At 47.3% G+C, this 144,179-nt stretch overlaps 1 long non-coding RNA gene across 1 annotated transcript; it reads left to right on the plus strand.

Moving 5' to 3' along the window:
• The first annotated feature begins 9,147 nt into the window (after positions 1 to 9,147).
• Positions 9,148 to 104,893, plus strand: LOC142774485 (uncharacterized). Its single transcript, XR_012886414.1, has 4 exons — positions 9,148 to 9,260; positions 33,420 to 33,468; positions 102,697 to 102,884; positions 103,886 to 104,893. It is a non-coding gene; the product is annotated as an uncharacterized LOC142774485 (long non-coding RNA).
• Positions 104,894 to 144,179: the final 39,286 nt, after the last annotated feature.

The following is a 144,179-nucleotide window of genomic DNA, read 5'->3' on the forward strand; positions in this document are numbered from 1 at the left end:
TTTTGTCGAGCCTGGTGGCATACTTGTCACCACCCCGTTATAAAGGGGACGCTCATAGCATCCATCCATCCATGCAATATGGAGCGTGGGTGAATGGACACTAGATAGCATTGGAGGTGCCACTGCTCTCTGGTTTGCTGCAAGGTGGGGATGCACTGCCACGCCTGTTGTCTCTCATTCTCCTGGATCGTCGCCGTACGTGTCGGATTACGAGCGTGGTACCTGGAGGATCCCGAGATGGTGAGCGCCAAGGACGCTGCTCCAAAACGGGCTCGACGAGAAGCGGACCCCGAAATGCGACAGCGGGAAACGGTGAGGTTCTCGGAGGTTTCATGGTATGATTGAAAATCCTCCGGAGCTTCACGCACCTCGCCATCCATAGAGATTCGGAAAATTTTTACTCTATCTGTTCTTTCAGTGTAAATCCATTTCACAATAGCATCACAGAAATATAGTTATAACACTTCAGCACAGGGTTATGCGACAGAGTTTTATACACGGGTCGAAACGAAAAACTTTGGAAAACAACATTTTTACGAAACTTCGTGTTACGTACCTTTAAATCTCAAACGTTCATGGGGAATTTAGAAGTGTAAAAATAAGATCACTTGAAAGCGTTACACAAATTCAAATAGCTCAATTTTAGCATTAAACGCCTCTAAGGGTACCACCTCTAAAGGTTGCAGCGATGACTTAGTGGTTAGAGCATCCGCCTCACATGCAAAAAATCCGTGGTTCAAATCCCGGTGCCGCGCAGTTCCCAACCGGATAAAAAAATCCGCGTGGTGATGGAACTGCAATAAGAGGCCTGGGGTGCAGCGTTACCGGTACCCACTGCCGGGAACGCACTCCCTCACCAGAAATGGATTGGCCACCCTGGTGCAGTATCTGGCCACTACCTCCCACATGTATACGTCAAATAACTCACGGCCCTCAGTCCCCAGAAGTTGCGAAGCAACTGACCATGGCGGTGGTCAGATCTGCAAGGCAGCAGAGGGTGCTAAGAATCTCTGGATCCCGACTGGCCGCCATTGGAACCTGAACTTGGCAACGTGTAACGCTAGATTCTTATCTAGTGCGGGAAGTCTAGCTGTACTATTCGAGGAGCTAGAAGGTGTTAAATGGGATATAATAGGGCTCAGCGAGGTTAGGAGGACAGATGAGGCTTATACGTTGCTACAAAATGGGCACTTCCTTTAGTATAGGGGCTTGGCTAACAGAAGAGAACTGGGAGTGGGGTTCCTAATTCACAGGAACATAGCTGGCAACATAGAGGAATACTATAGCATTAATGAAAGGGTGGTACGTATCGTAAACTGAATAAAAGATACAAGCTGAAGGTGGTACAGGCCTACGCACCTACATCCAGCCATGATGACGCTTCAGTTGAAAGCTTCTATGAAGACGTGGAATCAGCAATGAGTAAGGTAAAAACACAGTATACTATACTGATAGGAGACTTTAATGCAAAGGTAGGGAAGTAGCAGGCTGGAGACCAGGCAGTAGGGGACTATGGCATTGGTACTAGAAACGCCAGAGGAGAGCTACTAGTAGAATTCGCAGAACGCAATAATTTACAGATTTTGAATACCTTCTACAGAAAACGAGGAAACCGTAAGTGGACATAGAGGAGCCCTAATGGGGAAAGTAAGAACGGAATAGACTTTATAATGAGTGCACACACATGCAACGTGCAGGATGTGGAAGTGGATGGCAGGGTATGATGCAGTGACCATATAATGGTACGGTCTCAAATTCGCCTATACTTGAAGAAGGAACAACAGAAACTGATACGCACAAAGCCAATCAATGAGATGGCTTTGAGAGGAAAGTACAGAAATTCAGAGTCGCGCTTCATAAAAGGTACTCGGCTGTTAATGAGGAAACCAAACTTAGCGTAGATACAATGAATGATGATCTGACGATTATCATTACGGAGTGTGCAGTGGAAGTTGCAGGCAGGGTAGTTAGACATGGCACTGGCAAGCTTTCCCACGAAACGAAGAATCTCATAAGGAAGCGTCAAATAATGAAAGTTTCAAGGACAGCAGACAAAATAGAACTGGCAGAGCTTTCAAAGTTGATTACTAGGCGTAAGGTATGTGATGTGAGAAGGTATAACATAGAGAGAATCGAGCACGCTCTGAAAAACGGAGGAAGCGTCAAAGCAGTGAAGAGGAAATTTGGAATAGGCAAAAATCGGATGTATGCACTAAGGGACAAAGAAGGCAAAATAACTACCAATATGGATAGGCTAGTTATAATAGCGGAGGAATTTTACAGGAATCTGTACAGTAGCCGGGACAACCACGACTTTTATACTATAAGTACTAGGAGTAACCCAGATGGCACCCCACCAGTAATAATAGAAGAAGTCAGAAAAACTTCGGAGAGCATGCAAAAATGCAAAGCTGCTGGTAGGGATCAGGTAACATCACATATGCTGAAAGATGGAGGACAGATTGTGTTAGAAAAACTAGCCACCCTGTTTACGAGGTGTCTCCTGACGGGAAGAGTACCAGAGTCTTGGAAGAACGCTAACATCATCTTAATACATAAGAAAGGAGATCACAAGGACTTGAAGAATTACAGGCCGATCAGCTTGCTCTCTGTAGTATACAAACTATTTACAAATGTAATATGAGTAAAGAAAACGTTAGAATTCAATCAACCAAACGAACAAGCAGGATTTCGAACAGGCTACTCAACAATCGACCACCATGATACTATCAATCAGGTAATAGAGAAATGCTCAGAATATAACCAATCACTATACATAGCTTTCATAGATTACGAGAAGGCGTTTGATTCAGTAGAAATATCAGCCGTCATGCAGACACTGCGGAATCAGGGCGTTGATGAAGTGTATATATACAGCCTGGAAAAAATCTACAGGGGTCAACTGCTACGATAGTGCTTCATAAAGAAAGCAACAGAATACCAATCAAGAAGGGTGGAAGGCAGGAGACACAATCTCCCCGATGCTATTTACCGCGTGCTTACAGGAGGTTTTCTGAAGCCTAGAATGGGAACAGTTAGGGATAAGAGTTAATGGAGAGTACCTTAGTAACCTGCACTTTGCCGATGACATTGCATTGCTGAATAACTCAGGGGACGAATTGCAACTGATGATTACGAAGTTAGACAAGGAGAGCAGAAACGTGGGTCTTAAAGTTAATTTGCAGAAAACTAAAGTAACGTACAACAACTTCGGAATAGAGCAGCGCTTCAAGATAGACAATAGTGCACTTCAAGTTGTAAAAGACTATGCCTGCTTAGGGCAGGTAATAACCGCGGAGTCACACCCCGAGATTGAAGTAACTAGAAGAATAAGAATGGGGTGGAGCACATTTTGCAAGCACTCTCTAATTATGACTGGTAGATTGCCATTATCCCTTAGGAGGAAGGTATATAACAGCTGTATCTTGCTGGTACTTAGCTACGGAGCAGAAACCTGGAGACTTACAAAGAGGGTTACGCTTAAGTTGAGGATGACGCGGCGAGCGATGGAAAGAAAAATGGCAGGTGTAACCTTAAGAGACAAGAAGAGATCAGAGTGGATTAGGGTTCAAAAGGGGGTTAAGGATATTATAGCTGAAATCAAGAAGAGGAAACGGACATGGGCCGGGCATGTAGCGCGTAGACAGGATAGCCGCTGGTCATTGAGGGTAACTGACTGGATTCCCAGAGAAGGCAAGTCGGTTAGGGGGAGACAAAAGGTTAGGTGGGCAGATGAGATTAAGAAGTTTGCGGGTATAAATTGGCAGCAGCAAGCACAGGACCGGGTTAACTGGCGGAAAATGGAAGAGGCCTTTGTCCTGCAATGGACGTTGTCAGGCTGATGATGATGATGATGATGATGATGATGATGAAGGGTACCACATTCATGCAGATATCTGTCAGATCATTTCATTTTTTTCATGGTAGACTGGAAAATAGGTGAATTTTGAAAGGGCGCAGGGAAGAAATGAGCGCAGTTCCGTTACTGCCTGTCTTAATGGTGGGTGCATCCACAGTTCTGCGCAGGGGATGGGAGAAAGAAGAGATTAAAATGATAGGGAGGAATTGAAGGCATAAGAAGATAAAGAGAAGATAAAGAGAGGAGTAGGGACAGCCTTAGGGACAGCCACAAGGGAGAATATAGAGAGAGGAGCAGGGACAGCCACATACAGAAGTAAGGAGAAGATAAAAAAGATAGACACGGTCGCAGGAGTCCGAGGACGAGGCACCACTCATCGAGAGCTTTTGTCAGCGTCAGGAGATGGTGTAGGGCGAGCCCAGCCAGCCAGAGCTGCGCTGTCGTCGGACATCGCGAGGGCAGAATTAGTCGGCATGAAATACAGCGAGCGAGTCCGGTAGACGGGAAGAAAGAACATTTGTAAATGTTGCAGCGTGTTATATATAGTGCAAGCGGTTTGAATAATCCCACGCGTCCAAACAGCTTTGCACCGCTTAGACGCGTGAGACGATATCGGCTAAGCCGACCTTCATTTGTTCCTGCTCAACGTTCGTCTAGGTGCACCAGAAGCGAAGACAACACCACAGTCATACTTCGAATTCTCTAGGGCTGTGGGCTCGCTTCACCAAAAACCCTTTCGACACGCTCGACCGGCTAATAGCCTAGGAAGGGCTTTTTGCTATTGGAGCTGTTCAGCAAAGTTGGTCACCTCAGCGCTGCTTTGTTCATCAAGGTGCACTTGACAATAGACTGAGCATCTTGAGCCTGTCTTCGGGTACTTTTTCTACACGAGATGACCTGCCCAGCAACGCAGCCGCATCGATGAGTCAACACTGCACTTGCCTACACATTTGGTCTGCATGTGGGACACCTTTTCATTGCACTGTGCTTTGTTGTGCCGTATTATTGCGTATATCTTGAGTTCTGCTTCTACGTCACCGTGGGCGAACTGGGCGTGCCTCTTCTTTATTTTTTAGGTTGGGAAAGAGGCGGTGTTAGACCTTCTCATTTTGTGCGTGGGTATGGAGACTACCTCTTCATTGGAGCGTCCAGAGCTCTTTTGATTTTCCTTGTAGGGAATTTCGGGAAGACAAGGATTTTAAAACGCGAACGTCAAGACGCTTCAGACAAGCTTCCACCAAAGCTTCCGCCACAGTTTTCATGAAGTCACCATCATGTATACCATGCTGTCATCAATCATGTAGCATCACGCGACCTTCAGTGAGTTAATACTGTAAACAAACGTTTCTGTTATCAGCTGCGGCTACTCCGCTCAGCTTCTCCTTGAGACTTGGCCAGTTGCCGTTCTACGGGCAGACCCACAACTACACTACTGTAAGCTTTGGCAATCGTCCTTTCAATCATCTCACTGCTGTGCGCCAAAATAGCAGCATCCATAATATTAGGGTTACAATTACAAGCAGAGCAGCGCTGAGCAAAATCCCCTTTGATTGCAGTCCTGCTAGTGCAATTCTTGTGTTCCCTAAACCTTCTGCTTAGACACCTTCCCGTCTGTGCAATGAAAGAAAGAGGTATCCTAGAGACTACTCCTAACTTCTACTAAATAAATTTTTCGACATATTTTTGTATAAAGACCCCGTGACATTGTGAAGACTCCTTCTTTGTGGATGCCGCCGGACCCCTTCGCAACCGTGCTTCGCAACAGGTCATGGACTGCATCTTGGCTACCTGAATAGACATCAGATCCGTGGAAGAGGATGGTATAGCCCCAATAATGCGTAACCAAAAAGCCCTCACGTATCCCCAGGTGGCATTTCGCAGTTTAGCCAGAGGACAAATCGGCCGCTTAGCACATTCAGTTTTGCAAGAGGCTGTGGCCACTTGTCAAGAGGGTCAGTGAATACAGGTTCTATGGATACAAGGGCGCACAGGGGTTATATGCAACGAACTTGCTCATGCTTCCGCCCGCAATCTCTTACACCAGGCCTCCGCTGCTTCATCCACAATACAGCTCGCGGCTGACTAGGACGACTTCCAGCTCCTCTTTCCTATACTGACATCCTGGAAGACCTTAAGCTGAGTAGACGCACTCTACCACCACCTGATCCTAAATTAAAGAAGGTGTCGCCGGTCACTTGGTGACTATTAAAATTATCATCATTTCCAAATCTTTATGTCTTGTCCAAAATAGACCCTTCAGTGTACAATCCGCAGATAAAATTTTGTTTCAGTCGGCCACTTTATTTCATATTGGGGCTATATTTGTCAATCATAATCCTACAATAGTCAAGTGGGAGGTGATTCTGTCCTGCTCTGACCCAGTGCTTCAAGTGGCTCTCGCAGACCAAGCCCTGACGGCGGCAAGAACCAATGGTCTTCTGGACTACGAGGTATGACCACTATAGCGACCTTTTTATTAGCAACAAATAATTTTTATTCTTTCTCTCAGCTGGCATTTCGTCTGCCAGTTGCCATGTCTTCGTTAGCACGATTATCGCCACTTCTATCTTGAATATCCACAAATTATAAGGAAAAAATAAAAGCCGAGCGCGAAAAACCGATGAGGCACAGGAAACAAGCAGACGGGATAGAACGCTAGCTAAAAACTGATTTAATTATGAAGTATTTGCAGGAAAAAAAAATACACATCGAACGTCATAGCGACGATTGCATCTGCGAGACGTCATTGTGTTTGTGGGAGCGTGAATTTATATTGCTATTTCGTAATATGCTGTTTAATCAAGCGCAGCACCAGGTCAATTCGAGGAAGAAGAAGCACCTCCTTCCACTAGCAAGTCCGTGCTCAGAGGCACTTGCAGCCAGGAATCGACCAAATCAGCTGAAAATAAATGTCGTTCGTAATGTTTAAGCCTCACTTCTTGCCAGTGAACCATATGCCATTGGAAACAATACTATAGTTTTTTTATACGAACAGTTTTTGATATGAACAGCCGCGGTTGTGACGTACGATCTGTATTTTTTCTAGAATTGTTTCGTAATTAAATCAGTTGATAGTGATCATTCAATTCTGTTTACCTGTTTCCTGTGCCTTGTAGTTATTTATCGCTGGACTTTTATGTTCAGACATGCACTAACTCACCTAGCAAGGCATTTCATTATAAAAAACACTGAGGTGTCGGGAATCACTGATATTTCCGAAGTCACGACTAATTTTCGCTTCGATCCATTGAAAAGCAGAGTTTCTGAAATTGACGAAGGTCAAAGCAGCTATATCTATATCTATCTATCTATCTATCTATCTATCTATCTATCTATCTATCTATCTATCTATCTATCTATCTATCTATCTATCTATCTATATATCTATCTATCAATCTATCTATCTATCTATCTATCTATCTATCTATCTATCTATCTATCTATCTATCTATCTATCTATCTATCTATCTGTCTGTCTGTCTGTCTATCTATCTATCTATCTATCTGTCTATCTATCTATCTATCTATCTATCTATCTATCTATCTATCTATCTATCTATCTATCTATCCATCTATCTATCTATCTATCTATCTATCTATCTATCTGTCTGTCTGTCTGTCTGTCGGTCTGTCTGTCTGTCTGTCTGTCTTTCTGTCTGTCTGTCTGTCCGTGCGTCTGTCCGTCCATCTATCCTTTCATCTTGTGAACACTCCAAGTACCGCCATCTCGCATCCTTTCACCATATGTTAATCATATACACGTACCGCCATCCAGCGGACAATCCAAGGAAAAAGCGAGAGGTGGCTACTGCATACAGGAGACCCACGACCCACGTCTTGAAAAGCTTCACCCCTAAAAGTAACGCCTGCCAAGTTATAGATTCAAGGCCACTTCTCTAGCTTACAACCTTATGGAACTGCTACTCCAGAACGCTGTCGCCAGACCTTGCACACACTCCTCGTTTTGCGTTGAAAGGATACTGTGCGTCGTCGTTATTGCATTAAGGCACTGTCGGCAACGACAGCACCCATCGCTCCCTGCTTCATGCAGAACCACCTCAGCAGTAAAAAGAAAGAAAAGATGGTGCTTCATGCACACTAAAGAAGAATCTCTGGACTTGAAGGCAATTTCACAGTAGTTGCAGCTTTGCTGGACATTGAGAAATTTATTTTGCAATGTAATGGTTCCTCGTGTAAAGAAAAATGGCGATGCGATGGTTTTGTATTACTGAGGTTTTTTTATAAAACATCTTCATCTTTCTAGATTTACGTGATATCTGATAGTTTGACAATGATATCGCAACACCAAAAGGCGTGTCAGGCATTCTTAGATTGGAAATGACTTTAATGGGGAAATTCAACATATGCAACTCTGCACACTGAGATATCCTCCTGGTCGGAAGGTTTTTATGCAACCCCATGTCCTTATGCCTAACTCGGACTGTTTATCACTGTTCATCAGCAGAACACTATTCCAGGGGAGTTAGTGCATAGCTTAACGAAATATTCGTGGCTAGTAGGAACGAAGGAGAAACACGGCAGATGACCGCATAGGCCATGAGGTGCCCTATCCTGTCTCCTCTCGTTTCTCTTTCTTTTTCTCACTTCCACCACCAATATTTTATTAGGCTGTTGCTGTTGTCAGCGTAACTGAATTATTTCTTTTCATTTTCACATAACTATTATAAAAAGTTATCGTGCCGATATGAAATGATACCAGTGTCTTCTGAATGTCCGGCTGATACTGTTACTTTTCATGTTCCCTAAAATATTTCGTTCTTATCCTGTACACGTAAACTGCATGCTACCCGATGGCCACAGTTGTTATTCCTGCAAGCTGGGATTTCAGATTACCTTAGTGTTTGCTCACAATGTCTGAGAAAAATATATTTACAGCAAAACGTTCATTCAAATAATTTTTTTGTATTGTAGTATTGTTTTCTGGGAAGGAACTGCTAATATATGACAATATAACACACTTCTAGAAAAAAATACTTTATTGTGCAGCTTTTGAAGCCTCTACTCCTTTATTGTTTCAGGCCGCTAGAATACCTTCATGCAGCTTTTCGCCAAGCTCCACACAGTTGCGATCTAAAAAACCCTAAAGTATGCGTAAATTCATTGTGTCGTCATGATAAAATAGGTTATTATCTATGAATACCACTGTTTCATTCCTGCAGAATGTTATGGCTCTTTTTTCTGTTGTGGAGAGCGAACCTACGCCATTGAAAAATTACTTGTATAAATGGAATGCATCGCAATCGCGACCATTTGTGTGTTAGCACGCTAACATTTCCACTCTCTTAAAATCTCGCGAAAGAACTTGAGAAATAATTACCACTGCGATGTCGTCTGTGAGATTTGCATTCTTGTTTGTTCTCGCTCTGGCAGTCATGACAAAGTAAGTAATGCTGCCATTTATTTTAGTGTGTCATGCAAGTGTATGGTCATCTAAGTCGTTGCTTCGAGAGTAAACCTCACAGGAAAGAAATCATGGAGCCGTCTTAAAAGAAAAAACTAGGAAACTATAAATTGTAAGAAGAAGAAAGTGAAATTGCAAGCTATATACTATGACTAAACTTTTCAACCTAGTATAAGTTCTATGCTGTCCCGCTGCCTTTTAATGCCTTAATCATTAAACTGCTGAACAAAATAAAAATTGTTTTGATCTTCTAGATTTAAATAGCAACTTTTGAATCAATGTGCAGTTAAAATATCTAAAACGCAAATTTAATGCTTACTATTACGTATGTCACGCATTCTTCATATGATACAGGAGCGAAGACATTGCAACAACAAACGCACTTCGAAATTGCGTAACACGCGTGTGCCACATCTTGGGTGTTTACACACCAAAATAAAAAATATTGTAGATAGAATTTACGTCATAAGCGGGAAAGAACGAAAAAAGTGAGAGCTAGCGCAGAGCGGATCAGGCTGCGTCTCCTAATTATTTGTGTTGTGTTGTCCCTGAGACAACAGACCATTAAGTAGTATATCGTAAAAATATGCCGCATTCAGAAAAATTACACGGTATGCCATCTTCCGTCTATAGTAAGATTGCAGTTTGTACGTGTGAGCGTGTCTCATACTTACGAACGCGTACGGTGCCCTTTCTTCAGGCCAGGCCTTCCTCGCTCGATACGCTGATACGTCACGCCAACATCGTGAAACACCATCGCTGCTACCCGCTGGCGATCTTCCATCCACCAATCGACATACCCGCAAAACAATTTTACCGTGTTGGGTTAAACCTGTTTGGTCCTTTTCCACATCAACATTGGCAATGAAATAGCCGTGATTACAGATTACGCAACATGCTACTCTGTTACGCGGGCTCCACCGACAAACTGTGCAACCGACGTCGCCGACATCTTGTTACGGGCGTTATATTGGTTCACGGGGCTCCGAGACAACTTCTCACAGACCGTGGCTGTACATTTTTATCCTCAGTCATCATCGATGTCTTGCGTTCTTGTTCTTCACAACACACTGAGCACCTCTTATCACCCTCAAACAAACGTCCTTGCGAACTCTTTAACCGTACTTCCACAAATATGCTCGCCATGTATATGTGTCGCCCGAGCACCGGGACAGGTACCTTGCCTTACTATACGCAACTTTCGCGTATAATTCATCCCGTGACGACGCAGTGGGTTTTTCGCCGTTTTACCTATTGTACGGAAGATAGTAGACTTTACCACTGGACACAGTCATCTCCGCTCAAACCTCGTCCAACAGCGAGTATGCCTGCGACGTGATCGCAGAAAGTTATCATACCCATCAGCTCGACCGCGCTCGGCTGATGGTGTTGCAGACCAAACAACCGTGTCGGTACGCTGCGGAACGTCGAGACGTAAATTTTGCTTCCTGAATCCTTGTTTTACTCTGGTCTCCTCATAGTCCGGAGGGCCTATTAGAAAAATTTTTGTCTGATAACACGGGACCTTACCGTGCATTGCGTGAAGTAACACTGGTCACCTATGAGATCAGTCCCATCTATTCACCATCATCTGCTGTGCGGTTCAGCGATATTGCTCATGTATCGAGCGTAGCAGATAACAACCTTTAAATCTCCGGATGGTGCCTACACCGCTTGGTGTCACGCGGCGCACCAGTGACATGAAGATGAAGAGGACAAAGAAGATAGACTGGCGCGAGCAAAACCTGTATCGCTGGCGCTGCTCGCTTAACCGGCTGTACATATCTAGGTGTCTACTCTCCCGAGTAGGTCTCAATCTCATAACAATATCGTTTCCCTTAGGTCTTCTCAGGGCAACAGCAACAGGAGCGTCTGCATGGCATTTTGCGAATTTCTTAGAGACTTGAGAATGTTTTCGTGTTAGCTTTTCACTAATGAAATTTAAATTATTTGGAATTGATTTTTTATTCATTTTATTTAAAAGTACTTTACCTACCTTATTCCTAGGTAACCTTCCGATTGTACAATTATATGTTTGCAAGATGATTTAATATTTATTTAGTTTCTTCATGAGTACCGGCGTCATGCTATTGCTCCGTGAACTATGTCTTCTTTCGGTTGGTCGGAGTTTCACACGTCACATTTTGCGCGGACGTCATCGTCATTTCTCCGCCATTAAATCGAGGAACATCGCTGCCATTGCCCCCAAGCACGTCTTACGCAATACTATGGTGCCTGATTGATATGTGGGGTTTAGCGTCCCAAACTACCATAAAATCATGAAAGACACCGAAGTGGAGGGCTCTGGAAATTTTGAGCACATCGGGCTCTTTAACGTCCACGCAAATCTGAGCACATGGGCCTATAGCAATTTCGCTTCTATCAAAAATGCAGCCGCCGCAGCCGGGTGGGATTTCGTTCCGCGACCAGCAGGTCAGCAAGCGAGTACATTGGCCACTAGACCATCGCGTTGGGGCACTACACTATGCGGTCACTCCCCTTCACCAAAGAATTTCTTAATTTAACTAGAGGAGATTGTGGTGTGGCGATCGTTCAGCAGCCATGGGAATGATGGGTAATACACGGATTTGCCTAGTATTCATACTTGTGGGTGGCAAATAGCACTTGTGGCTTTGTTTATTGCTGTGTTTTGGTTTTGTTTAGAAGGAAAGAACAAGCCATTTTGAACTTCGTGACCCTTTTTAAAATGATAAGCTTAAATGTACAAGGTGGTGAATTGCAACAACTGGACATGTGCTGATTTATGTTTTGCAAGAAAACAACTTCAAGCCACACGAACACAAAGAGATCCAGAAGTATGAAGATGAGACAAATACGCATACTATGTCCATCCTTCCCGTGCTCGCTGAAGCGCCGTGCATTGCAGCAGCCGTAGACACTAGCACCTTAGTTCCCTCTAAAGTATATTTAGGATACTTTACACCTTTCACCAATACCACCGCGCCACAACACTACGCCACAAGGTGATTGATGCCTAACAAATACTCGGCGTGCTTGTAAATTTATGCAATCGTGAACGTATCGTGAAATATTATTAACATTAAACCCTCGTTCAGTGCGACCCTTCTTCAGTGTGGGGCGTGGAACCGGCCACGTAGAATCCATGCTTATCTGTTCCATACTGTTTTCACAGATTTGTCGTGTGGACGTTTTTATGCCGCACTGCGTTTGCGCTTCAGCCGCGGTGATGCTCGTTTACGATTGCAAACTGACGGATTACCGTTTGCGTGGTGGTAGGATCCACAGATCTTCCCGGTGCTCTCCAATTTCGACTTCTCTCTACAAATCGACCAGCAACTCGGCCTTCTGGCCAACGGTCATGGTGAACTTCAGCTACAAGAGCCATAGAGCGGCACTGTAAAGACACAGGATGGAACTGGCAACAAGGCATTCGTGCTCATCTCTTCTTTACTGTTTTCACAGGTTAGTCATTGGAACTATAACTGAATGAATGTTTGTATTACTTTGCTGATTACACGCGAACTCTTTTTCTTCTGTTCGCGACAGTGTTCTTTAGTGAAATAGGGCTGATGCAACACGCCATTGTGTTATTTGCAGTAGTGCCGCTTTCTATTTTTTTCTTATTGTATTGTTTGGTAGAGACGTCGAGTTGGATACAGGGCTCAATACTGCAGAGATTGGTCACCTCAGAGAGGGTCAAAAATTTAATATTCAGAAAGTTGATGGTAATGAGCGACAAGTTCTCACGCGAAATCAACGAAGTAAAGGTCCGTATTGGGTCAGTGGAAAAAAAAATCTTGAGAGCAGACAACATCAGCTTAACAATAGTTATCGTTGAGGCACAGCAACATCGGGATACGACAGCTATGGCGGCTTCAAATTCAAACATTGACGACCTTGAGAATCGTCAAAGACGGGAGAATTCAATTTTTTTATGGTATAGCTCATACGCCTGCAGGCGAGAACGCGAGTAAACTTATTTTGAATTTGCGCACTACAAAACTTGATCTGAGTTCAGGTGGACTTTTAACGTGCTCATTGAATCACAAACTATCGAGCAGAAAAAACACGCCCAATGACCGGGAAATTTTCATATTATAAGAAACATGAGCAAGTCCTCAGAAATGCACGTAAGTTAAAAGTCACGAACTTCAGCATTTCGAATCATTTTTTCCATGCAAAAGAAAAAAGAGATCTCTTTTGGAACTATGCAAAGCACAATAGGCAAGACGGTAACAAAGCAATGCTAAAGTTTGACAATTCGTACAAGGGCAACAAACATTCTCTAGTTCATAGCGCGACCAACGAAGTAAAGTAGACGTGACTGTCGTTAGACTCTGCGATTTAAGCAAGACCTCAGTGTTTTGATGGTAGACTTTACAGGGACATCAAAAATAAAGTCGATCCCTCCACCTTCTTGCAAGATTAGCCGAACCAACAATCGCTACTGGTACGCAGTCACTGCTTGATCTGATGGTCTTGAATTCTGAAGTTTTCCCAGCTGGCTTCCATTGCTTCAGACGTGATTGAGGAGCTAGAGGGGGAGGGGTCTTTCTTGTTAGTTCGGCCTTATTACGTGTGCCATGGGAACGTCCCGCAGGTGACTGCGAGACTTTTTTTCCGCAAAGAAAGGGTGCGTAATGAAAAAAAAAGTTATTGGATTGTATTACCGACCTCCTGGATCATCGCATTACCAGTGTTTTGGACTATTAGTTTTTGTTGAGTCACTTGACAACAATATTAACATATTAGGGGGAAGGATTTAAATGTTCCAGATATGTATTAGTTTTTTTAGATACCGTCAAGGTTGTGTTATGACCATCATCATTATTGAAGTCTTTCGGCCTTTGTAGACTGGACGAAAATATTTTCACGCACTCCAGGCACGGATGTGCCGTCAAGACGGGTTGGTTTCGTGTCAGGAAAAAGTTGGCAGATCCCACGTACTGTGGGAATCGAAGATATGCGAAGCAGCAGTGAGAAAGGTTGCTATGTCACTTTGAAATTTGCTCAACGTTACGAGATGGAGGTAAATAATGCCCTACATGGCTTCCGTGTTATGATTATCATGCTTAGATGTGTAGTTTACCTTCGTTATCTATTCACGTCCCGTGATACCAAATTTAGCATAGGTGGAGCTAGCGAAACGCCCGCAAGCACGCTATGAGTGTAGTGCGTTTTCATGTTCTTACATGACACGCGTGTAAGGATTATCACGTTTGCATCAATAAGACTTTCGTCATCAATTGAAATCACGCAACACCGAATTTGGTACATGTGGAGCTAGCAAAACGGCCGTGAGCACATCATGAAGCGCCCAATATACTTCAATGTAGCGTTGGCGCACGCTGGGCACAGTGACGCTACGTTAGCAAAACGCGAGCACTCTAAAGTCTTACGCCAGACGCGACAGGCGCGGCCTAACGGGAACCGTCGCAAAATACGACATGCTGCAATTGGCGCTGACGCGTTACCCAGGCAAACGCCTCCTCTAGAAAGATGCCTGAGGAATGGCTCGTGCTCCCAGCGGAGTTTGCCTGCCTTCAGTTTTAAACAAGCTCCGCGCGGTAGCGCTTGCGACCAACACTATCAGTGTTGGTCGCAAGCGCCAACACTGAAGGTGCAAGTAGCCCCCAGATGCAGGACGCTCACTCTGAAACGTCACAGCATGTGATAATCGCCGGGACCTCGAATTTAAATCGATGCACAGAAGCCATCGAAGAGAGGGTAAGAGGTGACAAGAGGGTTGCAGTAGAGCGTTCACAGGACGCAAGCTGGAAGCAGTCATGAGGCAAGCGAGCGCAAAACTCAAAACTACCGCTGATAGACGAAACCTCGTGATAATTTCAGGCAGTGTAAACGATGTCTCAAATGAAGGTACAGCAGAACTAGCAACCACACTGGCGAAAGGCGTCGATGACATGCACATCACTTCTCCTCAGGTACAGGTAGTGATATGCACAATACCGGAGGTACCGGTGCGTCATAGCAACCTGCAAAGAGCGGTTGTCAACGCAAACGAAGAGATATGGCGGATGAGTCGAGAGAAAGGCTTTGAGGTGGTGGAACTGAACAGAGAGGTGCATAGGTGGGGTGGTTTTCAACGAGACAGAATTCACTTCAATGGGCGGCTAGGTCATGAGGTGGGTTGGCGACTTGCAGGGCGCGCAGTAGCTTTTTTGGAGAGCAAGCTGGCCCTTCGGGGTGCAGGAAAGCTAGTAACGAGGAAAACAACCAGGGAGCCTCTTTGACAGTGGGTTTGGACAGATACGATTCCAAAGTGACGCCAGTATCTAAGATAGGTCGAGTCCGGGGCATATATACACGTAGCCAGGAGCGCCGAACCAATTCAGACATAGGTTATATTAACATGCAGGGTGGTAGGAAGAGGCTGAAGTGGGAAGAGATAGAAGAACCGCTAAGGGAAGAGAGGCCGATGGTATGTGGTTTTCAAGAAACACATCTCAGGGACAGGGAACAACCTCCGAACAATCCGGACTACGCGTGGGAATATTGTAATAGAACAGAAGGCAGCAGAAAGGGGGGCGGTATTGCAGCATTCATTCATAAAAGTAAAGACTGGCAAAGGGTCAAGCAGGACTGCAAGGAACAGTTATGGCTAAAAGGGAAAGTGGTAGGGCATATGACACTTCTTGGTTCGTGTACTTGTGGACAGGAGCAAAGGCCAGAGAGGAAAACCAGGCGATTTAAGAGTGTATATCAAAGGACATTCAGGAGTTAGGAAGACAGAGCGAGATTATTATACTAGGAGATATGAATGCTCACATAAAAGATATAGATGGGTATACCGACCCAACAGGCAAAATGATCATAGATATGTGTGAAAGGCACGATTTGATAATTTGCTACAGTACCGGGAAATGTGAAGGGCAAATAACATGGGAGGTATGAAGGCCTAAGTCGACGATAGATTACGCACTGATGTCCCATAGGATGTATGATAAGCTCAGGTGAACGCAAATAGAGGAAGGTGGCTCCGAAAGTCTGGGTAGTGATCACAAACGTATCAAGCTAAGTTTTGGAAGAGCAGTGAAAGTGGGAAGGAGACAAGATGAGCAATTACAGGAAAATTTTATTCAGAAAGGCAAAGAGAAAAAGCTACTTAACAAATTGAGAAAGTAATCACTGAAGATAATGAAACAGTGTAGACATACTCGAATCTAATTAGACTGTTTGAGCTAGAGATCGCTAAGGCACGTGACAAGTCACCCCGGAAAAGAAGACACAAACCCAAGAGTTGGTGAGATGAGGAAGTTAAGAGAGCCAACGCAAAACGTGAGGAAGCCTCTACGGAACACATACATGCTAAGCAGCGGGGTGAACCGACAGATGATGTTGAAAGAAAATGGGAAATCTTTCTTAGCTGTAGAAGGAATGCATCCCTTCTGATCAATGAAAAGATTAGAAGAAAGGGAGCTCAGTGGCTGGCAGAAGTACATAAAAAAGATAGAAAGGCAAATGCGAAATTTTGGAACCATCTAAACACCCTAAGAAATGAGACGAGCCTAGAGCAGAGGTTGATAACTACAGCTCAAGGTGCTAGGCTAGAAGGGGACGAAGCTATTGAATATATAAGAACAAGGGTGACAGAAAAATTTCTACAAAAAAGGGCTTAATGCACCACAATAGACAAGAATGAATCAAGTGGCGCAATGACTATATTTTCACAACAAGAGTGGAAAAGGGCTGAGAAAAGGGTTCCTAGGAGTACATCAACAGGCCCAGATGGCATTGAAATTATGCTGATAAAGACATTAGGTCCGAAGTGTAAGCAGGCTTTGAGAGAGGCAGTGAGCAAAATAATAATCATTGGAGAAGTTCCCGGTGGATGGACACTTAGCAGGATGAGCGTGATCTATAAAGGAAAGGGGGACAAAGCTGACATAAACAACTACCGTCCTATAACAGTGACATCAGTGGTCTACAGGCTGGCGATGCAGATTATAAAGGAAAGACTGCAGGCTTGGATAGAGGATGAGGAGGTGCTGGGGGAACTACAGAATGGGTTTCAAAAACACCGGAGGTTTGAAGAGAATTTGTTCTCAGTGACGCAGTGCATCGAAATAGCAGAAAAGGAAACGCATGCCCCTGTGGCTAGCATTTTTGGATATAAAGGGAGTGTACGATAGCGTGGTTCAAGTGGAATTGTGGGGAATACTGGACACACTAGGCGTGGAAGACGTAGTCACTAATCTTTTAAAAGATATCTATAAAGGTCACAAGGTAACTATAAAGAGAGAAAAACAGGTATGAAAGCCAGCAGAAGTAAAACGGGTGTTTAGGCAGGGGTGTCCCCTGTCACCCTTATTATTCATGATGTACTTACAAGGATTAGAGGCCAAATTAGAGGAGGTAAACTAGGCTTCAACCTCTCTTTCGTCAAACAAGGAAAACGCATTGAACAGGCACTACCAGCATTGATGTACGCAGATGATATAGTGCTAATGGCCGACAACAAGGAAGATTTGCAGAGATTTGTGGTCATGTGCGGTAATGAGAGAGATAGGTTAGATTTCAGATTCAGTAAGGAAAAACCAGCAGTCATGATTTTTAATGACAATGAAGGTAGTGAGCTTATAATACAGGAGGTCAAGCTAGAGATAATAGATAAATAGAAATATCTTGGTGTATGAATAACGAATGGCGCTGAGTACCTAAGGAAACACGAAATATACGTGGCGACTAACGGTAACAGGAATGCAGTGCTGAATGAAAAACAGGGCCCTATAGAATCACAATAGGTATGATCTTATGAGAGGAATATGGAAAGGGGTCATAGTTTCTGGTCTGACGTTCGGCAATGCGGTCTTGGGCATGAGATGAGAAGTTCAAGCAAGATTACAAATTAAGCAACGTGGAATACGTAGCCTTGCCTTTGCAGCTCATAAGAATACACCAAATCAGGGAATACAAGGTGACATGGGATGGAGATCATTTGAGGTCAGGGAAACTAGCAGCAAGATAAATTTTGACAAGCGATTGAGAGAAATGGGGGAGGAGCGTTGGGCTAGGAAGGTATCCAGCTACTTGTACATGAAGAATGTCAATACAAAATGGCGGAAGCGAACCAGAAAATTGACTGGCAAATACTTGGAAAACAGCAGGGGGCCAAACTAAAAAAGAAATATTGGTTAAGAAGAAGGTGAAGGAAGCCGAGACCGATATGTGGAGAATCGGCATGATTAAGAAGTCCGCACTAGAGATCTATCAAACTTTTAAGCAGGAAATCGCCAGGGAAAGGATCTATGATAATACTCGGGGTAGTTCTCTACTGTTTGAGGCCAGAACGGGAGTATTGCGAACCAAGACATATCGGGCCAAATACGAAGGGGTAGACATTGTATGCAGTGCGTGTGGAGAGGAAAACGAAACTGCGGAACACTTGATAAGGTTCTGTAAAGGGCTTCACTCTATAGCTCAGGATGATGGCGCAGAGTTTTTCGAAGCACTGGGGTTTAGGGACAGTGAGGGCAAAATAAACTTTAAGCGGGTAGAATTAACAAGAAGGAGGTTATCTGATTGGTGGCTAAAGTCAGAGCAAGAGTGAAAATTAAACCCTTCACTGCAAAGTACGAATCCTCAACCTCACTATTTAAGGAAAAAAATAAATCTAAATTTCATTAAGTATTACGGCTTGGCGGCACTAGCCACCGCCCGATCTAAAGGGTACAGCCATATACATCCATCCATTCATCCATCATCACGGCGGTGGGTGGTACCAGCTAAGTGTTTTTCATCTGCGGCCCATAGGGGCGCGTCAGTCGAGAGTCGTTCGAGACCTGCAACTACACACCGCTGTTTCGGAGGCTATGCAAAGTGTTGCGTTGTTTCACCGTTTGCCACAAGTGACGCTAGGGACCAAGAACATTTCAAACTGAAGGAGAGAAAGGGTGTGACAGCTGTTTATCTTGTGCGGCAGGCATCTTTCCAGAGGCGTTGACCAGACACGCCTGCGTCTATTTCGTTTTCGTGACGGAGGGACGCCGGACGTGCTGAAATACGGATGCGTCAAAGCAACGCAGCACTGGCCACGCCTGTGAGTACATGCACAGTGTCGGCCACTGGCGTGGCCATGCCATCGTGACGCGACGAAATGAACGCCGGCGAGCACGCCCACCGCATCACGTCGAAATGTATTGGCACCTTGACTGTGGGATGTAGTCTTGTTCTCACACGTCACACTTCTCATAATTATCATGTTTGAACCAGTCACGTACCTTCGTCATCCATTGACGTCACTTAATACCAAGTTTGGCTTATGGGAAGCTAGCTAAACGGCCGCGAGCGCATGATCAGTGTGGGATGTAGTCATGTTGATACACGACGCGCATGTCGTGATTATCAAGTTTGGATGTGTGATTTACGTATGTCGTTCTTTCGCGTCGGGTAATGCCGATATTTGATACATGTGAAGCGAGCTAAACGGCCGCGAGCGCATCATGAGCATAACGACTACTCATGTTGTTGCATGACACGCATCTCATGTCTACCATGTTTGCACCAGTATGACACGTTCGTCCTCTATTCACGTCCCGTAATACCAAGTTGGGTACAAGTGGAGTCAGCGAAACGACCGCTAGCACATCATTAGTGTGGCATGTAATCATGTTCTCACATGACACATATCTCATGATTATCATGCGTGCACCTCCGTCATTCATTCACGTTCCGTAATAACAAATTCAGTATATGGGATGCTAGCGAAACAGCTGCGAGGACATCATAGCGTGGCATGTAGTCATGTTGTTACATGACACGCATGTCATGATTTTCATGTTAGGGTTTGTCGCTTGTGTTCGCCATGCAATCATGTCATACCATATCGGTTTTTCAACATGCCATGTGAACGATACCACCGCAAGAGCTCCAGGACCTTGATATGTAAATCAAGACATTCATGACAAACATGTCATGATTTTCATGGTATAACTAGTCAAAAATGTTCTTCATATAGTCATGTTGTGTATATCAAGTTTGGTATCGATACCATTATTTAAACGGCCAGGAGGGATAACACTCGCAAGCAGCTGGATAGTTACATAGATAGATAGATAGATAGATAGATAGATAGATAGATAGATAGATAGATAGATAGATAGATAGATAGATAGATAGATAGATAGATAGATAGATAGATAGATAGACACGCTCAAAGTCACCGAAGTTCACTAAAAAATGCTTCGCACTAAAAACAAGAAGAAGGGGTTCCAGGACCAGTTCGCGCAAATAAAACGCAGCAGCAAAGAAAGGTCATTGTGAGCTCGACGCTAGGCAAGGCTTTCGAGGCAAGCGAGGAGGCAGCTTGGCCATTTTAGAGGTCACCCTCGATCCGGAGAGACTGGAACCAGCGTGGTATTTGCAGTGGGCTGAAAGCTAAAATTCAATCCGCTTGCGGTTGCACCTTGGGAGGAGAAGCGAAGTCCCGGAAATTCGCCGCTAAGCCGCACCTTCTCTTAAACAATGAGAGATGAAATGTGTGGCTAAATGAAAGGAAAAAGGCATTATCTGCTGCAGCCCATGCGGGAGCCCGCCTCAGCGCCTCGACAATGGAAATTAGTCCACCACTCCCCCTTCCTCCTTTCTCCATAGGATCGGCTGAATGGAGTGGCATGTTTTTCAATGAGCTGGCTGACCACTACATTGTCCAACCTGAACGCAGTCAGGCAAGTTTGGCACGTGTACCGGTGCCAGTTTTTCGAACCTCACCCAACTGCCAGGAGAGTTCTTGGAAAACAAGGTCATCCAAGATCATCGGACGTCACGAAATCTTGATGACATGTGCAAAACGTTGGTGCCGTGCGTTTGTGACCTCATTTGAACATCGTGTAGACTGGGCTCTCTCCACGTGCATTGTGTGTGTATTTCCTCGCCTTCGTGGGTGGAGCACCTAGACAATGGAGCGCCCTATTGGCAGAATTTGCGGACAATGCGCCCAGGGTTGGCAACGCGGTGCTATATCAGCGGAAGACTTTTGTATATTTTGAGTTCAACAGTTTTGTACAGTTTTTGACTTCTAGTTCATACTTGATTACTTCACCTCTATTCAAGTTGTCAGTTACTAACCATGTAAATAAATTGTTATCGTTCTTACGAGCGCCTCATCTGACTTGTTGGACGATAGTTCCCACGACGGGGGCCCACTACCGAACTGAGATCCCCAGGAGCAGGAGCCGTAACAGTACATACAGTACATTATAAAAGGGATGGTCAAATATGAAGAGAAGAAAAAACGAAAATTGGCAGATCCCACGTACAGTGGGAATCGATGATATGCGAAACACGAATGATAAAGATTGATATGACACTTTAAAATCAGCACAACGTTACAAGGTGAAGGTAAAGGATGCCGTAAATGACTTACGTGTCATAATTACCATGTTTGGATGTGTCGTTTACCTCCGTCATCTATTCACGTCACGTGAAACCAAATTTAGTATATTTGGGGCTAGAGAAATGACCGCGAGCATGCTATGAGCGTCGTATGTTGTCATGTACTTACACAACACGCGTGTCAGGATTATCATGTTTCCACCAGTTATTTACTTTTGACATCAATTGACGACATTTCAAATAAATTTTGGTATATGTGGAGCTAGCGAAATGGCTGTGAGCACATCATGAAGGGCCCATTATACTCCAAGGTAGTGTTGATGCGCGCGCACGCTGGGCACAGCGAAGCTACGTTGGCAAAACGCGAGCGCTCTTTAGTCTGACGCCAGTCACGACCGGCGCTACCAGGGTCCGTTGGCGTGGCCCGACGGCAACCGACGTGAAATGCGTCCATCGGCGCGTCCCGATGGCAACTGGCACGATATGCGACATGCTGCATTTCGCGCCGATGCGTTACCCAGACAGCACTGCGTCTGCCTCTTTTCGGGATGGAGGCATGGCGGACGCGCTTAAACACGCATGCGTCAAAGCAACGGCGGACGCGCTTAAACACGCATGCGTCAAAGCAACGCAGCGCGGCGCGCATCTTCGTGTACATGACAAGACCAGCGCCTAGCGGGGCGACGCTGGCATAAAGTGACAAAATGAACGCATGTTAGCACGTGCGCCACGTTACGTCAAAATGTATTAGCATCCTGACTGTGGAATGTAGTCATGTTCTCACATGACACGCATCTCATGATTATCATCTATGCACCATCACATACTTTAGCCATCCATTGACGTCACGTAATACAAAACTTGGCAAATGTGAAGCTAGCGAAATAGCCGCCAGCGCATCATGAGCGTGGCTTGTAGTCATAATGGTACATGACACTCATCTCATGATTATCATGCTTGCACCAGTCACACACCTCCATCATCCATTGACGTACCGTAATACAAGATTTGGTATATGTGACGCTAGCGAAACAGCCGTGAACGCATTATGAGCGTTGCATGCAGCCATGTTGTTACAAGACACGCATGTCATAAATATCATGTTTGCACCAGTATCATGCCTTCGTCATCCTTTCACGACCCGTAATACCAAATTTGGTATATGTGACGCTAGTGAAACGGGCGTGAGCGCATCATGAGCGTGCCATCTAGTCATGTTGTTACATGACACGCACGTCATGGTTATCATGTTTGCACTAGTATCATGCCTTCGTCATCCTTTAACGTCCCGTAATACCAAATTCGGTATATGTGACGCTAGTGAAGCGGCCGCGATGGCATCATGAGCGTGGCGTGTAGTCATGTTGGTACATGACACGCATGTCAATATTTTCATGTTAGCGTCGGTCGCTTGTGTTCGGCAAGCAATCATGTCATACCGTACCAGTTTTGCAACATGTAATGTGAAGTAAACCACCGCAAGAGCTGAAGGACAATGAAATCTAAATCTTGACATTCATGACACACATGCCATTTTTTTCATGTTATGACTAATCATATATGTTCTCTATACAGTAATGTTATGCCATACCAAGTTTGGTATCGATACCATTATCGGAACGGCCAGGAGAGCTAAAAGTCGTAGGCGGCTACATAGATAGAAAGATAGATAATCTCAGTCGCTGAAGTTCGCTAAGAAATGCTTGGCATTTAATAATAATAATAATAATAATAATAATAATAATAATAATAATAATATTAATATTACCTTGTTTGGTATCCGAAACCATGATACGATTGCCAGCCGCACAGTAGCTAGCGGGGGGCTCGGGAAATTTCAACCATATGTTGTTATTTTGCCGTGCACTGGAATCGCATAGTACAGGAGTATTTATCATTTATACTCTATCAAAATGGAACCGTCGCGACATTCGCGTATGGAGCCGAGCTTTATAGCCCCTGTTCTACCACTGCCGCTTAGTAAAATGCCTCTCTTAGAGTCATACATCAACTGATGCATTCCATGTAGGCACTCCTCACCCATAGCGTGGCGCAGAGCTGGGCAAAGATACATTGAAGTTGTATCGCGATACGATACAAGATATTCGGGCAATGTGTATTTAAATGCAGATGCACGAAACGTCAGGAATGGTTGCTTCTGATACGACACTTGCCAATCGTACCGTTCGATACTTCCATACTTTTGCCAATTTTGTAGTAAAGATCTATATCAGGTGTCTCAAACACGAGGCTCACGAGCCATATGTGGCGCGAACTCTCACGGCCTGCGGCCCATACATGACTATCTTTATCTCACTTTTCCCCCCCTTATGAGCACCTTGGTGAGCTAGACGGACATCACTGGTTTAAAGATCTATTTTCTTGAAACACCCCATGGGGTACTGATGTGTTGAGTCATAACCAGAAAACAAACAAAAAAATCATAACCAGTCATAACCAGAAAACATCATACCTATGGAGTGAATGACGATGAGTGGGGCGACGCATCTGTCAGTCTGTGCGCTCTTCCATCCATCCGTTCGTTCTTGCTTCCGTCCATCCGTGCATTCATTCATGCGTCCGTCCATCCATCTTTGCAATCATTCATCCATCGGTCCGTCCGTGCATCCGGCTGTGTGTTCGTTCATCCGTCTGAGTGTCCACCCATCCGTCCGTCTGCCTGTCTGTCTGTCCATCCGTCCGTCTATCTACTGAAAACTCCAAGTAGCGCCATCTCGCATCGTTTCATCGCGATCAAAGTCACGTGATCATCTCTCCTTCCCCTGTGGCACGTACCCGCACTCTCAGGTATGTGCCACCGGCGGTTACGCTCAACAACAACGGAGGGATGCAACTGTGATTGTAGTTAAGACATTTTAAATACACAACATAGTTAAGTCCCTCGTATTCTAAAATATCGCTTCGTATGCGGAACTTTCTGTCTCTCTTGCTCAAAAAAATGCAATTTTCTTTCCCAGAAAGCTCATTGGAATTTGTTTCGTTAGTCAACATGACAGTTCTTTATACGTCGCAGTGTAAGTGGTTTTCGCGTGTAACGTTTGTAATTCGTGCGTGTCGCTGTTGTGATTGCCGACCAGCTAGTGGGTTGCAATCTACTTACGCGAGAGCCAATTGGAAGTCTCCAAACAATGGTGCAAATACCATTATGCAGATACTTTGTCCGTAAGCACAATACACCGTTTTCTATGCACCACATCTGATGACGTGGGTGGTTCAGCAAGAACACTTGCAGTAATATTTTTGTGACACTTCGTGTTCACATAGAGGACATAAAACTGCAGTAATTTTTCTCTTGAACTTATAATATTATTCAACAAATTTATATCGAATGACTTCACTCTGGTGCTTATTGCTACTCACAGCAATGACGGAAGGACTCCCTGTCGAATCGATTATGTGGTCATCCTGGCGGTGTCACCAAAGTATATGTAAACTGCCCGGTAGCTTCCATATAAGCACCTGTATACATTAATCAGCGGCTCGTTGGCACCATCACCGTCTCGGTATGCAAGCGACAACTAAAGAAAAATAAAATAAATCACAGCATGTCCATGGAGGGATGAATGATGAGTCGGGCGAAGCATCCATCAGTTCGTCCGTGCTTCCATTCACACGTTCGTTCTCACTTCCTTCCGTCCGTGCATCTATACGTGCGTCCATCCATCTGCCCGTGCGTCCATCCGCGCGTCTGTCCGTCTGTGCGTCCATCCGGTCAACCACGCGTCTGTCGATGCGTTCGTCTTTGCGTCCACGCATCTGACTGTGCATCCGTCCGTTCATTCACGCGTCAATCCATTCGTCCGTCTGCTTGTTTGTCTGTCCATCCGCACGTCTGTCTGTCCATGTAATGAAAACTCTAAGTACCGCAATCTCACCTAGTTTCATCGCGATCGTAGTCGCGTGGTCACCTGTTTTTTTTCCCTGTGGCACATACCTTTCTCTCGGGTATGTGCCATCGGCGGTTACGCACAACGACAACGGAGGCCGCACAAGTCACGTTACAAGGAGCTTCGCCCCTAAAGAAGAGAAAAAAATAAAGGACTTCACAACAATAAGTGGTAGCAACGTCGCGCATTTCACCAATATGGAGAAAGTTGGGATTTAAAAAAATCGCTGATTTGATTGATTTGTGAGGTTTAACGTCTCAAAACCACCATATCGCAGGTCGGGTAATTTAGAAGATTTCAAGGTTGCACAGAAAGTACATTCTGCAATGCATAACCAACTGCAGAAGCTTTCACCCAAAAGGTGCCAAGATTTATATGCCTCACTTTTTTCATTTACTTCGGCGCCTCAACTGTGGAACATGGTACGCGCCCTCCGACAGCCAGTAGTCCACTCGAGACCACTAGAGGCTCTAGCGCTGTCTCGAGGAGTTAGCGAACGTGTGATTGCCGAAGAATTTTGCGATCATATACTGAGAAATGGAGAGACCGCACAAACTAGCGAATATATATCCTCAGCAGAATCAGCTTCGGCAGTTGTAACAAAGTTCTCTGCGATCAGTTCATCAGATCTGGATGACAGCTTCACACCAGAGGAGCTCTAATATGTGCTGTCTTCAGTAAAACGAACAAGTTCACCAGGAACAGATGGAGTTACATACGCTGCTCTTGATAATTTGTGCAAAAAAGTAAATTACACTTGTTGGACATCTATAATAAAAGTTGGCAAGAAGAAAAAGTTCCGGAAAGTTGGAAGATATCAAAAGTAGTACCGTCGCTAAAGCCAGGGAAGAGCCCTATGCAGTTGGACTCATTTAGACCGGTTAGTTTGACAAGTTGTTTTTTAAAAGTGATGAAAAAAATTATCAATGAACGAATCTTATGGTAGCAAGACATGAAAAAAATACTACCAGAAAGCATAGCCGGCTTCAGAAGAGGTAGATGCACAATGAACTGCATTCTGGATTTGGTCACAGATGTGGAAAACCAACGAACGCAAGGAAACATCACTGTCGCTGTATTCCTTGATGTCCACGGAGCATACGACATAGTGAGTCACGTTCACGTTCTGGAAGGCCTGGCGTTACAGGGATTCAAGGAAAAGATACTGCGTTGGATTGCTGACTTCCTGAAGCACCGGAAAGTTTTTTGTAGTTACGCAGGAGGGCCCAACGTCAGAACATGTCGTCAACCAAGGAGTGCCACAGGGCAGCGTGCTAAGCCCTACTTTCTTTAATGCAGTCATGGCACAGCTCCCACATAATCTTCCACCTAACAACAGATGTTCAGTATATGCTGATGATATAAGTATATGGACGTCTGGTCCATCGTTTTTGGATGTACAACAAACTCTACAAGAAGTATTAGATTTTGTAGACCGTTTTCTAAAAAAAGAGGTTTGGCACTGAGTCTGGCTAAAACAGCCATACTTACGTTTATATTAAAAAACTGGGAAATATCTAGATTATTCTGCAAAATCAGCCTATTCAAATGGTTAAAACTCATAAATTCTTGGGAGTAATTTTAGACCGGAGACTAACATGGTCGCCTCATGTCCAGTCCCTGGAACAAAAAGTGAATCAAGCCATTCGGATCCTCCGGCATCTCTGCGGAGCCAAATGGGGTGGTACTACAGAGTCGTTATTAGCCTTACATGTTGCCTGGATTAGCCCTACAGGTTGCCTGATAACGCCCAATCGTAACTTACTCGCTGCCTCTGCTGGAAGGACTCCCAGCCTCCACCGAAAGGAGACTTCACTTGTTATTGGCAAGGAGCTTGAGGGTCTGGCTTTACCACGATCAACTTCCAGTGCTTTAGTGTATGCGGAGGCTCGAGAGCCACCTTTGGCAGTACTCCAAACTAAAGAAACATCTCGACATTTATTTAAAATTTTCACGCAACATAAAAGTAATTATTTATCTGGTGCACTAACACAAAGGACGGCAACGAGACTACAGGATATTATATTATCATTTCAAGCAGTAGTATTAGAATTTAAACAACGGAAACATTCAAAACCACCTTGGACGCTGCCATTTCTCAACGTTATCCGTGAAATAGACGGCATAGAGAAGAAAGCAGACATGGCACCTCTAGTAGTGGTACAATTGGTACTTCATCAGCTTCATGTAATGCAGAATGAAAAAACGAAGATATATACAGACAGATCATGCACACAAGAAGCGTCAGCCTGTGCGGTCTTTACACCCGAAGTTTAGAAAAAGAAGATGTACAAATTATCGCACAAATCTTCATCGACGACAGCAGAATTGGTGGCTATCTTTGAAGCAGTTAAGCTTATCTACAAGAATCCTGAACCACGAAAATGGGTAATATGCAGTGATAGCAAACCTGCTCTTCAGCTAATCAGAAATGTGGAATCACCTTACAAAAATGTTGAAATAGCACAATGTATCGCAGAAACTGTGGAGTATGCCTCATCGCAGGGTCACAGCATCGTATTCCAATGGATACCCAGCCACATCGGAATGAAGGGAAATGAAGATGCTGATAGTCTCGCGGAGAAAGCATTGAAGGAAGGGCGGGATTGCGCAATCCCTAAGTCTGGGGCGGATATTCGACATCTTATATCGCAAGGAGCCAACCATTGTTCGATGGAGAAGTTGTTTGAGAGCCCTAAATCAAAGGAAACGGTACTTTATGAAGTTGATCCACACAGAAAATTTTCCATAGTGACAGACCTCCCACAACACCTAGAGACATTGATCCACCGACTTTGATTGGAAGTAGCATACAAAAACAGCTTCCTGCACAAGATACATCGATCCAACTCACCGGAATGCGATTGTGGTCATGCAGAAGAAAATGTTCACCATATTCTTTTGGAGTGCGTTAAATACGCGAATGAAACAGCAAAATTGAAGAACAAATTAGCAAGTTTGGACAGACGGCCCCTCACAATAAAGAAACTACTCGGACCATGGCCTGAGATGCATCTCCAGAAAAAGGCAATAATCTTCCTGACAGACTTTTTAGTGGAGACCAGACTGGACAAGCGCCTATGACTGACAGCCAGAGATGGGTATTATATAAAATGTGGTCATGTATATACTGACATTAGATTAGTAAGGTGTGCGTGTAAGTAGTTTATGACTGTGTGAACTGTGCGAAGAAAACAGTGTATTGGCATGATATTTGAACTGGTTTCAGTGTGCTATTATGTTTTTTCTTTTCCGTATTGCAAACTTTTGGGTACCGTTCTGTATTATTAATTTGTTTTTCGCTGCAGAACATTGTGATATGGAGTAGCCGAGGCAATAGGCACCTCAACCTCTCCACAGCGAAACAGTTAAAACAGACCAGAACAGAAAATGAATATGAAAGACGCCGTAGTGGAGGGCTTCGGAAATTTTGACCACCTGGGGTTCTTTAACGTGCACCCAAATCCGAGCACACGTGCCTACAACAATTGTGCCTCCATCAAAAATGCAGTCGCCACAGCAATCAAAAAAAAGGGGGGGGGGCGGCTCTTTCCTATTGATAAATACGCATTTTTATAGTGACTTCATGGCTCGCCAGCTGTGTGCACGAGGGAGAAGACCAATAAGGAAGATTGAGGAAGAAAGGTTGTTTTATTAGCCAAATATGCTAATAACTTTGCAATATATACTAATAACTTTGCAGATGAAGAAATTGTGATCCAACTGTTAAGAAGCACAATAATGCAATAGTTCCAACACTCACGTTGCCCAGTCGTGACAAACAACTGCAGCAGAAATTCAGCCTTGAGAATATCGCTTTGGAAACCCCAGGGTGCGTTGCTTCTTTCTGAACGTTTCCTATTCACCTTCCCGAAATGCAGGGGCCCGCTGGCAGTGCTCCGACGAAATACGTTGGCAGTCAGGAGCGGCTATCTACATATCTTGTGAGCTATTTCCATTCTGAAATGGCACACCAGTGAACAGACCATAAGCGAATAATTTAATTAGGAAAGGTATGCACGAAAGCACTACGCAAAAATGAGCGATGCCTCGTTGACCCGGCAGTGCACGGAACGAAACACAGAGCAGACTGCCTGGGCCGCCTGCATGCACCCCGCCTCCCCAGTTATGGTGCTTGATCAAAAATTAAACAATGAACCACTTATCCAAGTATCAGATAAATCGTGAAGTAGATATATAAATCACATTGCCATATGTAAATTTCTAAGCATTCCAAAAAGAACTGTCTTGAGCTCTTTGTTTTCTTTATTTGTTTCCTTCTCATTAAGTTGCACTTCGATTTTGTGGAGGATATTGACGTCTGCAGCAATATGGTTTCAACCTACTTTCATTTTAGACTTCATGACCGATATAATTTGAACATGGTATAATTGCTAAAGGGCGAGTTCGATCGCGTTAGAGAATTGGGTAACTGTTGCCAGTTGATTTTTACGAAACCGAAATAAAATTGCTGTTTCACTCTTCGTATGAGATACTGTACGAGTATAAGTGCAGTGTCATGTCATGGAGCTCCTGTGGCCAAGGTGGTTGAAGAACGGTTGCTGGAACCTTTTGGCAGAAGATTGAATGTGGGTACCAGGCTTAGCAGATGTCGGCTAAAGTGGTGGACCGGTATTTTGCCGCGAGATGGTCATTCCGAGTTTGATTATAATCTTCGCCAAGGAGTTCCAAGCGTGAGGATTTATTACCTGCCTGGATCACCGCCAGTGTAACGACGTGGGATCGATGATCAAAGGAAGAATGACAAAATAGGCGTCAGCAGCAGCTGCAGCAACGGCGGTGGCAGCAGCAGCGGCAGCAGCAGCGGCAGCAGCAGCAGCAGCAGCAGCAGCAGCAGCAGCAGCAGTGGCGGTGACGGCGGCGGCGGCGACAGCGGCAGCAGCAGCAGCGGCGGTGGCAGTGGCAGCGGCGGCGGCGGCAGCAGCAGCAGCGGTGGCTGTGCCATAAGCGGCAGCGGCAGCGGCGGCGGCGGCAGCGGCAGCAGCAGCAGCAGCAGCAGCGGCGGCGGCGGTGGCGGCGGCGGCAGCGGCAGCGGCGGCAGCGGTGCCGGCGGCAGCGGCAGTGGCGGTGGCGGCGGTGGCGGCGGCAGCGGCAGTGGTGGCAAGGGCGGCAGCGGCAGCGGCAGTGGCGGCGACGACAGTAGCAGCGGCAGCAGCAGCGGCGGCGGCGGCGGCAGCAGCAGCAGCAGCAACAGCAGCAGCAGCAGAAGAAGAAGAAGAAGAAGACAGCCTGGTGTCAGTGGCACACCCACACTATGGGGATTGGCGGAGAACTAGTATTTACAACGCAATATTAAAATTTTGTTGGCTTACGCCTTTCAAAATGATGAGAGGGATAAAGAAAATTAATAAATATAAGAAATTGACACATAGATATTATGGGTTTATAAATGAATCAGATATATACACAACTATAAACAAAAAATGGACCAATTGGGGAATGAGTAATTTAGCAGCAGTGACATTGTACAGGCTGAATCTCTTCAAACTTTTAATAACGACATCGTCTTTGTCCCTGCAATTGGCTGAGTGTCCTTGAGCTGCTTCTTTGTCGTTGCCACTGAAACGCACGTCAACAATATATGCGTATGCGTGCCCCGCCGTGGTGGTCTAGTGGCTAAGGTACTCAGCTGTTGATCCGCAGGTCGCGGGATTGAATCTTGGCTGCGGCGCCTGCATTTCCGATGAAGGCGGAAACGTTGTTGGCCCGTGTACTCAGATTTGAGTGCACGTTAAAGAACACCAAGTGGACGAAACTTCTGGAGCCCTCCACTACGGTGTCTCTCATATTCATATGCTGGTTTCGGAACGTTAAACCCCACATATCCATAGACCAACAATATATGCGTGCCCGGTAATGATTACTGAAATTGTTTATGCTGTTTGAAGCACAGTTTGTGTCACTTCTGTTCATATGAAGTATTCTACCGTAACAGAGGTGTAACACTGTTTTCGCTACAAAAATTGCATTGTTAGTTTCTTACCATGTGTCTAAAATGGCGCTGTGTAGCTGAAATTGAAACTTTGTGAGGCACTCTCCAAACACGGAGACAGCGAATGTGGCGCCATAAATTCGCAATATACATAAAGAAATTTAGCATGTTCTACATCGCAGGTAAGTTTTATTGTGCTGCAAGAAACATATACTGTGAGAATAACGAAACGATGTTCTACTAAAAATGAAATATAAAGCTTTTGAAGGAGGTTCTGTCACAGCCAAGTTAAAAGAGCAGCATGCGTCTGTGCGGCTTATTTAGTTTGGCTGTGGTTCTCAATACTAACTGCATGTCCAAATCTCTAAGGTGAATGATTTTTTAAAGACTTTTGTTAAACCTTTGTAACACAAAATAAAATTGGTTTCGGACTGTTGTGCAATGCCTCCACTCCCAAGGCTGAAGCACACCATTCTCAAATACATTTAACGCTAGAGGTTTGGATGTCAGTGGTAAATAGCGAGCAGCGATGAACAAAGCCGTGGTAGAGCGAAGTGGAGCGTTGACTTAACGGCCACCTATTTCTGTTATACACAGCTTACACAAAGGTGCGCAATGAATCGCTACCTTTAACCAGCGATGTGAGCGTGAGTTTCTGCCACTAACAGCGTAGTAATTACACGCAAGCTCAGAACTAGTACGCCATATTAGTTGTCATTTAGATTACTTAAGCAACAAGTTAAAGAATTATCAGGTAGCAGATTCTGCCACCATTGACACTGCTGAAGAACATAACGTGAGTGACCATAGGTGGCGCGCACGGGTGCTAGAAAAAGGGGCTTCTTATACGTGAAAAGTAGAACACGTCTACTCATATCAGTTGGAACTTTATTTGCCATAGTTTAAAGAACAGTGCTATGGGCACACTTATTTTAGAAGATGGTGGCGGCGGAGCGCCACTGATGTTCCACTACAAAAGTCACTGTTTCGCCAAAAGGAAGAAGGAATGAATGCAATATAATTAGATTAAAATATCAAGCTAAGAACAGAGCGCACTTCGAAGCGTGTACAACATGCTGTTCAAGCGCCAAATACGAGCGAAAAAACCACACACACGACGAGCACAAACTAACTACGTTCAAAGCTACACTTTAAAGCACGCTGCTGAACACTAAGAAGGACGCACAAAATGTACGTACAGGTATACAAGGACCAGCATGAACTAGCAACTGTCAAAGTTGTTACTTCACAGAGTTTGAACCGAACGAAGCCGCTACAGCGAGCGAGGGGACCTTCATGTGTGCGCTCCGTAACATCAACGCAAGGTTTCCGATGAAAGTTCTCTTTCTTTCCTTTTCCCCTTACGCCGTGAGAAGTAGCAAAATAGAAATCCACTTTCCAGGCCAACCTCTTCCTCTTGTCTTCATTAAACCTTTTCTTCGTCTGCTGATGAAAGCACAAAAAATACAGACAGCCATCATGAGATAAGCGCACGCACACGGGCGACCGTGCCCTGTAGTGATACTTCGCACCTCCTAATGAATAACCATGCCATGGGCGTAGCCAAGGAGGTGTTGGAGTGGTCCACACCTCACCGAAATTCTTGCATTTCGCTTGCGAATATATACATGCAAATATACAAACGCATAAATGGACATGGGTTAACTACGGTTGTACCCTTTCCCCTCCCTACGGAAAGATTTCTGACTTAGCCCCTCAACCATGCGCACACGTATGCACGTAGGCATTTGGCTGCTTTAGCAACCAAGACCACAGATACAGCTGTGATAACTACGAGGATTCGCATTGCAGTGTAAAGGAACTGAAAACACCGCCTACTTGAATTATTTCAGTGGTAAAATGTCATTAATACAGTGCGCGTGAGCACCCAATTAGGTGAACGCGGCTGTTTAAGTTAACCATATGCTATATATTTTCCTTCAGATATCGCTCAAGTGCAAATGAGGTTGATTCGTCGAGCTGTGTGGGTGTGGTAAGTAACATAATTCGCAGTGCTGTTGTTGGAAAGTGAAAATGATACATACAAGAGCTTCTGCAATGGTCTGTAAACTATCGGAAGTCACGGTGTCGCTTAAGACATTGTTTGAGAATATTGTGCCTCTTATAACAAACGTCGTTTGGTCTATTGTTTTGCATAGTTTGCTACGGAGTAGCTAGTTAAAATTTAGAGCTTTCATCATCATCATCATCATCATCATCATCAGCCTGACTACGTCCACTGCAGGACAAAGGCCTCTCCCATGATCCGCCAGTTAACCTGATCCTGTGCTTGCTGCTGCCAATTTATACCCGCAAACTTCTTAATCTCATCTGCCCACCTAACCTTCTGTCTCCCCCTAACCCGCTTCCCTTCTCTGGGAATCCAGTTAGTTACCCTTAATGACCAGCGGTTCATAGGTCGTGCTTAAGGAAGCCCGCAAAGTGCATGTGAATTATATAAGGACTCAGATAATGTACGTACCTTTAATTCCTTGATTGAACGCGTTCACAGTTACAAACATCCGCAGTTACGCGCTGTGACGTGTAAATAGCGCGAAAACGTCGGTGCGGAACGCGGCGCACGGAGGGACGACAATGAAGAGGGAGGGGGTGTGGTAGAACTAGGTGCGATCGTATTGCCGACCTGTGTTAGTGTTTGGCTGCATTTATTTTTGTGCTGCACCCAGCCTACATGCTTCAGGCGCTCATTCTATCGGAAATAGAGGCTTCGCAGCTCTGCTTGGGACTTCCAAAGTATACTGCAAATGCAGTGTTATACCTAGAAGCGCCGATGTCACCCCTTTTATGTCGCTTCAAGATACGTGCTGTGAAGACTTTTCTACGATCATATAAGTAATCTTCAAGCCTGATCAAATTATTTTTACTTCCAATGTTAAAATACTTTTCTCCGCGCATTGACCCAGATTTCACAAACCACAAATAGTATTTGTTTCATCGTTACTTGAGCCTCTGAATGTAATGGTTCGTGATGTGCTTCCTTTACCAGCGGAACAAACGTCTCCAGAAATTGTATACAATGATATCTTCCCAAATCACACTAAGCTATTACCTATTGTTATTTTAAATGGTATGTTGCAGGAACATTTAAGTACTCTGCCAACGAATGTAAATATAGCAACGAACGCATCGCAATCAGAAAAGAAAACACGCATCAGAATGTATTACCCAGTACATGATTGATTTTTTGCACGGCGCTTACGAGATATGCTTCCTGTCTTTCTAGCTGAATTAATGGCAGTAAAGTTCGCTTCGTGCAAGTTAAATACTCTAATTCCAGTCGTAGCAATCATGACTGCCTCATCATCTGGGTGCTCTTCTCTATTCACATTCGGTCGCTCACCATTACTGAATCTTATTTAAATTAGTGGGTTCTGTCAAAGTTTTTTTATTCAGAATTTATTCAAGACAATTTACAATTGTCTTAGGAGACGCAGCAAAAGACCGGAAAGGTGTCTGACTACGCTGCATCACCCAGACAGCCGTCGCGACAGTGCGTGATGTATTTCACAATTTACCATAACCGCAATAGCACTTATATGGTGCATTAGAAGATATTGAATCTGCTCTTTTAGATTTGAGAGGAATAAAATAGTGAATACACAAGCAACAAGGCAGTTGTAGAAATGTGGCAGTATCTGTTGAAAAAATGGATTCTCCTATATGCATTGCAGAGCATATAACAACAGGTCAGTACATAACTGATCACTACAATTTAAAACTCAGAAAACAGTAATTCTTTTATTTGCTTTTTGAACTGAGTTGGAGAAATTTTATTTTGCAGTAGCTTTATTATACCAGGGTACTCGTTTAAAATGTCTGCTATTAATGTTGTGAATTTTCGTAAGCCGTAGTTTGTGCATGATCGGGATTTTACAATTTTATTTTTATGGAGTTCAAAAGGAGTTTTAACGAAGTGATATTTTTAAATTCATTTTATTATTTGTTTATTAGCGCATAACTTCCAGTGGCAACCTTACTTTAATTAGATGCTTTATCAACAACATCTTATAGTAGCTGAAATGTGGAGTTGTACTCAAAGCATGTGGTATGTTTCCAAGTGTCCGTATTTCCCCCTTTTGCAACTATAAAAGTGAACTTCTTCTCAGCGGTTGTAGATCACACTAGAGATGTCTATGTGAGGCGCGACTATATAAGTGCATAGTAAAGCTGATGTTTCGCGTCTAGTGGAAGAAAGTGTCTTAGTTTATTTCCCAACCCAATTGTTTTACAGACATTACTCCTCAATGAATCCACATGTGGTGTCCACAAAATATTCCAGTGAAATATGACCCCTAAAACTCTGATTGTTGTTATCTGTTTTAGAGATGTTTCCTGAAATATCAGTGGTGGGGTTTGTTGATATGCCTTTTGTTTGGTTTTAAAGAAGACGACTTTTGTTTTCTTCATATCAAGTTGAAATTTCTCAGCATCCAACCAAAAGTCAAGTTTTTCTAACCATGTATTCACGTCCATAAACATTTCATTCAAATTATTTCCAGAGAAGACATTCGCGTAATCTGAATATAATGAAATATTTTTGCATCCTTGTATACTAAAAATGTCGTTTATACAAATTAAAAACAAAACCGGTTCAAAGATAGACGCCTGAGGTACTCCTTTGTTTACAGAGTATGTTTCAGACTTACTGTTGTTGATAATTGTGTACTGTGACCCGTCCGTTTAATAGTTTTTATTAGGGACAGCATCACGCCACAGAAGCCGTAAAAGAGTAGTTTTCGAAAAAAGAAGTTCGTGTTGTACACAGCCAAGGCTTTTTTAAAGCGCAAAAAGACCCCTAGTGTGAAGAGTCTTTTTCTATATTCTCAAGGGTCACTTCATTCATCGCAAGGAGGGCCGCGTGCGCTGATTTGCCCTTACAATATCCATATTGCTCCTTAGCAACTATATTATGTGCGTTTAAAAAATTCATCATTCCTTTATTGATAATGTGTTCCGATATTTTCAAAAATATAGAAAGTATAGAGATGGGCCTATTATTGTCCAAATCGTCAAGTGACCTTTCTTTATGAATTGAGGTGGCCCTGGCTTTTTTCATCTTGCTCGGAAATTTACCAGTCCACATCACTGTGTTACATATATTTCAGTGGAACTGAAATTAGACAACCCACAGCTTTGAATGGTTATCTTTGATTTCATCTGGTCCGCAGGCGCTGCTTTCTTTGAGAGACATTATATTATTGTGTACCTCATCATGGTCTGTTCGTGACTCCGAAGCATTCTAAATCATTCATTTAATCTGGGCGCCAGTGAACGAAGGTTTGTTGTTAAATGAAATGCCTGATTCTCTTGCGAAAGCCCTACTTTCAGCACCAATCATTCCTATTTTTCCACTTACAGTACACATTGTGGTGGCACGATTTCGCAAGCTTAAAGTCAGGCAAAATTAATCAGATCTTGCACTTACAGCTATTCCGGAGTACAACGACTTGTTTCTCTGGCGCAGCGAATTGTCTAGTTCAAGAATGATGGGAGTCACCATCACAAAACTTTGTTTTCGCGTGGCCTCCCTCAACTTCTACTTGCATACATCCGGTTTATTCAATCTCCCTATGTGCGTTTACCATAATCAAGAGGAAACGATTAGTCATTTTTATCATTTTGTCAATGTTTCGAATTATTTGGGACCGCATAATAGCGCCATCTTTTGAAAAACTAGGCCTGCAATTATCAGAGGTTGTCCTTCATTCTTTTGGAGCCTGTACACCGGATTGCAGACACAGGGATGTTTTATTCGCCATTGAGGAATACATCACTGCGACTAAAGGATTGTTTAACCAAATTTGTGGGTGCAACACATAATTTCAAATTCGCGATCGGCACATTAAATAATGAATAACTAACTAGCGTTTCTAAAAACGAAGCAATAAGAAAAGTACTTGGGAAATTCACCTTTTAACCAGCCGGTCCCCTTCATGGGTACGAGCCATGTTCGGAAGAAAACAACACTAGGCGCGCTCGCAACGTTCGGTTGAAGTGCAGTGCGTTCCCGGGCTCCAGAATGATCGAGACCTTCTTTCGATCGGGACGCATGTGTTTGCAGGATGCCATGGGGGCGGGCGAGATCCTGAGAGGCCTAGGACCTTAAAAATCAGACGCCAGGTTTGGAGCTCCTAGTCGAAACGGGGATCGCCGAGTGGTGCCGAGGTGTGCTAAGTGACACGCCGAGATCGGACGTGGGCCGCTGGCCCGTGAGTTATGCATCCAAGGGGGGCCTTTAGCGGTGCACTGGTCAAGGCAAGGAACGCCGGTGGTGGAGCTGCAACACCACAGCTTTGTCGGGCAGAATTGAAGCACGGCGAAGATGGCCCTGTGCTGGACAGAGCCCACACGTTGAACCCCCACGGCGGTTGGTTATCGGCCTGTGGAAAACGAGGGTCGACACCAGGCTAGTTCAGGCACCTCCTAGATGCCGCTGTCATTGCGCAGAGACCGTGAGCTTCAAAGCACTGGCCGTTTTCTCATCGTGGCGGCCCAGTGGTTATGGTGCTCGAATCCAGTGCTGACCCGCAGGTGGCAAGATAGAATCTCGATCGCGGCGGCCGCATTTTCAATGGAGGCAAAATGGTTAAAGCCCATGTACATAGATTTAGGTGCACGTTCGGCTACGTCCCCACGTAGTCGAAAGTTTGTGGAGCCCTCTACTATGGCATCCATCATAATCTTATTGTCGTTCTGGCATAAAACAATACAAATAACAATAGGAAAATTATTAGTAACCAGCCGTCTTTCCTCCAATGCAATGATTGATGTCCCGAAGGCCACCAGACGTTGGACTTATCTGAATATTCTTTTTATTTTCTATGAAAACGTTCAAAAAGGTTCCCTGTCATTTTATGTGTCGTTGCACAATAACTCTAGGACCCGAACCATCCGAAACATATTTTGTACCTTTTCAAGTGTTGCAAACTACGACTGTAAGATTTTCTGTTTAAAGACGTGACCAAATAAATTTATCAATATTTAGAGAGAGTTAATTTTGAATGGCTTGATTATGAGTTGCCAGTGGCATACTTGTCGAAAGCTCTCACTGTACCTGTCGTGACGGTAGGTATTAGGCTATTGAAGTGAGAGCCATGGTCATTCCGGTTACACCACCGGTTGTTCTATCTGTACTACGACAGCCGCTTTGTACACCATGTCTGTAGAATATGTTCTCTCCTCGTACCTTTTAAAGAGTTGCTGTGGATAAAAGTGGGTCGCGTTCCTGAATCGACGACATACTTGATTTTGCTACGGTTCTCTAGTAGAAGGACAATGCAGAGAATTGGCCAGTACAGGAAATTGTCCATACAATAAATCAGTACAATAGCGCAGGGAAATACTACAATACAAGGAATTGGCCTTTGCAAGTTAGAATCAGTTTTTTGGGGGCCGAAAGGAAGCAGTGGTATCACCTGGTCTCTCGTGCAGTACTGAGGAGGCTTTGCTTTGCGATGTAACATTTATTTTGCGTCACCTTGGCTTTTTGCAGCTTTTAGTGATCACTTTGACAATTCGCATAAAAAAGACCGCGCAGCTCTATGACATATCCAGGTTTAGTACTTATTTGGCCATCCAGACTCGTTAGCCTCCATAATTACTTGAATGAGAATACGCGGTCCCTGATGAATCAACCATACAGGAGGTCCAACAGAAAAAACCGAGGTACTAACGAGGCACCTCTCTATATGCAAATAATGATGCCAGGTATCTGTCCCGATTCTCTGGATTTTCATGGCACATGGGGCATATCATTTTGTTTCACCGTAGAATTAAAGCACTCAACAAGACCATTTGACATAGAGTGATATGCGGTAGCTGGCAACTGTCAATAAGACACAAGTCTGCTCACTTGTTACTATATCTTTAAGATGCATGACCTTCCTTAATTGATTGATATGTGGGGTTTAACGTCCCAAAACCACCATATGATGAGAGACGCCGTAGTGGAGGGCTCCGGAAATTTAAACCATCTGGTGTTCTTTAACGTGCACCCAAATCTTAGTACACGGGCCTACAACATTTCCACCTCCATCGGAAATGCAGCCGCCACAGCCGGAATTCGATCCCACGACCTGCGGGTAAGCAGCCGAGTACCATAGCCACTACACCACCGCAGCGGGGCTACATGACCTTCCTGGGTCTCTCACAAATTTAGTGCTTTTCTATCATGCGCGAAAATTTGCACCAACGCTTCTGATATCTTCTCTTTTTTTATGTTTGAAACAGTATCAGTATATCGCGTTGCACCCTCCGCCCTCGTTAAAATAAAACGATGTTGTTTTAGATGTCGATATCAGTGGGCAGATTTAATCGATGCCGTACGTTGGAACCACATGTAAGTTATCAGAATTTCTTCGGAGAGGAGACATACGACTAAGTGCTCTCTCATAGTACGCTGACAGATATCACAAGAGCGCACAAATTATGTCACCTGTCACCAAAGTTTGGTGTCATGTCACCAAAAGTTTTCTAGAAATCATCAGTCGTCTGTTTGATGCCTTGGTGGCCTGCCATGGCACCCTGGTGAGCCGTACCAAGGACAAACTGAAAGAGGTATTTCGGAACAAACAGTTGGTCAACTTCCATACTCGTTAGCAATCGATAGTGTCGGTAAAGTACGCCCTTCATCAAGACATACTCCATGTTTGCTTATCTCGGTGACATCGTCTTCCCGTTCGACGAAAAACAACCCTCCAGTGTGTGACATTCTCTGCAACTTTCTCAGCACATGTGGGGTCCCATACTGTGCGTTTGATGCAGCCAAAGGTCACTTCGTGTCCCGGAATCTTGTTGTCGCTGCATTCAAAAGAGATCGGTATGTCGACTCGCTTAGACATTGAACTGGCTTCCCTGCTGGTGCCGACTCTATATAGTCTTGCAATATCCAACAGGTCATTGCGTATGCTGAACGCAGAAAGAAGGCATGCCCTACCGATGTTGCCAAGAGCGAAGCCATAAAGTGGCTTTTCTATACAAAGTGCCAGCGTCGTTTCTCTGAAGACAGAAGAGTCTACAAAAGCCTCCACCTTGGGAAGCTGCCTCGACGATGCGTCCAGAAGGTACACAGTACATGTGATGCTGGTGAAATCGTTTTCAGGTAGCAGATAATCGTTTACCACTATGGTATCACCTCTGAAGTCTCTCACCAACGTCCCGGGCTGTTCACGAGATGCCCGGTCACCATTTACATATATTGCGTGAGAAGACCAAGGCAAATATCTTTATTTAGTGGTGATCTACTTCCCTCTGTTGAAGTGGCAAAGTCTAAGTGCTTCTTGTTTCCGTCACCAGACTTACGGTCATACTAAACAATAGCACTTTACGCCACTTTGTTGCGGCTCTTTACACCTGGACACTCGTCAGTCTGATGGCCATGTTTCTTGCACTTTCATCAACACCATAACTTCGAGTCGTGTGACCATGCCCAAGCATCTGCAGCATGACGACCTTGCTTGCCACATAAAAATCATAGCATACTTAAGGAGTGAATGATGATGAGTGCCATGAACCGTCTGTCCATACGTCCATGCTTCTGTCCGTCTGTAAGGAAAGGACTTAAAGACGCCGAGGAGCATCAAACCAGAACTGAAGAAGACGAGCGGAGAGCAGGTGGCACGAAGGCGACAACAAGAAATGAAGAAGAAGGCACGTGCGATTACGAGGCAACTGTGCGCCAATCAGCTAATGACCAGTGATGGCCCATAGAGGTGGCGTGCCACGATTGGGCCACGGGCGACCATCACGTGGCAGTGGGCTTTGTGGCTGGGGACGAGCCGAAGCAGCGGCAGACGGGAGACAGCGGGCCGAAGCGTCGGACGCAGGTGAGCCAGGTTCCGGCCAGGGAACGCGGCCGTCCACGCTGCTGCCGTCCAACCACCAGCTTGGGCGGCATTGCCGGCACGAGTGCTGCATCTCGGGGCGCGGCCTGGCCTGCTGTTCTCTTCCTTGCCGAGGGCATCGCGGATCTCGGCGAGGCGTCTCCGCGGTCAGCCGTTCGACACAGCGATGAACGTGGCCTGGCTAATGGTCACGGTTGCGTCGAGCATCGCGTCTCGGCGCACGCTCTTCGCTGGACGGGCTGGCTATTCCCTGCATGGAGCATCGCGTCTCCTATGCGGGTTGACTGCTCCGTAGTCGCACCTACGCCATCAAGCGCCAGTGTCACCAGAGCGTCGCACTTCGGCAAGGGACGAGCGAGATGTTCTGCCGGGCGAGACGCGGGCGTGTGTACGGAGGACCATGGAGCCGGGCGAGGTTCAGGGTGGCCGAGGATTCAGATGCCACGGGAGTTGCTGGCTGAATCGAGGATCGCCGAGTGGTGCCGAGCCGTACCGAGCGACGCACCAGCCTCGGAAGTGGGCCGCGAGCTCACGAGGTGCGCACCCGAGGGTACCTGGCTGTGCCCTGGCCAAGGCGACGAACGCCGGTGAGTGAGCGGCCGCACCGCAGCTGTAGCGAGCAGCATTTCAACACGGCACAGACGGTGCTGTGCTGGCCAGAACCCGCACGTGGAACCGCTACGCCCGGAAGGTGATCAAAAGCTTGGAAACGAGGTCCGAGGTCGCGCTGGTCAAGGCATCTCCGCCACTGCAGCTCGAGAGTTGAGGCCACGAAGGCAGACGAAACGGTGTGCCGCTCGAGAGGACGAGTTCCTGGCAGCGTTCCTGAGCCGGACGTGAGACCCGTACGTGTCGGCCAGGTCGAGCTCCGGTGTGTCTGTTCAAGGTCCAAGGCCGAGACCTGCCGAACGGCTCCTGCCTGAGTGCAGTGGCCGGGAGCAGGTTCGTGGACGAGGCCTACCGGGTGTGGTCGTCGTGAGCCGTGGCCTGATCCAGGACCTCCGGAGTTGCGACCCTGACTGCTGGGTTGGCCGCGACGTCTGACTAAACGGCGCTGCACACGGTAGCGTATCCGTGCGTTGTCAGCCGTTCCACCCATGCCATGAAATAAAAAGTTCATGTTAAGTCTTTCTCGTCCGCTATCAGCAAACACAGTGACGAACGTCCTTTAACCATCACAATAAATGGCGAGCCTGTCAGGATCAAGCTCTCGCGTTACCTCTGAGAGCCTCACGTTGTTTGTGTGTGGCGGACGAGAATGGACGACAAGAGAAATCTAGTTGAACTAGGGAAGGAGATGGAGCTGAGTGAAGAGGCTTTGCTGGCATGGGTGAGCACTGAGAAAAAAAGAAATGAGGAACCAGATAGCGAAAGATCGAGAGGAGGCACGTCTAGCAGCACAGGCAGAGCATGAGCGTGAAATAGCTCGCATGGAGACTGAAAGGCTCCTCCTCGAAGAGCGGCGTCTGTTCATTGTTGTGTGAGAAAAGTTGTTTTCCCCCTAAACAACTTTCTTGAGCAGGGGGATATTGTAAGGAAAGGACTTAAAGACGCCGAGGAGCATCAAACCAGAACTGAAGAAGACGAGCGGAGAGCAGGTGGCACGAAGGCGACAACAAGAAATGAAGAAGAAGGCACGTGCGATTACGAGGCAACTGTGCGCCAATCAGCTAATGACCAGTGATGGCCCATAGAGGTGGCGTGCCACGATTGGGCCACGGGCGACCATCACGTGGCAGTGGGCTTTGTGGCTGGGGACGAGCCGAAGCAGCGGCAGACGGGAGACAGCGGGCCGAAGCGTCGGACGCAGGTGAGCCAGGTTCCGGCCAGGGAACGCGGCCGTCCACGCTGCTGCCGTCCAACCACCAGCTTGGGCGGCATTGCCGGCACGAGTGCTGCATCTCGGGGCGCGGCCTGGCCTGCTGTTCTCTTCCTTGCCGAGGGCATCGCGGATCTCGGCGAGGCGTCTCCGCGGTCAGCCGTTCGACACAGCGATGAACGTGGCCTGGCTAATGGTCACGGTTGCGTCGAGCATCGCGTCTCGGCGCACGCTCTTCGCTGGACGGGCTGGCTATTCCCTGCATGGAGCATCGCGTCTTCTATGCGGGTTGACTGCTCCGTAGTCGCACCTACGCCATCAAGCGCCAGTGTCACCAGAGCGTCGCACTTCGGCAAGGGACGAGCGAGATGTTCTGCCGGGCGAGACGCGGGCGTGTGTACGGAGGACCATGGAGCCGGGCGAGGTTCAGGGTGGCCGAGGATTCAGATGCCACGGGAGTTGCTGGCTGAATCGAGGATCGCCGAGTGGTGCCGAGCCGTACCGAGCGACGCACCAGCCTCGGAAGTGGGCCGCGAGCTCACGAGGTGCGCACCCGAGGGTACCTGGCTGTGCCCTGGCCAAGGCGACGAACGCCGGTGAGTGAGCGGCCGCACCGCAGCTGTAGCGAGCAGCATTTCAACACGGCACAGACGGTGCTGTGCTGGCCAGAACCCGCACGTGGAACCGCTACGCCCGGAAGGTGATCAAAAGCTTGGAAACGAGGTCCGAGGTCGCGCTGGTCAAGGCATCTCCGCCACTGCAGCTCGAGAGTTGAGGCCACGAAGGCAGACGAAACGGTGTGCTGCTCGAGAGGACGAGTTCCTGGCAGCGTTCCTGAGCCGGACGTGAGACCCGTACGTGTCGGCCAGGTCGAGCTCCGGTGTGTCTGTTCAAGGTCCAAGGCCGAGACCTGCCGAACGGCTCCTGCCTGAGTGCAGTGGCCGGGAGCAGGTTCGTGGACGAGGCCTACCGGGTGTTGTCGTCATGAGCCGTGGCCTGATCCAGGACCTCCGGAGTTGCGACCCTGACTGCTGGGTTGGCCGCGACGTCCGACTAAACGGCGCTGCACATGGTAGCGTATCCGTGCGTCGTCAGCCGTTCCACCCATGCCATGAAATAAAAAGTTCATGTTAATGCTTTCTCGTCCGCTATCAACAAACACAGTGACGAACGTCCTTTAACCATCACACCGTCCATTCATGCATCCGTCCATGCGTCCATCAGTCCGTTCGTGCTTCCATTCATCCTTCCGCGCCTGCGCACGTGCCTCTGTCCATGGTTTCATCCATCTGTGCACCTGGATGGATGGACGAAAGCACGGAAGGACTGATGGGCGCATGGACGGACACACGGACGGATGGAAGCAAGAATGAACGAGCTGACGAGCAGAAGCACGGACGCATGAACGGATGGACAAATGAACGGACAAACTGACAGAATCACAGATGGACGGACGCAAGGTTGGGCGGACAGCGGAATGGATGGACGCATGGACGGACAGACAGACGGACAGAAGCACGCACGCGCATGCATACGGATGGACGCACGGATAGACGGACGTGCGCTTTTCCGCACTCATCATCATTCACTCCATGGATATGCTGTGAGAACCACTAATGCTATTGTAGAGAAAGAAGCCTCCGGACTCCTAAATGGATGGAACTCTCGAGTGCCTTCTGGTGGGGCTACCCAAAAAGGACGCCGCTCGCACTGTTAGTTCGTGCTTGGCAGTGACTGTCGCCATGGCGTATGATCGCTGGTCGTCTGCTGATAAACGTCTTAAAATCGGTTGAAAGTTCTGTGTTCCCTTTCAATGCCTTTGTAGCTTCGATAACGTACCTTGCCATCTACCATGCCCCACGACGCCTCTCAGCAAACGCCTCCTCCCGTGCCACCCCCTTGTCCCGGTGTCCCCAGGATCCGCGATCCACCTATCTTCCCAGGCACTGATGGCACTGATGTGGAAGACTGGCTCGCCATTTACGAGTGCGTGAGCGTCCCCAACAAATTGGGCGTGGATGGCAAGTTGAACAACTTGCTGTTGGACCTTGCGGGCGTAGCCGGTTGGTGGTACAACAACCACGCGTCTGATTTCGCAATATGGTTCGATTTTAGGACCGCTATCATAAACGCTTTTGGCAGCTCTGCAGTTCGTATGCTGCAAGCCGAGCAGTGCTTACCCGAATGCACTCAGAAGGCCGGTTCGTAATTCACAAGCTACACCGAAGATGCTCCGGACTTGTGCAACAAATGCAATGACAGCAGGTCCTAATCTGTCAAGGTCTGGAACGTCCTGAAAGGCATTGACTATGATGCCTTTACGATTCTGCTCGCCAAGAACCCAGACACAGTGGCTGAGGTCAACACGCTGTGGTAGAGCTACGAGGAGCAGCGCCGGCAGCGTTCGATGACACATCGCTCCCCACCACGAGATGCAGAGCTTGCTGGCTTGGAGGTGAACTAAGACCAGGTGACGTTGCTGGCAGACCTCAAGTCATTCATACGTGAAGAAATCGCGTGCAAGTTCTTTCTCCTACCCTTTGTCCACTCACCGGCTGTTCAACGATTGGCCACTAACCTTTTCCCTCTCATCCACACAGCGATTGAGCAGGAAATAGTGAAGGCCGTGCCTGCGTACCACCCACAACAACCTCCAGCTCCTGCGCCCCTAAGTTACGCCCAAGTGGTCGCCAGGCTGCCTCCAGTCGTTCCTGCGCCCACCCCAATGACTTACGCCGAAAGTGCCGCTTGACCTCCGTCCTTTGCAGGGGGTATGCCGGCTATGTATGTTGACGGACCCCTCAGTACCAGCTTCAGCCCACCCTGCATCATTTCCAGCCTCCGTTTCGTCCATCAGCTCTTGAGACATGGACGAAACCTACCCCGGCCCATCTGCTTTGCATGTGGTTACGCCGGCCACGTGGTACGATATAGCCCTCGCGCACAGCCCTTCCCCCTCTCATCGCCTGTTGCTGGCCAGCTCAGCCGTTCCTATTACGACAACCCCCCGTCTGAGCCACCGCAATCTCACTTAGCTTCATCTCCTCGAAGGTCGCCATCTCAACGATGTCATTCCTCGTCCCTCATGCGGCCAAGTTCGGCAGCTCATGAGCGGAAAAACATCGCAGTTTCCGAGGCAAGGACTTTGATGCTATCGCATTGTGAAAGACCTCAGTGCAGTGCTTGTGGACGGTGTTCGTGCATCTTCTGTTATCATTATTTTAACATTTTCTGCTTACTTTGAAAAGTAACAGCGCCAATTTCTGGGTTGTTCCTTCGTAGCGCTAGTTAGCACCATGTTACTCCTACAGAAGGGTGCACCACTCGCATTGCCGTTCAGAAAGTTCTGTATGTCGTCCAATTCATCATAATTCCTGCATGCTATCATGACGTCATCCTTGGATGAGATTTTTCCTCCTGCCATGAAGCCATCATCCATTGTGTCGCCAACGAAATTGAACTCTCACTGTTTTCGCATTTTATGACAGGAGACAGAAACTCCATACTGAGCAAGATTCTCGCGAAAGACGATACAATAGTGCCTCCAAGATCGACGACCGCTGTGTAGGTCTACTGCACCAATCTCTCCAACAGAATCGCACTCGCTTTGCCATCCGACCGTGCTTGCAGATTGAAAGGATTGCTATTACCTTTCGCGACCGTGCAAATTGTCCAGACTAACGCCGCTATTTTTGTAACCAACCCCGTACACTGTTACTTTGGTTCGAGGGGATTGTCTCGGCAGAGTGGAACCAGTCGATGATGCAAAAGTCCTGGACGTACCCGATGACCCGCGTTGTCCCAGTTCGTGTACCATCAGTGCTGTTTCCACTTCTGATTCATCATCTTCTGATGTAATGGGCCCCAACGTTGTCGAAACCCTTACGTTGGTACAGCGTTCCCAGCTTCTGGACCAGTTGTAAGAATATCGTTCTTCTTTCGAAGTCGGGCGAAGTTCTCTCACTCGCGCGTCCACTGTTACGCATCGCATCGACACTAGTGTCCATCAATTATTACGGCAACGGCCATATCGCGTGTCGCCTGCTGAACGTTGGAAAATTAACAAGCAGGTTGACGATATATGCTCCAACGCGACCTTATTCGGCCCTCGGACAGCTCATGGGCATCTCCTTTTGTTCTTGTTGCGAAGAAAGCTGGTTCTGTGCGGTTCTGTGTGGAGTACAGACGGCTCAATAAGATCACTCACAAGGATGTTTATCCACTGCCGCGCATCGATGACGCAATTAACAGCGTTCTCGGAGCCGAATTTTTTCTTCTCTCAATCTGGGCTCGGGTTTCTTGCAAGTACCCATGGCTGATGATGCCCGACCAAAGACCACCTTCAGCACACCCCGCGGCTTGTAAGAATTCGACGTCACGCCGTTTGGTCTATTTAATGCACTTGCGACCTTTGAGCGCATGATGGACACCGTTCTGCGCAACTTGAAATGGCACACGCGCTTGTGTTACCTCGACGACGTCGTTCTCTTCGCTCCAGATTCCTCCACGCATCTCCAACGCCAGAAAGAATTTTTCGCACGTGTGAGGAATGCCGGCTTGGAAATGAATCTCAAGAAGTGCTGCTTTGCAGCACGGCAACTTACTATCCTTGGGTACCTCATGTCTAAGGACAACATTCTTCCAGATCTCGCTAAACTTCGGGCCGTGGTCGAATTCCCCAAACCTGCGTCCGTGAAAGAACAGCGTAGTTTCGTGGGCCTGTGCTTATAGTGTGGGCATTTAGTGTACCAATGCTCATCATTTGTACATTATCATCATTATCATGTGTTGCGCATGAATTCTCATTCTTGTCGTGTAGCATCATCATCATGGTTCGTTAATCGTAGCTGTCGACTGCTGGTTCCTCGGGCCTAATAAAGGTCTTCCAAACCAAAACTTCATACGTGGTGAAGCGTGCTGTTAGATCCTCCGTCGTTTTCTCCACCACTCTATCCCCTGAAGCTACGTTCAGGTCGCCGCGGCCACCAGGTGTCCGGAAATATGTCGCACCAAGATGAGGTTCGTGCTGCAGCCGTTCCCACTCCGCCACCGCGTGCTACGCCTTCTCACGTCATTAACAGCCTCCAGCGTGAGCCCCATTCATTCGCTGGTATGCGCGGGGAAGATGTGGGTGAATGGCTAGACGATTTCGAACCTGTCGGCTCTGCTAACCGGTGGGATAACACCTGTATACAAACTCGCTCACGTCTCATTCTATCTCACGGGTGTCGCGAAGACGTGCTTCCTTAACCACTTCATCGACATTCCCTACTGGTCAGCCTTCAAAGATCAGCTTCGCACGTCTTTGGAACACTGGCTGTTTGTTCGGCTCTCGCAAAGAAAGCTTTCGCGACTAGGAAACAGCACATCACGGAGTCGTATACATCCTACATCGAGGATGTCCTCTCACTTTGCCGACGGGTTGACACACCAATGACAGAGTCAGACAAAGTACGCCAGCTTTTTAAGGGGATTGAACTCGTCACATTCAATGCCCTTGCAATCCAGAATCGGGCTACTGTTGCTGACGTTGCGACAACCTGTCAGCGCCTCGAAGAACTTGAGTCTATCGCCTACAACCGGACAGTGACGCGGCCCGTATTACGGTAGATTCAAACCTACGAAACACAATAAGGGTGATTACGCGAAGAATTAGAATAAATGGGATTCACACTACCTTCAGTGTGTCCCATTCAGTCTTCTTCAACGTCATTGCAGGATGTCATAAGGGAGGAGCTCACGTCAATGAGTCACATGACCCACCTGCCGCCCATTGTCACTCCTACTCTCCCATCGTTCTTGCATGCCGTCGCCGCACAATCAGGCACCGTAAGCTCGACGTCGCCGCCACGAACGTACGCGTTGGTTGCTGCTGCACCTCGTACAAGCTTTCCCACGAGCTTTACATCACCCCCCCCCCCTCCTGAACCGTCATCTGTCCCTCTCACTGCTCTCTCTTTCGTGCATTTAACGCAAGCTACTACCTTCCTTATCGGTTGACTCGTTTTACGTGCTATTATTGCGACTATCGTCGTCACATTTCACGCTTTTGCCTCAATCGCCAGCAAAACGAGCGGCTAGGGTACGATATACGCGAACGGGACTATACCGCAGGAGCCTTGGACCAGGGCTGCCGTTATTCGTCACCGCCGCGTCGGTCTTCATCTCTGCCAGCATCGGGTGAACTGCGCAGTAGTCATCGATCAACCCGACGCCGTTCACCGTCGCTCCTCTTCTCCTCTTCAGCCTGCTTCCCTCGCTTCTGATCGGCGTCCGGAAAACTAAGCGATGCAGTTTTGGAAGGACAAATTGGATTCCAACACAAGACTCTAATTTCTCCAGCGCGCACTTACAATATTGCAGTATGATTTCAGTCACAGTTAAAGGAGTGGATGTCGATGCATTAGTTGACACTTGGGCAGCGTTTTTTATTATTCTTGCTCATTTGTGTACCCGTCATCAAAAAATCACGACGCCTTATGATGGACCAACACTGGTTACAGCCCAGGGAACAATGATTCGCCCTTCCGCTCTCTGTACTGCCCGTGTGCTAATCGACGACATTCTTCATCATATACAATTCGCTGTGCTATCCCCGTGCTCCCACGAACTCAATTTAGGCTGGGACTTTCTTTCCTCGGCTTCCTCGGCTATTTGTTGTGCACAACGTGTCGTCCATCTTACTGACGCAGACCACTTGCTCAGCGACGAAACCTACAGGCCGTTTCGACTCATCGTTGCTGTAGACATCAAATTACCACCACACGAACATCAATTAGTAACAGTTTTGTCCAACGACGTCGACTCTGGTGACATTTTGGTCACTCCATCGCCTCGTTGCCTTAATGAAGGCATAGCTCTCGCATCAGGTGTGGCTCGCTTTAACAATAGATCAGCTGTCCTTGCTGCTACCAACACCACACCAGATAAAATTTTACTGCCACGGGGCACTACTGTCGCCTGCGTTGCCGATCTAGACCCTGTGTGCGTCGTGCCTCTTACCTCTCTCTCCTCTAACGCCATCCTGCAGATCATGCTGCTTTCTCGACCTTTAAAGCAGCCATCAACAAAGACGTGACAAACTCGCAGAAGCAGCAGCTGCTTGATCTGTTGCAAAAGCATACAAACTCTTTTGACGTTCATTCATCCACCCTGTGCCAGACAAATGCTGCAGCACATCGTATTCAGACTGACGGAACATCCGTTATGCACCGCCGTTCGTCCGCGTCTCTTTAGCCGAACGAAAAGTCATTGAGGAAAACGTGGACGATATGCTGCAACAGGAGATTTTCGACCCTCAACCAGTTCTTGGTCATTTCCCAATGTTCTGGTGCGTAAAAGAGACGGTTCCGTACTGTTTTGCGTCGATTACCGAGCACTCTATAAGATCACTAGGAAGGACATATACCCCATGCCACGCATCGGCAACGCCCTCGATTCTTTACAAGGTGCTGAGTTCTTTTCAAGCCTCGACTTGCATTCCGGCACTTGGCAAATCCAAATGCATGAAGATGATAAAGAACAAACTACGTTTTCAATCCCGGACGGCTTATACGAATTCAATGTTACGCCGTTCGGTCTATGCAATGCCCTCGCAACTTTTGAGCGCATGATTGACACCGTGCTGCGTGGCCCGAAATAGCAGACTTGCCTATGTTACCTCGATGACATTGTGGTCTTTTCATCGACGCTCGTCAACATCTACAATGCTTGAACGAGGTCTTGACTTGCCTTGCGTGTGCTGGTCTTCAAATTAACATTAAGAAGTGCCGTTTCGCCAGGAGATCTATCAAGGTCCTCGGTCATGTTGTGAGCAAGGATGGAATTCGTCAAGACCCCGACAAAACGGCTTTGGTACTCCGCTTCCCTTGCCCTGACAAACCGAAAGATTTGCGAAGTTTTCTTGGTCTCGCCCTTAGTTTCGGCGATTCATACAAAACTTTGCCTGTATAGCCGCACCACTCCATAAGCTACTTAGTTCCGGTACGCCCTTTCAGTGGTCTCAGGCATGTGAATCGGCTTTCGACAAGTTGAAGAGTGCCCTCCCGACCGACCCTAAACTTTCTCATTTTTACTGTGATGCACCGACCTTCCTGCATAAAGACGCTAGCGGTCGCGGTTTAGAAGCAGTGCTCCTGCAACGCGAACACCCTTCGTTAGAGCTAGTCGTTGCAAACGCCAGCCACGTCCTCTCTGCAGCCGAGAGGAACTACATTACATGATCACCGAGCAGAGTACCTTGCCATCATTTGGCCAGTGCTAAAATTTCGTCCTTATCTGCACGGCTGCCATTTCACCATTATGACCGACCACCACGCCTTACGTTGGCTATCGACACTCAAAAACTTCAGGGATGTCTCGGTCGTTGGATTATACACCTTCAAGAGTATGATTTTGACATCGTATACAAGTGTGGCAGAAAGCATGGTGATGCTGATGCTCTTTATAGCTGTTCACTACCAGCATCTCCACTCAGCGTTTCCGCAATCACTTTGTACAACACACCCTCGAAGTCCACGTCTACGACGGTTTCCTCTCTCACCTCTATGGACCAGCTGCCTACGCACGACCCCCACAATTTTCCTTCTCGACAGCTGGCTTACCCATACTGTCGAAGTATTATAGGCTATCTGACTGGTAGTTCCCGTCCACCTATTGCGAGGATCCATCGCTAACTTTCGCAATTTAAGCCGGACAACTCGGTGCTGTACCGCAAAATTTACCATCCTGACGGTCAGCGGTGGGTTCCCGTTCTACCTCGATCGCTTCGGTCCGAAGTCCTCACAGCGCTTCATGACAATCCAACTGCTGGTCACCTTGGTTACCATAAAACCTACGATCGTTTTGAAGTCGGTTTTATTGGCCAGGAATTGCCACTACTTTGGCTCGGTACATCGGGTCCTGCACTACCTGCCCATGAAGAAAACTACAAACATCTGCTCCATGTGGTACACTACAGCCTCTTCCGTGCCCAGCCACACCATTCTAAGTTGTAGGCGTCGATCTTTATGACCCCCTTCTAGTCAGTGCTGCTGGAAACCGGTGGATAGTAACAGCCGTTGACCATTTGACGCGCTACGTCGAGACGGCATCCGTCACTACTAGTTCAGCTTCTGAAATAGCCGATTTCATCCTTCGAGCCATTATACTGCGTCATGTTGCTCCACGTGTACTGCTCAGTGACCGTGGAAGGGGCTTCCTTTCACAACTAGTGAATGAACTACTTCACGCCTCCGGCACAACTCACAAGACTGCCTCTAGTTATCAGCCCCAGACTAACGGCCCCACTGATTAATTCCACCGCACTCTTGCTGACAAGATCGCCGCCTATATTCAACCAGACCACAAGAACTGCTATGTAGTTCTACCGTTCGTCACTTTCGCCTACAATACGGCCATTCAGCGGACAACCGGCTACTCATCATATTACCTAGTTTATGGATGCTCCCCTACTTTTCCTGGATGTCTCTTTCTTTACCTGCCACGCGAATTCATCTCGTTCCTCTTCAGAGGAATACGTTTTACGACTCGAACAGCGCTGCCAACGTGCTCGTGTAAATACTCAAGCCCGACAGCAAGAGAGAAAGCTAGATTATGATGAATCGAATCGTGAATCGCATCGACTTCATAATACTTTCGACGCTTGATACCAAACTTTGCCACGGTCACATTACCGCTGATCAAGCTCCTTGAAAATAACGGGCCCCTTAGTTCTTGGTCGTGAGACTGCGACAACGCGTTCGCAAAGCTACGCCGTTTCTTGACGTCTTCTCTCATTCTACGCCACTACGACCCTACGACCTCAACGGAGGTGCACACGTACGCCAGCGGTGTAAGCCTCGGCATTGTCCTGGCGCAGCGCAAACCCGAATTCCCTGAATATGCGGTGGCATATGCAAGAAGTATGCTCACGAGAATCGAGACAATCTACACCGTCATGAAAAAAGAGTGCCTTGCGATTGTCTGGGTCCTTACAAAGTTTCCACCTTATGTGCATGGTTGCCATTCGATCTCCTCACCAACCATTATGCACTATGCTGGCTGTCATCAATGAAGAATCCCTCAGGCCATCTCGCCCGTTGGGCTCTTTGCTTACAAGACTACGACATCCGCGTGCTGTACCACAACGGACGCCAGCATGCTGACGCCAACGCTTTCACGCACTCTCCTCTACCTGAAGATGAAGTGCCTTGTTAAGTATCATCAATTGCTGTTTCCGCCATTGATGCTCACATCATCGCTACCGAACAGCGAAAGTATTGTCGCAACGTGCAAAGAACAGGACACAAGGCTTCCTTTCGACGTTAACAGCAAGGCTCAATTGGCACACAAAAACAAAGTGCAAGAGCAGACGCGCAACGTCGTCTTCCTCGAAAACGCCAGAGACCGCCACACATGATGCTGGCTTCTTCCTTCTTTTGTGCTTACGGCTAATAACCATGACATTAGCCTTCCTTTCCAGAAGGCATCGTCCCGATGCTTCGTCATCATGGCGGAAGGTTTTGTAGTCACTTGCAGCCCGCGAGTTCATTCGGACAAATAAAGTTTCATCCGAACCACGTGCACAACTTCCAGTGCATTTCTTTGACGTCTTGCACAACGTGGACTGTCAGTAATCACCTCATAGTTAACATCACTGAGACGACGGAGGACTTTTTACGGCCCAAAGTATCGTCTTAAGAGCTTCTCCGAGAGGCCACGATGGCGAACTGGAGTCCAGATTCAAAGTTTGACGAAGAATATAGCGCCTTGTATCATAGTCCTGGTGGCGACGAATACGTACGTGGGCAAGTTGGCGGACTTCTTCAGCAAGCTGAGTTATGTAGTCTGCACTTATGTCAATGCCATCACTTTCATGCGGCAACATAGCGTCGAGCATGGTTGTGATGTCACGGCCATAGAGAAGGCGGAATGGTGTCATGCGTGTTGTCTCTTGCTGTGCCGTATTGTAAGCGAAAGTGAGGTAAGGCAGTATCTCGTCCCAGTTTTTATGTTCCACATCGACGTACATGCAAAGCATATCGGCAAGTGCATTGCTCAGCCGTTCCGTCAGACCATTTGTTTGTGGATGGTATGCCGTTGTCCGCCGGTGAGATGTCCCACTTAGACTTAAAATTGTGCATAATGGTTCGGCTGTGAACGCTTTTCCTCTGTCAGTTATTACTACAGATGGAGTGCCATGCCTCAGGACTATATTCTCAATGAAAAACTGTGCTGCTTCACTTGCTGTGCCCCGCTCCAAAGCCTTGGTTTCGGCGTAGCGAGTAAGGTAGTCTGTGGCTAAAATTGTCCATTTGCGACCAGCAGCTGAAGTTGGAAATGGTCCTAGAAGATTCATTCCGACTTGAGCGAATGGAGTTTCCGGCACATCAGTTGGATGGAGGAGCCCTGCTGGTTTGACGGCTGGCACTTTCCTACGTTGGCACTCAAGACAAGTCCGAACGTGCTGTTGAACGGTTGCCGTCAGTTTCGGCCAGTAATACTTCTGTCTCACTCGACATAGCATTCGTGTGTGGCCTAAATGACCGCATGTCGGTTCGTCGCGGCACGCCTCTAGTACTTCGTTCATGAGTGGTGTTGGGACGACAAGTAAGTAAGTGTTGCCGCTCGGAGAAAAGTTCACCTTATAAAGGACCTCGTTGCGCAAGCAAAATGATTCTACCCCTCTTGCGAAGAGCTTTGGCATAGCAGATGTGCGTCCCTCTAAGAAATCAATAAGGGGTTGCAACTCGGGATCGTCGCGTTGCTGCTGTGCGATTGTAGACGTGTTGACTACACCGAAAAACGCCGCATAGTCATCATATTCCGCATTTAAGTCTTCTAATGGGGCGCGAGAACGACAATCGGCGTCTCTATCTTGCTTTCCGGATTTATAAACTATAGCCACATCGAATTCTTGAAGCTTGAGGCTGCAGCGCGCCAATCGTCCTGACGGGTCCTTCATGTTCGTCAACTAGCAAAGCGAGTGGTGATCACTGATGATTTAAACGGGCGGCCGTATAAATATGGACGAAACTTCATGACCACCCACACCACTGCAAGACACTCTTTTTCAGTGCTAGAGTAATTCTCCTCTGTATGGCAGAGAGTGCGACTTGCATAAGCAATTACTCGTTCGGCGCCACCTTGCCACTGAACGAGCACAGCTCCTAAGCCGACATTGCTGGTATCGGTGTGAACCGCTGTCGAAGCGTCATTGTCGAAGTATCCGAGAACTGGTGGGCTTTGATGACGTTGTCGCAGCTCGTTGAACGCTTCCTGCTGCTCTTCACCCCACACAAACGTGACGTCTTCTCGGGTGAGTTGTGTTAAAGGTGATGCGATACGCGAAAAATTCTCAATGAAGCGTCCGTAATAGGCGCACAAGCCTAAAAATCACCACACTGCCTTCTTGTCTGATGGCGTAGGAAAACTTGAAACAGCGGCTATTTTGTCTGGGTCAGGCCGTACACCTTCACTGCTGACAAAGTGTTCCAAGAAAAGAAGCTCTTCGAAGCCAAAGTGACATTTTTCTGGCTTGAGTGTTTGTCCGGCCGATCGTATCGCTTGAAATACCGTGTGTAGTCGCTTCAAGTGCTCGTCAAATTTCGCTGAAAATACAATTACACCGTCCAAATATACTACGCACCTTTGCCACTTTAGGCCTGACAGGATTGTGTCAATGAGCCGCTGAAACGTTGCCGGTGCTGAGCACAAGCCGAACGGGAGAACTTTAAACCCATAAAGACGATCGGGTGTCACAAATGCTGTTTTTTCTCAATCTCTTTCGTCAATTTCTATTTGCCAATTTCCGCTCCGTAAATTCATGGACGAAAAATACCGTGCATGGAGTAGTCGATCGAGAGAGTCGTCTATACGAGGCAGCGGGTAAACGCCCTTTTTCGTAACCTGATTGAGCTTGCGGTAATCAACGCAAAAACGTAGGGTGCCATCTTTTTTCTTCATCAATACTACTGGTGATGCCCACGGACTTTTTGACGGCTGAATAACGTCATCCTGAAGCATCTTTCGCCCCTAACTTTCTATGGCCTCACGTTCCCGCGGAGCTACTCGGTATGGGTTCTTCCGTATGGGTCTGGCCGTTTCATTCGTTATTATGCGATGTTTCGTCAACGGCGTTTGGTGGACTCTGGACGTTGAAGAAAAACACTCCTGAAATTCATTATGAAGCTTCAAAAGGCTTTGCTTTTGCGGGGGCAGTAAACTTGGGCCAACGTCGACGAATAGAGGGGCTGACCCGATGACATCGGTTTTCTCCAGAGTCAAGCAGCTTGCAACCTCAATGAGCTCCTCGACGTACGCGACTGCCATACCTTTTGCAAGATGTCGTCGCTCAGTACTTAAGTTCGTAACCAGAACGTGCGTGTGTCCGCACTTGAGGCTTACGACGGCTCTTGCAAAAGATAAGCCATGGCTGAATAGCAATGCTGGAATTTGTTCAGCGATGTGGTCGAAGTTGCCTGGGTGGTCGCATGTTACAGCTACGAGAGCACTTGAACGGGGTGGAAGGGTCACGTGATCTTCGAAGACGCGCAGATGTTTACGCCGCTGGTCGTTACATCTCATATCTGGAACTTGATCTGGGGCCATCAAAAATGTAACTGACCTGTCTGGAATGTCTATGAGGGCACCGTATTCACAAAGGAAGTCCATCCCCAAGATCAGGTCTTTGCAGCACTCGGACAAAATCACGAACGTGGCAACGAAAGCTGAATAACCAATACTAATTCTGGCAGCGCACTTTCCAGTTGGCGTCATCAGTTGGCCCCCCGCGGGCCAACTGATGTCACAGGGCGTCCGTCTATGTAAACAGCTATGTCGGCACTAACGATTCCTGTGGGGTCGGTGGCGTTGCATGGTTCGTCGTATCGTCGTATCATACTGATACTGGAGGTATTGCAGCATCTCGACGAGTGGCAACCTCCCCTCTAAAGGTCGCAGCTGTTGGTTTCCCCGATGAGGGCTCGGGGACCTGCCCCGGACAGCGTCGGTGTAACTACGACGGTTGGGCGAAGAGCTCGGCGAAGGTGACGGAGAGCGGGGTCGATGATACAGAGCGGATGGCTGTCCTTGCGGGTGCGCGCTGTCACGTCGGGTGTCGAAGCGAGGTCGTGAAAAAGTCGGCGCATAAGTCGGGTATCTTTCTTCAATATATGGGCAGATGCGGTAGACATATCCAGCTTCTCCGCAATTGAAACACAGCGGACGGCGGTCGACGGTGCGCCACAAATCCGTCTTCCGAACAAATGGTCGACTAGTAGGCAACCTCGGCGACCAAGTTGCAGGTGTCGGTGGAGGGTAGAACGGTGGGTAGAACGGAGTTTCAGTAGGTGCGTTATATTGTGGAGTCGTCGTCATTGGTGGTGGTGGCGGCGGCGGCGGTGGGTTGTAGACTAGTGGCGCCGACGTGCTATAAGAATGAACCAGTGCAGACGAGTTGTGCGGCACTGGCGATGAACGACGGGTGGCTGCCGCATAGTTAATAGATCGCTGGGCTGGTAAACATCCGAGCTGGGAAAATGCTTGCTGATTTCCTGCCGCACAACTTCTCCAACTGAAGCCATCGCCGGTTCTTGCGGAGTCACAAGAAAGTTGCGGGTCTCCTCACGAACAACCTCGCAAATAAGGTCACGAAGAGAACCGTCACTGCTGGCCGTCAGAGCAGAGACGCTGATTGAGGCACCGTTTGGTTGGTCGTAATAGCGACACCGTTGCTGCAGTGCGTGCTCGATAGCTGTAGCCTCTTTGATGAATTCCGCAACGGTCGTTGGTGGATTGCGGAGAGGGCCGGCAAACAGCTGTTCTTTGACGCCTCGCATCAGATGGTGGAGTTTCTCGGCTTCAGGCACATCAGGGTCAGCCCGTCTGAATAGGCGCGTCATGTCCTCCACAAACATGGCGACACTCTCATTCGGTTTCTGGACCCGAGACTCGATGAGTTGCTGAGCAAAGTCACGGCGGTCTTTGTTTGCGAAGGTGCTGAGAATCTGGCAGCGAAATTCGTCCCATTAGGACAGCGCTGCTTCGTGGTTCTCATACCACGTACGAGCGCTGTCTGCTAAAGCAAAGTAAGCGCGTGAAAGCTTTAGCTCGGTGGTCCAGTGGTTTGCCTTAGTGACTCGCTCATACTGGGCTAATCAGTCCTCAACATCTTCATACGCCTTGTTGGAAAAGAAAAGGAATAAACGTGTGCAGGCTAGTGCTGCAAGGAAGAAGAAGAAAAAGTTGAAAACAAGAAACGGCGTTCGGTCTGGTTTCTTCGCCGATCGGTAGTTTTCCTTTACATCGTGGTGCCGAAACCCCTTGTGCGGACACGTCTCCTTCATCGCACGACTCGAGGGGACCTTCTACTCGACCGCGTCGTTTTACGGGCGGTGAAGTCTGCAACGAATCGTTCCTGATCGGCGTAGACCGGACTAGACTCCAACACCAGATCCGAAGGATCGCCTCAAGACCAAGCGCTCCGCTCGACGAGCCCAGAACACCAAACTCCTGCAAGAATCAAGGTCACTGCTAAGTGACCCTACCGCGAACAAGCCCACACTCACAGGTATTTATGACCGTTTATCAGCGAGCAACAGCGAGCTCTCGAAGATCAATGATGCGCTCGAGGAGCACGTAGCGGACGAGGAGCTCGAAGCTGAGTATATCATGCAGCACAGTATAACGACAAAGCTATAAACATGCTCGTTGATATTCGCTGCAAGATAGACGGTTTGCAACATGGAGACAGTACAGCAGCGGCTGCTTCTGAGAACGCAAACACATCACCATCTGACGTGCCGACCGCGATTCGCCCAAGGCTGCTGAACCTTGGCATGCCAACATTTAGAGGTGATATACATGAATGGTCGGCTTTCTGGGAGCAGTCTGAGCAAACTATCCACCTGAACAACGCTTTGTCAACCACGACGAATTTCTTTTATATACGTCATTATCTTGCGGGTCAAGCGGCAGCTGCGATATGTGGTTTCCCAACTTCCGAAGCCTGTTATGCAGACGCCATAGAGTTATTGAAGGAACGCTTTGGAGATCGAAAACGCATCGAGCAACACCACCTGGCAGCGCTTCGCTATCTACCTCGCGTCAAGTCGGGAAGCGACGTCCGTGGTCTTAGGCGACTTTACGATGCTGTGCATCTGAATATCCGTTGTCTAACTGCACTAAATGTTCCTACGCTTAGCTTCTCCGCTATGCTGCTTGACATTTTACAGAAAGCCATACCTAACGACATCATTTTGGCCTACACACGTGCAAAGTGCCGACAGGCACTAAGAGAAAACGGGTCTGCTGCCAATGTCTTTGAGCCAAGCGTGGCAGCTGCTACATCTGATGCGGAGTTTAAGGAGCTGCTCACCTTTACACGTATAGAGCTAGAAAGTCGGGAGCAGTGCAAGCCCTTTAATGACCGACTGCTGGATGACCATGCACAGAAGACTCGAAGCAGCAGCACTAGCACGGCTTCCGTACTACACAGCACATCGAACAGCTGGGGTGAGTGTTTTTTCTGCAAGTCGAAGAAACATGGCACCCACGCTTGTGACGTGAACCTTGCCATCGATTCGAAAAAAGGAATGCTTGCGAAAGACAACCGCTGCTATCGATGCACGTCCCAAAGACATCAAGCACGTTCTTGCCGCGTCAAACTCACTTGCTTGATTTGCCACGGGAGGCACGCATCAAGTATGTGCGACCCGCACTATACATCGAACCAAACAGCGACACCTTCTCGTCCAGTTGACTCCTCCGGCAGCACAGTAGGAATGGTGTCGTCACAATCAGTTATGCTGTGTGAGAAGGATTCACTGAGCGGGGGCACAACAAATCACAGTGAAGTGTATCTACAAACGTTTCGCGTCTTTGTTATCAAAAACGGCAAAACAAGGTATGTCCAAGGGATTCTCGACGGAGGGAGCCAGCGATCCTTCGTCACGGAAGATCTCGCCAAGACATTACACCTACAGATGCTGGGAGAAACTCAAATTGCGCTGAATACTTTTGGCTGTTCATCACCAAGTACTGTGGAAAGACTTCAAGTGGTGGAAGTTTCTCTGCGTAGCCAACACGGTTCTGACACCTGCTCGGTGCGCGCAATCGTTGTTCCAGTTATCTGCCACGATATTGCTTCCCCGAAAGCTGACAGCCGTTTCGTTCAGAACCTGCGTTTTGAAGGCAAGGTCATTGCGGACGAAAAAAAGTTTGATGCGGAAACGAAGAATAGCCTCAGCTTGTTGATCGGTGCTGACCACCTCTGGCAAATCATGTCGAGACGCATCGTCAAAAGTGCTGAAGTTCCAGGACTGGTAGCAATAGATACAGCTTTCGGATGGACGCTACAAGGACCCAGTCCCCAAAAAGCCTTTCTTGACTGCAGCTCTAGCCTAATGGTCTGCATTCTGAAAGCACAAGGAATTGTTGATGACGAATCAGCCTCGCAGATTTTGCAATCTTTTTAGCAACCAGAAGCAATGGGCATCGCACATTCAAGGGCACCTTCCTCCCATGAGTCCGTTGCACGATTACATGAAACCATTAGCAAGAAAAGCGACAGATACAATGTGGCGTTGCCTTGGAAGGAAGATAAGAAACCGCTCCTAAGGAACAACCGGGAAGTCGCGCTATCACGTCTACAAAGACTAACACGGAGTCTATCAACGATGGAAGGAATGTTGCAGTGATATGACAGAGTAATTTGGCAACATCTGGAGATGGGTCACGTGGAAGTGGTGCCTAAGGATACTTCTCGGGATCGAGATCACACCATATATTATATGCCACATTGGGAAGTACTAAGAGAGGAATCGTTAACTACCAAACTGCGTGTAGTGTTCGACGCATCGTCACACACCAAAGGTGTACCATCCCTTAACGACTGCTTGGATAAAGGAGTGAATCTCAATCCAGAATTGCTGCAATTCCTTCTTCGCTTTCGGTGGTACCCTGTCGCCAATAATTCCGACATCGAGAAGGCATTCTTACAAATTGAGATACAGGAGACTGACCGAGATGCGTTCCGGTTTTCCTGGTTTGACTCTATTTCCGTAAGCCAACATCGTAAGCTCGTCGAATGGCGCATGACTCGGGTACCGTTTGGATCAACGTCAAGCTCTTTCTTGCTCAAGGCAACTATTCACTACCACTTAGATAACGCATGTGAAGACAAAGAGCTCGCTTCTACATTAAAGAAGGCATTTTATGTCGACGATTTATTTGTGGGTGCGGAGACATTCCATGAAGGCCGGCGCATCTATGAGCAGTCGAAAGCTATTATGAAAGATGCTGGCATGAGGCTCAGAAAGTGGAAGACCAATGACCATCAGCTGCACAACGTTTTTGACAACCAGGATAAGCAAGTAGAAGGAACATCCGGAGAAGCAGCTGCGGTCTTGGGAATGCAATGGGATATCGAAAATGATTACTTCAAATTTTCTTCCAAGTCTGTCACCCAGTATTTAGTGGCTGGCTAGCTCGACACGAAACGCACCCCACTGAAGGCCGCTTCTCGAATTTATGACCCGCTTGGCATTCCATCGTCATTCACCATCACTGCAAAGCTTTTGTTTCAACGCCTTTGGGTTTAGGCCATTCCTGGGATAAAGAATTGCCCGCGGAGATCAAGACGCAGTGGGCAGCATGGTGTGCCAATGTAATACAGCTCGGCCACATAAGGATTCCGCGTTGCGGGAGAGACGGACTGCATGGAGCACTTAAAGAGGCTGAACTGCATATATTCGTCGACGCCAGCAAGAAGGCTTATAGAGCATGTGCCTCTTTGAGAGCATTGGATGAAGGTGGAAACTCCGCTACCTCACTCATAGTAGAGAAGTCAAGAGTGGCACCTATTAAGACATTAACGCTTCCAAAGCTCGAGCTTATGGCCGCGGTAGTGGGAGCCAGATTGCTAAAATACATTTGCTCCTCGTGGGATTTCAAGCATTTCAATTGCGTCATGTGAACTGACTCCATGATCACACTGAGCTGGATCCGCGGAAACTATAGCAAGTTGAGTCAATTTGTAAAGCACAGAGTGTTTTAAATAACACAAATTACTGAAAAAGCGTTATGGCGCTACTGCCTGGGCGAAGACAACTCGGCGGATGTACTGACTAGAGGCATACCGATAAGGACTCTACGAGCATGTCGCTATTGGTGGCATGGATTTGAATGGTTGTCCCAGCCAAAATCAAGCTGGCCTTCAGAACCTAACCAGTACAAACCGATAAACGAAGAGGCGGAGATTGAGACGCACCATGTTTTTCTTCAAGCGTCATCCAGGAACTTACACCCGGTGATCGATATAAGGAAGCATAGCGACCTGCAGGAGCTCTTGCGCGTCACCGCCTGGGTGTTTCGCTTTGTGAATCGTGCCGTGGACTTCAAACTTCACTCAGCGAAGCGATTTCAGCACGCGAGCTAAGCAAGTCTGAAATGTTTTGGGTCCGATATGTTCAGCTAGAAGTATTCACGAACGACGTCGAACAACTGCAGCTTGAACATCCACTCCCCAAACAGTCTAGGCTGATCGATATTCACCCTTTCTTGGACCAAAACAGACAGCTTCGGCTTGGCGGACGACTCGAGAGAATGGACGCCATATATGACAAACAACATCCGGTCATACTGCCACAGAGACATCCTTTCACGTCTCTGGTGGTGATTGAGGCTCACTGCAGAGCTTTGCATGGTGGTGTGGCAAATACTATGATGCAAATACGACAGCGGTATTGGATCATCCGCGCTCGACAAGAAGTCAAGCGAATCATCAACAAATGCTTTCTCTGCCAAAGGTACAATGTGAAACCTGGGAACGTGCAATATGCGCCGATGCCTGAAGACCGTCTTCTATCGTCACGGCCATTTGATGTAGTAGGATTGGACTTTGCAGGTCCACAATATATAAAGCAACGTGAGCTACATGGTGACACATCAAAAGCTTATATCCTGCTGGTCACATGTGTGACGACTAGAGCAGTACACCTTGAACTGACGAGTGCGATCTCGACCAGCGCCTTCTTGCAAGCGTTCCGGAGGTTTCTTGCTCCCAGAGGAGTACCCGCAACAATGTACTCGGATAACGCTCTCGCCTTCAAGAGAGCGTCACGGGACCTCAGGAACATCTGCAGTGTCATGAAGAGCTCTCCATTCGCATCTTTTCTGCTGAACTACCGCATAGAGTGGAAATTTATCGAGCCAGGTGCACCTTGGTGGGGCGGTTGGTGGGAGAGGTTTGTTCTGATTGTCAAGTCATCGTTGCGCAAGGTGTTGGGAAAAAGCAAGCTCAACAGCGAACAAGCTGAAACGATGCTACTAGAGGTAGAAGCGGTTGTAAATTCAAGACTGCTGACCTACACGTATACGGACGCCAAAGAGCCCTCTCCGATATGTCCAGCGCATTTTCTTGTTGGACGTTCATTGTTAGCGCCTCCGGATCCGAGCAACAAGGGCTACGATGCCATCAGTGCTCAAGCTGGTCGAAGAGACATCAGCAAAAAGTTGAGATACCGACAGAAGATGATGGATCATAGGTGGATGCGATGGAAAAAAGAGTATTTATTAGAACTACGGGCACTTCACCTATACCCAGCTCATCCCAGCAACTGCCTCCGAGTAAATGACGTAGTGATAATCGAAGAGTCTGGTATTCCCAGAGGAGTTTGGCCCCTTGGGCCTATCACAGACGTTTACCCTGGACAAGATGGAATAATATGAGCTTGTCGAGTGAAAGCTCAAGACGGGAAGATTTTCAGAAAACCAGTGCAGAAATTGTACAGACTGGATTTGAGTGACACTACTGGGGGGCGGGAGTATGTTGGAAAAGAAAATAAATAAACGTGTGCAGGCTAGTACTGCAAGGAAGAGGAAGAATAAGCTGAAAACGAGAAACGGCGCTCGGTCTGGTTTCTTCGCCGACCGGTAGTTTTCTTTTACACGCCTCACAATGGAATGTTTCCGGAATCTGAGGCTACTCAAAAGTTAGCTGGGAAGCACCTGCAGTTGCCATTTCTCCAGGCGGAATGCTATGCTGGGAAAGTTCCAGGGAAGTCACCTCAGGACTAAGGCCTCACTGTCGGCGACTGTAGCGGTGGACAGGGGTGTCCACTAAAGGAACTGGTTCCGGTGTCGGACTTGAAGTGCCGGACCGCGGAGGAGTCCCGAGCATCAGTCCTAGAAGCCCAGCACCTCCACCAGTGTCGCAACGTGCAAAGAACAGGACACAAGGCTTCCTTTCGACGTTAACAGCAAGGCTCTATTGGCACACAAAAACAAAGCGCAAGAGCGTACGCGCAACGTCGTCTTCCTCGAAAACACCAGAGACCGCCACACGTGATACTGGCTTCTTCCTCCTTTTGTGCTTACGGCTAATAACCGTGACAATATCATTGGATCGCCCTCCTGACCGAGTTGCTCTCTGATCCACCCGCAACATCATATACGCGCGTCTTGCGTCGTCAAGCTCATCATTTCGCCATCCGGGGCGGCCTTCTACACCGATGCAATTACGATGCCGATAGCCGGCAGTGGTTACTCGTGATACCCTGCAGTCTGCAGTCGGCGATATGTGAATCTTTCTATTCTGATCCGCAATACGCGCACTCTGGGGCATCCAAAACCTACCAACGCATTCGACAACGCTACTTCTGGCGATGAATGTACCGCTACGTGAAGCAGTTCTTTCGCTCCTGCCTCGCTTGCCAACGCCGTAAACAGTCAGCACATAAGCCGCCATCCGGTATGAAACCGTTAACTTTCCTTGGCCGTCCGTTTGGGCGCATAGGTATCAATTTTTATAAACCACTTCCTCTGACGTCGGCTGGTAACCGCTGGGCCATTGTCGTCATAGATAATTTAACGCGATAAGCCAAACCGCCGCTGTTCCTGCGGCTACTGCGCGTGATAATGCGTCCTTCCTACTGCATCGATTCATACTGCGCCATGGTCCACCTCAGGAGTCCACGAGTGTTGAAGATTGGGCGAGTTGGTTCGTCGTACTTGAACTGGTATAGCGCATTACGGGTAGCGCTCTGTCCTCTTGTGTCGGTCTGCTCGGCCGTTTCTTCTTCCCCGTAATGAGCTATACCAGTTCAACCACCTGATGAGCTTCTCAGCGATCAAGGCCGTGTCTTTTTGTCGGAAGTCGTCGAAGCCATTCTCTTAGAGCGCCATTCTGTCCACCGGAAAACTACTGCTTACCACTCGCAGACGAATGGTCTCACCCAAACGCATTAGCCGCACCCTCGGCGACATGCTTTCAAAGTACGTCGCCGCCAACCACAAAAATTTGGATACTATACTGCCCTTCGTCGCCTACAACACTGCCCCTCACCGCATGACCGGTTTTTCACCTTTCTTCTGTATGAAACGCACCCGTCGCACACCATCGAAACGATACTACCTTACACGCTGGATCCATCTGAGTGTACACCCATTTCTGAGACAGCCAGGCTTGCTGAAGAGTGTCGCGAGCTTGCCAAGACTTTTACGACGCATGAGCAAGAGCGACAGAAAGGTATTTGTGATGGTTCCGCCACTTCTGAGCACAGGTTCCTTCCCGGTGCCCTTGTATGGCCCTCGATCATGACCTCTGTGGCTGACCTCTCTTCCAAACCGCTCCCGAGTTACGAAGGCCCCTACTGTGTCATCGAGCGCGCATCTTCGGCGAACTATCTGATTGAACCCATTGAACGATCTTTGGACATGCGCCGTCACGGGCGCGAAATAGGCAAAGTAGAGCGCCTGAAGCCTTACTATAACCCGCTCAGAGTAACAAACATTTAGGTTGCCAGGCAGCTCGCTCTTCGAGCCAGGGGTAATTCTAGAGAAGCCTCTGAACACTGAAATGGGTCGAACTGTTGAGTACCTTCTAGTGGGGCTACCCACTAGAAGGTACTCTAGTGGGGCTGAGAGTCCAAGCTTGGCCGTGACTGTCGGCTTAGCGTATGATCGCTGGTTGCCGGATAGTAAACGCCTTAACAGTGTGTTAAATCTTGATGGGCGTTCAAAGCCGCGTCACACACTTGCGCATAGTCGAGTTGCACACCGCAATGTCGAGGAGTGTGCGAAGAGCTGCAGCCAGCGTCGCCATCACCCAATCCCTTCGATCTTCTTGAAGAGGGGGAGGGGCGGCGATTGGCTGCGTGGCTTTCGGTGTAAGTGCTGCATTGGACCTGCCCTTGAGGGCATCGTGGAACGAGCGGCCAGGGCGTGTGGTAGCCGTAGCTGAAGCCTCGCGTTGAGATGCAGAAGCTGCGGCCTGCGCTTGCTGCATTGCTTGGCCTCGCGACAGGTTTTCACCGGATGTGGTGAGGAGAAAGGCGGCCTGACGCTGCAGCTGCCAAAAATGAGGACCACGGCTCGTTGGCAGCACAAGGGGACTTGCAATCGATGCAGCGGGGTCTGTCGGAGGGGCAGGGGTCCTCAGCGTGGTTCTTGCCGCAATAGAGGCAGCACCTGTCACAAGAGCAATTTTGGGCAGTAACTAGTTGACAGTAACAAATTACTGGTAACCAGTCACTTTTTTCCGTAACTTGTAACTGTAACTAATTACATTTAATTTAGAGTACCTTGTAACTGCAACACTGTTACTTTTTTACTGAGTAACTAACAAAAAAAATTGGCAGATTCCACATACAGTGGGAATCGATGATATGCGAAGCACAAATGAGAAAGGTTGATATGTCCTTTTAAAAATAACACAACGTAACGAGGTGGAGGTAAATGATGCTGTACATGACTTCCGTATCATGATTATTATGTTTGAATGTGTCGTTTACCTTCTTAATCCATGCACGTCACGTGATCTCAAATTTTGCATATGTAAAGCTAGCAAAACGACCGCGAGCACACTATGAGCGCGGTATGTTGTCATGTTCTTACACGAAACGCCTGTCAGGATTCTCGTGTTTGCACCAGTCACATACATTTGTCATCCACTGATGGGACTTACCAGAAAATTTGTTATATGTGGAGCTAGCAAAACGGCCGCGAGTGCATCATGAAGAGCCCAATATATTCTAACGTAGCGTTGACGCGCGCGCACGCTGGGCACAGCGGCGCTACGTTAGCCAAACGCGAGCACTCTATAGTCTGACACCAGGCGCGACCAGCGTCCGTCAGCGATGTCCTACGGCAACTGGTGCGAAGTGCGACATGCTGCATTTCGCGCCGATGTGTTACCCAGGCAACACTGCGTCTCCCTCTTTTCGTGACGGAGGGACGCTGGACACGCTGAAACGCGCATGCGTCAAAGCAACGCATCGCGGCGTGCGCCTGCAAGTACATGGCAAAACCGGCGCCTGGTATGGCAACGCCGGTTTCACACGTCGAAATGAACGCCGGCGAGCACTCGCACCGCGTCACGTCGAAATGTATTGGCGCCTTGACTGTGGCATGTAGTCATTCTCTCACATTACACATACCTCATGATGATTATGTTTGCACCAATAACATACCTTCGTAATCCATTGACGTCACGTAATACCAAATTTGGCATGTTTGAAGCTATCGAGACGGCCGCGAGCGCATTATCATCGTGGCATGTAGTCATGTTGTTACATGACATGCATGTCGTCATCATCATGTTTGTATGTGTTGTTTACCTATGTCGTCCGTTCGCGTCGCGTAATATCGACTTTGGTACATGTGAAGGTAGCGAAACGGCGGCGAGTGCATCATGAGCGTAGAATGTAGTCATGTTGTTCCATGACACGCATCACATGATTATCATGTTTGAACAAGCCACATGCCGTCTTTCTCCATTCACGTACCGTAATACCAAATGTGGTATATGTGACGCTAGCGAAACATCCGCGAGCGCATCATGAGCTTGGCACGTAGCCATGTTGTTAGATGACACGCATGTCATGATTTTCATATTAGCCTGTGACGCTTGTGTTCACCTTGCAATCAAATTATACCATACCAGTTGTGCAACATGCCATGTGAACGAAACCACCGCAAAAGCTGCAAGACCATGAAATGTATATCGTGACATTCATGACACCCATGTCATGATTTTTCAGGTTGTGATGGTTCAGGTATGTTCTTCATGCAGTCATGTTATGCCATACCAAGTTTGGTATTGATACCATTATCGACATGGTCAGGATAGCTATAATTCGTAGGCGGCTAGGTAGATAAATAGATACGCCTCAAGTCGCTTAAGTTCACTAAGATATGCTTCACATTTAAAATACAGTTACAGTTACTTCTGTTTCTGTAAAAAAATCATCCAAAAGTCGCACTCGTTAAAGGCTGACAATACACGCTTTGAATTTTTTAGATTTTCTTCTTTGCAAAATTTTCTTCACCTTTCTACTTTCCACGGCTCCCATCGCAGTTTAGAGGAACAGGTCGCTAAAGAATGTCTTCCCTGCAGAAGACCGAGTTCGTACTTTACTTTTATACTACACGTCTAAAGGTAAATATATTCCACAAATGCCTGTCTGGCTGGTTTGAAGCGAAGTGTGTCTGGAGGGTATGTTTAATCGCAAAACGACTTGCCATAAATCAATTTTGTTACCACTGGACACTTTGCCAAGTTCACATGCCCCCCCCCCCCATTCAGGGGTTTTCTTTTTAAAAAGGGTGGGTGGGAAGGAGAATATATATATATATATATATATATATATATATATATATATATATATATATATATATATATATATATATATATATATATATATATATATATATATATATATATATATACATATATATATATATATATTGTTACCACAGCCTCTATCCCCTTTCTTGGTGTGCCGGTAGAGCATTCCTTCGTCTGAGGCTTCCAGTAAGTCACGTTTTACAGGTGGCTAGAAAACAGCAGCATGAAACTGCTGAAAGCCTGAAGCATTTAAAACGGGTTTATAACTGATTGTGAGGAGACGCAGTGAGCTAGCTGTCGACGAGAATGGACACGTTTCGACAGCTCCGTGAATATCGGCTGATAGTATCGTCTCACGCGACCATCGCCCCACCGGCTTTCCCGCACTGTCTGCGCCCTGGCTCAATACAACGATGCCTAGCTGTCTGGCCCCACTGGCTAAGGTCAGACCTGCCGGACGCCCTGGACTAGGCCGGAAGGTCTCCTTCAAGCTCTCTTCTTCCGGACACCATTGACAACCTGGACTAGCCACCATTGGTGCCGTTCGCTTCAACGTTGTGAGTGGCACGCTCGCCAGGACTGTTCCGGCGTCTCGCCGGTTGCATCTTGCGGCGACAACGCTCCCGCGTTCTTCATGCGAAGCAGTATCGACGGCTGCAGCGGAGCTTATGATGCAGCCATTACAACTAGCCTCCGCTCCGAAACGCAGTGCGGAACGCATGGCTCACTCACAAACAGAAACATATGATTTGTCTGCTTCAGCCACACCGGCAAGCAAGCGGGAATGACCCACTCTGGCAGCTGTTGCCTCGCCTGGCACCGAGTCGAAGTACAAGGTCGTCGTAAAACCACGTGAGTGCTTCGACGTATCAAAATTGACAAATCACCTCCTTCAGTCAGCCTTCGACGCCTGCCACAAAGCCACCGCGTTTCAAGGATTCTCCATTCACCATCCCACCAACAGCATATCCGTATGAATGCGTTCTCTAGCGGGTGTTGACAGCCTCACCGAAATACGTACTCTGGCAGTCACAGCTTATTGTACCGTGCAAGTGCAAGCGCACTTGAGTTCCGGCTCGGACCCATGTCGGTATCTGGTCTTTAGGGTTGACACAGGGGAATCGGTGGAGGGCCTTATCGCTGTTTTAACCTGCTCCAATAACAAGATCGTAACAGCTCGTTATATGGGCCGTGGACGCACGTGCCAGGTCGCTCTCCAAAGGCCTCCAACGCTACCAAGCCCCGTTACGCAATATGGATTCATTCTGCAATTTTATCTGTACAAGCCTGGTGTGGTACACTGCTATCAGTCTGTTCGTACCAGTCACATGCGAGATTCTTGTTCTCAACCCACAGACACTTCCATGGAGTCTGCCGAGACACGCACGAACAAATTCGGGCTCTGCCAAACGAACGATCATGATATAACGTCCAAAGATTGTCAAGTTATACAGAAGGCTCTCAAAGCCCATCGCCAAAGCAAGCGCCGCCAGCATTCAGTGACACAAGAAAGGTTGCGACATTCCAACTAGCAATTGGTTTAAACTGTTGTCTCCATGATAGATATGTGGGGTTCAACGTCCCAAAACCACCATATGATTATGAGAGACGCCGTAGTGGAGGGGTCCGGAAATTTCGACCACCTGGGGTTCTTTAACGTGCACCCAATTCTTAGCAGACAGGCCTACAACATTTCCGCCTCCATCGGAAATGCAGCCGCCGAAGCCGGTATTCGATCCCGCGACCTGCGGGTCAGCAGCCGAGTACCTTAGCCACTAAACCACCACGGCGGGGCTAATGTTGTCCCTCTCCGACGAGGACACATCAGCCATGGTAGAACCTGCCAATGCTTGCTATGAAGCCCCACGTTCAGTGACGCCGTCAAGCCGGGCAAAAAAAACGCGTTCATCAGGCTGCGAACACGCCCAAATTGAAGTCATGCGGTTTGCTCAACGCAGAACCCATCTTGCTCGACCCGCTGAACCAACTGAGATGCACGGTACAGACGTGCTGCCTCTGTGCCTGAATCATCCTCCACAAGCGCGTCAGCACCAGCCAAGATGCCTTTGGCAGAGCTCCTTGACTTTGTTGCCCAGCAACTTCAAGAGCTTTCAAGGGTATAGCTTGCGAACCTCCTGCCGCAATGACTGCTCTTTCGAAAAGAATGCGCCCCCACTGTGTCCTGCAGTGGAACTGCCGGGGACTTGCCAATAAAGTTGGTGAGCTTCGCTATCGCCATGCGCTGGGGAAGCTCCCCGCTTGGTTCCTGTTTCTACAAGAAACGATTTCACTTCTACGCATCTCTGAATTCACTGCGTATGTTTTCTCAACAATCCCTGATCGACGCTGCAACAATGCGTTGGCACCTTCAGGCAAAGCTGCAGCGTGTGTTCTGACTACATATTCTGAAACGCAAGTTACCCTGCTGCCGTGGTGTTACCAGGGGCAAGAAGTGGTGGCAGCGCTCGTTACACTTCCGCGTACTCACGTGATTGTGGTTTCAGTTTACGTGTGTCCGTATAGTGGCAGCGCTCCTCGATCACGCTTTGGGTGGTTGGCTCACCTGCGTCAAACCTACCCTGGGTGCCCAGTGCTAGTTGGGGGAGACTTCAATGCACCTCATCAGTCGTGAGGGTACCCTTCTTCCAGTGCTGGAGGCAACATCGTGCTAGACACATTTACAGACGCGCACGGTTTACTTCGGAATGCCCCGGCCACTTCTACACGTCGGTGGGATCATCCGTGTGCTCCACCCTATGCGCCCGATCTCTCGGGGTGGTTGGGCATGTGTGACGTTTCATGGCACCGAGAACCTGACTGCTCGGCGAGTGATCACAATTCGTTGATAATTGGTTAGGCCGCTTATAACTAGCACCGCCTCCAACGCCGATGCCACACAACCAACTGGGACTTATTACGCAAGGAACTGAACGCCACCAGTGCTGATACATCGTCTGATTTATTGCAGGTGTTAACCAGAGATGTACAAGCCACCACGCAGTCAAGCTGGTTAGAGAACAGACCACATCCAAATTTACATCTTCTGCGTCCATAGGCAGCACGCCGTCGTGCAGAGCTAGCCTTAAACCGAAATCCGGCAGCCGCTGAGCTTCGCGATAACCTCAACAGACTCCCATGCTTTTTTGTCTCGACGGTCTTCAGATGGGTCTAGCATAAGCAACCCCGAAGTTTCACTACAAAGTGGTGGAGGGTGCTCGGTAGCAATATTACCGCTCTGAAGTTATGGCTCGAGTCAATAAAAAGCATCAGGAAACAACCTCAGGATTTTCTACTATGACGGGACCCCCAACCTTCCTTTCCAAGATGTCTACCCCCAAGCAAAACCTTTCGTTGGACCCCCAGTGTTCAGAGGCGTGCCGGAGGAATCTATTTCTGTATGTCTACTTCGCGACGAGCATGTAGCGTCATTGAACAATTGGGACCAAACCACAAAAATTAAATTTTTATATTTGGCACCAGAAGGAGATGCAAAAAAGTGGCACACGACACAAACTTTAACGAGTGCCCAAAATTCTTGAGAAGAATGGGTGACGCTCTGAAAAACTTCATTCACAAGTCGGCACTCGATTGAAATCGCCCATTTTCGTTTACAAAATTAGAGTCAGCTGCCTTCCGAAAACCCCGAGCAGTATTATTATGACGTCGCATGCCATTGCGCGGGGGTCAACCTGTATATGACAGAAGACGATTGGTTGCGAGAGCTTTTACGCGGTTTGCGTCCGGATATTCAGGAAAAACAGGTAATTGCGAACCCGGAAATCTGCGCCGCATTCCTCCAGTTTTTGCAGCGCATAAACCAAGCAGCCCTGATAAGCCGTGCGTCAGAGCCCCAACCGGGTGGAATTTACTATTCTACCGACATGCGGGCATAGAAGCAAAATATAGCGCCTCCGGGTGAAATGGCACCCACCACAGCAACATTTCAGCTCCCTCCGTGTGTCGCCAGCTGCGCCGCGGCCGAGTTGCGCTGCCCGCGGGAGGCCCTCGACCGCGAAAAAGACCTAAAGGCAATAGCTGACTCCATCGCGTCGCTTTCTGACCGGCTCAAAAGCATCGAGGACGCGATGCGTGGCCCTCAAATGCCTTGGCCCCCACGAAATTCCCGCACCAACGACGGCCGTCTTCAATGCGAATTTGCCGCCGCATAGGCCAAATGGCGCAACAGTGCTGGCGGTGGTTTTGAGAAGGCAGGAATGATCAAACGGTGCCCGTTGATAACCAGAATGGACAGCACAACCCCTCGGGAAATGAAAACAGCCGGGCCTAGGGGGCCAGTCGGGCCGCTCCATTGGCACATTGTCATTGTCAAGTCAGCTTATTGCAGTCCCCACACGATCAATGGTACAGATGCACAACTTGTAATTGACACCGGCTCCTGCGCAAATGTAATCTCAGAAGAATTAGCCAACAAAATATGTGCTACATCCAAAGTGAGAAAAGACATATCTATAAGAGGAAGTGGTGAAGGTGTGCTCATCCCCCACCGTATAGCCTTAGTAAGACTAGAATTGGGCACCACCAAAATTCATGAGACATTTTTCGTAGTGAAGGATTGCCCGTACGAGCTGCTAGGGGGCCTTCTTTTCTGTAGAGCAGCATGACTTCTAATTGATTTCTCAAAGAGCTCGCAGTCAATGGGGAAGTTTTGCGGCTAGGTGTAAGCTCAGGTGCCCTTGAACACAATGATGTCCTTGCAAAGCGGTCCCACCAGCACATTCGTATTGAACCACGCACAGAGGTGGCTGTTGAAGTGAAAGTCGCAAGAGACGGAGTTCACTTTGTCGAACCAAACAGCACGGTCAGAAGCGGTCTCCAAGTGGCACGCATAGTAACAAGGATTGTGCATGGTACAGGCCTTATTTGTATTGCTAATTCCACCATGTACCCGGTAAATATTCTCGGCGGAACAAAGCTAGGATGGGCTTCGTCAATTCATGACGCACAGCTGAAAATTAGGGCTCCACAGAATGATCGAGTGCCCCAAGAATTTGACACAGAGACTGGACATCACCTACCGTTATCTAAGCGAGAGAAGCTGATGTCGCTCACTGAGAAGTACCCTCTTCTTTTCACAAACACTGATAACCCCATCCGCCAAACTCATGTCGCTGAACACGTGTTCGACACAGGCGATTCTCGACCCATTCATCAGCACCAATATCGTCATTCCCCTTTTGAAAGGCAACAAATTGAGCACTAAGTTGAAGAAATGCGTCGCGATGGCATCATTAGAGAATCACACAGTCCTTGGTCATCGCCTGTCGTTTTCGTGAAGAAGCAAAATGGTACTTGGCGTTTCTGCGTTGACTTCCGAAGGGTTTGTGAGGTCACTAAAAATGTGCATCCCCTGCCACGAATCGATGACATTCTCGACGTGATTCAGGGGTCAAAATACTTCACCACACTTGATCTAAACTCAGGCTAGTGGCAAATGGGTATCAAGGAGGAAGATAAGCAAAAGACCGCATTTGCCTGTGGACGGCCTCTACGAATTCAACATTGTCCCACTCGGCCTGTGCAATGCCCCAGTCATATTCCAGAGAATGATTAACGAAGTGCTCAGTGGCCTCCTCTGGAGGGTTTGTTTGACCTACTTGGACGACATTGTAATTTTCTCCAAAACCATGGCAACTCGTTCGGAATATTTGAAAAGTGTTTTTTCAGCGTTCGTCTCAGCAAACTCGCGACTGAAGCCAGAAAAATGTAGCTTCGCCCATCAGGAAATAAATATCTCGCACATATATTCCCAGGTGAAAGCATCCGGCCAGACCCAGACAAACTAGCAGCGATAAAAAAATTCTTCAGGCCAAGGAATAAGAAGGGTGTGCAGAGTTTTCTCAGAATTTGTAACTACTATCGGCGTTTCATCAAAGATTTTTCTCACATTTCTCGAACTCTGACAAACTTAACTAAAAAGAATGTTTCTTTCGTCTCGGGTGTCGCATGCGAAATGGCGATGCAATTCCTCAAAGAGAAGCTGATCACAGCCCCAGTTTTGCGTCAGTTTGAGCCGGGAAAGCCAATGGAGGTGCACATTTATGACTTCCATTACGGCATTGGCGCCGTTCTTGTTAAAAAAAAATTGGTGCTCAAGAACAAGCCATCGCCTATGCCTGTCGCCACCTTAACAAGGCTAAGGTGAACTACAGCATGGTTGAAAAAGAGTGCCTCGCCGTCGTGTACGCCTGCGGACAGTTTCGGCCGTACATCTTTGGCACTAAATTCACTGTTGTAACAGACCAAGCGAGCCTGGCTTGGCTGATGAAAGTAAGGAATCCAAACGGTCGTCTCATGCGCTGGTCACTATGGTTTCAGGAATTCGACATAACTTCGTGACACCACCCTGGCCTCAAGAATGGAAATGCCTACACGCTGTCCCACTATTCGCATGATCCCGCGCCGGTAAGCGAAGAAAACCCTCCACCGTTGCTGGTCGCGGATCAGGTGGTTGTTGGGAAAAAGCAGAGACCCTTGGAATAAAGATATTGTACAGCACCTCGACCACCCAGATGCCCCCGTTGTCAGGAAAACTAAAAGAACGGCACAGAGCTTCCGGTTGATCGACGGTGTCCTGTATCGTAGGGCAAAAGGTTTCCAGGAAGATCGCGCCGCGCTCGTGGTTCCTAAGTGCTTGAGATCCGAGAATTTAAGACACTGCAAAGACGACCCCACGACAGGTCACTTGGGCGTTAAGCGCACATGAGCAAAAGTGCGTTCCATCTACTTCTGGCTGAAGATGTTCTCGTACGTCAGCAAGCATGTACTGTCCTGCCCTGACTGCAAGACGCGAAAGCAACCACCTGAAAGGCCGGCCGGTTTTCTCCAATCGATCCCACTTGCACAATGACACTGAACTTTACTTCGACTGGCAGGCATTTCCAAGTGGTAACAACGCACAACGGAATGTCAGCGCTTAGAACACGGAGACTGAGTTGTATTAAAGTGCCAACGAGTGAACTGCATTGATTTCTGTTTCGCGATGATTTTGTTTTTCATCTGTGCTTTAAATATGTAATTGTTTTAAGGTATACTCCTTCTAAACACATATATAAGCATCTTTAAATAAGCAGCTCACACAATTCTTGAATGTAAAACCTTCTTGTGTTTTTAGTCTATTTGTTTTCGAGTTTTGCAGATAAAACGAGTGGGTCACTCTTTTTTGTAGGGGGGAGGTGGAGTGAAGGTAATGTCTCGCGAAAAGCTTTTTCTTTTTCAGCCACAGCTGGAATTTGATTTTTGCTAGATGCTCCTGTTAGGGGTGCTATTTAATGAATTGTCTCGAGAAGGCTGCCTCGAGGAATAATTAGTGTCTCAAAAGAAAAAGCTGCATTCGGTCGGTCACTGTGCGCTTCGCGCCAAACCAGGCACTGCACGGTGCTCTCCTCTTGGCTGCAGAAATGAGGTGCCCTTCTCCTTTCCTAACCCCTACCACCACCACCAACCCAAACGAGCGAGGCTCCACTGGCGTCCTCCGGGGCAATCAAGGGTGAACATTTGAGCACTTATGTACGTGTCAAGGCTGTTTTAGAGAATATGCCCGTTTCAAAAAGCTGCTGCAGTTTTGTTGCGAGGCTGGCTTCACGTGACCATGAAAACTCGTGTTGCAATTGGTTATCCTCGGCTTGCCTGGTTAGTCCGTGCACCCGTGGACGCTGGAAAACACTATTTAAGCAGCGACTCGGGCCCTTTTTCGGGATGAGCAGACTCGCGGTCAACAGCACATCTCGCCCCCGGAGACCAGTCATGCAAGCCGAAGGGTATGCCATCATTTTTCATGTCTTGCATTTGTGACTCAGTGCACTGTGTAAATTTAAGTTGTATTAGACAAATCAACTCCCTATGAGTGCTTCCCGAAATCATAGTGGCGACTTGTCATCGCTTGCCTGTGGGGAATTGCACCCGCGCTTCTTCGTGTCGACGGTCTTCAGATGTGTCTAGCTTAAACAACGCCAAAGTTTTGCTACAGCGGTATCAAAGGAGTACATATGTAATGCTTATAAAATTGGGTAGGCAGCACGGCAACCACTATTTACGTTTCACGAAGATTAGCGTTTACTTGAAAAGTAGTTCCGAGACCTGGCGTAGCACTGGGGTAAAATGCTTTATTGCCATGCAGAAGGCTTGGATTCGATTCCAGCTGGGGCCCTGACATTTATTCTTTGCATTCATTAGGTCGACGCTACCTATGGGTATTGAACGCTTATGCGTTCAAATTGCCCATGTGTGTTCTCGTCGTTCCTGGGTAGATACTAAGTGTCAATCACCTGTGTTACATGCCCGCATACCTGCTGCACGTAACCGCCCTTGGGTATGTGGCACTGTCTGGCGGGAAGTGTTTGACGACGTACGTGAGGAGATTGTGACATTAATCATGTCTTGACCAGCACGTCATATTCGTCAAACCATTTTAGCCTCTCATGCTAGATTTAGTTCACGGCAAGTTAAGGGGGTAACCACGAAAGCACCCTTACCTTAGTGGCTAGATAGATAGATAGATAGATAGATAGATAGATAGATAGATAGATAGATAGATAGATAGATAGATAGATAGATAGATAGATAGATAGATAGATAGATAGATAGATAGATAGATAGATAGATAGATAGATAGATAGATAGATAGATTGATAGATAACTAGATAGATAGATAGAGAGATAGATAGATATGCCTAAAGTTGCCGAAGTTCGCTAAAATTGCTTCGCATTTGATACAAATTTACTAGTGCCCATTGTCAAAAGCTTACCGCTGTCTACTACTTTTTCAGACGAACGCGCGGTGTCGTGTCCTGTGGGTCTTTCTTGGCGAACGGCAAATAAAACAATGGCAAAATCGATTCGCTTTGCCTCCGAAGCCCACAAAACTCCTCACTGGCAACCAGAGTTCTCACTGTCGCTCAGTTGCTGTTAGCGAGCCACGGGCCTCCCATTCACGTGGCCCATCAAACATGCTGCCGATAGAGCGACGAAAGGCTGACCCTTCCCTTTCCTCTATTTGCGTTTTCACCCAACGTGCTTTTTGTTTTTCGTTTTGTCCGGTGGCTCGGACGCATACAAAACAACTCCGGCACCGACGACAAACGCCTAATTCTTTAAACTGTCCTGAAACGTTTACTAACTTTCTGCAAGAAGGCTGTGCTCTTTGTCGTAATCGTTGCTTTACGACGCCGCTTCCGTCTACGCTTATTTTTAAGGGGCATTTCTGAGCCTCTAGTTCGCACCTTTTGTACACTCTGCTCGTCCGAAGCTGGTGTTAGCGGGTCGAAATCTGCCTGGACCCTGCATGAAAGATTCACCGTCGGGACAGCCTCATTGTCTGTGCCATATGTTGTAAAACTATCTTAGCTGTTTCGCTAAATTTACCCTGGCACAGCACCTCGTTGTACTTCCCCTGGCTTTCGTCAGCCTCTTCTATTAGCGTAGCAGCATTTGCAGTTGCAAAACTCAGTTCATTATAGAACCTGCCATTACCCTCATAGGTGCGAGACTTTTCTCTACGGCTTCGATCTCAACTGCAACGTAGTCACTATTCAACTGGTGGTACACTAACAGGATATTTCCCTGTGTCTACGCATGGCACGCAACAGAAACACCATACACTATTTTCCGTCAGCTGCCGTCACCTTATTTTGAAGGAGCTCATCTCTTAAGCCCTGCAACTCGCTCTAATGCGTATAACTATCCTTTTAATAGATATATATATACAACACATATAGGCTACCAAAACAATAGAGCGCTAACGAAAACAAAGCTCAGACTAGGTGTGTACAAAATCACTGAAGTAAACAAACGAAACATTCATTTGAACAGTCCTGCGTCAACATTTTCGATAAAATAACAACTGTTCTTAACAACTTCGAGTCGAACTCGTGGTGATTCCGCCCGGAAGGCTTTTCTCGTCAAGCGGGGTGTTCAACACGCATAAAGGTAAATCCCTTTGTTACCGAACCCCGCGACATTCTTCGAAACAGACTTCCTGTCGTTCTTTCTCGCCACTTCGCGAAAACCACCGATTGTGTGGTGCCGTATTCCAGGCCACTGCCGATGACGCCCAGTCAAGCATTCTTTCCCGCTCGCCCCTTGTAGCTCTCTTCTGGGAAAAGCATTCATACACAGCACCACAGGCACAGGAGAGCGCCCTGCCAGAACTGACACACATCGAGTCCTAAACATTCTCCAAAACAACCTTCCTTAAGTAGTTTTACCAAACGGAAAGCAACATTCCGAACGTTTCTCTGAGATTTAGCTAAAACTGTCAATCCTGATTTGAGAATGATCTTCCCATAAACTGCTTTCAAGAAAGCTAACAGTCAAGTAATGCGCTCTCTGGGGCATACCTATATGCTAGCGTTAACAATGCGCTGTAACCTACAAGGCCTCATACACATAAAATAAAACATTCTGCTTCACGCTATATTTTGTTTCCAAACTTCTGTACCACCAAAGCTAGTCGTAAGTTTCTTCAGAGCTGACGAAGAGACCACTGTCATGCTGCACCTGCATCAGGAACATCCACATCCGCAAATGCACGTCACTGTGCTCCTGGCTGGATGAGCTACTACTTGACTTTCCCTTTCAGTTAATTCTCTCAAAAAGCATACACATAAACTCACGAACTAGCTCTTCTTTCAAACCAATCTATGTTGCGCACCCCGTCCAATGCACCGCAAGAACAACAGAAGGGTCCCCTGTACTCCGACCGCTTACGCACACAATGCGTTTCTCTTTACTTTGCTCTCCGGCTGTTCGCACGCTTGCGATACGGCAGCTTTCCCGCAATTTCGCTTCGTCATTACAATACGTGCCCCAAACGCGTCACGATTTTCACCTGCCTGTTTTTAGGACGCTTTCTCTGTTTTGCACGCTTCTTGGTGCTGTCTACGGAGCCTATTACCCACCTCTGATGCTCATCAGCAACACATGCTTGTTAGATCTTTCGCGTGCACTGTCCTGATGTTTGCCAAGCAATTTATCATTCGAACACTGTCGCGTACGATCATTACCCCCGGAAGCTTTTCAGGCCTGCGCGTCACGTGACGTGACGTCGACGACGTCACATCGCGCCGGCCGCCCTTCGCTGGGTGGCTGCGCCAGCCGCGAGCGCTTGCCGCGCGCGCCCTTCACGCCTACTGACTCAGGCGAGGTTCCTTGACACCATGTTCGCACGATTTATCAAGGTATCGATTGATTGTATGGTTTAAGGCACCGACGCAAAGCAGGCGATGAAGCGCGCCGTAGGGGAGGGCTCAGGATTAAGTTTGACTACCTGGGAATCTTTATTGTGTGCCGAAATCTCGTACACACGAGCGTTTTTGCTTTTCGCCTCCATCAGAAATGCGGCCGCCGCAGCCGGGTATCGAAACCGCGCCCTAGTGCTCAGCAGCGCAACGCCTTAGCCACTGAGCCACCGCGGCGGGAGAACTTATCAAGGTATCAAGAAATAATGGATATCGTGAATGTAACAATGCATATTTATTTATCACAGCCACACGCCGTCTGTACAAATATCACAGTGCGCATTGTTCTCGGTCCAGGCAGACGACAGGCAACACAAGATGTTGCCCTTAATGCTGAAAATATGCCAAAAGTACAAAACACAATATCTTGCCACATAAAACTCGGAAAACAAAACAGATTGTAACAGCAAAAACATCCCCGAGCTTTGGAACAGAAAAAGCACACTTTCATTTAAATTGTAGGTTAGAGGAAAACATAGCATTCGTTTATCATAGTAGCAGTAGCAACACAAGGTATCAGGTTCAAACACTTACTAAAATATACAATACATAAGATCACTGGTGACTAAATTGTGGTCCACAGCATGATAAATAACAAAGAAAAGTAATTGTACTGCCACAGGTAGGTGCATGTCCTAGGGAAAAAAATCAAACAAAAATCTAAGAAAAAGCAAACCACAGTGCACAACATGTCTGTACACAGAGTGCACAAGGAGAGTGTACACAGCTCAGGTACCAAAACGGACTGTACAACTGCTAGAGTAGGCACCGAGGCAGTTCGAGTTAAAAAAAATAAAAAAGAGTACAGTACTTTTAAGAGCTAACATCTTGTAAAGAGATACAAAACTGGAAACAAGGCTCATTTTACATAAGGCAGAAGTATACCAAGGAAATCAAGTCATGACTATGCAATCAAATACACTCAGTGCAGTTTCACAAGAATAAATGTGAAGAGAAAGACGCGATGCTTGGAAAATTACTTTCCAAGAAAAATTTGGGCCTTTCTATTTTTCGCCTTCTGATCTTTTTCAATGCGTAAAAGATCGTTCCTTTGCTTGCACAAGTTGTTGAGCATTATATTTGCTGCACAGTTTGCAACCAATGTGATGAGGAGCTCGTAGGTGTGCCCGTTTTCACACGTATCTATGTCCTCAAGCCTTGGCAGAGAGTCCAGTGTAAGTTGCCGAACGACATTCTTTTGGTTCGACCCATGGAGAAACTGGGTAGAGGTACTTTCCGTCATGAGCTTTCTAACTACAACCTCCGTGCACATAACTACTGCGATTACAAGAGCAGAAGGAAATTTGAGGCCACCCCGATCCAGTTGTGCGATTAAAGAATGGGTGTCTTGTCCTGTTTCGGCCGTATTTCCGGTAATGACCAACTAACTGCCTCTGGCAGCTTTCACACTTGAGAACTTTCATTGCAGCGCGTGCACAATACCCACCAACATAACCAATCACCGGCATTTGTGCTCTGAGCTCATCAAGGTCAGCATCGCTAACATGAACACTAAAAGAAGTGCCCGCATCCCTGACACTGCCCGTCTTTTCGATGCCTCTGAGATCATCGTTGCTCATCCTTGGAAGAGCATTTTGAAGGCGAATCCTTCACTCCGTTTCGCAAAGCTGGCGAACAGATATCTGATACTGCCCACCAGCCATCTGCCTGTACTGTCCAAAGCGACTCTCGAGGGGATCCGTCTGGACTTTCCCTAGCAGAAAGTACTTAAAGTGAAGCTCACTATAGCAGTACTTCACCAATGCCAAAAGCAGAGAGCCTCAAGGCACTCAATGTCTCCTGGGTAAGTACTCCGGTGTCGTGCCCATAAAATTCCCACACATCGAGCCATGTGATAAAAGCGCTTAGAAAGCTTGCTTTTGGGTCATTTGTGTGGTTTGACATGGGCTCTTTGTAAACATTACGGTGATGGAAGCCCTTACTAGGTGTCTTTACATTGACAATGTTCCATCAACGAAGAATTGTTTTGATGAACTCGGCGGTTGCTGTAGCATGTCGAAAATTAGTATGACCTTTGCGAGCGGCCAGGGCTTCGGCTACGTGCGGATTAAAAACCTGCAGTACGAGTTTGACGTCCTGTCGTTCAAAGCTGCTTGGATTTAGAGCTTTTGACGTCAAGCCATACCCAGACTTCAGAAGCAGGGGTGACTCCTCTCTATGCAAATCTCTCAAATGCTTAAATGAAGCAGTCATCTTGCATTCGGGATGAACTTCATTGTTCGAAAGCTTGAAGCGTGGGTAGAAAAAGCAAGTTCCAGCGTTTTTCTGGTTGAGCCAGTTATTTCTTATGCCTTTAAATAGATGTTCAGCATCCACCACTTGAAATAACGGCCGATCTGGGTCTGCCGGATGCGGGTAAACAGGGCTTAGCTTTGGTTCTGGCAGAAACATCTTCATTGCCTTCCTGTTCAGCGAGTTATTGCCACAGACAACGGCTATGACCCTGTATCCAATTTCTTCTAAGCCCAAGATCACCTTCTTCAGCATGCAATGAAGATCCTCACCCTGTAAGGTTTTTACCGGAAGAATGTGCGCCACCTCCTTGAATGCGCTCAGCAAACTTTGTATCATAAACACGTGCACCGATGTGGCCGCTTCGTTGGAGTTAACTGCTGCACCACATATGTTCCCACCTTTGTAATCTAAACAAGGTTTGATATGAATCTCGTCAAGCATCAGCGTCACAGTGTGTTTATGTGGCTGCAGATGTTTGAATCTTTGAGACACATACTGAAGGAAAGTGTCGTCAGAAGAATCAACTTGTGGGCACATTTGAATAGACAAGCACACATTTCTAATAGTGCTTGGGTGGGGCAAAGTTAGTGTACCTGTGCTTCTCAGGAACTTGAAGACATGTGGTGATATTGTACGCAAGATGCATGCAAAGACCATCCCCTGTGCTCTATACTGAATGCGCTCTGTAGGAAGGAGTAGTAGCTGCTCCTTCATAAAGTTCACCGTCTCTTTCTTGCCTTCATCAATGCTGGCTTCCGATTTGTCCAGAAAGGATTGTATTGCTTGAGCCAGGTGGCGATAAGTGCAGCGCTCCTCAGACAGCATCGACAGGTTGTTCAAAATTTCCAACAAGGAACTTACTTTTTGAACTGAGTCTGGTACAACAGCGCTACCAAGGTTCTTGATTGGTGAACCTTGATAGCAGGCAAAGACTTGAAGGTGTGCAAACACGGTCAATGACGCATTCAAACAAGGTTCACGATAGTCGATAATGTTCAAAAACACGGAGCACTCTTCTTTATGAATCACAGTCCACTTCGGAGACACTGACACCTCTTGCAGGCGAGCCCTTAGTTCTTCGAGGGACGAAAACCGGTCTCGTTCTTGCTCCGCTTCATATGACGCCAGCGACTCTTCTACAGCACGGGCGAGTTGGGAGGCTTCTTGTCGGCTCCTCTTGGCGTCAGGGGTTTCTCTCGTGCTCTGGTCTCGTACTGATAGCTAGGACGGACAGCCGGAAAATACCGTTGGGAGAGATCCAGGACGCAACCGTGGTACTGGGAGTGCAACCTAAATAACTCTCTCTGTCCTTGGATCCGTGTACGATGTCGTCTTCTCGATGCATGAAGCGTCGAAATGATCCGCGCACACCTGCACAAACGTTTCAAGAATGTCTGAGACGCCATTTCTCAAAAGAAAAAAATAAAAGCGCTGCGCTAAGCGGTACAAGCAACATGAAAGGAAACACGGGAGCGTGATGTCACCGTACTCCACGAAGCGCTTCCACCGAGAGCTTGCAAGAATGGACGACACCACGGCACTGTTAGTGAACAAAGCGCAGCTGACCGTCCTTGCTGCGAACGTGCCTTTCCGGGCGATTCTCATCAACTGCTGGCGTCAGCGCTTCGCAAGGCCCGGCGGCCACACGCTCAAGTATTTCCCATCATAGGTGATTTCTACCCGAACAAGCAACGACAAGCTAAGAACAGGAGCATCTCAAATTCTTACCTTAGTGCACGAAGTCGGCACGAAGTCCTTCCTAGGAATGGCGTGTAGCCATTGTTTGAGAGCGTCGGTGTCTTTAGGGAAGGAAAACACTTGTATCTTCTTTCCTGTTTTGTAGTTGCCGGTGCATCTGGGTACACAACACTTATTCGGCATTGTCGCATCACTCCAGCATCACGCACGGAAAAGAAATTGCCGCAAAACAACAACGGAAAGCAATAAACGTGAAACACCGCCAACACCACGCCGCCCGCGCTGCACTCGCTGCCGCTGCGGCTTCCCCGAGAGTCAGCCGGGCGGAACTGACGTCAGATTGCTGGGCGCAGGCCTGAAAAGACTTTCCGGGGGTGACGGTACGATGCGCTTTTCTTTTCCGGCAGCTCGAACGCATACGATAAAGACCCGTCTGAGATGACATTGGCACTTTTCTCGCGATTTCACTCCGCCGTTTGAAGCCCTTATTCAAACGTGTTGTGCTCATCGCGAGCCGTGTCTTACTGTTGCCTTTCGGAGGCTTTCTCCCCTGTGCACGCTTCTCTGCGCGGACTTCGGAGCCTTTCGTCCCGCTTTGACGTTCTTCATTATCGATATGCTCTTCCGCTGTTTCGCGCGCACATTCCAGATGATTGTCGTGCATCGTTAGACCGCGGTTCATCGTTAGACCGCGGCCACGTAGATTGCGCTTTTCTTTACTCTCCGACCACTCAGACGCATGCGATTCAAGCTAGTCAGAGAAGACAACGGGCCTCTCCTCGCGAATCCGTCACGCCGTTTGAAGGTCCTCGTCAAACACGCATGCGCTGATAGCAAGCTTTGCCACGCTTCGGTTTTAATTATGGAGCATTTCTTGGGGAACTTCGGCGACTTTGAACGTATCTATCTATCTATCTATCTATCTATCTATCTATCTATCTATCTATCTATCTATCTATCTATCTAGCTAGCTAGCTAGCTAGCTAGCTATCTATCTATCTATCTATCTATCTATCTATCTATCTATATGGCTGTATGAAGAACATATTTCACTAGTCATAACTTGAAAATCATGACATGTATGTCATGACTGTCATGAATTATGTTTCATGGTCCTCAAGCTCTTGCGCTGATTTCGTTCACATGGCATGTTGCAAAACCGGTATGGTATGTCATGATTGCATGGCAAACACAAGAGACAGACCCTAACATAAAATCATGACATGCATGTCATGTATCATGACTACATGCCACGCTCATGATGCGCTCATGGCCGTTTCGCTAGCGTCACATATACCAAATTCGGCGTCAGAGTACGTGAATGGATTACGAAGGTATGTGTTTAGTGCAAACATGATAATCATGAGATGCGTGTCATGTTACAACATGACTACATGCCACGCTCATGATGTGCTGGCGGCCGTTTAGCTAGCTTCACATGTACCAAACTTGGTATTACGGGACGTGATTGGAGAATGAAGGTATCATACGTGCAAACATGCTAAACATGAGATCGGTGTCATGTAACAACTTGACAACATGCTACGCTCATGATACGCTCACGGCCGTTTCGCTAGCTTCACTTATATCAAATTTGGTATTACGTGACATTAACGAACGACATGGGTAAAAGACACATCCAAACATATTAATCATGACATGCATGTCATGTAACAACATGACAACATGCCACACTCATGATGCCCTCTCAGCCGTTTCAATAAATTCACATATGCCAAATTTGGTATTACGAGACGGTAATCAATGACGGAGGTATGTGACTGGTGCAAACATAATAATCATGAGACGCATGTCATGTGAGAAGATGACTACATGCCACAGTCAAACCGCCAATACATTTTGATGTGACGCAGTGCGCATGCTCGCCGGCGTTCATTTCGTCACGTCACGCCGGTGTTGTCATGCCAGGCGCCTGTCCTGCCATGCACTCGCAGGCACGCGCCAAGCTGCATTGCTTTGACGCATGCGCGTTTCAGCGTGTCCGGCGTCCCTCGGTCATGAAAAGAGGAAGACACAGTGTTGTCTGGGTAAAGCATCGGCGCGAAATGCAACATGTGGTATTTCGCGCCGGTTGCCGCCGGGCCGCGTAGACGGACGCTAGTCGCGCCTGGCGTCAGACTAAAAGAGTGCTCGCGTTTTGCTAAGGTAGCGTCGCTGTACCCAGCGTGTGCATGCGTCAACGCTACATTGGAGTATACTGAGCCCTTTATGATGCGGCCGCTGCCGTTTTGCTAGCTCCACATATAACAATTTTGGTGTTACGTGACGTCAATAGATGCCGACATATATGGCTGGTGCAAAGGTGATAATGCTGCCACGCGTGTCACGTAAGAACATGACAACATACCATGCTCATAGCGTGCGCGCGGCCGTTTCGCTAGCTGCACATATACTAAATTTGGTATCACGTGACGTTGATAGATGACGAATGTAAAGCACTTGTCCAAACATGATAATCATGACACAGAAGTCATGTACGGCATCATTTACCTCCACCTCGTAGGGTTGTGCTAGTTTTAAAGAGACATATTGTCATTTCCTATTAGTTCTTCGCATATCATTCATTCCCACGTTACGTGGGATCTGCCAATTTTTTAAACGCTTTCTCCGTTGGGCTCATTGCTTGGTGCCAACTTTGGAGCCTTTCGTCCGCCTCTGACGCTCATCAACATGGCCAATAGGGCTGCAAGGTTCGATTCTTGTGGAACGCTCTGCTAATCTTAACTCCGTTTGCACCACCACGGCACCATCACACCTTGCTTTGACCGTGAGCTCTTCTTCCTTGGAATGGGTTAGAATATCCACCGTGTCCTTACAGGGGCTGGCCTTCTTTTCGGCCTCAAATCGTACCACCGCTTCATCGCACCGTTCACGCGCTACATCTGACATTGTCCAGCCTTTAGCCTTCTTTTCGGCCCTAAACGGCACCACCGCTACATCGCACTGGTCATACGCTACATCTACGAATGCCTGACCACTTTGCTGCATTGCCCCCACTTTACGATGCATCCTCTTTATCTCCTCCTCTAATTCCTGCATCTTCTTTCTATGTTCTTCATTCCAGCGTTCTATTTTCTTTTTGTCCCGCTTGCACTTCTCTTGCTCTTCTTTATCCAGTAAATACATATTACCGAAGTGCTTGATATCCAACTTTTCACTTTTGCTTTCAAGAATCACTTCACGGAGTTAAGATGCTGGCATATCGTCGTCAAAATCAAGATCCCTACACAAGTTTAGCAGGTTATCTCTCGTTCATTTCATTAGGTCCATGGTGACTACTTTGCTTTGGCTCAACTGTGAAAAAAACACAAACCCACCAGCGTTTCAATTCTGGGTCTTGGGAAGTTGAAGCCTAGAAAATCCAACAGCGGAGACCACAAGCTTAAGCTTACAAGTAGCACTACGTGGCCATCCTCCCTCTCCAACCTGTTTCCTGTCTCTTTCTCATTCTACTGCTTTTTACATCCCAAACTTTTCCGCCGCGTACCCTTAATATTCTCGCAAAATTTAACACTTCTTCCTATCGAACTACCCAAGCTTTCTTCATTAACGTACTTGCTAGGTTAAACATTCAGTGCTGCTCTGTGCCGAGATAACAGCCACAGTGGCTAGGCAGTTGTTAGTTATACTTGTCTTCTAACGAGTCTATACTAAAATACTCGATACATTTCGAGCACAAACACAGGTACTCACCCCATTACATGCAGTTGTGGTACACTGTGCCGATCCTGCCGAATATCAGGGCTTTCGGTTGACCTCCGGTCCATGTCGGTCTCCGTCGTGGAGTCGTATCTGACCGCTGCCAACCAGTTGTTGCGACCGGAGTTTGCAGGCACCGGATATCCGAGATGAAGTTATTGAGGCAGCAGGAAGAGAGATTTGAAGAAGGTTTAGTTACAATATGTACATGGCGAGCTTTTATTTATTTATTTATTTATTTATTTATTTATTTATTTATTTATTAGAATACCCTCAGGGCCCGTAGGGCATTACAGAGGGGGTGGGTACAACATATATAACACACAAGAAAAAAAGAGAAAATAAAGAAACAAGTATCAGATGCGCAAATCAGGAAGGCAATATAAGTCAACTAAAAATGTATAAGAATTCAAGCACATACAAGACAAAGATAGATAATGGAAACTGCGTATAGTTACAAGCATTGCTGAGAAATTGCAGTCTTGAATAACAAAGGGTCAGTTATTGATACAACGGAAGAGGGAAGGTGGTTCCAATCGGCGGCTGTTTTCGGTAAGAAGGCTGCTGAAAAGAATTTGGTGCGGCAAAACGGAATGGCAACCTTATGCTGATGATCAATGCGCGATGAGTGGTATGACGGTTGTGAAATGAGGTCTCGCTTCATTGATGGATTGTGAAAAAATATCTTATGAAAAAAATGCAGTCGCGCCAGTTTCCTCCGGACAGTTAAATTGGGTAGGTCAAGGTTAGATTTCATTTCTGATATGCTAGCAGTACGGGAATAATTAGAACAAATGAACCGAACTGAGCGGTTCTGAACAGATTCTAACGCGTTAATCAAATTTTGCTGCACGGGATCCCATATAGCGGACGCGTACTCAAGCTTTGGGCGAATTAGTGATCGGTATAATAGAATTTTGAGGGACAGCGGAGCGCGAGAAAAGTTGCGGCGTAAGTATCCTAGCGTTCGGTTAGCGTTATTACAGATGTAGGTAACATGCGTGTGCCAAGATAGATTGTTGGTAATGTAAACGCCGAGGTACTTATATGAAGAGACATGCTGGAGGGGAACGGCGTTAATTCTGTAGGTACAGGGGGGAGAAATAGATCGCCGGGTTATTGACATGCATTTAGATTTGTTAGAGTTGAGAGTCATAAGCCATTTATTGCACCAGGTTGAGACAGTGTCAAGGTCTGACTGTAGAAATTGGTTATCATATTCATTGTTTATTTCGCGGTAAATTACACAATCATCTGCAAATAACCTTATAGCGGTTATTTCGTACATGATGAGCTCTTTCTCACATGGCGAGCTCTCGAATCTGGCGTTCCTCTACATGGCACTTCTTCGAATGAGCCGGGTGGTTCAATATAAAGCGTATTTTCTCCCCAGATGCCTAGATTAGGGAACACGTGCAGATGGTACTGTCCCATCACAGATCACACACAACTGGCGAGGAGGACGAGCATGCACGGCTTACGTGAACGTCCATTATTGAGGCGTGATCACTGCACTACAAGGTGGCGCCAGCGGGGCTCTTCCTCGTCGTGTGTGTGCCGCTGCTCGAGCGGTCCCATGCTCATGACAGCATGCATAAAAGGGTCCACCGAACTGCTCGCTTAATTAGCGGGGCAATTTGCGGCGGCCACCGAGGACTCTTCCAAGGAAGATGCTGTATTTGTTGTCCTCTCTCGAACGGCTTACGACGTCATGGCGACGCGACGCCTCACCCTCTGGCTAGGAGGGACAATAATTGGCGGGCATAAGCAGCCGGCCGGTCGGCTACTTGTTTGAGGATTCAAAGCGCGCCGCTCTCTCGTCAGCTCTGGCGCCGGTCACAACAGTTTTTAAGGCCTACGACAACGTCAGCCTCTGAGATAATTCGCATAACGCAATGGCTTCAACTTCCACCTCGCGTCTGCAACTTTGTGGTGTCTTTTCTGACGCACCATACCATCTGCATCCGAGTAGGAAAGGAACGAACCGGACACTTTGTAATGAAACGAGGCATACCGCAAGGCTCGGCACTGGCCCCGATACTCTTCAATATTGCACTGTTGCCCCTCTCGTGGCAAGTAGCACGCATTACGGATGCCTTCTTCCTCCTTTATGCGGATGATTTGACTGTGTGAACAGTAGATGCAGACCTGCAACGCCAGCAGGAGGCACTTCAGAGTGCTCTAAACAAGGCGTCGGACTGGTGCGCATGCATAGGACTGACACTATCTGCCACGGAGACTGCATTTATGTCTATCACCAACAAACGAGGTCGCCGTCGCCTCCTGCAGACGCCGATTTGTTTGAGCCTAAATGGCTACACCCTCACCCCTGTATCCACAATCCGTGTGCTCGGGGTCGTACTGGGCGCAGCTGGCTCTGCGAATGCGTGGGTTTGCTCAGCTCGTCAGAAAAGTACTAAAACCCTCCATCTCATTCATCGCATCTCGCAAAAGACCGGAAGTACCTGTTCTGGCCCGTATTTTAGTGCGATCAATCATACAACCTCAGCTCGTTTATCAAGTTCAGTTTCAACGACGGACAATGAGAGACTGGGACTGGCTCGAAACCGCCAACCGAGATTCCATGAGGGTGATTACCTGCCTTCCTCGTATAACGACTATTGCAACCCTAAAGGCGGGAGCGCAGCTGAACAGCATCGACGAAATATCACCCCAGCATCGAGTCGCTCGCTACCTAAAGAGGCAAGCTGTTCCTGCGGTGGCAGCTCTAGCTCACTGCTATAGTTCAGTGCTGTAACAGCCTGACTCAGCCTTGGCAGAAGTTCCACCATGGCTTAAGGCACAGGCTACTGATAACCAACCACTAACCCGCCCGTTACAATTCACCCGAGAAGTGGCGCAGGAGGGCGTCGTCACTACCACCGACCACTCAATAGTGGTATAAGTGGACGCAGCTATCGATAACTGTGTTCTGCACACCAGTCTCGTATGTCCCGCGCAACCTGAAACTATACATATCTGATCTTGCGTAACAGAGGCACCGTTCCCATCTGTATTAGCGGAGCTCACTGCGATACGGGATGGGTTGACAGTTATGATATCCAAAATGGATTCTTTCTCACACGATAAATGTCTTGTATATACGGACTCCACGCAGCCAGTTCAAAAGGTGCGAAAAGTGACCGGCTTCCGAGATATAACGTTTAATATACACCGACTGATTCACTCGTGTTCATGTCCTGTCTTTGTATTGTGGACCCGCTGGTCAGCACCGGCTCAATTGGAAGCAGATGCCGCTTGCCATCCAGAGACTGTTCAACACCCACTACTTTTAGCTCGTTGGTCCCCGAAGGACAGCTTGCTCGTGCACAAAGAAACCCTCCGGCACTCCACGCGTGCGCTCATTCCTCCGTGTGGATCAGACCTTCCCGGTGGCTTAACTCGCCGAGAGGAGGTTGCGCTCAGGAGGGTTAGTGTAGGCTCCGCCTTGATTCCTGCAATCCGGGCTACATGGACATCCCGTGCACAGCCTCCCCCAACAACATGCCCACTCTGCGTTGCCCCAGCCACAGAGGCAACGCTTGATCACCTGTTGGGAACCTGTCCGTGCCTTCACCAGGCCCGCGCTCGCCACTTACGGGGGCTTCACCAGCACCCCTGCCGACCACATGGCTTGACGTGCTGGACAAACGGTCCGCTGCATCGTCCACTCCTGGCCTTTTTACAGAAAACAGAACACTTTTAGAGACGATAGTCTTTCTTGGGGACATTCGACGCAAAAAAATTGGTCTGCCTGTCTGTCTGTACATTGGTCTGTTTGTCCACTGTTAACAGCATCGGGTATTCGAAACGGCTGACCCCATCCGCAGCGCCCACCTGTGTTGCTCAAGATTCAGCGTTCATGCTTGTGCAATTTTAGATTAAAAAGCAAATATTGTGCATGTCTGGGGGACCATAACAGCACGTATATATTCTTATTGCGCCTTTTCTAGTAATTCTAAGGACCGTAGCGCTTATCACGCTGTGCTGACCATGCAACGCTTGCACGGAAAGGCGAGTGTTTCCAACACTTTGCTAAAACAAGACGGTAGTGGCACCTACCCGTCGCCTTGCGTTCTACACCTTATCACCTGTGAGACAGGTGCGCACACCCGTCTCAGAGCCGCGCGATTTGTTTTTAAGAAAACAGCCAGATGGCGCTCATGTCTCACGTGTGACGTGACTTGATGCGCTCGTTCGCCTCCGCTGCACGCTCGAGGCACTCTAATGCAGTGCTTCCAGAATACCATTCACTGATTTTTTTGAGTAGAACATCAAATAAATGTTTTTCACTCTCTCCACACGCAAGACTATCGTCTTTCGATGACATTTGCAGATTAAATGCAAATACGGGGCCAATTTTTTTTCTTTTTATTTACCTGACGCCGTAGGGCATATTGGCGCCAATATAAAAAGTGACTGTGAAAGCTCTACTTCGAGTTAACAGAGCAATTATTAGTAAAGTGATTGACGTTTCACATCCTATGCAGGTGGTATCCTCAGTAGACGCTGACAAAAATAAAAATAAGCGGATGTTGATCAGGTCATTAGTCACACATGTTCTTACAAATGTGCAGTAGGGGGCCACGGGTTGCTGTTGCAAGCCGGTGCGTCGTAGCGAATGAACCGCGTTTCCAGAAGCCCCCCCCCCCCCCTCGCACACACACACACACTTTGTTCAGGTGAAAACTGTGGCCCTGTGCAGCATCGTTCCAGGGTTTCACCACATGCAACTTTCACTAACTGCATACCTTCCTACGTCTTTAAAAATAAATTATATCATTTGTTTTACAGTAACGGCAAAGTAGCATTCATACATTCAGTAACATCATACAGCAACGGCGAAGTAACGATGTTACTTTTTCACTGTAACTGTAACTGTAAGAAGTTACCTTCAGAAACTCGGTAAATGTAACTGCAACAGAGTTACTTTTTTGCTTCAGTAACTGTAACTCTAACAGTGTTACTTTTTACTGGTAATGTGCCCATGACTGCCCGAGAGCACGTCGCCATGGCGTGTCCAAACACTCCACTGCGCGCACACTGTAGTGGACGCGGGAGGCGCGCCCGAACCGGCCTCCACTGCTTGAACAGAGGGAATTCGGCCTGGACTACCATTCCCTCAAAGGTGATCACGAGTGTGGAGCCGCGCCGTGCACTCGAGTGGATCGGCTCAAGCGATGTAAGATTCGAAGCGATGTCATTTATCAACCCCGAAAACTTCTCCCACGCACGAGTTCAAGTCGAGCACCTTTGGTTTAACTCGGACGTCGGCGGTGGTGTGTATCTGAAGGAGGGCACTAGCGTCCGTGTTAGGCGTGGAACACCTTGCATAACCGTGCCTGGTCCAAAGTATCTTCGCAACAGCTTTTTGGAGAGCCTTCGCCGATGAATAGGTGTCCAGGCTCACACTTTGTCACCCACGTTGTATATGACGGGTCTGTGCCGGAAGTTGTAATGTTTGGCATCGTCGTCTTGCTGTTCGGTGATTCAAAACCAGGCGAGTTGTCTAACTTCTTCTGCTCACTTAGTAATCTCTTCGGCGTCCATTTGATGGACATCATTTTCGTGAGGAAGCGTTGCGTCTAACGTTGTCGTAACCTCACCTCCGTAAACGAGACTGAATTGTGTCATTCGAGTGGTCTCCTGATGAGTCGTGTTGTACACGAATGTGACGAAGGCCAGGATGTCGACCCAGTTCTTGTGCTCTACATCTACGTACATACTTATCATGTCAGCCAGGGTCTAGTTGAGACGTTCAGTGAGCCCATTGGCCATTGGTCCCCTGTGAGCTGTACCACTTAGTCGAAAAATGGTGTCTAAAGGCTCGGCCATAAATGCAGTACGTCTGTCGCTGATGACTATTGCAGGAGCACCGTGTCTTAAAACGATAGCTTCGATGAAAATTGGTTCCAAATCTGCATGTTACACCGCAAATGTATTCGAAAGATGATCGTCTTGCGCCTGGAGAGAGTGAACAAAACGTCTATTTGATGTTCTGTGCAAGAAAATTGACTAGAGGCACAGCGTTAGAGTGCCTCGAGCATGCAGCGGAGGTGAACGAGCGCATCGAGGCACGTTAGACACAAGCGCCATCTGGTAGTTATCTTCGAAAACGAAGGCGCGCAGCCCGCGTAGAAAGATGCGCGCCAGTCTCGGAGGTGATAAGGTGTAGAACGCAAAGCGACGGGCAGGTGCCACCACCTTGACGTCGTAGCAAAGCATTGGAAACACCTTTTTGAGCATCACGTTTCACTGTCAGCGCAGCGCGATCAACTCTACATTCCTTAGATTTACTTGTGTTTGCCTCTTCTAGTATAAAGGCACACACACAAAACTTCGAAGTGTTGTTATGGCGCCTGAGATATGCGTAAGAATTGCTTTTTAATTGACCATCGCACAACTACCAACGCCAAACCTTGATCAATAGTGGTGGGTGCTGCGAATGGGGTTGGCCATTTGGTGCCGTTAGAGGTATCGTTAGAGCGAAAAACAGACAAACGTACAGACAGACAGACAGACAGACAGACAGACAGACAGACAGACAGACAGACAGACAGACAGACAGACCAAAGTTTTTCCGTTGAAGGTCCCAAAGAAAGACTATTGTCTTTAAAAATTGCGCCGTTTCAGCTGCCGTCACCCGCGGCAGAGCGCCTATTTTTGCGTATCAGATGAAGTAAACGGTGGCGACAGTTATCCACCTGTTGCAAGTGTCAGATGTTGCGAAGTAGCCCAGAAACACCATACCAATTTGTGCGAATGATGTCGGTACTCAGAAAGGCTGCATCAGGCCGGCTGGCTTGATGAATGGTGAATTGCGACGCTGGCTATCTAGAGACGCCTGCACGTATGTTTTGACAACTGCGGCAAGTCTCGGCCAAAAATATTTGCCTAATCCTTGCCATTGTTCTTGTGAAGTCCAAATGACCAACGGTATGTTCGTCGGGTCAGGCTTGCAGTAGCTCGCGTCGAAACACCGAAGGAACGACGAGCAAGTAGCTGCTGTTGGCAGGTGCTAAGTTCTTCTTATTAAGGACGTCATTGTGCAAGCAGTATGACGTCAGCCCTCACGCAAATAACTCCGACATGCTATTTGTTCCTCCATCTAGGTAATTTATGAGTGGTAGCAGTTCAGCGTCGTCCTGCTACTGTCGAGTCAAACGCGATGTCTTTGAGCGAGTGCTAAGTGTATCTCGATGGTGAACAGCTGTCTTCCTATGACATGAAAAGTGAGGGGACGGCGCAAATTTTATGCGTATGTTGTCGGTAAAACGCGCATTTGCTGTGGCGTTCATGCCTTTTCGGAGCTGTCGGCAAACTACCACCACGCTTTCGCGTGCATTTGTATATAGCGTTTAAATTTCTATTGCTTGAATGCCAAGTTTGTCACGCGGCTTTCAATTTATTAGGAGGTCAGTGTGAAGAGACTAAGCTTACGTCTGCCCTGTTCAGTCCCTGACACCATTTCATTGCGGTGTGTTCAGTTTCACAAGAGGTTGACTTTTGCCGAGGTGTCATCGGATGTGAGCAAGGTCGTGTAATAAGTTCAATGACCTCTTTAATTTTTTTGCAGCTCCTTTGAAAGTATTATCTTGCGCACAAAAAAGTATTTTATGTCAACTTCAACCATGCACGTTTTTTGCAGCACATGTTTCATTTTGGATAATATCCACGCCTAATCACGCAGCGTGTTCATTAGTTCGAATGTCAGTTCGGTTGTTCTGATGGCTCACTTAGTCGTTGTCAAATAACACAATAGCCACTAGGATCGAGCATGTTTTTAGTTACGCCGAGATTTGCCCCTGATAACCGCGTCTAATTTCGCGAAATCATCAAAAATTTTGAATCTGCTTTCGCTCTTCTTTGAAATCAGTTTCATCGCTTCAGCTGTATGCCACATGTGACTTGGGCACATGCAAGGACATAACATTTTACTTGCCCAGACCATCATATTATTAGGAGGCATGCCATGGTTTGAAACTCCTGATTGGTTCCGGCCACCTGCGTTTTTTAACGTGATCTAAATCTATTTGTATAGTATACAGCATGACGAAATTGGACAGAGGGTGCACACACACCAAATGTCCCTCCTGTTTATATGTAGCGTCATGTCACCGTACGCTTGAAATATGCAACACCAAACGCTATGTCTATCAGTCTTGCGCCAAAATATGAGCGCAGTGTTTCTGCGTTTCGCTCCCGGGGAAATGCAGCTGGCGTACGTGGGAATAGAGCTCATGACTTCATTCCTAGCATCACAAAACCTCATCATGCTAACTTATCGGTGGGTGTTGCTTTCAAGACCTGTACGCATAAACGCTCATTGCGAACCCACAGCAGAAATATGTTTACACTGAGCGGCGACGAGAAGTCTACATCCATCAGCTGAATAAAACGCTTGCTGGGCTTACAGTACGGTAATTTAAGTTTATTAAGCTAGCCAGCTCCATCACTTTCACACTACCAATGGTTTCGAAAAAACAGAGCCCAATAGCGAAATGTACAGAGGTTGCCTATTTGCAGTAGTGTCAGTTTACAAGCATGCTTTCTTCTAATATGAGTTTGGCCATTGCATTTTTAGTGAATATTTTATAATAATGAGCACGTAAAAAATTTTCAAAGTAACGAGACGACAGAGTATTGAAGAACTTCCATTATCTGCTCTTGACGGCATTTCTTATCGCAATGCTTCTATTTGAAACAGTAAATCTTGACGGGCCATTTTAAGGTCTTTCTCTAGTTTAAAGTTTTGTAGCAGCTCACAATGCAGAAGTATGGCATGCCTCCTATCCAGAATGACGAAGGAGCACTGCCCATAGCTTGCAAAATGCGAGGTAAGCGCTCCAAGGAACACGTTTTCCGTACACAAAATGGGAAAACCCAGCAAGCGCGGCCTGTCCCAGCGACCGGATTTGCCCTCTCTCCGTTATGGCGGTGAATGGTGCTGCGTAAACTTGAGCGTTAGAGTTACTGTATATGCTACCTTGTACCTAAAGATAGCATATACAGTAACTCTATTGAGCCTGTCTTCTCTATACAGATGTTGCCACATTTTAAATAAAACGAATAAACAACTGCTTCCTAACATTCTGCAAAGCGTGTGCAATGTTTCATGGAACTCCTGCGCTTGTCTTTGGCCATTGGGCTGTTTTTTTTGCAAACGCTTGGTAATTTCTGTAATGATGGTATGATAACCTTGACCCCTGAATTTCGCTACTTTTTTCAATTATGGAAGTCGCATTGGATATAAAGAATTACAGAAAACCTTATCTTTTCACTTTGCGAAGTTTCCTCGGTAGTTTCTTTGGCTCTTAGCGTACTTACACCGCTCACTTTCCTTATCTTACAATACAGTATTTTTGATACCACTATACTTACTCATTGTGGGTATCCAGCAGCATCAAGCCGCTTAATATTCGTGAGGAAACCTTTTTTGAACTGATGCGGACAAGGTTTCTTCAACGCGCTTTCAGCACATGAATAAATGATAGCCCTATTGACTAGTTTTGTGTGCGCAGATCGATGCGGCAAAAATGCTTCGTACTCCTAGGTTCCTACATTCAACATACCTAACCTGAAAACCTATTCTTCAAATCTGGAAATTTGATTTCATTATCTGCGGCAACTCATGAGTTATGACAACGGGCTGTAAAACTTTGGAAGAAATAGATAAGATGAAAAAAACAACTGCATCAAGGCTATCATCACGTATTTTATACAGTATAAAGTAATCATCGACAAAATGAATATTTTTATCACCCTTGCATCTCTACAGTTTCTCTAAAAATTTATCTTTCAATGCTGGCCAAAAAAACAAAACGCTCGGAACAACTCGCACAAGATGTACAAAGTGCGCTTATCTCGAGGTAAGTGCGAGTGGTGGTACCCCGCACGTTGAGGCGTGCGCACATCGCAACGCTTGGTGCGACAACCTTTAGAGCGTGTCCAACGCTCATTCCTCACGCCATCTTGCTACTCATGACAAAAACGTGCTGAATGCCATATGTATATAGCTCCCCATTAGTAAGCTGTCCAACGTACGCTTTGTGACCTAGTAGTCTTGTGGCGTACGCTGCGAAGGCCAGGCAATCAGGGCTTTTAAGGGTGAAGCTCCCCTTTCTCGGGGAAGTCACTGGGCACGCCATGTTCACTAGTTTTCGAGGCAACCGCTAGAGGTGCAGCTGTACAATAGCAGTCGCAAGCTATTAGGCAAAGTGGCAGACTGGGCTAGTTGGTTGTGCATACTTAAGGTTAACATCACGAAAGGAATACACGGGGTGCAGGAAATACACTTGTCCCATCTATTTCAACGTTGTCCCATCTACCTTAAGGTTAACAGCCTGAACATATCACATGGTATACAGTGAATATACACTCCTCCCATCTATTTAAGCGCTTGTGCCGTCTATTTACTGTCTGCCGTGTGTTATTTTCGAAGCTGTTAACCTTAAGCCAGAAGCCGTGTCACCGTTCACGGCGGCGCTGCACACACCAAGTTCCGCAACGTACTCAGGCGCACGCGGTAGTTAGAAAAGCAACCGGCAGAAGGCCACGCCTATACGCCAGCACCTTGGGCACGTTTCCTTTCTAATCGCCGGGAGCTCAGTGAGTGCACAATTCCACTCTGCTTCTCATACTTAACTCCTTGGAAACGAAGGTCACGGCGCAGATAGCTCGCAACGCAGCTGTATAGCGGGCCTGCCGGCAAATGTCGCGTGAGAGCTCGCGAGACCAAACCTCACCGCGATGGTCTAGTAGCTAAGGTACTCGGCTGCTGACCCGCAGGTCGCGGAATCGAGTGCCGGCTGTGGTGGCTGCGTTTCCGATGGAGGCGGAAATGTTGTAGGTCCGCGTGCTTAGATTTGGGTGGACATTAAAGAACCCCAGGTGGTCGAAATTTTCAGAATCCTTTACTACGGCGTCTCTCATAATCATATGGTGGTTTGGGGACGTTAAATCCCACATATAAATCAATCGCGAGGCCGAACAAAAGCGCCAGCGTCGGCAGTAACAGCAAGCCAGCACGAGTATTGATCAGGCCCACCTTCTTTCTATGTGTGCTCCAATGTGTTGACATGCAATACATTGCGTCAGTACAACGCGTTATCAAAATGTCAGTTGGCACGCATGACGTTGCGTGACAACGGACCTCCACCGTAATTAATAAAAGATCGCATCACTCCGAAATTTCTACTAGCCGCGACCATATCACCTATAAGTTTTAATGTCCGGTGAGCGGTTGGGCTGCACGAGCAGTCGGATTTTTTCATCAAGAAACTCGTAGACTCTGCTTGCGTAGGAATTGTGTCTCATGGGCGACGGCGTGTTCGCACTGTTTGTGAGCTGGTATTCAGCATTCATCACAGAAACAGTGCCTGCATAGTCAATGGACGCCGTTAGATCTCTCTCACCACACGGTGAGCGCTAAGCCAACGCCGACTAAATTTCAAGGCCGAAAGGCTGCCGCAGTGTCGTCAGAGGGGGGGGGGGGGGGGCAAGTTACGCCGCGAACGCGGCGGGGTGCCTGTGTTTCGTTCACGTTTTAGGAGAACCAACGCTCCCGCTCTCGCAGCTGCTGCGGCTTTATTGGCCCGAATTAAATATGTGGAAAAAAAAGTCTTACTGAGCATGCTCAGTTGGGCAACTGGGCCCCCATCCTCTGACGTCACTGCGGCAGCCTTATGGCCTTGAAATTTAGTAAGCGTTGGCTAAGCCGTTGGAGCCCCTTTTTTGCGCACAGAGCAAATACAATCACCATGCAGCTGACGATGATGCTTCCACGCACGTGAAAACCTAAGATGCTTTACCCCTTTCCTCCCCCCCAACACACAAAAGAAGAAAAAAAATTGGCTGATCCCACGTAAAGTGGGAATCGATGATATGCGAAGAACTAATAGGAAATGCCGATATCTCACTTTAAAACCAGCACAACGTTATGAGGTGGAGGTAAATGATGCCACACATGACTTCCGTGTGATGATCATCATATTTGGATGTGCCATTTACCTTCATCATCTATTCACGTCACGTGATACCAAATTTAGTATATGTGGAGCATGCGAAACGCCCGCGAGCACGCTATGAGCAGGGTATGTTGTCATGTTCTTACATGACACGCGTGTCACGATTATAATGTTTGCACCAGTCATATAATTAGTTATGCGTTGACGTGACGTAACTCCAAATTTGGTATATGTAGAGCTAGGAAAACGGCCGCGAGCGCATATTGAAGAGCCCAATATACTCAAACGTGGCGTTGGCGCGCGCGCACGCTAGGCCTAGCGACGCTACGTTAGCAAAACGCGAGCACTCTCTAACGCCAGGCGCGAACAACGTCCATCGGCGTGGCCCGACGGCAACCGGCGCGAAATGCGACATGCTGCATTTCGCAACCATGCGTTACACAGACAACATTCGTCTCCCTCGTTTCCTGATGGAAGGACGCCGAATGCGCTGCAACACACATGCTTCAAAGCATGCAACACAGCGTGGCGCGCGCTTTCGAGTATCCGGCAGGACTGGCGCCTGGCGCGGCAACGCTGGCGTGGTGCGACGAAATGAACGCTGGCGAGCACGCACACCGTGTCACGCCGAAATGTATTGGCACCTTGACTGTGCCATGTAGTCATGTTCTCACATGACACGCAGCTCATGATTATCATATTTGCACCAGTCACATACCATCGTCATTCATTGACGTCACGTGAAACCAAATTTGCCGTATGTGAAGCTAGCGAAACGGCCTCGAGCGCATCATGAGTGTGGCATGTAGTCGTGTTGTCACATGACATACATGTCGTGATTATCATGTTCGGATGTGTAATTTACTTATGTAGTGCGTTCGCGTCGCGCAATACCGAGTTTGGTACATATGAAGCTCGCAAAACGGCCGCGAGCGCAGGATGAGCGTAGCTTGTTGTCATGTTGTTACATGACACAGATCTCATGGTTATCATGTTTGCACCAGTATCATACCTTCGTCATCCATTCACATCTCCTAATACCAAATTTGATAGAAGTCAAGCTAGCGAAACGGCCGCCAATGCATCATGAGCATGGCATGTAGTCATGTTGTTACATGACACGCATCTCATGATCGTCATGTTAAAATTTGTCACTTTTGTTTGCATTGCAATCATGTCATACCATACAAGTTTTGCAACATGCCATATGAACAAAACCACCGCAAGAGCTGCAGGACCATGACGTGTTATTAATAACATTCATGAAATACATGTCATGATTTTCATGTTATGACTAGTCAGATATGCTCTTCATGCAGTCAGTTTCTGCCTTACCAAGTTTGGTATCGATACAATTGTCGAAACAGCCAGGAGAGCTAAAAGTCGTAGGCGGCTAGATAGATAGATAGATAGATAGATAGATAGATAGATAGATAGATAGATAGATAGATAGATAGATAGATAGATAGATAGATAGATAGATAGATAGATAGATAGACAGACAGACAGACAGACAGACAGACAGACAGACAGACAGACAGACAGACAGACAGACAGACAGACAGATGGATAGATAGATAGATAGATAGATAGATAGATAGATAGATAGATAGATAGATAGATAGATAGATAGATAGATAGATAGATAGATAGATAGATAGATAGATAGATAGATAGATAGATAGATAGATAGACAGACAGACAGATAGATAGATAGATAGATAGATAGATAGATAGATAGATAGATAGATAGATAGATAGATAGATAGATAGATAGATAGATAGATAGATAGATAGATAGATAGATAGATAGATAGATAGATAGATAGATAGATACGCTCAAAGTTACCGATGCTCGCTAGTGCTCAGATTTGGGTGCACGTTAAAGAACCCCAGGTGGTCTAAATTTCCGGAGCCCTCCACTACGGCGTCTCTCATAATCACATAGTGGTTTTGGGACGTTAAACCCCACATATCAATCAATCAAGTTACCGATGCTCGCTAAAAAATGCTTTGCATTGAAAAGGGCAAAAGGGCTGCCCGTGAGTGCGAAGAAATGCAGCCTACAAATGTGCGCTGGTCACAAGTGTATTTTGATGTGCATGCTTTTCAAATAACTGGTGCTCTTTATTCAAGGGCTTGGTGAATATTAGCCTCTTCTGATATGGCAGTCTACTTCTTTGTTGACATTACTGGAGCCCCAATGTGGTGGTCTAGTGGCTAAGCTACTCGGTTGCTTCATGACCCGTAGGTCGCGAAATCGAATTCCGGCTGCGGCGGCTGCATTTGCGATAGAGGCGGAAATGTTGTAGGCCCATGTGCTCAGATTTGGGTGCACGTTAAAGAACCCCAGGTGGTCGAAATTTCCGGAGCCTTCCACTACGATGTCTGTAATAGTCATATGATAGTTTTGGGACGTTAAACCCCACATACCAGTCAATCAATCATGACATCACTGGGCATTTCACCTTGCCCCATTTCATTGTTGCCTTGGTGGAATCGCAACATCATCTTTGTTGTTCGAAGCACCTGCCTATTGTCTGTAGCGCTGGTAAGCACGTGGATGAAGGTGCGACGCCTTGCTTGGAAGAACTATGCATTCACGAAGAAGCTTATCGCAAATGGATACAAAGAAAAAAGTACGCCAGGCATGTGCGCAAAAAACCAACCTCCACTTGATTGTCCACACTTCTCTATATAGAGCAAGGTCATTTGAATTTTGGTTAATTGATGAGAAATAGTCGGTTATGTAATACAAGTACCTATTCATCGTTTGATAATAAATTCGTCTGATATTGCAGGATAAATAAACATCAGCCATTCTAGGACGCTAAAGTTCTAACACTAAGAATCTTATATGCAGCGCTAATCTGAAATTACAGTGAAGCGGAAAAGTACTCAACGTTCCATTCACGATTTCATGCATAGCTCATTGTTTTTGCTAGTGCCATAACGAAATTGTGAACTGTAGGAGAACGGTACATCCAGGCGTGCTGGGACTAACCTAAGTATTTTGTGCTTTTTCTCCACCCTTACAGTCATGCAACGAGACCACTCCCTGCACCTCGCCCTGCTCATGTTCGTATTTTTTCTTAAATAGCATCAGAAGGGGGAGATGTTATCTGAATCTTACCCTACCACCACCACCACCATATACAAGTTCCTATTTATATCGGTGAAAAATCGAGGCAATAAAAATACTGATACACTTCATAAAAAAGCTCATGTGAGTACTTCAAATCTCAGCGCAAGCCAAGAACTGAAGCAATCGCATCTAATCTAAACAACGCGCGAGATGTGCATCACTTGGCAGCGCAGAACGCATGGTTCTAACAAAGTGCCTGACCGAGCTAGTTGGTAGTGCATATTTAAGGTTTAACAGAGCGCGAAACATATGGAGGACAGGAAAAAGACGGGACAAGCGCTGACTTCTAAATGAAATTTACGTGGGTCAGACGGGCAGATGCCTGAATGAATGCTTAGAGGAGCCTCCCAATAACGTTCGTAATGGCAAAGATGAATGTCTGACGCTACACGGGAGCACATGTGGGTGCAATCCGCTGTTCTAAAGGACAACAGTTCTCGTTAAGATTAAAGAAGAGCACGAGCGTATACTCTATGAGGCTGCTCAGATGTCGCTTGAAAAGAGTGCATGCGTATAGACTCATTCCATGTTCGTAAACAGAGGTAGGCGAACGTCTAAATTATGGGTAAAATTATAGCGATGTCCGCACGTAACTTCCACTCACAATTTTGGTGGGAAAGCCCGACTCTATGCCCCGTGCCGTAACCACTGAGGGCTGTGATAAGCGCCAACAAACAAAACGATGTTGTGAGACGCGACTAGCCATGACATTCTGTGTTTCCAGCTAGTGATTGGTATACAGGAGCTTCACCTCCATAATCAGAAACGCTTCTTGATTTGATCTTGATTTGCCACCGACTTCAATCCAGCACAAACGCGTTTTCAACGCTATGTCTTTAGGTGGTGTCAAGGCAGCACGAACGCACAGATGCGTTGCGAACGCGCCGCATTGAAGGCGGTTTCAAGTCAAGTTAAGTAAGGTTTCTGAATACGGGGTTAGTGCTGCTGATCAGCAGCGGACACAGCCGATGAGCCCGCGTCGGGGACCAGAGCGCCCGTTTCACGACTGCAGCACATTTCTTACAATGGTCCTTGTCAAGTGGGAACCGATAAAAACTGATGGTGCTTTTCTTGCCTTTCAGCACATCCAACCGTGACGCAGCTCGTCGGCATATCGTTTTTTTTTTTCTCATTGCTTCACTGAGAACACCACATTCATAATCTAAAACCCAGCAGGAACTGCAGTAGACAGAGCGTCTGTTGCCTACCAAGCGAAACCAAAGGCCCGACGACAGCGCCACCGCAGGTTTGTGACGTATGTCCGGTGGAATTTGTCTACAAGCAAGGTTGCTCTGCCTGGAAGACAGCTATGTTTTTTCGGGCGCGAGGGTCGGCGTAGCAGGCTCCATGATTGTTGATGTTATTTAGTATCTTTCCATTTGTCATTTTTTAAAGACGATAGTCTTTCTTGGGGACCTTCGACGCAAAAAGTTTGGTCTGTCTGTCTGTACATTTGTCTGTTTGTCCACCCTTCATGGTTTTGGGTACTCTAAACGGCACCAGATGTTACCTCAAACGGCCCACCTCATTCGCAGCGCCCACCGATAATGCTCAAGATTCAGCGTTCATACTTGTGCGATTGTCAATTAAAAAGCAAATATTGCGCATATCTGAAGCACCATAACAACACGTATATATTCTGCATGTGCGTCTTTCACTAGAAAAGGCATACATAAGTAATTATAATGTCCGTAGCGATTATAATGCTGCACTAACCATGCAACGCCTGCACGAAAAGGCGAGTGTTTCCAACGCTTTGCTAAGACGACACGGTTGTGGCTCCTACCCGTCACCTTGCGTTCTATATACACCTTATCACTTCTGCCAGGTAGCGCTCATGTCTCGCGTGTGACTTGACTAGATGCGCTCATTCGCCTCCGCTGCACGCTCGAAGAACTTGAACGCAGTGCCTCCAGAATTCCATTCACCAATTTTCCTGCGCAAAACATCAAATAAATGTTTTGTTCACTCTCTCCACACACAAGACTTCCGTCTTTCGACGACATTTGCAGATTAAAATACAGATACGGGGCCAATATTGTTTCACTGTTCTTTTTTTTTTTGTTCACATTTGTCAAATCGGGTATATCACCAGCCTTCTTGTCAATAAAATTTCAGTTGGAAGTCAGTGCTTGTCCCGTCTTTTTCTTGTCCGCCGTGTGTTTTTCGCACTGGTAAAGCTTAAGATGTTTCTAACATCTGTGTCAAGCAAATTTTCATCTCAACGAGACTCTAAAGCTGCCATCTTGCAACAAAGATAAAGAGAGCGCAGCACTAGCAACGAAACGCATGAAGGAGCAAGACCTAACTTATCTAAAATCTTCAAAAATCGTCTCCCGATAAATACTGGAGCGCTGTCACGCCGATTCCATCTTCTAACATCTTTTTAGGAAAGCGTGCGAGACGCGAAATTGTGTGCACTGTTTTAATGGCCATTTAAAGAGTGTATTTACAAGTGGTGAAGGTTGTGTATTATGCTTTTCTACAAGAGATCCTTCTCTTTATGACCTTGTTATTTCAGAACGCCACATTTTAAGGATATTGGTAAAGCTTGATATTAAGAAGGCTTTAGGTCCTGATGATATCACAAGCTGTATTTAGATGGTTTTTGCAGAAATGTGAGCGAAATAGTTATATATTCTATTCCCGAGATCTATTAACGAAGGAACGTTACAGGAAAACGGGAAAGTTGTGAGAGGTGAAGCCACTACACTAATCAGGGGAGAAAAAATGTGTTCACAACTCCAAAGTGTTTGTAATTTAGGTTTTTGTTCTATGACGTAAGTATCTTCCTTTATAACTGATTATTATGCACTCGTTTCCAAACCATAGAGGTACGCGTTTTTTGTCTTGTTAACTGGAACGTTCACTCTATTATTTTGTTTGCGTTGGGTAATTTCGACAAGGTGTAATGTTTATTTAAATGCCATTGATATCCTAGGGTACCTTGAAGTCGCTCAACTTTGGAAACCTCGTCTGCATTCTATTATCCGCGAACTTCGGTGTTTTGATTATATAGTAAACTGAAACTTAAGGCTTGCATAAGACATTACAGAGCAATTTAACGGACTTCCACATTCTGTAAGCCCTTAGAGTGAAGATATCGTTCAAAAAGATAGAATTAGTTTTCCTGGTGAGCACAAAGTTTTACCAAATAAGTAGCATGATTTTTAGAAGAGGTCTCTCAACAACCACACCGCATGTTGAGATTTTGCATGGCTTTGTGGTTTTGTCAGTGCAGAGGGAAAAGAACCGATGCATTACTTATGGGTTTCAGTAGAGCGTTCGACAAAGTCGCTCATGCTAAACTGCTTCATAAGCTATGCGATTCGTATTGTTCATCTTCACGAAAGTCAAGAACGTGTCACTGGCGAACTGCACCCCATTATCCGAGACGACGGTTCATGGGATGCCAAATTGGCAGAAGATTGTGGACGCAGTGGACGCAGTGTTAGCTTATTGGGTGAGCGGCACCGCTTTGATCCACTTACTGTAAGCGTCCACGGCCACCTGAATCATGCTTCCTGCAATAGGGCCAGCAAAGTTAATTTGCAGTCTTGACCGATTTTGCTGTCGTAGCAGGCCAGCTCGTCGGAATTGCTGCTGGTGGCATGTGCATGTTCTGCACACTGTGCCTGCATGGTGCGGTAACCTGCTGGCTAATCAACTATACGACAGCGCAATACACGATCGCCCGTGTTTTTTGTCCATCCGTCCGTCCATCTATGCATCTGTCCATCCATCCACTTATCAATCCACTCATCTTTTTGTCCACCCATCTGTTAGTCCGTCTACCGCTGCGCCTGTCCATCCATCCGTCCCTCCATGCGCCTTACCGCCCATGCATCTGTGCGTACTTCCACCTGACCGTCCTTGATACTGGTCGGCGACTTCAACGTAGACGTTATCGAGCTTAGGACCCATAGCTGCGCCTAATAATCGTCATTGACTTTGTAAAGATGCACTCATTTTATGGCAAAAGCTGGTATGAAATCACAACTCGGGTGTCGCGCAGCTCCGCACTTGTCCGCCGCCACCACCACAACCACCGCCGCCAGTGTTCGTAACCATATCGCCCGAAATTAGCAAAAAAAAACCTAGTTAGAATGACACAGTGGGGCTCCAACCCAAGTCCGCTGGGTGCCAGAAAAGTATTCTACCATTGAGCGACGCCGGTACTTGGGACTTGTTGGTAAACTTCCGTTAGGCAGGCTTGATGTCGAGAAAGCAATCGCGTCAATACGACTTATCAAGTGCTTTAAAACAGCGAAAGATCAAGCAGTCCTCGCAAAATGCGAATAGCGTAACGAGTGGGTCATCCAATGCTCCAACCCATTACAGAAGCTATTTTTTTCAACTATTAACTGTGGCGAAAACCCGATTTAGGCATAATTACTCATCGTCGTCAGCCACTGCGTGATCAATTGGCACAAAATTCTTCGCAATAGTTTAGCATATACCACGCTTCTGAGAAGAATGACAAAAAATAGCATAGTGATTTGAATGCCGGCCTAATAACCTAAATTTTTTATTATTTATGCTGTAGTGGGCATGGAGGAAGTGTGCTTGCAGCAGTTACCCAAAGAGTGGTTAGAAAAGGTTCGGAAAGGCCGCTCCTTTAGCTTTCGCTGTTACTGTGCTGCGCCTTTCACGCAGGCTTGGCGTTGTTCTTAAAGCTATGGAATTAAAATTCCCATCATCTATTCGCGCTGTTGCTTCGTCGATATAAACTGTCAACTATCTTCAGTGCATGGCGCTTAACAACAGTTTTCTAAAACATACGTGACGGATCCATCGTAGTAGTAACTGTGTAATGTTTATAAAATTAGATAGCCATCACTGCATTTCTGATTGACACTTCATGAACATTGCGGTCTATATAAAAAATCGCATCATATCCACGAATTGAATGATGAGTGGGCCGAATCGTTCGTCAGTCCGTTCATGCATACATCTATCCGTCCGACCATGGATCGATCTGTCCATCCGTGCGTCTGTCCGTTTGTCTGTGTGTATGTACGTCCGTCTAGTGAATACTCCGAGTACCACCATCTTTTCATCATATATTGATTATATACAAGTACCATCAATCAGCATTTTAAAAACTAAATTGCCCTGTGGCACCATTGCCTTCGATAATGCGGACGCGCGGCGGGTTTCTCTCCGACCGTCCCAATCGCACGGAGAGCGCGCGTTTCCAGAGGTGGGCGTGGCCCGCTCTTCTCTCTGCCCCGCGGCACCCTTTCTTTGGTTGAACGAAAGCCGGGGACTCGAATTTAAATCGATGCGCAGAAGCAATCAAAGAGAGAGTAAGAGGTGACAAGAGGGTTGCAGTAGGGGCGTAAGCTGGAAGGAATCATAAGGCAAGTGAGCGCAAAACCTAAAACTACAGCTGATAGACAAAAACTCGTGATAAATTCAGGCGGTTTAAACGATACCTTATATGAAGATACGGCAGGACTGGAGACCACACTGGCGAAAGGGGTCGATGACATGCGCGCCACTTCTCCTCAGGTACAGGTAGTGATATACACGATACCGGAGGTACCTGTGCGTGACGGCAACCTGCAAAGCGCGGTTGTCAACGCAAACCGAGAGATATGACGGATGAGTCAAGAGAAAGGCTTTGAGGTGGTGGAAATAAACAGAGAGGTGCATAGGTGGGGTAGATTTCAACGAGACAGAATTCACTTCGATGGGTGGCTAGGTCATGAGGTCGTTTGGCGACTTGCGGGATGCGCAGTAGCTTTTTTGGGAGGCACGCGGGCCCTTCGGGGGGGCAGGATAGCTAGTACCGAGGAAAACAGCCAGGGAGACTCTTTGAGAGGTGGTATGGACAGATACGATTCCAAAGTGTCACCCGTATCTAAGATAGGTAGAGTCCGGGGAAGAAATACATGTAGCCACGAGCGCCGAGCCAATTCAGTCATAGGGTATATTAACAAGCAGGGTGGTAGGAACAGGCTGAAGTGGGAAGACATAGAAGAACAGCTAAGGGAGGAGAGGCCGATGGTATGTGGTTTTGTAGAAACACATCTCAGGGACACGGAACAACCTCCTAACAATGAAGACTATGCGTGGGAATATTGTAATAGAACAGAAGGCAGCAGAAAGGGTGGTGGTATTGGGGCATTCACTCATAAAAGTACAGACTAGCAAAGGGTCAAACAGGAGTGCAAGGAACATTTGTGGCTAAAAGGGAAAGTGGCAGGCCAAATGACACTCCTTGGTTTGGTGTACTTGTGGACGGGAGCAAAGACCAGAGAGGAAAACCAGGCAATGGTAGAGTGTATATCAAAGGACATTGAGGAGTTAGGAGGAGAGTGCGAGATAATATACTAGGAGATATGAATGCTCACATAGAAGATATAGATGGGTATACTGACCGAATAGGCAAAATGATCATGGATATATGTGAAAGGCATGATTTGATGATGTGCACCATTACCGAGAAGTGTGAATGGAATAACATGGGAGGTAGGAAGGCTGCAGTCGACGATAGATTACGCACTGATGTCCCATAGGATGTATGATAAGCTCAGGGGAATGCACATAGATGAAGGTGGCTCAAGAAGTCTGGGTAGTGATCACAAACGTATCAAGCTAAGTTTTGAAAGAGCAGTGAAAGTGGGAAGGAGACAAGATGAGCAATCACGGGAAAATTTTATGGCAGCTTCTCTCTCCTGCGCCGCGCGGCGCAGCAGGCATCCCCACACAGAAGTGGATCCTACGCCGCACGGAAGTGACGTCACTTAAAAAATCATTACTTAAAGCTAGTAAATTGTGCACAATACTCGTGCGTAATGCGTTAAACCTACAAAACTTTTACTAAGAAGGTGTTTAACGAGTCAATTAGCTTAGGTTTGTTATATAAATACATATTGTAGGCATTCATTAAGCACATCATCTATCTTTACACATATTCATCATCATGAGTGGTCGTCATCTTCTTCTGCTGTGGGGATTTGGCTTGTCTGAGTTCTGTGCCTTGGGCGTGGTCGCTTCATCGTGTCTTCCGGGCCTTATAAAGGTTGCCTTTACTGTTACATCACAAGTGGTGGAGTGTGCTCTACGATCTTCCGTCCTCTCCCAGCCCGATCTGCCTCCTGGAGCTGCGCTCAGGTCGTCGTTTGTACCAGGTGTCCGGTAACATGCCTCAGGACGAGCCAACCGGCGCTTCTGCGTCTACCTCCACGGCCCCGGCTACCACGGCCTATCCATCGTGGATTATCACCGCGCACCAGCGTGAGCCGCCCACGTTCGCCGGACTTCGAGGTGAAGATGTGGAAGATTGGTTGGACCAGTTCAATCGAGCGAGTTCCACTAACAACTGGGATGATCCTACCAAGCTTCGCCGTGTTTCTTTCTACCTCACGGGCGTAGCGAAAACATGGTTTTTCAATCATGAAACGGACATTACGGACTGGACGCGTTTTAAGCAACAGCTTCGCCAAATTTTCGGCACCCCGGCGGTTCGTTCAGCTCTCGCGAAGAAGACACTGGATTCTCGCAAGCAACAATGCGGTGAGTCCTACACATCGTACATACAGGATGTGCTTGCTCTCTGTCACCGTTTCAGCACGTCCATGTCTGAATCAGAGAGAGTTCGTCATCTACTGAAAGGGATAGGCATGGTCGCGTTCAATGCCTTGGTCATTCAGAACTCGACTACGGTCGCTGACGTTGTTGCCACGTGCCAACGCCTGGAAGAACTTGAATCCCAACGGTTACCGCCGGACAGCTCTGAAAACACTACCACGACTTATGCCTCATTGCGTGCCATGATCCGGGCGCTTATACGGGAAGAGCTACAATCTTTCGGCCTCTCAATGACACCGAGTCCACCTCCCCCCTCCAACAATGTTTTGCGGGATGTTATCAAAGAGGAGTTGGCGTCCATGACCAAGCCAGCGTTTGTAGACACTCCAGTACCTCGACTCCAACCGACGTACGCACAAGTCCTCGCTGGCTCACCACTCGTGGTACAACCGATGCCCGCACACTCGACGCCTGTCCCGCTGGCTTCGTTAACTCCGAGTGTGACTAGCCAGCCCTTTCACCCACCGTGTCGGCCGCATCGTCCGATCTGTTATTACTGCGGCTATCGGGGCCACATTGCACGCGTCTGTCGGAAGCGTCAGCAGGACGAGCGTCGTGGACTCGACACCTACGGACGGGATGATGGGACAAGCTGGTACGCTTTCCAACGTCGTCCTTATGATCCGCCGCTACGCCGCTCACCGTCTCCAACTGCGACATCTGAGCCAACCAGTTCCTACCGCTCTACTAGACGCCGCTCACCCTCACCCCTCCGCCGTTCCACGTCTCCATTGCGACCTGTCTCGCAATTCACCAACCAACGCCCGGAAAACTAACCTCTGCAGCTTTTGGAGGAAAAGCTGCATCGAACGAAAAGACAGAAATTCCTCCAGTGCGTCCATATAATACGATAGCTGTTTTAATAGAAGGTGTGTACGTGGACGCTTTAATAGACACTGGTGCCTCTTTGTCTGTGATTGATCGTTCTTTGTGCTCACGTCTACGAAAAGTCACCACCCCTTATGATGGACCTACACTGCACGCTGCTCAAGGGGACGCCATTAGACCTGCCGCTATGTGCACCGCTCGTGTTTTCATCGCTGGTATTCTTCATTTTGTACAATTTGCTGTGCTGAATTCGTGTACCCACCAGATTATATTAGGTTGGGATTTTCTGTCTACGGCGAACGCTTCCATTTGCTGTAAAGAAAATGTTGTTCATATGATGGAAACTGACTATGCCCTGTATGCGGATGACAAGCCCGCTCGCTTACTCGCTGCTGAAGAGACCGAGCTACCACCTGGTCATCAGCGGATAGTTGCCATCACTTCTAATGTGATCGACTCTGGTGACGTGTTTGTGCAACCATCTGCACGCTGTCTCGCAAGAGGTATAGCCTTTGCTTCAGGTCTAGCGCGATTCCACAATGGCTTCGAACTTCTCTGCGCTACAAACCAGACTTCTGAGAAAATTCTCATTCCTAAAGGCACCACAATGGCTTGCGTTTCTGAATCTCAACCTGTCTCTGTTGTCTCCTTTATGCCAGCGTGTTCTGACCTTCCTTCTATTGGACGTTCATCAAGCGTTTCTGTTCTTGCTGCGACTATTAGTCCAGAACTGACCTCTTCACAGACAGATGAGTTGCTTGCCTTACTACAAAAGCATAGGAGATTGTTTGATGCCCATTCCTCATCTCTGGGACAGACGTCCATTATTAAGCATCGTATCCAGACCGATGGCACTTCCATCGTACGCCGTCGAGCATATCGCGTCTCTTCATCCGAGCGTGAAATCATTGAACAAAATGTAGCCGATATGCTGCAACGGAACATTATACGTCCCTCCGCGAGTCCTTGGTCATCCCCTGTTGTTTTAGTAAGGAAAAAAGATGGCTCCGTGCGGTTTTGCGTGGACTACAGAGCACTTAATAAGATTACCCACAAGGATGTTTACCCCATGCCGCGCATAGACGATGCTTTGGATTCACTGCAAGGTGCTGAGTACTTTTCAAGCCTAGACCTGCGTTCAGGTTACTGGCAAATACCCATGCACGAGGATGACAAAGAAAAGACAGCGTTTTCAACACCTGATGGGCTGTATGAATTCAACGTCATGCCATTCGGCCTTTGCAATGCTCCAGCAACATTCGAGCGGATGATCGACACAGTTTTACGAGGCTTGAAGTGGAAGACTTGCTTGTGCTATTTAGACGATATCGTTATTTTCTCGTCAACCTTCCCTCAGCACTTGCAACGACTGGACGAAGTTCTTACGTGCCTTGCAAACGCAGGCCTTCAGCTGAACACCAAGAAGTGCCGTTTTGCGAGCAAGACGATTAAAGTGTTAGGCCACATCGTAAGCAAGGACGGTATTCGTCCCGATCCTGACAAGATTTCCGCTGTCCAACACTTCCCGCGTCCTGAAAAAGCCAAAGATTTGCGCAGTTTCCTCGGCCTCGCTTCTTATTTTCGCCGATTCATTCGAGACTTCGCCTCAATAGCTTCACCATTGCACAAGTTGCTCGGATCAGGCGTCGCCTTTGTGTGGTCTCCTGAATGTGAAGCGGCGTTTGCCCAACTGAAGTGTGCACTCACATCCGAACCAGTCCTCTGCCATTTCGACGAAACCGCGCCTACGCTCCTGCATACAGACGCTAGTGGTCGAGGCATTGGTGGAATTCTTCTACAGCGAGACAAATCTTCACGTGAGAAAGCCGTCGCATACGCGAGCCGTGCACTGACCCCTGCTGAAAAGAATTATACCATCACCGAACAGGAGTGCCTAGCGGTCGTATGGTCGATACAAAAGTTTCGACCTTATCTCCACGGCCGCCACTTTACTGTGGTTACGGACCATCACGCCTTGTGCTGGCTCTCGACAATCAAGAACTTGTCCGGCCGCCTTGGTCGCTGGATTCTTCGCTTACAAGAATACGACTTCACTATCACATACAAGTCGGGAAACAAGCATCAAGACGCCGACGCCCTTTCGCGTTGCCCGCTCTCTTCGGAGCCGCTTAACAAACCCGCCACTGCTGCACACGAGAAGCTTTCGGCCGTCTCTTCCCTACATGTTTCGTCATTAACTACTTTGGACCCAACTTCTCCAAGCGAGTGTGGTTTGTTCTTATCTCACCAACGTGCTGACCCTTACTGTCGCCGCATCATGGACCGTCGTGACGGGACTTGCCGGCCCCCTAACGCCCGTCTTCGCCGACAGCTGACGCAATTCAAGCTCAACAACCACGTCCTGTACCGTCATATCTACCACCCTGATGGTCAACGCTGGGTGCCCGTTCTACCTCGCTCTCTTCGGGCTCAAGTCCCCAAGACATATCACGACGACATGTCTGCTGGACACATGGGCTTCCAGAAAACGTATGAGCGCATAAGATGTCACTACTACTGGCCGGGCTTGTCCACCTGTGTCGCGAAGTACGTTGCCTCATGCGCCCTTTGTCAGCGTCGCAAGCTACCTACATCAACTCGAAGTGGACAATTACAACCGCTCCCGTGTCCCCTGCAACCATTCGAGGTAGTTGGCATTGACCTGTATGGTCCGCTTCCTATGACCGTCACGGGCAATCGTTGGATAGTTACAGCTGTCGACCACCTGACCCGCTACGCCGAAACAGCTCCCGTGCCTTCTGCATCAGCTTCGGAAGTGGCCGACTTCATCCTTCGAGCAATAATCCTTCGACACGGAGCTCCTCGTGTAATCCTGAGCGACCGTGGAAGAGTATTTCTTTCAGCACTCGTCGAAGAAGTGCTCAAGGCAGCCGGCACTACACACAAAACAAGCTCCAGTTACCATCCTCAGACGAACGGCCTGACTGAGCGCTTCCATCGTACACTGTCAGACATGATTGCGATGTATATCGAACCCGACCACAGAAACTAAGACACCATTTTGCCATTTGTCACTTATGCGTATAATACCTCTGTACAGCGCACAACCGGTTACTCGCCGTTCTACCTCGTCCACGGTCGCTTCCCCTCTTTTTTCCTCGATGTTTCGTTCTCCTCTGCGCCTGTCAAACCATGTTCATCTTCACGTGAAGAATACGTGTCTCGTCTACTTCATTGCCGCCAGCTGGCTCGCGTCAACACTGAAGCCAAGCAACAGGATCGCAAGCTTGAATATGATGCCTCCCATCGTGCCGTGTCTTTCAGCCCTGGCGACGAAGTCCTCCTTCTTACACCCATTCGCACTCCCGGACTGTGCGAGAAGTTTCAATTACGTTTTATTGGCCCCTACACTGTCTTGGAGCAAACGTCTCCTGTGAATTATCGTGTGGCACCCGTTCTTCTTCCGACGGACCGCCGCTACAGGGCAGCAGAAATAGTCCACGTATCCCGCATGAAGCCTTTCATACGGCGTTCATCTTCGCTTTAAAATGCGGCCAAGAACTGCGGTCAGGATGACCGCTTTCACGTGGGGGGGGGGGGGAAGTTAGTGTAGAATTAAGCACATCATCTATCTTTACAGATATTCATCATCATGAGTGGTCGTCATCTTCTTCTGCTGTGGGGATTTGGCTTGTCTGAGTTCTGTGCCTTGGGCGTGGTCGCTTCATCGTGTCTTCCGGGCCTAATAAAGGTTGGCTTTACTGTTACATCACAATATTACAAGTATTTTGAATACAGGGGGCGCCATGGGCGCTGCGGCTGTGAAAGGTAAACACTGCGAGACGGTAGCCGCCTGCGATGTGCTGATGGTGAAAACACCGATAAAATCGTGGCCATGGCCTAGGCCACTCCCAAGGAGGAGTTGAGTGTCGTCGCTGCTTCATGTGATTGCTGGTTGCTTAGTTGAACCTGGTGGTTGGAGCTAGCACGGCCATCCACCGCGCCGCAGCTTCATCTGAGTGTGTGCGCCATAAAGTTTCTCAGTATGATGTGCGGATTGCAGTCGTTGGACGTACTGCATTTTCTAGATTGCAATGCCAAGCGTGGTGTTGTCAAAGGAGAAAGTGTTCTTGCTGCCGAAATTTGCTTGTCGCGAAGGACAAGGTCGACGATGAAATAAATGGTTTCGCACGGTCCACATGTGACTGCAGTTAAGAGGCCGTTTTAATTAGCGGAAGAAACCAAGCCTAGCAGAAGTCGAGCGCGGTGCTGTCGTGCAATTAAGAGGCCGTTTCAATTCCGTTTTAATTAACAGAATGAACTGAGCCTAGCAGAAGTCGAGCGTGGTGCTGCCGTGCAATTAAGAGGCCGTTTAGTTAACGGAAGGGACCGAGCTTAGCAGAAGTCGAGCGCGGTGCTGTCGTGCAACTGAGAGGCCGTTTTAATTAACGGAAGGAACCGAGCTTAGCAGAAGTCGAGTGCGGTGCTGTCGTGCAATTAAGAGGCCGTTTTCATACTGTTTCAATTAACGGAATGAACCGAACTAGCAAAAGTCGAGCGTGGTGCTGCCGTGCAGTTAAGAGGCCGTTTTAATTACCGGAAGGAACCGAGCCTAGCAGAAGACGAGCGCGGTGCTGTCATGCAATTAAGAGGGCGTTTTATTTCCGTTTTAATTAAGGAATGAACCGAGCCTAGCAGAAGACGAGCGTGGTGCGGCCGTGCAATTAAGAGGCCGTTTTAATTTCGTTTAACTTAACGGAATGAACCGAGCCTAGGAGAAGTCGAGCGCGGTGCTGTCGTGCAATTAGGAAGCCGTTTTAATCTCGTTTTAATTAACGGAATGAACCGAGCATAGCAGTAGTCGAGCGTGGTGCTGCCGTGCAATCAAGAGGCCGTTTTAATTCCGTTTCAATTAACGGAAAGAACCGAGCCTAGCAGAAGTCGAGCGCGGTGCTGTCGTGCAATTAAGAGGCCGTTTTATTTCCGTTTTATTTAACGGAATGAACCGAGCATAGCAGTAGATGAGCGTGGTGTGGCCGTGCAATTAAGAGGCCGTTTTAATTTCGTTTAAATTAACGGAATGAAGCGAGCCTAGCAGTAGACGAGCGTGGTGCTGCCGTGCAATTAAGCAGCCGTTTTAATTTCGTTTAAATTACCAGAATGAACTGAGCATAGCAGAAGTCGAGCGTGGTGCTGCCGTGCAATCAAGAGGCCGTTTTAATTCCGTTTTAATTAGCGGAATGAACCGAGCCTTGCAGAAGTCGAGCGCGGTGCTGCCGTGCAATTAAGAGGCCGTTTTTATTTCGTTTTAATTAACGGAATGAACAAAGCCTAGCAAAAGTCGAGTGCGGTGCTCTTGTGCAATTAAGAGGCCAATTCATACTGTTTCAATTAACGGAATGAACCGAGCCTAGCAGAAGTCGAGCGTGGTGCTGCCGTGCAGTTAAGAGGCCGTTTTAATTAACGAAAGAAACCGAGCTTAGCAGAAGTCGAGTGCGGTGCTGTCGTGCAATTAAGAGGCCGTTTTCATACTGTTTCAATTAACGGAATGAACCGAGCCTAGCAGAAGTCGAGCGTGGTACTGCCGTGCAGTTAAGAGGCCGTTTTAAATACCGGAAAGAACCGAGCCTAGCAGAAGACGAGCGCGGTGCTGTCGTGCAATTAAGAGGCCGTTTTATTTCCGTTTTAATTAACGGAATGAACCGAGCCTAGCAGAAGACGAGCGTGGTGCTGCCGTGCAATTAAGAGGCCGTTTAAATTTCGTTTAACTTAACGGAATGAACCGAGCCTAGCAGAAGTCGAGTGCGGTGCTGTCGTGCAATTAGGAAGCCGTTTTAATCTCGTTTTAATTAACGGAATGAACTGAGCATAGCAGTAGTCGAGCGTGGTGCTGTTGTGTAATCAAGAGGCTGTTTTAATTCCGTTTCAATTAACGGAATGAACCGAGCCTAGCAGAAGTCGAGCGCGGTGCTGTCGTACAATTAAGAGGCCGTTTTATTTCTGTTTTAATTAAAGGAATGAACCGAGCCTAGCAGTAGACGAGCGTGGTGCGGCTGTGCAATTAAGAGGCCGTTTTAATTTCGTTTAAATTAACGGAACGAACCGAGCCTAGCAGAAGTCGAGCGCGGTGCTGTCGTGCAAATAAGAGGCCGTTTTAATTTCGTTTCAATTAACGGAATGAAACGAGCATAGCAGTAGACGAGCGTGGTGCTGCCGTGCAATTAAGAAGCCGTTTTATTTCCATTTTGATTAACGGAATGAACTGAGCCTAGCAGAAGTCGAGCGTGTTGCTGCCGTGCAATCAAGAGGCCGTTTTAATTCCGTTTTATATAAAGGAATTAACCGAGCCTAGCAGAAGTCGATCGCGGTGCTGTCGTGCATATAAGAGGCCGTTTTATTTCGTTTTAATTAACGGAATGAACCGAGCCTAGCAGAAGTCGAGTGCGGTGCTGTCGTGCAATAAGAGGTCGTTCTAATTCCGTTTCGATTAACGGAATGAACAAAGCCTAGCAGAAGTCGAGCGCGGTGCTGTCGTGCAATTAAGAGGCCGTTTTCATACTGTTTCAATTAACGGAATGAACCGAGCCTAGCAGAATTCGAGCGTGGTGCTGCCGTGCAGTTAAGAGGCCGTTTTAATTAACGAAAGAAACCGAGCTTAGCAGAAGTCGAGTGCGGTACTGTCGTGCAATTAAGAGGCCGTTTTCATACTGTTTCATTTAACGGAATGAACCGAGCCTAGCAGATGTCGAGCGTGGTGCTGCCGTGCAGTTAAGAGGCCGTTTTAATTACCGGAAGGAACCGAGCCTAGCAGAAGACGAGCGCGGTGCTGTCGTGCAATTAGGAGCCCGTTTTAATTTCGTTTAACTTAACGGAAATAACCGAGCCTAGCAGAAGTCGAGCGCGGTGCTGTCGTGCAATTAGGAAGCCGTTTTAATCTCGTTTTAATTAACGGAATGAACCGAGCGTAGCAGTAGTCGAGCGTGGTGCTGCCGTGCAATCAAGAGGCCGTTTTAATCCCGTTTCAATTAACGGAATGAACCGAGCCTAGCAGAAGTCGAGCGTGGTGCTGTCGCACAATTAGGAGGCCGTTTTATTTCCATTTTATTTAACGGAATGAACCGAGCATAGCAGCAGACGAGCGTGGTGCGGCCGTGCAATTAAGAGGCCGTTTTAATTTCGTTTAAATTAACGGAATGAACCGAGCCTAGCAGTAGACGAGCGTGGTGCTGCCGTGCAATTAAGAAGCCGTTTTAATTTCGTTTAAATTAACAGAATGAACTGAGCATAGCAGAAGTCGAGGGTGGTGCTGCCGTGCAATCAAGAGGCCGTTTTAATTCCGTTTTAATTAGCGGAATGAACCGAGCCTTGCAGAAGTCGAGCGCGGTGCTGCCGTGCAATTAAGAGGCCGTTTTTATTTCGTTTTAATTAACGGAATGAAAAAAGCCTAGCAAAAGTCGAGTGCGGTGCTCTTGTGCAATTAAGAGGCCAATTCATACTGTTTCAATTAACGGAATGAACCGAGCCTAGCAGAAGTCGAGCGTGGTGCTGCCGTGTAGTTAAGAGGCCGTTTTGATTAACGAAAGCAACCGAGCCTAGCAGAAGTCGAGTGTGGTGCTGTCGTGCAATTAAGAGGCCGTTTTAATTAACGGAAGGAACCAAGCCTAGCAGAAGTCGAGCACGGTGCTGTCGTGCAATTAAGAGGCCGTTTTCATACTGTTTCAATTAACGGAATGAACCGAGCCTAGCAGAAGTCGAGCGTGGTGCTGCCGTGCAATTAGGAAGCCGTTTTATTCTCGTTTTAATTAACAAAATGAACCGAGCATAGCAGTAGTCGAGCGTGGTGCTGCCGTGCAATCAAGAGGCCGTTTTAATTCCGTTTCAATTAACGGAATGAACCGAGCCTAGCAGAAGTCGAGCGCGGTGCTGTCGTGCAATTAAGAGGCCGTTTGATTTCCGTTTTAATTAACGGAATGAACCGAGCCTAGCAGTACACGAGCGTGGTGTGGCCGTGCAATTAAGAGGCCGTTTTAATTCCGTTTAAATTAACGGAATGAACCAAGCCTAGCAGAAGTCGAGCGCGGTGCTGTCGTGCAAAGAAGAGGCCGTTTTAATTTCGTTTCATTTACCGGAATGAACCGAGCATAGCAGAAGTCGAGCGCGGTGCTGCCGTGCAATTAAGAGGCCGTTTTAATTTCGTTTTAATTAACGGAATGAACCGAGCCTAGCAGAAGTCAAGCGCGGTGCTGTCGTGCAATTAAGAGTCCGTTTAAATTTCGTTTTTTTTAACGGAATGAACCGAGCCTAGCAGTAGACGAGCGTGGTGCTGCCGTGCAATTACGAAGCCGTTTTATTTCCATTTTGATTAACGGAATGAACTGAGCCTAGCAGAAGTCGAGCGTGTTGCTGCCGTGCAATCAAGAGGCCGTTTTAATTCCGTTTTAATTAACGGAATTAACCGAGCCTAGCAGAAGTCGATAGCGGTGCTGTCGTGCAAATAAGAGGTCGTTTTCATTCTGTTTTAATTAACGGAATGAACCGAGCCTAGCAGAAGTCGATTGCAGTGCTGTCGTGAATATAAGAGGCCGTTTTAATTTCGTTTTAATTAACGGAAGGAACCGAGCCTAGCAGAATTCGAGTGCGGTGCTGTCGTGCAATAAGAGGTCGTTTTAATTCCGTTTTAATTAACGGTATGAACCGAGCCTAGCAGAAGTCGAGCGCGGTGCTGTCGTACAATTATGAGGCCGTTTTATTTCCGTTTTAATTAAAGGAATGAACCGAGCCTAGCAGTAGACGAGCGTGGTGCGGCTGTGCAATTAAGAGGCCGTTTTAATTTCGTTTAAATTAACGGAATGAACCGAGCCTAGCAGAAGTTGAGCGCGGTGCTGTCGTGCAAATAAGAGGCCGTTTTAATTTCGTTTCAATTAACGGAATGAACCGAGCATAGCAGAAGTCGAGCGCCGCGCTGCCGTGCAATTAAGAGGCCGTTTTAATTTCGTTTTAATTAACGGAATGAACCGAGCCTAGCAGAAGTCGAGCGTGGTGCTGTCGTGCAATTAAGAGTCCGTTTTAATTTCGTTTTATTTAACGGAATGAACCGAGCCTAGCAGTAGACGAGCGTGGTGCTGCCGTGCAATTAAGAAGCCGTTTTATTTCCATTTTGATTAACGGAATGAACTGAGCCTTGCAGAAGTCGAGCGTGTTGCTGCCGTGCAATCAAGAGGCCGTTTTAATTCCGTTTTAATTAACGGAATTAACCGAGCCTAGCAGAAGTCGATCGCGGTGCTGTCGTGCATATAAGAGGCCGTTTTAATTTCGTTTAACTTAACGGAAATAACCGAGCCTAGCAGAAGTCGAGCGCGGTGCTGTCGTGCAATTAGGAAGCCGTTTTAATCTCGTTTTAATTAACGGAATGAACCGAGCGTAGCAGTAGTCGAGCGTGGTGCTGCCGTGCAATCAAAAGGCCGTTTTAATTCCGTTTCAATTAACGGAATGAACCGAGCCTAGCAGAAGTCGAGCGCGGTGCTGTCGTACAATTAAGAGGCCGTTTTATTTCCATTTTATTTAACGGAATGAACCGAGCATAGCAGTAGACGAGCGTGGTGCGGCCGTGCAATTAAGAGGCCGTTTTAATTTCGTTTAAATTAACGGAATGAACCGAGGCTAGCAGTAGACGAGCGTGGTGCTGCCGTGCAATTAAGAAGCCGTTTTAATTTCGTTTAAATTAACAGAATGAACTGAGCATAGCAAAAGTCGAGGGTGGTGCTGCCGTGCAATCAAGAGGCCGTTTCGATTCCGTTTTAATTAGCGGAATGAACCGAGCCTTGCAGAAGTCGAGCGCGGTGCTGCCGTGCAATTAAGAGGCCGTTTTTATTTCGTTTTAATTAACGGAATGAACAAAGCCTAGCAAAAGTCGAGTGCGGTGCTCTTGTGCAATTAAGAGGCCAATTCATACTGTTTCAAATAACGGAATGAACCGAGCCTAGCAGAAGTCGAGCGTGGTGCTGCCGTGTAGTTAAGAGGCCGTTTTGATTAACGAAAGGAACCGAGCCTAGCAGAAGTCGAGTGTGGTGCTGTCGTGCAATTAAGAGGCCGTTTTAATTAACGGAAGGAACCAAGCCTAGCAGAAGTCAAGCACGGTGCTTTCGTGCAATGAAGAGGCCGTTTTCATACTGTTTCAATTAACGGAATGAACCGAGCCTAGCAGAAGTCGAGCGTGGTGCTGCCGTGCAGTTAAGAGGCCGTTTTCATACTGTTTCAATTAACGGAATGAACCGAGCCTAGCAGAAGTCGAGCGTGGTGCTGCCGTGCAGTTAAGAGGCCGTTTTAATTAACGAAAGAAACCGAGCTTAGCAGAAGTCGAGTGCAGTGCTGTCGTGCAATTAAAAGGCCGTTTTCATACTGTTTCAATTAACGGAATGAACCGAGCCTAGCAGAAGTCGAGCGTGGTGCTGCCGTGCAGTTAAGAGAACGTTTTAATTACCGGAAGGAACCGAGCCTAGCAGAAGACGAGCGCGGTGCTGTTGTGCAATTAACAGGCCGTTTTATTTCCGTTTTAATTAACGGAATGAACCGAGCCTAGCAGAAGACGAGCGTGGTGCTGCCGTGCAATTAAGAGGCCGTTTTAGTTTCGTTTAACTTAACGGAATGAACCGAGCCTAGCAGAAGTCGAGCGCGGTGCTGTCGTGCAATTAAGAGGCCGTTTGATTTTCGTTTTAATTAACGGAATGAACCGAGCCTAGCAGTAGACGAGCGTGGTGTGGCCGTGCAATTAAGAGGTCGTTCTAATTCCGTTTTGATTAATGGAATGAACCCAGCCTAGCAGAAGTCGAGTGCGGTGCTGTCGTGCATATAAGAGGCCGTTTTAATTTCGTTTTAATTAACGGAATCAACCGAGCCTAGCAAAAGTCCAGCGTGGTGCTGCCGTGCAATCAAGAGGCCGTTTGAATTCTGTTTTAATTAACGGAATGAACCGAGCCTAGCAGAAGTCGGGTGCGGTGCTGTCGTGCAATAAGAGGTCGTTTTAATTCCGTTTTAATTAACGGAATGAACCGAGCCTAGCAGAAACCGAGCGCGGTGCTGTCGTGCAATTAAGAGGCCGTTTTAATTACCGGAAGGAACCGAGCCTAGCAGAAGTCGAGCGCGGTGCTGTCGTGCAATTAAGAGGCCGTTTTATTTTGTTTCGATTAACGGAATGAACAAAGCCTAGCAGAAGTCGAGCGCGGTGCTGTCGTGCAATTAGGAAGCCGTTTTAATCTCGTTTTAATTAACGGAATGAACCGAGCATAGCAGAAGTCGAGCGTAGTGCTGCCGTGCAATTAAGAGGCCGTTTTAATTCCGTTTTATTTGACGGAATGAACTGAGCCTAGCAGAAGTCGAGCGTGTTGCTGCCGTGCAATCAAGAGGCCGTTTTAATTCCGTTTTAATTAACGGAATTAACCGAGCCTTGCAGAAGTCGATCGCGGTGCTGTCGTGCAAATAAGAGGTCGTTTTAATTCTGTTTTAATTAACGGAATGAACCGAGCCTAGCAGAATTTGAGTGCGGTGCTGTCGTGCAATAAGAGGTCGTTTTAATTCCGTTTTAATTAACGGTATGAACCGAGCCTAGCAGAAGTAGAGCGTGGTGCTGCCGTGCAATTAGGAGGCCATTTTATTTCCGTTTTGATTAACGGAATGAACTTAGCCTAGCAGAAGTCGAGTGCGGTGCTATCGTGCATATAAGAGGCCGTTTTAATTTCGTTTTAATTAACGGAATGAACCGAGCCTAGCAGAAGTAGAGCGTGGTGCTGCCGTGCAATCAAGAGGCCGTTTGAATTCCGTTTTAATAAACGGAATGAACCGAGCCTAGCAGAAGTCGAGCGCGGTGCTGCCGTACAATTAGGAGGCCATTTTATTTCCATTTTGAATAACGGAATGAGCCTAGCCTAGCAGAAGTCGAGCGTGGTGCTGCCGTGCAATCAAGAGGCCGTTTTAATTCCGTTTTAATTAACGTAATGAACCGAGCCCAGCAGAAGTCGAGCGCGGTGCTGCCGTGCAATTAAGAGGCCGTTTGAATTTCGTTTTATTTAACGGAATGAACCGAGCCTAGCAGAAGTCGAGCGCGGTGCTGCCGTGCAATCAAGAGGCTGTTTTATTTTTGTTTTAATTAACGTAATGAACAAAGCCTAGCAAAAGTCGAGTGACGTGCTCTCGTGCAATTAAGAGGCCGTTTCATACTGTTTCAATTAACGGAATGAACAGAGCATAGCAGAAGTCGAGCGTGGTGCTGCCGTGCAATCAAGAGGCCGTTTTAATTCCGTTTTAATTAACGGAATGAACCGAGCCTAGCAGAAGTCGAGCGCGGTGCTGTCGTGCAATTAAGAGGCCGTTTTATTTCCGTTTTAATTAACGGAATGAACCAAACCTAGCAGTAGACGAGCGTGGTGCGGCCGTGCAATTAAAAGGCCATTTTAATTTCGTTTAAATTAACGGAATGAACCGAGCCTAGCAACAGACGAGCGTGGTGCTGCCGTGCAATTAAGAAGCCGTTTTATTTCCATTTTGATTAACGGAATGAACTGAGCCTAGCAGAAGTCGAGCGTGTTGCTGCCATGCAATCAAGAGGCCGTTTTAATTCCGTTTTAATTAACGGAATTAACCGAGCCTAGCAGAAGTCGATCGCGGTGCTGTCGTGCAAATAAGAGGTCGTTCTAATTCCGTTTTGATTAATGGAATGAACCCAGCCTAGCAGAAGTCGAGTGCGGTGCTGTCGTGCATATAAGAGGCCGTTTTAATTTCGTTTTAATTAACGGAATCAACCGAGCCTAGCAAAAGTCCAGCGTGGTGCTGCCGTGCAATCAAGAGGCCGTTTGAATTCTGTTTTAATTAACGGAATGAACCGAGCCTAGCAGAAGTCGGGTGCGGTGCTGTCGTGCAATAAGAGGTCGTTTTAATTCCGTTTTAATTAACGGAATGAACCGAGCCTAGCAGAAACCGAGCGCGGTGCTGTCGTACAATTAAGAGGCCGTTTTAATTACCGGAAGGAACCGAGCCTAGCAGAAGTCGAGCGCGGTGCTGTCGTGCAATTAAGAGGCCGTTTTATTTTGTTTCGATTAACGGAATGAACAAAGCCTAGCAGAAGTCGAGCGCGGTGCTGTCGTGCAATTAGGAAGCCGTTTTAATCTCGTTTTAATTAACGGAATGAACCGAGCATAGCAGAAGTCGAGCGTAGTGCTGCCGTGCAATTAAGAGGCCGTTTTAATTCCGTTTTATTTGACGGAATGAACTGAGCCTAGCAGAAGTCGAGCGCGGTGCTGTCGTGCAATTAGGAGGCCGTTTTATTTCCGTTTTAATTAACGGAATGAACCGAGCCTACCAGTAGACGAGCGTAGTGCGGCCGTGCAATCAAGAGGCCGTTTTAATTCCGTTTTAATTAACGGAATGAACCGAGCCTTGCAGAAGTCGAGCGCGGTGCTGCCCTGCAATTAAGAGGCCGTTTTAATTTCGTTTTAATTAACGGAATGAACCGAGCCTAGCAGAAGTCGAGCGCGGTGCTGTCGTTGAATTAAGAGTTCGTTTTAATTTCGTTTTACTTAACGGAATGAACTGAGCCTAGCAGAAGTCGAGCGTGTTGCTGCCGTGCAATCAAGAGGCCGTTTTAATTCCGTTTTAATTAACGGAACGAACCGAGCCTAGCAGAAGTCGATCGCGGTGCTGTCGTGCATATAAGAGGCCGTTTTAACTTCGTTTTAATTAACGGAATGAACCGAGCCTAGCAGAAGTCGAGCGTGGTGCTGCCGTGCAATCAAGAGGCCGTTTGAATTACGTTTTAATTAACGGAATGAACCGAGCCTAGCAGAAGTCGAGTGCGGTGCTGTCGTGCAATAAGAGGTCGTTTTAATTCCGTTTTAATTAACGGAATGAACCTAGCCTAGCAGAAGTCGAGCGTGGTGCTGCCGTGCAATCAAGAGGCCGTTTTAATTCCGTTTTTATTAACGGAATGAACCGAGCCCAGCAGAAGTCGAGCGCGGTGCTGCCGTGCAATTAAGAGGCCGTTTGAATTTCGTTTTAATTAACGGAATGAACCGAGCCTAGCAGAAGTCGAGCGCGGTGCTGTCGTGCAATTAAGAGTCCGTTTTAATTTCGCTTTATTTAACGGAATGAACCGAGCCTAGCAGTAGACGAGCGTGGTGGTGCCGTGAAATTAGGAAGCCATTTTAATTTCGTTTAAATTAACAGAATGAACTGAGCATAGCAGAAGTCGAGCGTGGTGCTGCCGTGAATAAAGAGGCCGTTTTAATTTCGTTTTAATTAAAGGAATGAACCGAGCCTAGCAGTAGACGAGCGTAGTGCGGCTGTGCAATTAAGAGGCCGTTTTAATTTCGTTTAAATTAACGGAAGGAACCAAGCCTAGCAGAAGTCGAGCGCGGTGTGTCGTGCAAATAAGAGGCCGTTTTAATTTCGTTTCAATTAACGGAATGAACCGAGCATAGCAGAAGTCGAGCGCCGCGCTGCCGTGCAATTAAGAGGCCGTTTTAATTTCGTTTTAATTAACGGAATGAACCGAGCCTAGCAGAAGTCGAGCGTGGTGCTTTCGTGCAATTAAGAGTCCGTTTTAATTCGTTTTATTTAACGGAATGAACCGAGCCTAGCAGTAGACGACCGTGGTGCTGCCGTGCAATTAAGAAGCCGTTTTATTTCCATTTTGATTAACGGAATGAACTGAGCCTAGCAGTAGTCGAGCGTGTTGCTGCCGTGCAATCAAGAGGCCGTTTTAATTCCGTTTTAATTAACGGAATTAACCGAGCCTAGCAGAAGTCGATCGCGGTGCTGTCGTGCATATAAGAGGCCGTTTTAATTTCGTTTTAATTAACGGAATGAACCGGGCCTAGCAGAAGTCGAGTGCGGTGCTGTCGTGCAATAAGACGTCGTTCTAATTCCGTTTCGATTAACGGAATGAACAAAGCCTAGCAGAAGTCGAGCGCGGTGCTGTCGTGCAATTAAGAGGCCGTTTTCATACTGTTTCAATTAACGGAATGAACCGAGCCTAGCAGAAGTCGAGCGTGGTGCTGCCGTGCAGTTAAGAGGCCGTTTTAAATCCGTTTTATTTAACGGAATGAACCAAGCCTAGCAGCAGTCGAGCATGGTGCTGCCGTGAAATTAGGAGGCCGTTTTATTTCTATTTTGATTAACGGAATGAACCTAGCCTAGCAGAAGTCGAGCGTGGTGCTGCCGTGCAATTAAGAGGCCGTTTTAATTTCATTTTAATTAACGGAATGAACCGAGCCTAGCAGAAGTCGAGCGCGGTGCTGTCGCGCAATTAAGAGTTCGTTTTAATTTCGTTTTATTTGACGGAATGAACCGAGCCTAGCAGTAGACGAGCGTGGTGCTGCCGTGCAATTAGGAAGCCGTTTTAATTTCGTTTAAAATAACAGAATGAACTGAGCATAGCAGAAGTCGAGCGTGGTGCTGCCGTGCAATCAAGAGGCCGTTTTAATTCCGTTTTAATCAACGGAATGAACCGAGCCTAGCAGAAGTCGAGCATGGTGCTGTCGTGCAATTAGGAGGCCGTTTTATTTCCATTTTGATTAAAGGAATGAACCTAGCCTAGCAGAAGTCGAGCGTGGTGCTGCCGTGCAATCAAGAGGCCGTTTATTCCGTTTTAATTAACGGAATGAACCGAGCCTTGCAGAAGTCGAGCGCGGTGCTGCCGTGCAATTAAGAGGCCGTTTTAATTTCGTTTTAATTAACGGAATGAACCGAGCCTAGCAAAAGTCGAGCGCGGTACTGTCGTGCAATTAAGAGGCCGTTTTAATTTCGTTTTAATTAACGGAATGAACTGAGCCTAGCAGAAGTCGAGCGTGGTGCTGCCGTGCAATTAGGAAGCCGTTATAATTTCGTTTAAATTAACAGAATGAACTGAGCATAGCAGAAGTCGAGCGTGGTGCTGCCGTGCAATCAAGAGGCCGTTTTATTTCCGTTTTAATTAACGGAATGAACCGAGCCCAGCAGAAGTCGAGCGCGGTGCTGCCGTGCAATTAAGAAGCCGTTTGAATTTCGTTTTAATTAACGGAATGAACCTAGCCTAGCAGAAGTCGAGCGTGGTGCTGCCGTGCAATCAAGAGGCCGTTTTAATTCCGTTTTAATTAACGGAATGAACCGAGCCCAGCAGAAGTCGAGCGCGGTGCTGTCGTGCTATTAAGAGTCCATTTTAATTTCGTTTTATTTAACGGAATGAACCGAGCCTAGCAGTAGACGAGCGTGGTGCTGCCGTGCAATTAGGAAGCCGTTTTAATTTCGTTTAAATTAACAGAATGAACTGAGCATAGCAGTAGACGAGCGTGGTGCTGCCGTGCAATCAAGAGGCCGTTTTAATTCCGTTTTAATTAACGGAATGAACCGAGCCCAGCAGAAGTCGAGCGCGGTGCTGCCGTGCAATTAAGAAGCCGTTTGAATTTCGTTTTAATTAACGGAATGAACCTAGCCTAGCAGAAGTCGAGCGTGGTGCTGCCGTGCAATTAAGAGGCCGTTTTAATTTCGTTTTAATTAACGTAATGAACAAAGCCTAGCAAAAGACGAGTGCCGTGCTCTCGTGCAATTAAGAGGCCGTTTCGTACTGTTTCAATTAACGGAATAAACCGAGCCTAGCAGAAGTCGAGCGTGGTGCTGCCGTGTAGTTAAGAGGCCGTTTTAATTAACGGAAGGAACCAAGCCTAGCAGAAGTCGAGCGCGGTGCTGTCGTGCAATTAAGAGGCCGTTTTCATACTGTTTCAATTAACGGAATGAACCGAGCATAGCAGAAGTCGAGCGTGGTGCTGCCGTGCAATTAAGAGGCCGTTTTAATTACCGGAAGGAACCGAGCCTAGCAGAAGTCGAGCGCGGTGCTGTCGTGCAATTAGGAAGCCGTTTTAATCTCGTTTTAATTAACGGAATGAACCGAGCATAGCAGAAGCCGAGCGTGGTGCTGCCGTGCAATCAAGAGGCCGTTTTAATTCCGTTTTAATTAGCGGAATGAACCGAGCCCAGCAGAAGTCGAGTGCGGTGCGGTCGAGCAATAAGAGGTCATTTTAATTCCGTTTTAATTAACGGTATGAACCAAGCCTAGCAGAAGTCGAGCGCGGTGCTGCCGTACAATTAGGAGGCCATTTTATTTCCATTTTGATTAACGGAATGAACCTAGCCTAGCAGAAGTGGAGTGGGGTGCTGTCGTGCATATAAGAGGCCGTTTTAGTTTCGTTTTAATTAACGGAATGAACCGAGCCTAGCAGAAGTCGAGCGTGGTGCTGCCGTGCAATCAAGAGGCCGTTTGAATTCCGTTTTAATTAACGGAATGAACCGAGCCTAGCAGAAGTCGAGTGCGGTGCTGTCGTGCAATTAAGAGGCCGTTTTATTTCCATTTTAATTAACGGAATCAACCGAGCCTAGCAGAAGTCGAGCGCGGTGCTGCCGTACAATTAGGAGGCCATTTTATTTCCATTTTGATTAACGAAATGAACCTATCCTAGCAGAAGTCGAGCGTGGTGCTGCCGTGCAATCAAGAGGCCGTTTTAATTCCGTTTTAATTAACGGAATGAACCGAGCCTAGCAGAAGTCGAGCGCGGGGCTGCCGTGCAATTAAGAGGCCGTTTTATTTTTGTTTTAATTAACTTAATTAACAAAGCCTAGCAAAAGTCGAGTGCCGTGCTCTCGTGCAATTAAGAGGCCGTTTCATACTGTTTCAATAACCGGAATAAACAGAGCATAGCAGAAGTCGAGCGTGGTGCTGCCGTGCAATCAAGAGGCCGTTTTAATTCCGTTTTAATTACCGGAATGAACCAAGCCTAGCAGAAGTCGAGCGCGGTGCTGTCGTACAATTAAGAGGCCGTTTTAATTTCGTTTTAATTAACGGAATGAACCAAGCCGAGCAGTAGACGAGCGTGGTGCGGCCGTGCAATTAAAAGGCCGTTTTAATTTCGTTTAAATTAACGGAATGAACCGAGCCTAGCAGAAGTCGAGCGCGGTGCTGCGGTGCAATCAAGAAGCCGTTTTAATTCCGTTTTAATTAACGGAATGAACCAAGCCTTGCAGAAGTCGAGCGCGGTGCTGCCGTGCAAATAAGAGGCCGTTTTTATTCCGTTTTAATTAACGGAATTAACCGAGCCTTGCAGAAGTCGATCGCGGTGCTGTCGTGCAAATAAGAGGTCGTTTTAATTCTGTTTTAATTAACGGAATGAACCGAGCCTAGCAGAATTTGAGTGCGGTGCTGTCGTGCAATAAGAGGTCGTTTTAATTCCGTTTTAATTAACGGTATGAACCGAGCCTAGCAGAAGTAGAGCGTGGTGCTGCCGTGCAATTAGGAGGCCATTTTATTTCCGTTTTGATTAACGGAATGAACTTAGCCTAGCAGAAGTCGAGTGCGGTGCTATCGTGCATATAAGAGGCCGTTTTAATTTCGTTTTAATTAACGGAATGAACCGAGCCTAGCAGAAGTAGAGCGTGGTGCTGCCGTGCAATCAAGAGGCCGTTTGAATTCCGTTTTAATAAACGGAATGAACCGAGCCTAGCAGAAGTCGAGCGCGGTGCTGCCGTACAATTAGGAGGCCATTTTATTTCCATTTTGAATAACGGAATGAGCCTAGCCTAGCAGAAGTCGAGCGTGGTGCTGCCGTGCAATCAAGAGGCCGTTTTAATTCCGTTTTAATTAACGTAATGAACCGAGCCCAGCAGAAGTCGAGCGCGGTGCTGCCGTGCAATTAAGAGGCCGTTTGAATTTCGTTTTATTTAACGGAATGAACCGAGCCTAGCAGAAGTCGAGCGCGGTGCTGCCGTGCAATCAAGAGGCTGTTTTATTTTTGTTTTAATTAACGTAATGAACAAAGCCTAGCAAAAGTCGAGTGACGTGCTCTCGTGCAATTAAGAGGCCGTTTCATACTGTTTCAATTAACGGAATGAACAGAGCATAGCAGAAGTCGAGCGTGGTGCTGCCGTGCAATCAAGAGGCCGTTTTAATTCCGTTTTAATTAACGGAATGAACCGAGCCTAGCAGAAGTCGAGCGCGGTGCTGTCGTGCAATTAAGAGGCCGTTTTATTTCCGTTTTAATTAACGGAATGAACCAAACCTAGCAGTAGACGAGCGTGGTGCGGCCGTGCAATTAAAAGGCCATTTTAATTTCGTTTAAATTAACGGAATGAACCGAGCCTAGCAACAGACGAGCGTGGTGCTGCCGTGCAATTAAGAAGCCGTTTTATTTCCATTTTGATTAACGGAATGAACTGAGCCTAGCAGAAGTCGAGCGTGTTGCTGCCATGCAATCAAGAGGCCGTTTTAATTCCGTTTTAATTAACGGAATTAACCGAGCCTAGCAGAAGTCGATCGCGGTGCTGTCGTGCAAATAAGAGGTCGTTCTAATTCCGTTTTGATTAATGGAATGAACCCAGCCTAGCAGAAGTCGAGTGCGGTGCTGTCGTGCATATAAGAGGCCGTTTTAATTTCGTTTTAATTAACGGAATCAACCGAGCCTAGCAAAAGTCCAGCGTGGTGCTGCCGTGCAATCAAGAGGCCGTTTGAATTCTGTTTTAATTAACGGAATGAACCGAGCCTAGCAGAAGTCGGGTGCGGTGCTGTCGTGCAATAAGAGGTCGTTTTAATTCCGTTTTAATTAACGGAATGAACCGAGCCTAGCAGAAACCGAGCGCGGTGCTGTCGTGCAATTAAGAGGCCGTTTTAATTACCGGAAGGAACCGAGCCTAGCAGAAGTCGAGCGCGGTGCTGTCGTGCAATTAAGAGGCCGTTTTATTTTGTTTCGATTAACGGAATGAACAAAGCCTAGCAGAAGTCGAGCGCGGTGCTGTCGTGCAATTAGGAAGCCGTTTTAATCTCGTTTTAATTAACGGAATGAACCGAGCATAGCAGAAGTCGAGCGTAGTGCTGCCGTGCAATTAAGAGGCCGTTTTAATTCCGTTTTATTTGACGGAATGAACTGAGCCTAGCAGAAGTCGAGCGCGGTGCTGTCGTGCAATTAGGAGGCCGTTTTATTTCCGTTTTAATTAACGGAATGAACCGAGCCTACCAGTAGACGAGCGTAGTGCGGCCGTGCAATCAAGAGGCCGTTTTAATTCCGTTTTAATTAACGGAATGAACCGAGCCTTGCAGAAGTCGAGCGCGGTGCTGCCCTGCAATTAAGAGGCCGTTTTAATTTCGTTTTAATTAACGGAATGAACCGAGCCTAGCAGAAGTCGAGCGCGGTGCTGTCGTTGAATTAAGAGTTCGTTTTAATTTCGTTTTACTTAACGGAATGAACTGAGCCTAGCAGAAGTCGAGCGTGTTGCTGCCGTGCAATCAAGAGGCCGTTTTAATTCCGTTTTAATTAACGGAACGAACCGAGCCTAGCAGAAGTCGATCGCGGTGCTGTCGTGCATATAAGAGGCCGTTTTAACTTCGTTTTAATTAACGGAATGAACCGAGCCTAGCAGAAGTCGAGCGTGGTGCTGCCGTGCAATCAAGAGGCCGTTTGAATTACGTTTTAATTAACGGAATGAACCGAGCCTAGCAGAAGTCGAGTGCGGTGCTGTCGTGCAATAAGAGGTCGTTTTAATTCCGTTTTAATTAACGGAATGAACCTAGCCTAGCAGAAGTCGAGCGTGGTGCTGCCGTGCAATCAAGAGGCCGTTTTAATTCCGTTTTTATTAACGGAATGAACCGAGCCCAGCAGAAGTCGAGCGCGGTGCTGCCGTGCAATTAAGAGGCCGTTTGAATTTCGTTTTAATTAACGGAATGAACCGAGCCTAGCAGAAGTCGAGCGCGGTGCTGTCGTGCAATTAAGAGTCCGTTTTAATTTCGCTTTATTTAACGGAATGAACCGAGCCTAGCAGTAGACGAGCGTGGTGGTGCCGTGAAATTAGGAAGCCATTTTAATTTCGTTTAAATTAACAGAATGAACTGAGCATAGCAGAAGTCGAGCGTGGTGCTGCCGTGAATAAAGAGGCCGTTTTAATTTCGTTTTAATTAAAGGAATGAACCGAGCCTAGCAGTAGACGAGCGTAGTGCGGCTGTGCAATTAAGAGGCCGTTTTAATTTCGTTTAAATTAACGGAAGGAACCAAGCCTAGCAGAAGTCGAGCGCGGTGTGTCGTGCAAATAAGAGGCCGTTTTAATTTCGTTTCAATTAACGGAATGAACCGAGCATAGCAGAAGTCGAGCGCCGCGCTGCCGTGCAATTAAGAGGCCGTTTTAATTTCGTTTTAATTAACGGAATGAACCGAGCCTAGCAGAAGTCGAGCGTGGTGCTTTCGTGCAATTAAGAGTCCGTTTTAATTCGTTTTATTTAACGGAATGAACCGAGCCTAGCAGTAGACGACCGTGGTGCTGCCGTGCAATTAAGAAGCCGTTTTATTTCCATTTTGATTAACGGAATGAACTGAGCCTAGCAGTAGTCGAGCGTGTTGCTGCCGTGCAATCAAGAGGCCGTTTTAATTCCGTTTTAATTAACGGAATTAACCGAGCCTAGCAGAAGTCGATCGCGGTGCTGTCGTGCATATAAGAGGCCGTTTTAATTTCGTTTTAATTAACGGAATGAACCGGGCCTAGCAGAAGTCGAGTGCGGTGCTGTCGTGCAATAAGACGTCGTTCTAATTCCGTTTCGATTAACGGAATGAACAAAGCCTAGCAGAAGTCGAGCGCGGTGCTGTCGTGCAATTAAGAGGCCGTTTTCATACTGTTTCAATTAACGGAATGAACCGAGCCTAGCAGAAGTCGAGCGTGGTGCTGCCGTGCAGTTAAGAGGCCGTTTTAAATCCGTTTTATTTAACGGAATGAACCAAGCCTAGCAGCAGTCGAGCATGGTGCTGCCGTGAAATTAGGAGGCCGTTTTATTTCCATTTTGATTAACGGAATGAACCTAGCCTAGCAGAAGTCGAGCGTGGTGCTGCCGTGCAATTAAGAGGCCGTTTTAATTTCATTTTATTTACGGAATGAACCGAGCCTAGCAGAAGTCGAGCGCGGTGCTGTCGCGCAATTAAGAGTTCGTTTTAATTTCGTTTTATTTGACGGAATGAACCGAGCCTAGCAGTAGACGAGCGTGGTGCTGCCGTGCAATTAGGAAGCCGTTTTAATTTCGTTTAAAATAACAGAATGAACTGAGCATAGCAGAAGTCGAGCGTGGTGCTGCCGTGCAATCAAGAGGCCGTTTTAATTCCGTTTTAATCAACGGAATGAACCGAGCCTAGCAGAAGTCGAGCATGGTGCTGTCGTGCAATTAGGAGGCCGTTCTATTTCCATTTTGATTAAAGGAATGAACCTAGCCTAGCAGAAGTCGAGCGTGGTGCTGCCGTGCAATCAAGAGGCCGTTTATTCCGTTTTAATTAACGGAATGAACCGAGCCTTGCAGAAGTCGAGCGCGGTGCTGCCGTGCAATTAAGAGGCCGTTTTAATTTCGTTTTAATTAACGGAATGAACCGAGCCTAGCAAAAGTCGAGCGCGGTACTGTCGTGCAATTAAGAGGCCGTTTTAATTTCGTTTTAATTAACGGAATGAACTGAGCCTAGCAGAAGTCGAGCGTGGTGCTGCCGTGCAATTAGGAAGCCGTTATAATTTCGTTTAAATTAACAGAATGAACTGAGCATAGCAGAAGTCGAGCGTGGTGCTGCCGTGCAATCAAGAGGCCGTTTTATTTCCGTTTTAATTAACGGAATGAACCGAGCCCAGCAGAAGTCGAGCGCGGTGCTGCCGTGCAATTAAGAAGCCGTTTGAATTTCGTTTTAATTAACGGAATGAACCTAGCCTAGCAGAAGTCGAGCGTGGTGCTGCCGTGCAATCAAGAGGCCGTTTTAATTCCGTTTTAATTAACGGAATGAACCGAGCCCAGCAGAAGTCGAGCGCGGTGCTGTCGTGCTATTAAGAGTCCATTTTAATTTCGTTTTATTTAACGGAATGAACCGAGCCTAGCAGTAGACGAGCGTGGTGCTGCCGTGCAATTAGGAAGCCGTTTTAATTTCGTTTAAATTAACAGAATGAACTGAGCATAGCAGTAGACGAGCGTGGTGCTGCCGTGCAATCAAGAGGCCGTTTTAATTCCGTTTTAATTAACGGAATGAACCGAGCCCAGCAGAAGTCGAGCGCGGTGCTGCCGTGCAATTAAGAAGCCGTTTGAATTTCGTTTTAATTAACGGAATGAACCTAGCCTAGCAGAAGTCGAGCGTGGTGCTGCCGTGCAATTAAGAGGCCGTTTTAATTTCGTTTTAATTAACGTAATGAACAAAGCCTAGCAAAAGACGAGTGCCGTGCTCTCGTGCAATTAAGAGGCCGTTTCGTACTGTTTCAATTAACGGAATAAACCGAGCCTAGCAGAAGTCGAGCGTGGTGCTGCCGTGTAGTTAAGAGGCCGTTTTAATTAACGGAAGGAACCAAGCCTAGCAGAAGTCGAGCGCGGTGCTGTCGTGCAATTAAGAGGCCGTTTTCATACTGTTTCAATTAACGGAATGAACCGAGCATAGCAGAAGTCGAGCGTGGTGCTGCCGTGCAATTAAGAGGCCGTTTTAATTACCGGAAGGAACCGAGCCTAGCAGAAGTCGAGCGCGGTGCTGTCGTGCAATTAGGAAGCCGTTTTAATCTCGTTTTAATTAACGGAATGAACCGAGCATAGCAGAAGCCGAGCGTGGTGCTGCCGTGCAATCAAGAGGCCGTTTTAATTCCGTTTTAATTAGCGGAATGAACCGAGCCCAGCAGAAGTCGAGTGCGGTGCGGTCGAGCAATAAGAGGTCATTTTAATTCCGTTTTAATTAACGGTATGAACCAAGCCTAGCAGAAGTCGAGCGCGGTGCTGCCGTACAATTAGGAGGCCATTTTATTTCCATTTTGATTAACGGAATGAACCTAGCCTAGCAGAAGTGGAGTGCGGTGCTGTCGTGCATATAAGAGGCCGTTTTAGTTTCGTTTTAATTAACGGAATGAACCGAGCCTAGCAGAAGTCGAGCGTGGTGCTGCCGTGCAATCAAGAGGCCGTTTGAATTCCGTTTTAATTAACGGAATGAACCGAGCCTAGCAGAAGTCGAGTGCGGTGCTGTCGTGCAATTAAGAGGCCGTTTTATTTCCATTTTAATTAACGGAATCAACCGAGCCTAGCAGAAGTCGAGCGCGGTGCTGCCGTACAATTAGGAGGCCATTTTATTTCCATTTTGATTAACGAAATGAACCTATCCTAGCAGAAGTCGAGCGTGGTGCTGCCGTGCAATCAAGAGGCCGTTTTAATTCCGTTTTAATTAACGGAATGAACCGAGCCTAGCAGAAGTCGAGCGCGGGGCTGCCGTGCAATTAAGAGGCCGTTTTATTTTTGTTTTAATTAACTTAATTAACAAAGCCTAGCAAAAGTCGAGTGCCGTGCTCTCGTGCAATTAAGAGGCCGTTTCATACTGTTTCAATAACCGGAATAAACAGAGCATAGCAGAAGTCGAGCGTGGTGCTGCCGTGCAATCAAGAGGCCGTTTTAATTCCGTTTTAATTACCGGAATGAACCAAGCCTAGCAGAAGTCGAGCGCGGTGCTGTCGTACAATTAAGAGGCCGTTTTAATTTCGTTTTAATTAACGGAATGAACCAAGCCGAGCAGTAGACGAGCGTGGTGCGGCCGTGCAATTAAAAGGCCGTTTTAATTTCGTTTAAATTAACGGAATGAACCGAGCCTAGCAGAAGTCGAGCGCGGTGCTGCGGTGCAATCAAGAAGCCGTTTTAATTCCGTTTTAATTAACGGAATGAACCAAGCCTTGCAGAAGTCGAGCGCGGTGCTGCCGTGCAAATAAGAGGCCGTTTTTATTTCGTTTTAATTAACGGAATGATCTGAGCCTAGCAGAAGTCGAGCGTGTTGCTGCCGTGCAATCAAGAGGCCGTTTTAATTCCATTTTAATTAACGAAATAACCGAGCCTAGCAGAAGTCGATCGCGGTGCTGTCGTGCAAATAAGAGGTCGTTTTAATTCCGTTTTAATTAACGGAATGAACCGAGCCCAGCAGAAGTCGAGCGCGGTGCTGCCGTGCAATTAAGAGGCCGTTTGAATTTCGTTTTAATTAACGGAATGAACCTAGCCTAGCAGAAGTCGAGCGTGGTGCTGCCGTGCTATCAAGAGGCCGTTTTAATTCCGTTTTAATTAACGGAATGAACCGAGCCCAGCAGAAGTCGAGCGCGGTGCTGTCGTGCAATTAAGAGTCCATTTTAATTTCGTTTTATTTAACGGAATGAACCGAGCCTAGCAGTAGACGAGCGTGGTGCTGCCGTGCAATTAAGAAGCCGTTTTAATTTCGTTTAAATTAACAGAATGAACCGAGCCTAGCCGAAGACGAGCGCGGTGCTGATGCGAAATTAAGAGGCCGTTTTAATTATTGGAATGAACCGCGCCTAGCAGAAGTCGAGCGTGGCGCTGCTGCGCAATTAAGAGGTCGTTTTATCCAACGGAATTAACCTCCCATTACAGAAGTCGAGGCGCGTTCTCTTGCTATGTGCGCAGCTGTGCGATTAAGATATCGCGTCTCAGTATTAGAAACTACGGGGAAAACTGAATGGAGTCGCAGGAGGTGATGCGCTGCCCCCCTCCCCACTTACTTTTCTTTTTTTTTCTCTTAGCTGATCGCGTCGCGTCAACCGCACGCTACGAAGAGGGACGCTACGCTTCCCCTAGCTGTGTCAGCACAACACATATCGTTCGGACTCGTATATACATGTGATGAATAAGCGTTACAAGGCTGGTTAATCGGGGTACGTCGGATATGCTACAGCTATGTACACTTAGAAGGCTGCTTTATCGAAGCAGATGGAGCGAATTAGCGTGACTTGCGCGTACCTGTAAATGGGACCCGGCCGACGAGCCGCCGTCGCTTACAGGGCCCCACTCACACTAAGCACAAATTGTTTCTCAGCTCAAGAGCGCAGTATAAAACAATAGGGTGGGTACATAAGAATAAAATGGCATAATCTGTCTCATTACACGCTCATCACTCACGATATGGCAGGGATCTCTAAACGGGATATCGGCGAGGGATCACCTTCATTAATCGAAGGAAAAGGTCTTCCACGTTGAGACGCGCAACGACCAAGTACGTCTCGAGAGGCAAAAAAAAGGAGCCTTGCCCCTGTCTACCCAGCATTATGAGTGTCCCGCGGAGCTGGGACAGCTAGCTGTTTCCTGCAAACATTGTACCTGAAGTGTGGGTCTGCTCGTTTTTTTGCCGGGGCAATTGTACGTGACGATTTACTGCATCCTGGGTCACCATAATAAGGCCGAGGTCCTTGCGAATTCCCCATCACTCGGATGTTGGCGGCCGCTTCTGGGCTGTTCCCGATTGTCTGCATGTCGAGCTGCCGCTCGAAGCGATGGCGTCTTCGACAGTCCAATAACGCGACGGCTCCTGAAATGGTGACAATGTACTTTTCACAACTAACACTACGGCATTTCATAAGGATCACGATCCTAAAGCTTAGGGATTGCGACCGAGATAGGGAGCACCAAATAAGGAAATTTAGGAGGTTTACGTGAGCAAGTTTGGCCATGTGTCGATGCCCAATGCACCGAGGTGGAGTACGTGCCCTGGGTGGTGTACTGTTTACGTGATACGTGGGTCACATCACGTAGCATCACGTAACGTCGTTCGCACTCCCGCTCAAGTCACCGTTGCTGTGGAGAAGGAGGGGCACCGAAGTGGAGTACGTGACCTAGTTGTACGACTCGAGGCGTCTTCGCCTATCCCGCATTTTCACACATATGCTCGCGTCGCGTCGGTGCCGTGACCCACCCCCTCTTTCTCCACAGATGCTCGCGTCACTTCGGGTCGGCGCCATGTCAACCAACGTTGGAGGTACAAAAAGGTTTTTTATTTTTTTTTTATTCTAGGCGCCTTTGCCCACCCCTCCTTTCTCCGCAGACGCTCGCGTCACTTCGGGTCGGCGCCATGTCAACCAAAGTTAGAGGTCCAAAAAAGTTTTTTTATGTTTTTTTATTCCAGGCGTCTTTGCCCATCCCATCTTTATCCGCAGGTGCTCGCGGGGCGTTAGGGTCGTGGCCCATTTACTCTTTCTCCGCAGATGCTCGTGCCACGTCGGCGCCGTGACCCACCCCCTCTTTCCCCGCTGATGCTGCATCACGTAGGCGTCCTGTCAACGTTAGAGCGCTCTATCCCTCTTTCACCTCATAACCCTTATAAAATGCCGTAACGTTAGCCATGCAAGCTACACTGTTACCAAATCAGGAAGCGTCTCGTCATGGCCACGCCACGGATAGACCCCAGCATTGTCGAAATCGCCGACATCATAAGGTACCCAGCCGCAGAAGAGGCCTTCCTTCGTGAAATCGGACTGTCGCCTGAGCCATCGCTTCGACCTGCAGTTCGACCTCAGGCAGCCGGAGCAACAATGGGGCGGCCACCGACATCCGAGTACTGGGGTATTTTCAAGGATCTCTGCTTTAATCCAGGTGAGCCATGATGCGGTGGAGAAGTCGTGACGTACAATAACCCGGGAAAGAAAGGAAGCAGACCCACATTCAGGTGCAATCGTTGCAGTAAACAGCTCTCCCAGCTCCTCGGGACGCAGGCTCTGCAGGGTAGGCAGGGCCAAGGTTCCTTTTTTGCCTGCCAAGACGTACTTGGTCGTCCTAACGTAAAACTCTCTCGAAGCGAAATAATATGGCTCACGTACGCCATGGTGAAAGGGTTCTCGTCAAGGAACACGAGCGAGCTTACAGAGAAGGAGTTTAAATTTAGCAACTCCACGCGGACTGACTGGAAAAGTTATATGAGAGAAGTAGCACTCGAAGAGCTGCGCGCACAGCCGGCGATGGGTGGAGTGGGTGTGGTCATCCAAATTAACGAATGCTTGTTGAGGGGTCGGCGCAAGGCGAATCCAGGTCACCTGCTGACTGGCGACAGTGTTCCTTCAAGGCGCCGCAACATTACAGTGGCATTTCTAACAAGGGCCCATGGATTTTCGGCATGCTGCACGTGTCCACAAAGAAGTTGAGGCTGTTTCAAGTGGATAAAAGGGATGCTGCCACCCTTGGTTCACTGATAGCCAAGCACATTCTTCCCAGGACGACGGTGTACAGCGACGAGTGGGCCGCGTACCAGTGCATACCCAGACTTGTGGATGCCAAGGGAACACCGCTAAACTTGGACTGGCACACCGTGAACCACAGTGTCAACTTCGTTGATCCTACGACAGGCGCCAACACGCAAAGGATTGAAAGTGAATAGCAAAAGGCCAAGCGCCGTCTCGTGCGAAACAGCAACAAGACGACTACTTCAAGAAGAATGGCGATTTGGGCTAGTTGGTTTGAATTCATAGTAATAAGGGCTGCAGCGCGAGCACGAATGTGCTAGAAGAAACAGACAAAGTCGAGGTACGGAAGGCAAAAGAGGACAACACGAGCGCTCGTGTTGTCCTCTTTTGCCTTCCGTACCTCGACTTTGTCTGTTTCTTCTAGCACATTCGTGCTCGCGCTGCAGCCCTTATTACTACGACTACTTCACTTATGCCATCTCACCTCGACTGGCTTTGGTGGAAATCAATTAACGCACGTCCCAACGTGAAAGACCCTTTTCTTCGATTAATGGAGGTAATTGCTCGCCGGTATTCAGTTTAATTGTGATGAGCGCGTAGTGAGACATATTGTCATTTTATTCTTATGTTTATGTTGTCATTATGTTGTGTTAATATTATTGTCATTATTATGTTTATTATGTCATTTTATTTTTATTGTTGTATATAAACTCTTGAGCTGAGGAACAATACACAATCATTATTTCGAATTTTGGTAGTTTGTGCTTATTGTGGGTGGGGCCCTGTAAGCGACGGTGGCTCGTCGGCCGGGTCCCATTTACAGGTACGCGCAAGTCGCGCCTAATTCGCTCCATCTGCTTCGATAAAGCAGCCTTCCAGTCGTACATAGCTGTAGCATATCCGACGTACCCCGATTAACCAGCCTTGGAACACTTATTCATCACATGTATACACGAGTCCGAACGATATGTCTTGTGCTGACACGGCTAGGGGAAGCGTAGCGTCCCCCGTCGTAGCGCGTGGTCGACGCGACACGATCAGCTGAGAGAAAAAAAAAAGAAAAGTAAGGGGGGAGGGGGGCAGCGCATTACCTCCTGCGACTCTATTCTGTTTTCCCCGTAATCCCTAATACTGAGACGTGATATCTTAATCGCACAGCTGCGCACACAGCAAGAGAACGCGCCTTGACTTCTGCAATGGGAGGTTCATTCCGTTAGATAAAACGGCCTCTTAACTGCGCAGCAGTGCTGCGCTCGACTTCTGCTAGGCGCGTTTCATTCCGTTAATTAAAACGGAATTAAAACGGCCTCTTAATTGCACGGCAACACCACGCTCGACTTCTGCTAGGCGCGTTTCATTCCGTTAATTAAAACGGAATTAAAACGGCCTCCTAATTGCACGGCAACACCACGCTCGACTTCTGCTAGGCTCAGTTCATTCCGTTAATTGAAACGGAATTAAAACAGCCTCTTAGTTGCACGACAGCACCACGCTCGACTTCTGCTAGGCTCGGTTCATTCCGTTATTTGAAACGGAATTAAAACAGCCTCTCAGTTGCACGACAGCACCGCGCTCGACTTCTGCTAGGCACGGTTCCTTCCATTAATCAAAACGGCCTCTTAGTTGCACGACAGCACCGCGCTCGACTTCTGCTAGGCTCGGTTCCTTCCGTTAACTAAAACGGCCTCTCAGTTGCACGACAGCACCGCGCTCGACTTCTGCTAGGCACGGTTCCTTCCGTTAATGAAAACGGCCTCTCAGTTGCACGACAGCACCGCGCTCGACTTCGGCTAGGCTCGGTTCCTTCGGTTAATTAAAACGGCCTCTCAGTTGCACGACAGCACCGCGCTCGACTTCTGCTAGGCTCGGTTCCCTTAGTTAATTAAAACGGCCTCTCAGTTGCACGACAGCACCGCGCTCGACTTCTGCTAGGCTCGGTTCCTTCCGTTAATTAAACGGCCTCTTAATTGCATGACAGCACCGCGCTCGACTTCTGATAGGCTCGGTTCCTTCCATTAATCAAAACGGCCTCTCAGTTGCACGACAGCACCGCGCTCGACTTCTGCTAGGCTCGGTTCCTTTCGTTAATTAAAATGGCCTCTCAGTTGCACGACAGCACCGCGCTCGACTTCTGCTAGGCTCGGTTCCTTCCGTTAATTAAACGGCCTCTTAATTGCATGACAGCCCCGCGCTCGACTTCTGCTTGGCTCGGTTCCTTCCATTAATCAAAACGGCCTCTCAGTTGCACGACAGCCCCGCGCTCGACTTCTGCTAGGCACGGTTCCTTCCGTTAATGAAAACGGCCTCTCAGTTGCACGACGGCACCGCGCTCGACTTCTGCTAGGCTCGGTTCCTTCCGTTAATTAAAACGGCCTCTCAGTTGCATGACAGCACCGCGCTCAACTTCTGCAAGGCTCGGTTCCTTCCGTTAATTAAAACGGCCTCTTAATTGCACGGCAGTACCACGCTCGAGTTCTGCTAGGCACGGTTCATTCCGTTAATTTAAACGGAATCAAAACGGCCTCTTAATTGCATGGCAGCACCGCGCTCGACTTTTGCTAGGCGTGGTTCCTTCCGTTAATTAAAACGGCCTCCTAATTGCGCAGCAGCGCCGCGCTCAACTTCTGCTAGGCGCGGTTCATTCCGTTAAATAAAACTGAATTAAAACGGCCTATTAATTGCATAGCAGCACCACGCTCGACTTCTGCTAGGCTTGGTTGATACCCGTAATTAAAACGGCCAGCGTCGCTCATGCACTCGCGAAATGCCCCACGGATAGCACCAAACTCTTACGGAAAAACCATATTTACAGCAGAAAAATTTTCAACCAAGAATTGCACCACGAATAGCACCAAACTCTTACGGAGAAGCCACAACTACAGGAGAAAAATTTTCAGCCAAGAAATGCACCGCGGATAGCACCAAATTCTTACCAAGAAGCCAAAACTACAGGAGAAAATTTTCAGCCAAGAAGTGCACCACAGATAGCACCAAACTCTTGCGGAAAAGCAACAACTACAGGAGAAAACTTTTTCACCGAATTTAGCGGCAGTCTGGCAACAACCACCTCAATGTCTGGCAACAAACTTATGCAACACCAAAAAGAACCTTGACCGCACATGCATGAAACCCCAGTGCGTCGGCGAAGTGTTCATACGATGGATGGAAACAACTTTATTGTAATGTTCTTACAAAGCCTGTGATCTCCAAAGGCCAGAGCTACTGCATTGTCGTCTGTTTTGTTAAGTGCGAACACGTACGGCCGTTCTCATCTGTTGCTACGTGAATGCTCCCGTGCTCTCACAGGCCGCGTGTGTTTTTGAGCAAGGAAGACAAGTAGTTAGATAGGCTAACGCCGTCGGCACTTGCCCTTGGGCATTGTTTATCAAGTGCTGATCGCCGAGAACATTGCGGTGACACGTCAGTATTTTTAAAGAAAGCGGCCTGCCGGTTACCTAGTCAGGTGATGGTACACTGAGCGACATAAAAAAAAGTTGCCCGACACTACGTTGCAGTGCACCTTTCTGTCGTGAAAGCTTTGATAAACCGTGGAAATCAACATTCCTGACACCTGTGCTGAAGAAACCAATGCAGCCAGCTGCATTCAAGTTTTTGTGTCTTTTTGCGTCTTGCCGAGTAAGAGCACTAATTCGCAAAACACTTTATCATAATAAATATAGTCAATCCTGCAAGATTCATCGAAGATCCACTATTAATGTGCCTGTGGACGGGACCAACACCAGCAGCAAGTCAGGCTGATGAGGAGGCGCAAATGTTAAAACAATACATGCGTGAACAAAAAAAAAGAAAAACATCGAAAACTGCAATGGGACTTTAACCACCGACCTCACCAGTTGGTGTGTTGCTTTAACCAACTACGCCACAGCTGCTTTTTTTTCTTTATTGCCTTGCATATTATGACTGTTCACATTTTACATATTTACATATTGGTCCAAATTCATGTGCGTCACAAAATACACCCACAGAATTCATTGAGGTACCGTCAGCTCTTGGCCGACTATTAATCAATACTTGGGAATTCGTAACAATCGCTCAATGAACCCAATCCAGTCTGGCACATCCTCTTGGCTTTTCAGCATTTCAAGAAAATGGCACACAGAATTGCAAAAATATTGGCGCACAACTGGCACTTCTACATCCGCGTTTTCAAAGGTACATCGGGTTTTCCATATACTGTGCAGGCCCAGAAGCATCATAAGATCATAAGGTACACCTGCCTCGTTTTTAACCGAAAGAAAACGGATGCCATGTGGACTTAACGGTAATTCTTTTTTCAGGGTTCTTTGCAGTATGTCCCAGAAAAAGACCCCGCTCCAGCAATCTATAAACACGTGTTCAATTCTTTCCGGTTTATTACACAAGTGGCAATTTGTGCTCCATGGCACGAATATTCCCTTATCCTGCAACCACGTTTTAACTGGTAAGGTACCAGTATGTAATTTAAAGAAAAAAGTTTTGACCCCTGGCACTACAAGCATTCTTTTAACACGTTTCAGAACATTCTGTCCTGGCCCTGCACAATATAGCTGACGGTACAATGGAACAGGCAGTAAAACATCGGCAAGGTCTCTATACAATTTTTTTTCGTGGTACTTCAGCCAGATACTCTAACGAAAATCTCACTGACAAAAAGCGGAAAGACGAAACAACTTCTTTTAAATACCCTTGTATTGGTCCTTGCATATTTGATGATGATACGAGAAATCCCGGCAGCATTCTAGATAACCTTAGTTGTATAACAGTTCTCAAAAAGGGGTCATCTACATCACGCAGAAAAAGGAAACGATTGACAAGTTGTCTTATGTACAAATGAACTAATCCGAGCCCACCATCTCTAACTTTTCTGAACAGGTTTGTGCGGCTTGATCTTTCCCATACAGAGCTCCATATGAAAATTGCAAATACTCTGTGTATTTTCTGTACACTTATTCTACTGCAGTGCAAAACCTGCATTACGTACCACAGCTTGCTCACCAGAAA

Source organism: Rhipicephalus microplus, chromosome 10 (genome assembly GCF_043290135.1).
Source record: "Rhipicephalus microplus isolate Deutch F79 chromosome 10, USDA_Rmic, whole genome shotgun sequence".
Classification (NCBI taxonomy): domain Eukaryota; kingdom Metazoa; phylum Arthropoda; class Arachnida; order Ixodida; family Ixodidae; genus Rhipicephalus; species Rhipicephalus microplus.